Source organism: Quercus robur, chromosome 5 (genome assembly GCF_932294415.1).
Source record: "Quercus robur chromosome 5, dhQueRobu3.1, whole genome shotgun sequence".
Taxonomy (NCBI): domain Eukaryota; kingdom Viridiplantae; phylum Streptophyta; class Magnoliopsida; order Fagales; family Fagaceae; genus Quercus; species Quercus robur.
In genome coordinates this window covers 19,341,460-19,485,217 of record NC_065538.1, presented here as the reverse complement: position 1 = coordinate 19,485,217, position 143,758 = coordinate 19,341,460, and the positions used below count along the sequence as shown (strand labels likewise).

The 143,758-nt window shown below is 36.2% G+C and overlaps 10 protein-coding genes across 18 annotated transcripts; 3 read left to right on the top strand and 7 right to left on the bottom strand.

Annotated features, from left to right (window-relative positions):
- The first annotated feature begins 3,590 nt into the window (after window positions 1–3,590).
- LOC126727948 (uncharacterized) lies at window positions 3,591–5,393 on the top strand. The gene is made up of 2 exons (XM_050433843.1): window positions 3,591–4,401; window positions 4,546–5,393. Exons 1-2 carry the CDS (start codon window positions 3,591–3,593, stop codon window positions 5,391–5,393), a joined length of 1,659 nt encoding a protein of 552 aa, XP_050289800.1.
- Window positions 5,394–10,277: 4,884 nt separating this feature from the next.
- Window positions 10,278–16,323, top strand: LOC126725405 (protein MODIFIED TRANSPORT TO THE VACUOLE 1). Its single transcript, XM_050430119.1, has 5 exons — window positions 10,278–10,893; window positions 11,744–12,496; window positions 12,742–12,897; window positions 13,736–14,704; window positions 15,825–16,323. Exons 1-5 carry the CDS (start codon window positions 10,687–10,689, stop codon window positions 15,864–15,866), a joined length of 2,127 nt encoding a protein of 708 aa, XP_050286076.1. The 5' UTR covers window positions 10,278–10,686; the 3' UTR covers window positions 15,867–16,323.
- A 31,817-nt stretch (window positions 16,324–48,140) lies between these two features.
- Window positions 48,141–57,531, top strand: LOC126727947 (uncharacterized). The gene is made up of 3 exons (XM_050433842.1): window positions 48,141–48,407; window positions 55,576–55,887; window positions 57,098–57,531. Exons 1-3 carry the CDS (start codon window positions 48,141–48,143, stop codon window positions 57,344–57,346), a joined length of 828 nt encoding a protein of 275 aa, XP_050289799.1. The 3' UTR covers window positions 57,347–57,531.
- A 2,862-nt stretch (window positions 57,532–60,393) lies between these two features.
- Window positions 60,394–61,707, bottom strand: LOC126727946 (protein FAR1-RELATED SEQUENCE 5-like). Its single transcript, XM_050433841.1, has one exon. The coding sequence runs from the start codon at window positions 61,705–61,707 to the stop codon at window positions 60,394–60,396; it is 1,314 nt and encodes a 437-aa protein (XP_050289798.1).
- A 107-nt stretch (window positions 61,708–61,814) lies between these two features.
- On the bottom strand, window positions 61,815–63,915 carry LOC126727945 (uncharacterized). The gene is made up of 3 exons (XM_050433840.1): window positions 63,519–63,915; window positions 62,376–62,508; window positions 61,815–62,179 (listed from the first exon to the last, which is right to left on the bottom strand). The coding sequence occupies exons 1-3, from the start codon at window positions 63,913–63,915 to the stop codon at window positions 62,143–62,145; spliced, it is 567 nt and encodes a 188-aa protein (XP_050289797.1). The 3' UTR covers window positions 61,815–62,142.
- An 18,865-nt stretch (window positions 63,916–82,780) lies between these two features.
- On the bottom strand, window positions 82,781–83,761 carry LOC126727944 (uncharacterized). The gene has a single exon (XM_050433838.1). It carries the CDS (start codon window positions 83,759–83,761, stop codon window positions 82,781–82,783), a length of 981 nt encoding a protein of 326 aa, XP_050289795.1.
- Window positions 83,762–93,136: 9,375 nt separating this feature from the next.
- On the bottom strand, window positions 93,137–99,033 carry LOC126725403 (uncharacterized). Of its 8 annotated transcripts, none has more exons than XM_050430114.1 (12): window positions 98,872–99,033; window positions 97,745–98,119; window positions 96,907–97,065; window positions 96,441–96,771; window positions 95,794–96,071; window positions 95,497–95,720; window positions 95,335–95,391; window positions 95,080–95,251; window positions 94,587–94,697; window positions 94,323–94,493; window positions 93,493–93,552; window positions 93,137–93,417 (listed from the first exon to the last, which is right to left on the bottom strand). In XM_050430114.1, the coding sequence occupies exons 5-12, from the start codon at window positions 95,797–95,799 to the stop codon at window positions 93,298–93,300; spliced, it is 921 nt and encodes a 306-aa protein (XP_050286071.1). In that variant the 5' UTR covers window positions 95,800–96,071; window positions 96,441–96,771; window positions 96,907–97,065; window positions 97,745–98,119; window positions 98,872–99,033; the 3' UTR covers window positions 93,137–93,297. The 8 variants fall into 8 exon arrangements, 7 of the variants coding, with proteins under 7 accessions (XP_050286071.1, XP_050286072.1, XP_050286068.1 ...); XM_050430115.1 differs by having other exon boundaries at window positions 95,794–95,911; XM_050430111.1 differs by having other exon boundaries at window positions 95,794–96,771.
- Window positions 99,034–100,423: 1,390 nt separating this feature from the next.
- On the bottom strand, window positions 100,424–105,258 carry LOC126725402 (probable isoaspartyl peptidase/L-asparaginase 3). 2 transcript variants are annotated; one of them, XM_050430109.1, is made up of 7 exons: window positions 105,101–105,258; window positions 104,431–104,602; window positions 103,888–103,952; window positions 103,376–103,762; window positions 103,244–103,302; window positions 101,544–101,648; window positions 100,424–100,819 (listed from the first exon to the last, which is right to left on the bottom strand). In XM_050430109.1, the coding sequence occupies exons 1-7, from the start codon at window positions 105,155–105,157 to the stop codon at window positions 100,600–100,602; spliced, it is 1,065 nt and encodes a 354-aa protein (XP_050286066.1). In that variant the 5' UTR covers window positions 105,158–105,258; the 3' UTR covers window positions 100,424–100,599. The 2 variants fall into 2 exon arrangements, with proteins under 2 accessions (XP_050286066.1, XP_050286067.1); XM_050430110.1 differs by lacking the exon at window positions 105,101–105,258 and having other exon boundaries at window positions 103,376–103,773; window positions 104,431–104,514.
- A 2,838-nt stretch (window positions 105,259–108,096) lies between these two features.
- On the bottom strand, window positions 108,097–114,473 carry LOC126725400 (uncharacterized). Its single transcript, XM_050430108.1, has 4 exons — window positions 114,292–114,473; window positions 112,412–112,500; window positions 112,124–112,221; window positions 108,097–108,664 (listed from the first exon to the last, which is right to left on the bottom strand). Exons 1-4 carry the CDS (start codon window positions 114,299–114,301, stop codon window positions 108,559–108,561), a joined length of 303 nt encoding a protein of 100 aa, XP_050286065.1. The 5' UTR covers window positions 114,302–114,473; the 3' UTR covers window positions 108,097–108,558.
- Window positions 114,474–116,580: 2,107 nt separating this feature from the next.
- On the bottom strand, window positions 116,581–120,869 carry LOC126725399 (uncharacterized). The gene is made up of 9 exons (XM_050430107.1): window positions 120,567–120,869; window positions 119,743–119,819; window positions 118,793–119,021; window positions 118,508–118,662; window positions 118,323–118,368; window positions 118,147–118,238; window positions 117,909–118,005; window positions 117,308–117,364; window positions 116,581–117,093 (listed from the first exon to the last, which is right to left on the bottom strand). The coding sequence occupies exons 1-9, from the start codon at window positions 120,714–120,716 to the stop codon at window positions 117,025–117,027; spliced, it is 972 nt and encodes a 323-aa protein (XP_050286064.1). The 5' UTR covers window positions 120,717–120,869; the 3' UTR covers window positions 116,581–117,024.
- Between the last annotated feature and the right edge of the window lie 22,889 nt (window positions 120,870–143,758).

Genomic DNA, 143,758 nt, shown 5'->3' with positions numbered 1-143,758 from the left:
AAAATGGGTTTAGGAAAAAAATAATGATTTGTTTACATACCAGTTGAAAATTACCATACCAAACAGAATTTAGTGGAATTGATTGAAACACGTGGAATTGATCAGAATGAGCTAGAATTTAGCATTAGATGAAATAGAGGAATGATTCGTATCGGTTAACTAATTGGAATAAAAAATTTCGGGTAGAACGGAATGAAATTGATAACATTGGAAGGTATTAGATACAATTTTGATTATAATAATGCCTATAGAGTAATCATGTAAGTTGATTTGAGTCTATCTCTATCAAAAGGAAGCATTTAACTTGGAGAGAGATTAGTGAATTACTATAGTTATTAATCACCAATTTCGGCCATTTTTTTTTTTTTTTATTCATATAGGTTGTTGAAGTACAGAACGTAACTTTAGAAAATTTTGTGATTTCAGGACAAGGATGAATGCCTCATATTCAGATACTCTGTAGCAAAGGTTGAACTAGCGGATAAAGCCAAGAATGCTCTCTAGAGAGGAGGAGGCTGAACTAGCGCGCATTAACAAAAAGGTTAAGGGTGGACACCATGAAGGGTTTAAGGATGGGTTTAATGAACGGTCTGGAGAACCTCCTCCCTCTGAATGGTCAAGGCAACCGTTTGCCAAGGACGCTTCCTTCAGAGACAAATTGGTAGGTACTATTCCAGGGGCTTTCGCCAAAGCTTTCGACCTGACCGACCAAATGGATGAAAATGCTTATTCCGACGACGATGATCCTGAAACACTTGGGTCGCTCCGAAAAGGAATGGTAGCAATCAAGCTTACAAAAGAAACCAAGAACCGCATTAGGAAATCCTGGTCTAAGACCGTTATTGTGAAGCTGGTGGGTAGGACAGTCGGGTTCGGCTACATGCAAAGCAAACTTGTTCAACTCTGGAGACCGACGAGGAGAATGGATTGTGTGGACCTTACGCACGGGTTTTTCCTAGTTCGATTCTACGCCAAGGAGGATTTGGATGCAGTTTTGGAGAAAGGGCTGTGGTTTATTGGCGACTTCTTCCTTTCTTTAAGGCCATGGGAGCCTTTCTTCAAACCGTCAGCGGCAAGCGTGTCCTCCATTGCTGTTTGGGTCAGACTTCATGAGCTTCCTATTGAACTTTACGAGACCGATGCACTCAAACAAATTGGTGAGTCCTTGGGTAGAGTGTTAAGAATAGATGCCCATACTGCAATGGAAGCTCGGGGGAAATACGCGAGGTTGTGTATCCAGATTGATGTTAGCAAACCGTTGGTAGACACGATCCTTATTGGGCGTTTCAAGCAACCGGTAATGTATGAGGGCATTCACAAGCTTTGTTTTACCTGTGGAAGAGTTGGCCATATGGTGGAAACTTGCCCATACACAATCCGGTGTGGGAATGATGCGGGAATTCCGGCAGAGGACGAACGGAATGGAGTAGCTGGCAACTTACGCGACAAGCATGAGGACCAACGGCCAAATACGGAATGCAACACGACAAATGGAATGGAGGAAGTGGAACGCGAGAGTCAGTACGGCCCTTGGATGGTAGTGGCTAGGAAAAGGTACGGGAGTAAGAGTACCAGAAAAGATCCGCATGTGTCGAGCATGCCGTCCAACGGAAGAGCGGATAGGCAGAGGGAGTCACGTAAAGAAGGAGCTATTCCCAGTAGGGGGGCTGAGAAGTGGGCTGCTAAAGCTAATGGGCTTGTGGGTGCTTCTTACTCGGGCCTAAATAGAGACAATTTGGGGCTTGATAAGCCCATATCCTTGAAGTCAGGCCAAAGAAGTGTCTCCAACTCAAGCCCAGCAGCCCAGCCTATTAAGAAGTTGGCGTCTTCAGTAAAAGGGAAGAAAATCATCGCCAGAGGCACTTCCTTAAAAGCCAAACCCAGCAACGCTGTTAATCCTCTATCTGAAAGCTTCACTGCAAACATCAACTCACTCTCTTCCGATCACGTCTCGTCTACCAGCCGCGAGAAAGATGGATTCACCGAGTCTACTTTTGAGTTCACAGCTCCTCCCTTAGTCGGGAGTGAGCTTTACGGCGAACATGGCAAGGGCCTTTCTGTCGATCCAGTCAAGACAGGGACGCCTATCACACAAGGCAAAGGAGATGAGGGTGTTGCTTTTCGCTCTTGTCCCGATGTCAGTGAAGGGTCAGACCGAGATGGAGTGGGTGTTGCTGGTATGGAATTGGAGGATGAGGTTGGCACGCCTTCCCCTGTTTAATTTGTGCTATTTCTTCTGCTATTTTTCCCCTATGAATTTTTTAATTTGGAATTGTAGAGGGGCTCAAAAGCCCACTTTTCAAAATTACATTCATGAGCTTACTCAGAAACATGATCCTGCCATATTTGTTATTATGGAGACAAAATTGGGAGGCATCAGAGCAAAGGAGATTACGAAGAGGTTGCCTTTTGATGGAGCAATCCATACGGAAACTATCGGTCTTTCAGGAGGTCTATGGTTGCTGTGGAATGATGATAAAGTGGTGGTGGAGGAACTAGCTAAGACAAAACAGGAAATTCATGTCGAAGTAAAGGTGCGTGCATCCAACTTTTCTTGGATTTTCTCTGCCATTTATGCTAGCCCTAGAAATGAAGATAGATGTGTCTTATGGAATAACCTCATAAAGGTTGCTGAGCTTCACAATAAACCTTGGGTCATGGCTGGAGACTTTAATGAACCTCTGGTAGATGAAGATAAATTTGGAGGCAGGGGAGTTAGTGTTAACCGTTCCCTAGCCTTCAAAGATTGTCTTGATGGGTGTAATATGGTTGATATGGGTTTTGCTGGTCCTAGGTACACCTAGACCAATAAGAGAGATGTTAATAATCTGATTCTGGAGAGGATAGATAGATATTTTATGAATCCGGATTGGTGTGTGCTGTATCCGGATGCGAAAGTTACCCATCTCCCCCGTTGTCATTCGGATCATTGCCCTGTGCTTATGGAAGCCATCCCTAATTGTACCCAAGCTCCTAACAAACCTTTTAGATTCCAGGAATTCTGGTTGTCTGATCTGTCTTTTCCCAATATTGTTTCTAAGGCGTGGAGTAGTGATAGAAGCCTTGTGGATGCCATAGATACTTTCTCTAAAGAGGCAACTGTGTGGAACAGGTCTCACTTTGGGAATATTCATCACAGGAAAAGAAGAGTCTTGGCTAGAATTTATGGGGTTCAGAAAGCTCTATCTAATGTTCCTAGTTCCTTCCTAATCAATTTGGAGAATCAATTGCAGTTAGAGCTTGAGTCTATCCTTGACCAAGAGAGAGACCTATGGATGTTGAAATCTAGGATTAACTAGATGATTCAAGGGGACCACAACACCTCCTTCTATCATATTTCCGCTCTTGCTAGGAGGAAAAGAAACCATATAGCCTCGGTTAAGGATGAGAGAGGGCAGTGGATTACTGATGGGGGAGAAGTGAGGGAGCATTTTAGGAAGGGTTTTGTCTCCTTATATACCACTTCCTTTGTGGAGGTAGAAAGGGTTCCAAGCCACGATGTTCAATGGCAAGTGCAACTGTCTGATGAAGTTAGTTGTTCTTTAGATGTGATGGTTACCTTAGAGGAAATTAAGGAAGCTCTCTAGTCTATGAAGCCCTACAAATCTCCGGGTTCGGATGGGTTACATGCTGGTTTTTATCAGCGTTTTTGGCTCACAGTGGGGGATTCGGTGAAGAAGGAAGTTATGAGGGTTTTTCTTGATAGTAAAGTGCCGAATTATCTCAACAAAACTCTTATTGTTCTCATCCCAAAAATCCAATGGCCGGAGTCTATTGGGAACTATAGGCCTATTAGTCTTTGTAACTCTGTTTACAAGATCATTTCCAAAGCCATTGTTAATCGGCTTAGACCTCATTTGGAGAACATTGTCTCTCCCTTCCAAATAGCATTCATTCCGGGTAGGAGAGGCACGGATAATGTTATCATTGTGCAAGAATTAATCCACACCATTGGTCGTGCAAAAGGAAGGAAAGGGTACATGGCTATCAAGATTGATCTAGAGAAGGCCTATGACAGAATTGAGTGGAGTTTTATCAGGGAAATGCTTGTTAAGTTCAACTTTCCTAGCAAGCTTACAGATATTATCATGAGTTGTGTCTCTTCGGTTTCAACTTCTCTCCTCTTCAATGGGGGCTGCTTAGAATCCTTCCAGCCGTCTAGAGGCATCAGACAAGGGGACCCGTTATCGCCCTATCTATTCATTCTCTGTATGGAATATTTGGGTCATCTAATTGAAGATAAGTGTGCTGCCAAGGCTTGGATTCCAGTTAAAACTTCAAGGAGTGGGCCTTCCTTTTCGCATCTTTTCTTTGCAGATGACCTGGTTTTATTTGCCGAGGCTGATATGGAAAATTGTATTGCTATTAATGAAGCTCTTCAGGAGTTTTGTTCTAGATCAGGCTAGAAGGTTAGTGAAGCAAAATCCCGTGTTTTCTTTTCGCCTAATGTAGATCCTGATCAAAGAGACCTTCTTTCTAATATGCTTGGCTTTAACTCTACTAACAATCTTGGTAAGTATTTGGGCTTTCCGTTGAAACATGCAGGGGTTCGGAAGCATGATTTTGATTTTGTGCTAGATAGAGTAAAGAAAACGTTAGCGGGTTGGAAAGCTAATTTACTCTCCATGGCTGGCCGGTTGGTGCTTATCCAAGCTGCTTCCTCTACCATTCCAAATTATGTCATGCAACAGGCTTCGCTCCCAAATAAAATCCTCAAGGGCATTGATAGGGTCAATAGGAACTTTTTACGGGGATCCTCTGATCATGCTAGGAAAATGCATTGGGTCAATTGGGATGCTATAACTAAGCCAAAGAAGTTGGGAGGTCTGGGATTGCAATCGGCTAAAGGCAGGAATACAGCTCTCCTTGCCAAGCTTAACTGGAGATTTCACACTGAGAATGATGCTCCTTGGGTCAAGGTTCTTAAATATAAATATTGTACGAGGCAGAGAATCAACTCGAGGAATGAAGCTAATCTCCCAAGCTCCCCTACTTGGAAAGGTATGAAGATAGGTGAGGATACTTTCAAGAAAGGGTTAAAGTGGATTCCAGGGCACGAGAGCAACCTCAATTTTTGGGCTGATTGCTGGTCTAATCTTGGCTCCATTAGAGCCCTCATTCAGGGTCCCCTCCCTCTAGACTCGGCCACCCTCAAGCTTAAAGATGTGATTTCTATGGGAAGATGGGATTGGTCGAAGATCCCTTTCAACCTCCCTTTAGGGATTAGAGAGGAAATCCAAGCAACCCTGATTCCTCTTATAGCAAGGAATAATGATAAGTTGGCATGGAAATTTTCTCCAAAAGGGAGTTTTGACATGGGGAGTGCTTATCTTATTGCCTCAAATCTTATGGAAGCAGAATCTTTTGCTGGATCTTGGATTTGGAAACTCTAAACGCTGCCTAGAATTCAGATGTTCATTTGGAGATGCATGCACAATAGTATTGCAGTCAAGGAGGTTATAGCAAAAAGAGGAATCCTTATTGATACTTCCTGCCCGATGTGCCATTCTGAAGCTGAAACTTTAACTCATGCCCTCCGGGATTGTAACATGGTCAAACCGATTTGGCTTAAACTTGGAACCAGCTGTCTGTGTCCTTCTTTCTTCTCCCAAGGCATTAAAGATTGGTTGATTTCTAATTCCAGCCTCAAGTCCTCCCAGAATGCAGCTGGTCTTCCTTGGAACATTCTCTTCCCTTATGCGATATGGATGATATGGAAGCAAAGAAACAATGCTTGTTTTTTCAACAAAAGGCCCAATCTGAATATTGACAAGGTGGTAACTAAATTAGCAACTGAGTTCTTACTTTGTGGTGCGAAATCAAATCGTAACATTCATATGGTGGTTAAGCAAGTCAGATGGGAAAAACCAGATTTGGGCTAGTTTAAACTCAATACAGACGGTGCAGCAAATGGCTCGGCAGGTAATGCAGCTGGTGGTGGTTTGATAAGGGATGACCGTGGCAATTGGGTGATGGGTTTTTCTAGGAAGATTGGAAGAGCTGACAGCTTTGTGGCTGAAATTTGGGCTCTCCAGGATGGTCTCCAGCTTTGCCGTCATCTGAACATTGGTGCTGTTATGATTGAGCTTGATGCAAAGTCGCTAGTGGAAGTTCTTAATAAGTCTTCATACTGCAATACTGTGATTTCTCCCCTGCTGGATGAGTGCAAGCTCTTAATCGATCAATTCCCTCAGGTTCGTGTTGAGCATATTTTCCGGGAAGCCAACAAATGTGTAGATCGTTTAGCTAAGTTTGGTCTGGCTCAATCTTTTTTTTTTTTCTATTCTTTCTTTTCCCCCTCAAGAGCTGATCCCTCTGATTGAGACTGACTCTTTGGGTGTTTTCTATAACAGGCTTTGTCCTGGCTTTGGTTTTTCCAGTTAGTTTTAATATAAGTTCCTTTTGACCAAAAAAAAAAAAACGTAACTTTAATCTTTCAGAGACAAATTATACACTAGAATTGCAAATCATCATGCATCAATGATCTAAAATTAATACTTAAAAAATAAAAAATAATTTTTTTTTAGAATACTAAGTATTTTTAACACATACACAGAAAGAGGGGAGAAGGTTAAATGAGGTATGGAATGAACTTAACCTTTCAGCTAGATATTGTACTTTGAAGTTGCTAACTAGTAACCACCAAACGAACTTTTAGCATTTACATCTGTATTCCTTAAAAAATATCTATTTTACAACAAAAAAGCAACTTTATCTATTTTAACAATCAATTTTACAATTCATACAATATCCCAATTTTTATTTTAACATACAACTCATTAAAGTAATATAAACCACCTTATCAAATAATATAAACAACTCATTTCTCTCTCTTTTTTCCCATCTCTCTCTTCCCTCTCTTCCTCTCTCTTTTCGTCAAACCCACACAACCAACAACCACCACCAAATTCAACAATCCTACCATTGCCAGCAACCACCTATCACTAGGGTTGTCCAACTAGTTGGATGACCCAATCAAACCAACTGGACCCGCCCGACCCGAAGCCCAACCGTCGGCTCCAAATAGTTGAGTGAATCTAATACAAATATGACTACTTCAAAAACTGAAATTTTGGTTCGAGTGATGGGTTCAGATGTTTGAAACCTGTAGCAACCGACCCAACCGAAAATACTTCATAGCTCTACTTTTTTCCTTCATGTTTTAGATGGATTTGGATCTGGTGTGCTATACCCCTAAATCCCTCACAAAAAATTTCAACTTTTTTCATTATTTACCTCTTTTAACCTTTAAATTTATAAAAAATAAAAATAAAAACAAAAACTTTTTAAACCACTTTGATCCAATGACTGATATTAAAACTAACATTCCTAACTTTCAATCACAGCCATTAAAAAGAAATTGCATGGTGCAATAGCGCTGATCTCAATCCGTTTTAGATATAGTTCTACTCCATCTGCGTGCGTTGATTTGATTTCTCTTTCATATGGGCTGGGTAGGTTTCTCCTTTTCATGGAATAGGCTTTGTCATATCATACACCACAAATTAATTATAAAAAATACTAGCCTCATCACACACGCTTTGTGCGTACGATGAGACTTTTTTTGGTCTAGTGTCATAATTTTCCATTCATCTCAATTTTTAAATTATGACACAAACCAAATTTTAAATAAAAGAAACCGATGAGTCTTGATAAAGTTAAAAAAAAAAAAAAAAAAAATCATGGTCTTGAAGGAAATATATAAAGTGGATTGAGATTTTTTTTTTTTTTTTGATAAGTTTGTTTTACATACATGGATTAGTAGAACAGTGTCCTATTTTGTAGGAATTTTAAGTGGAGTTGGAGATATATTTTTATCAGATTGTCTCCAAGTTTTGTCTCGGTTAAATGTAGTGTCTAGGGGTATTTTTGAATTACATAAAAATCCAGTCTAAAGAGGAAAATCATGTTATAGATAGTATAGATTATTTGAATGAATTTCAGTAGCTATTCATGTGAGCATTAATGGCATTGTCCTACTGTGGTTTTTGGGCTCAATGCTATTTCACCATTTAACCAAAAAGAAAACAATAACATTAATGGCTCACCAATATTCCTTGTCCCAATCTTAGAATCTATCTTTAAACTTCAAACCATAGCCTTGACTCTTTCTTACTATCACCATTACTAAGGCACCAACTCGTCGCTTTGTATGTTTGTTACCATATGTTGGGTCTCTTCTCTCTCAATTATGATTTCAAACTCTCATTTCTCTCTTTATCTCCATTCCAAGCTCATAGATCTTTGGTTTTTGTTTGTTATGTTTGATTTCTCTCTCTTTCTCCATTTTTGCTTTTTCTTTCTTTGATTTCTCTCTCTTTTAGTGTTTTTCCTTTAAATCGATAACCTAACAAAGCCGACTCGCCAAATCAATGAACCGGTTTTGATTGACCATTTGGTTAACAACGAGTGAAAGATCTATTCACCTGACTTGAGCAGGTCGAGTGATAGGTTGACCCTAAACCCAATCTACCTGACTAGTGGATAGCATGCCTACCACCAAAACTCAACCCAACCAACCCAGCCATCACCACCACCATTGAAACACCACCGAACTGAAAAAAAAAAAAATAAAAAAAAAAAAAAAAAAAAAACTACTACTACTACTACTACTACTACTAACACTGAAACACCCTCGAATCAAAAAAACAAAAAAACCACCACCCAACTAAACCAAACACCACCACCACTAAAAACACCATCGAATAAAATAAAATAAAAACCACCACCAAACCACCCAATTGAACCAACCAACCACCACCACCACTGAAACTGAAAAACAAAAATCAACCACCACCACTGAAAACACCAAACCACAACCAACAACCATAACAAAAGCTCGATGTCGATATATAGCCACCTAGATTGCCACCCAAAATCGTGAGTGAGAGAGGGAAGAGAGAGTCAGAGAGTGAAAGGAAGAGAGAAGAGGGGAACCTAAGGCTCCGCTTGAGAGTTCATAAGGGAAGGGAATGGAATGGAATGATTATAAGAGGATGGAAAGGAATAGAATGTATTTAAGTAAGGGAAATAAATGGAAAAGAATGGAATGTAATAAAATTAAGTAACCTTGATTGGATGTTTTAAAATAAACGAATGAAAATGAATGGAATATAAGTAATCTTATTTGGGAACAACATGGAGGGAATGGAATGGAATTATTTTATGACAATATTACTAAACAAGGGAATGAGCTTTCCATTCCCTCCATTAAAACTCCCAAACAAGGGAAGGGAAAAATATAAAAAATTTAAGTTTACAACCTATGCAGAGTAATTTGTAAATATAAGTAGTTACTGTTCACAATTACTAAAAAATTAAGCAATGCACACTTGAACAAAGCTCAATTTGAACATATGTGTAGTAAAAAAAGCAATTTGGGGGTTTTACACCCCCAATGTGAATTATTAAATCCTTAATCTAGGGCGTATAAGTTGCGAAGAGAAAGAAAAAAAAAAACCATGTTTTAGAGAAAAAAATGGGCTTTTGTGTAAGAGAAAATAGGTGGACATAATTTTTATATCACAACTTTTGATACGACAGGCTGTAAATGACTGTGAAAAAGTGATAGGTTTATATAATAATGATAAACAAACACTCATACACAATTTGTCAAATCCCAATTGTGGTAAAAGTCATGACAAAGAATATATGACTTATTAAAAATGGTCAAAGAGAAACTATCTTTAGTTAATAAAAAACTCTATTAAAATAAACCTTATTTTTTACAGGTTGTTTTTTACTAAATTTTTTCGAAAAACAATACTTATCTCATGCCACCCGAAATAATACGAAATAAAGGAATAAAGATTCACATTTTCAGTCGTATTTTCAACGTTGCTACTAAATGCAAAAAAAAAAAAAAAAAAAAAAAAAGTTTTGTTTGGAGTAATGCTAAGAACACAACTTCTACTATAATTTTTGCCACAATTTGTTCATATAGTAAGTTGTAAATGGTAAAATAAAAATAAAGAGTCTACAATTTTATCACTCACGAGTCACACAACAAGACACTTTAATATGCCAAAAATTGGAAGTTGTGTCTAGGATGATCCCAAAAAGAAAATGATAAGTTGCCACGGAAATGAAGATAAACACTCACAATTTAATAAAAAAGAACTGTGTGTATTATGAAACAAAAAGATCAATAAATAAAAAAAAATTAAAATGGCACAACATCATCAACACGTGCTTATGGGAATTAACAAGACAAGATTGGCAAGTGGCGCACACCAACACAACGCTTGTGCCTACGTCAAACTTTCAACGTAAACCACACGGGTCGGTGAGTCACCACCCTCATTTCAATTCATTCAATTCCATTTCTCTTCCTCCCTTCCTTCTTCTTCTACTTCCATTACCCAAAACTAAAAACTCTCTCTCTCTCTCTCTCTCTATCTGTCAAAACCCCTAATCATCGAACCAAATTCCAATCCTTTTCAATCCTCCCATTCACAAAAGCAAACGGCCTCGAAAAACTGATCAAATCGTCGCGTATTGAGTTGATTAACGGCTCTGATTCGATCTAAAATCTTTGCATGTCGAGGTTCGTGGATCGGTGAAGCTTTGGATTAGGGCTGTGATTCTGAAATTTTGGGTTTTTGAATTGGATTGGATTGGATTTTGGAGCTCGGTGAAAATTTGTGAGAAAAATTAGGGTTTTTATTTTGTAAATTTTTTGGCGAAATGGATTCGAGTAGAAGAGCGGTGGAGTCGTACTGGAGGTCGAGAATGATCGACGGTGCCACGTCGGACGAGGACAAGGTGACTCCGGTGTACAAGCTCGAAGAGATCTGCGAGCTTCTCAGATCGTCGCACGTGAGTATTGTGAAGGAGGTCTCGGAGTTTATACTCAAGCGCCTCGAAAACAAGAGCCCCATTGTTAAACAAAAGGTAATAATTGTGATTATGAATTTGGGTTTTCGATTGGTGTTGTTTGGATTTGGGGATTGGGCTCGGTAGTAGATCTGGGGGGTTCTTGAAATCTTGGGGAATTTTTCTTTTTGTTTTTCTGTTTGGTTGCTGGGAAAGTGAGGGGAAATAGAGAATTAAGAATTTGGGTTTTGGGAAATAAGGTTTTAGATTTTTGTTGTTGTGTTAATGGTGAATGAAATCTTGTTAAGTTATGGCTTTGCAATTGCTTGTGGTTCGTAGGTTTCCAATTTTACTAGTGACCCTATTTTGAATAGCAGCTTTTATTTTCATAGTTTCAAATATTTAGTAAATTGCAATTAGAACCTATAAACTTTTAGGGGATACATTGTGAAGTTTAGTAGGGTTTGATAGAATAGAAAGATATATGGATTATAGATCGATGAGTCTCCGCTGTCATCAGAATTGTAATTTGTGGATCGCTGCCCCACATTGTTTGATGTGGTGTATATGGAGGGAGAGGAACAATTGGCATTTTGAGGACATGGAGAGAACTATGCATGATCTCAAATTCACTTTCCTTAAAACTTTGTTGGATTGGATGTTTAGTTTTGCATGGTCTGTCTTTATGTTCTGTTATTGATTTGATAGATTCTCACATGCTTTGCATGATTGATTGTATGGTCCCAGGTCCCCTATTGTATACTCCATGTATACTTGGGTGACTCTACTTTTGATATCAATAAGAATTGCATTATTTATATAGATAAATAGAAAGATGAGTCTGATCATAATGGTTTCGGATTTTTACTGAAAATTATGATTTTTGTAAGAGATGTGGATACCCCATTTATGCTCAAATTATGTGCAGGCTCTGAGGTTGATAAAATATGCAGTGGGAAAATCTGGTGTGGAGTTTAGGAGAGAAATGCAGAGACATTCAGCAGCTGTTCGCCCGCTATTTCACTATAAGGGACATCCGGATCCTTTGAAAGGGGATGCACTTAATAAGGCTGTGCGGGACACTGCTCATGAGACTATTGCTGCTATTTTTGCTGGGGAAAATGATAAGCCATCTCCTGCTGAAGATCTTAACAAAAGAATACAGGGGTTTGGAAATACAAACTACGAAATGCCATCAGAAGAAAGGAAATCATTTCTTAGTGAGGTAGTTGGTATTGGAAGTGCCTCTATCAAGCAGGGACTTAGTACTTTTGCACAAGGTCATCTATCAAAAAAGAATGAAAATGGAAGCTACAAGAGTCCAACAACTCTTCGGAGGTCATTGACTATTGAATCCGAGCATGGAGATAGATATGAACCTGTTGATTATCGTAATGAGAGTCAGGGTAGTTTTGGGATTTCTAAGAATGCGTCTAGTGGATCTTGGAGCCAGGATTCAAGAGTAACTAAGACCGAAATAACTAATGGGGAGTCTGGTCGAAGTTATAGAGAAAGTAAGACACGTGAAGAGAGATTGTTGGAGACCATTGTAACATCAGGTGGTGTACGTCTACAACCCACTCGAGATGCTATTCAGGTTTTCCTTGTGGAGGCTGCAAAGTTGGATGCATTGGCTTTATGTTATGCCCTTGAGTCAAAGCTTCAATCACCTCAGTGGCAGGTATGTTGATCTTCTTTGTTTATTCATGTAAGTCAAGATTTTTTAATCTACCATACAATGCCTATTCTCCTATAATATATTTCGGTTTCTTTAGATGTGACATGGTTGCTGTAGGCTATCGCTTTTTTTTATTTTTTTTATTTTTTATTTTTTTATTTATAAAAAAATAATAATAATAATTGGGATGCTTATTCTATACTAATTGACATAATATCTTATGGTTTTATGAAATCGGTGTCCTTCAGGTTCGAATGAAAGCCATCTGTGTCCTTGAGTCATTACTGAGAAAAAAGGATGATGAACATTTTTCAACTGTGGAATCTTACTTCAGTGAAAATAAAGATGTGGTGGTGAGATGTTCTGAGTCTCCTCAAGCTTCTTTGAAGGAAAAGGCCAACAAGGTAAAATTTTGTCATTTATTTATTCTTTATTAACTTTTCCTGGGCGAATGTATTTTATCTTGATGTTTTTTTGCTTAATTTGCTTGCAAGGCAATTTTTATCATATGCATTATTCTAAGTGATCCTTTCACCTGCTGTTAGTAATTGACTTTCCAAGATTTGGTGGACTAATTTCTTTGTACTGTGAAGTGTATTTTTATCTTTCCCCTTGAATTAAACCAATCAAAAATGAGGTATGATTGTTGACCATCCATGAGGACAAGTGACTCACTTCAAGGAGGCAGAAACATTTTGCTCTGTTATGAAAGGCTGCTGCTCAAGAATTATTAGATTTTTCTTGTGTGTTAAATAAAACCAGAATAAATTGATTTTCTTCTGCTGATGGTTATGAGGAGGTGCCTTTGATAAACTCAATTATGAATGCTAAATTTTGCTTCACTCTACTTGAAATTCAAATTAAAATTTGATCTGTACCGATATAATTGAGATGGCTAAATAACTATAGATGGTATCTTCCTTGTAAGAGAGCATCCCCACTTTTTATTGGTAAATAGAGTCTACTCCATTTAGGGATTGTTGACCAAATTCTCCCATCTGGAGATAAATATATGGAATGGAATGGTTCTGGCAGGATATTGCTTCATGCTTCATCTCCCTTTCATACTCACTTTTGTCCTTAAAAATTATGTCCATACATAAATAACCAAATCTCTCTTTATCTGAAGATATTTTGGTATAGAAACAGTAACTGCCAATATATAGCTTGGACTGAAACTTTCTTCTTTGATTACTTGGGAAGATCTGTAGTTGAAATAAACAATTGGCTCTTTATGGACAGGTTTTAAACCTTCTGGGTGGAGAACAGGCAGGCAGTGCAGCAATTTATACAGAAAAAACCAAGAAGGCTGATACTACTACCGTTGTTCCAATGCCTGACTTAATAGACACCGGTGATCCAGATGCTTACCAGGAAAATTTTACAAATAGTCAAAGTGATCAAAATATCACAAATCTGTCAACTCCACCTCCTTTGATTGATGATTTATTTGGAGATGGTCCAGGCACTGGTGTAAGTGCTTCTGAATCGAAAAATGATGATGACCCCTTTGCAGATGTGTCATTTCATGCTAGTGATAGCGTAGAACATGCAGATGATCTCTTTTCTGGGATGATTGTTGATGATAAACAGAGTGCTAATGAAAATCATATGGCAGAGAAGAAAAATGGACCTGAACTATTTGATATTTTTGGGTCCAATCATGAACTTCCTCAGGAGCAAGAAACTCATAAAAAAGATCTTAACGATTTGATGGATGGTTTGTCCATTAATGAAAATACCTCTAACATGAAGCAGAAAGGAACCTCTCCAGTAGGTTTTCCTCAAAGTCTGTTCTCAGATTCAAATGGTCATCCCAGCCATCAGGTACCTAATGATGCATTGAGTGGCATGTTCAATTCTCAAACGGCTATGACGAATGCAAATGTCATGTTTCCCCCTGGTGCCATGCCATACAATATATCTCCTGGCTTGATGATGAATCCTACCTTTTCTTCTCAACCTTTAAATTATGCTGCCATGGGGAGTCTCCTTGCTCAGCAGCAATTCCTTGCAACAATGTCTAACCTCCAACACCTTGGGAACATGAACACCCAAAATGCTGGTGTCAGTCATGTTGGGGGAACTAATGGAGCATATGTGCCCGCCCTTCCTGACATATTCCAATCAAACTTTCCAACTCAACAAGCTACCAGTACAATGATGAACAGTTCAAAGAAAGAGGAAACCAGAGCATTTGACTTTATCTCGGTAAGCTTAAGTTCAGATACTTGAGGTTTGACTGTTATTTTTTTTCTTCATGATATATATTTGTTATAAATTTATGGATTTATGTTCAGATTTCTTGTTCTTAAGTTGTTAACTGTAGTCTCACTTGGAGTATGGCTTTTGTTGAAAAGATCTTAAGATTTCTGAAATGGTTTTTGATGGCACTTAAACCCCCCACACCCCCCCCCCCCCTCTTTTTTTCTGGTCAATAACAAGGCCTTCCTGGGTGGATCCTATTCAACTCATTACCCATTATGATTACCATATTTCATTGTATAAATGAGCAGAATTCTCATTCATCACCAAGTTAAATAACTGAAAGTATTTAATTTAATAATTAAAAAAAAAAAAACTTACATAAAAAGAAAAATAATATTTTACAATAAGTTATTGAAAGATTGCTGGTTTATTTACATTGATGTAAGTGGTATTGTAAAGTCTTAATGATTTTTAATAAAATATTTTCAAATAAAGTAGTGGAAGTGATCTTATAAAAATTATAAAAAAAATCTAATTTAATGCTATGACATGCGGTGGAAACTCCTTTTTCATTATACATAACTAGATTGGTGAGTCATATTGAATAAGAGGGGAGAGGAGAATTTATGGTGGAACTTGTGTTGCATTTGCTGTGACAATTGGTCCTCATTGGATGTATGACATAAGATTGAATATGGCATCATCGGGGCTTTAAAGTGGGGGAGTCTCTATAAAAGATTAATTGGCCCATATAGAAAAAACTGTATTTTGTATGTTTATTCACAGAGATCATAAGTTCTTGTATTAGTGACTTGGGCTAATTGAATTACATCTTTTCATTTGTTCATTTGTGCATATATATGGATAGGTACTTTCATTGATTCTACCTATTTTATTGGAAAATGAAAATCAATTCATTATATGGGGTCTTCAATTGGCTATTCTTATCATCCCTAGTTACGTAGTAATCTCTTTAGCACATTGGATTTATGAAATACTACCAAAGGTGATATGGAGTTAAAATGAGATAATGTCTTTTGGTTCTTCCATCCTGGTGTTATCTAATGGATCATCTTTAGATTTTGCCTCCTCCATTAAGCTTTGTATTTTGTCTGTTATGTAGGACCATCTTAATGCAGCTCGTGACCCAAAGAGGGTGGTTTGAATCTTTGAGCTTATGCTTCTTCAGAGACTGCTTTAGGACTTTGATTATGGCTTTACAGCGTGTAGATTGAAGCAGGTTATACAGTTACATCAAAGAAGGCATTATTTTGCAATAATGGAACATTTGCAAATACTACTAGACATGTTTCCATGATAATTGCATTGCAAGCGAGTCGATGTGAAATCCTGGAACTAAGAAGAAAAGAGAGTGGAAATGCTTATGGGATTGTTGTATTCAACATGGAAGAATGAGAGAATGATGTGTAGTTAGTTCGATTAATTATTTGAATCTGTATTGCCAGCACTTGTTGGATGTCTTTCTCTTTTGTAATGCATATTTAGAGTGTACCCCGGCGCGTTCCATTTTTTCTCTTTTAACTTTTTTTTACCCAAGAGGACTACTTATAGTGCATGCTTTTGAACCCAGAGAGTCAATAAAACGCAGTAGATTTTTTATATTTTTTGGTATTGTATATGTGTTTATAATTATATATATGGAGAAAAATGCCCTCGGCCGTGGACAACAAAATGCAGACTGTGCTGCCCCAAACCCCTGTTATATAGCACCTTCAACCTAGCATCACAGAAACCACGACAACACCAAAATAAAATGCAAAATTACAGAAAATTCGTCACTCAAACTCATGGAACGAAAAGATAACAAGAGAGTAAATTATAAAATCGGGTTACTTATGTGAGGATCACTTTTGGTTTTCTTTGATTATCTTTCATATATTTTGAAAATTGCGCTTATTAACTTATGAAACATGTATCAAAGGATGATATAAGTTGGTTTCAGCCATTGGTTTTGTTTGGAAAACATATTTTCAGGCATTTATCTTCTTATCATCTGGATATATCTTTTAGAGTTTCTAGTGGGACAGTGGTGAAATGCACTGAAAAAAAAAATTCAAACATTGCCCACTTGAATTAGTGAATTAGGGTTTGTTTTTGTTTGACCATATTTTAGATCTCACTACCCTAGAAAGGCCAGAGCCAAATCGGTCAAAGAATTGAAAAAGAGAGTAACTCTTGGTTCTCTGATTCAACGAAGTCGTAGAAAAGTAGCTCTACTTCGAGAAAGTTCTAGCTTTTTGGGTCCATATTTTGCAATGTGGAGAAAAACCTCAAACATCATTTTCTTCAAAAATTCAAGAGGCAAAATAAGCCAAGTATTTTTTTTTTTTTTTCCATTTTTGTACCGTTTCTATGATATTTTGCTCGTCATTGGTCCAATTTTAGTTTATTAGTTGTTGATTAAAAGTTTTTTTCGTACTCTTTGCAATGACGCCAAATTTGCTTCGATCGAACGACTAGAATTTTAGTTAAAGCTAGGTCAACTGTAGGATTTAGCCTTAAATTGATCAATTTTACCATTTTTAAGTGTTCTTTACAAAAATGAATGGGTATTGACCTTGGTTGACTGTAGTTTTAATTCAAAATACATTTCCTTCATTCAATCGACACAAAATATAGTCTAGAGTTAATTTTGAGATTGGTTTTAAAAAGGTGTCTTGGTCTTTTGGGAGAATTTTGAAAATTTTAAGACGGTTAAAATGGGTGGTGACAATTACAAAGGTGAAAAAAATTGTTGAAATATACAAATATCAATAGCAAAAACAAGCTATACAAAGTTTCCAGGGGAAAAAAAATTTCAATGAAATAAATTATAAGAAACATCATAAGGCCTGTACAAAAATTCGTTGACCAACAATTGGGAAGTAACAAGTTCATACGTCTATATAGAATTTGAAAAAAAAGAATATTTCAAAAAGTCAAGTATAAAGAAGGAAAATAGAAAAAGAAAAAAAAAAAAGGCACACTGTTTAAAGTCCTGATTACCATAAGCACCTACAACCAAAAATTACTGAAACCTAAGCTAGTGGGCAGTGGCCTTGAAGCCTAAGCCAAAGAAATGTAATATCACTCAAGGTTTTCTGACCTGGACTAGACCGGATGGTCGGACCATAAAAAACGGAAATCGGATTGAAATTTGGTTTTTTAAGCATAGAAAACCGGGCATATGTGGTAATTCTGTGAACCCTTAAAACCGAGGTTGGACCGCACAAACCGGTGGCAAGAATCGTGCAGTCCAACCCCTTAGCAATTTAAAAAAAATAAAAATAAAAACAACCTAACACAATTTTATTCTATTTAATTAAACTATCCATCTCTTACAAGGAATAAAAGAAAAATTATAATTAAAATCCTTCAAAGATATTCAACTTTACTTCAAAAATTAATAAAAAATTTTAATGTTTTCATGGTTATTATTTTATTTTATAACTTTCTTATTTAATTATTAAATATATGCTTGAAAATCATTAAATTTCCCTCATATATATATATATATATATAGATATATTAGTCAATTTTGCTAGTTTTATAAATTTAATATCTATATTTAGGCTTTAATTAATTATTAAATTAATTATGACGTTATCACAGTTTGACCCCGGTTCAACTTTAGTTCGACCACAAAAACTTTAAATCTCTCACTTTTACGGTTCAATGAATGGTTCGAGTCTGAAAACGTTGATATCACTTTCTTCAAAACTGGAAAAAGAAAATGAATGCAGTGTTTGATTTGTTTGATTCTTGGTTATTCAATGCAAAGGGGTTTGCTTGTGTGTTATGGTTCTTGATTAAGTTTTAGTTTGTTCAAATTAAAGGTAAAGGTTTCTTTTGATATAGATATGTGATAGAGCAATTCTCCAATATAATGGTGATTCTCTGTTTTCCCCTTACGTTTTGGTTACTTTGAATTCACTTTTACTTTATTGAGGCACCATTTCATTACAACAAATTACTTTTATTACCATGTTTTGTAAATATCAAAAATTATTTCTGGTTTCATAAGTAATTTCTACTGATGTTTTATAATGTTAATTTCCTAAGCTTATTGTGCATAGATTTGGTTAAGGTGGTTCCTGATGAGTGAAAGTAATTTTTTGCTAATTTGGTTTTTGTATACAAAGAGGTCAGTGTCAATTTGGTTCTTCTTGTTTCTTAATTTTGCAAAACCCTTATGAGAGTGAAATAGTATGGGTTGGGTAAAAAGTACAATATTGTTGTAGTGTGAATTTGATGGCCTAATCAAAACTTGCCACCTCATTTAATAATCCAAGTAATCTCCAACTCAACTCAGAGAAAACCGCTCATAAAAAAAAAAAAAAAAAAAAAAAAAAAAAACTCAGAGAAAACCTATCGGAAGCCAAAAATCTATCCTTCTCTCCAGTCTCCAGCACCTCTCTCTATGTGTGCATGTGTAATGTCCACCTAAACATATTTACGGAGAAGAGAGAAAAGTGAGTGATATCATATAGTAAATAGTCCTAGTATAATAAGTCTAAGATTGTCATATATATTCTAGTATGGATTAGCTAGCTAGCCCAGTTAATTCACATTACAAGAATTGTACATTTACACATTGTATGTGATATGGTCCTTGGAGAATGGGTCTAAAATTTTCAATGCAGTGTCATTTAAATTTTTTATTAAAAAATTAGCTGTCATGTGTCTATAAAAAAAATGTCACCTCATTGTTTCCTTATAAACATGTTAACAAAATAACAACCAAAAAAGGAATTGAAAATTGAGAGAATTGTGTAATTGCATTAAGTGACTAGCTTATTACAATATATTTTTTTCCATAGGATTTCAATATTTATGTTCAATGGTGTTTAAAGTTGTTCTTTAATTTTTTTTTTTTTTTTTTGAGAAACTAAAAAAATATGGTACTTAAAGTAATTAAAACTTTCTCTTTCATATTATTATTATTATAATAATTTTTTTGACGTTACATCTAGTGTCAAATCCCATAAGTTATAATTTTTACAGTATATTACAGTATGTCAATTTTCTTATTGTGCAAGTTCAGTGTCAAGTTGTTTGTCCAAAAAAAAAGTTCAATGTTAAGTTGTTAATGACAGCCAAAAAAAAAAAAAAGGTTAACGTCCTATGCTCCTGTATACGTATAGAGTCTACAGTACATACTATTCAGCTCGAAAATGAAAAGTAGAAAATCCCAGACCATGAGAAAAACAAAAAACTCTCTCTTTCTTCATATCTTTCTCTATCCAAAATTCAAAAACTCTCTCACACCATTGCTCAATCTCCATGGCTACAGCTAGTAGCCACTGCGTCCCACACCTCCACTATCGACGGAGTTCCGGTACGTTCCTATCTCTCTCCTTCGGCCGCTGGAGGTGCTATCGTCGGTGCCACCACTACTGGTGGCCGCCGAGTCCTCCTCTCTTTCTCTTAATTGTCTTTTCTCTTTTATTTTTATTTTTGTTTCTCTTTTTATTTGCCTTTTAGAAGTGACTGAATCCCTTAGAGTTTTGTTTAGTGACTAGGTTTCCTTTTGAGTATAAAGCTTGATGATCTGCTTTGGGTTTGAAAATTTGGGGCTTTTGGGTATAGCCGAATGTGTTTTGATTAAGTATCTGCCTGTAGTTGTTGTGTGGTGTTGTCTTTGACATCAGTCCAAAAATTAGGTTGCTTAGTCATGAACAGGGGCGTAGCCAGGAATTTGTACATGGGAGGGCCAATTCGAAGGTTGAAATCGATGACGATGAGTATCATTACTGTATGGATAGTCTATATTTTTAGGTTGATATGAACTTTTTTTGAGATAAGCTCGTCGGATTTCATCTTGTTTGTTGATAGGAAATTCACATATTTGGGGGCTGGTAGGCAGCGGTACCAGTGCTGAAAGTGTATCAAAGAAGACAAAACAACAAAGTTCCAAAACTAAAGCTAAACCAGCTGATGAAGAAAGAAAAAATTGGTCAGAAATTTTTTTTTTTTTGGACTACGAGGATAGAGTCTGGAGTTTTGGGGGTTGGTAGGCAGCAGTACCAGTGCTGAAAGTGTATCAAAGAAGCCAAAAAAAAGAATGAGAAGTAAAAAGGGATAAGGGATTCCGTGGGTCAGGGTGGGTTTTTAAAGAGGGAGAGAAATTGTAATTTTGTTGTTATTTGGACTTAGAGAATTTAAATGAAGTGGGCCAACATCTTTTTGTTTTATTTAGAGTACCTAAAACCAGTGGCGACTTCAGGAAATTTTTTCAGGATATTCCTTACACAGTTTAATAAAAAAAGAAATTCATATATTGACACCAACAACAACAAAAAAATATGCAAATTCATATTTGAACGAAGATTTTCTAAGTTAAAGTTAATACAAATCCGCTTAGAAAATGAAGATGAATCTTTCACAAAAAATAAATCTTAGGTACAAGGTTTCTTTATCAAATATTTGTCAATAATAACTAGCAAAATAATAAACAATAAATTATAAATTCATTTGAAATATTAATAAAATTATTAATTATTTTTATTTAATTGTTTAATTATTTTTCTTTACTAACCACTAATAATCTAGCACACACCTTACTGTTTAGTTGGTTTTGCACAATGTAAAAGATACAAGTACACTGCATCATCCACCTGATTGAACCCACTGTCTAACATAGTCCATTTTTTTTTTTTTTTTTTTTATTTTTGTCTTTTAATAATGTGTTGTTCTGGGTGTTGCTTTTAAGTACAGAAATACACAATTACATATTTACATATATATATATATATATATATTTATATATATATACACTTACACAAAAAGCCTATTTAGCCAAAGGAGAACTAGAGGAAAGCCTAAGTCTAAGTCAGAGCAAAGAAAAAGAGAGATTTCAAAAGACAAAAAAATAGTCACAAGGACAAGGCAGAGCAGAGATGAGATAAAAGAAAAAGAGAGAGAGAACGCCGCTCTCAGTGAGGCTCAGAGCAGAGATGAGATAAAGAAAAAGAGACATAACTGAAATACCTTGATGTTGCCTGAGGTTCTTATCCCGATCTCGCCGTCGCGGTGTCGCCAATCTCCGATCTGGGCAAGGGAATCTCTGATCTCGCCGTCGACTGCTCTGGGTGTGGCTGTTGCAGCGTTGCTGAGTCGCTTTTGCAGAGGACCTGAGGTTTCCGTTGCCGTTGGTTGTTGTCGTTGAGCTGTTCTGGTTTTGCTTTTTTTTTTTGATAAATGGTTTTGCTTTACTTGATGAATCTGTTGCTCATGCTCTGGTTTCTTTAGGTTAGGTTGTATCTTATTTTTTATTTTATCATTATTATTAATTTTTTTTTGAGATTCCGTAGGTTTGCTACGCTTTACCTTGTTTTTTTTTTTATTGGGTTCCTAATATGTTGTTTAAGATTGGTGGGCTTGTCCCGTTACATTTTTTTTTTTTTTTTTTTTTTTTTTTAGATTTTAGTTCAAAATTTTTATTTGGGCTTTTTTTTTTTCGCTTGAAAGTAGAACAAATGAATTTTTTTTTTTCTTTCTGAGGGTGTTAAAGCTGGGGCTGGGCTGGGAGAATAGTTGATATGTGGGTAGGGGGGGCCGGCTGTCCAATGTTGGGGGTGCCCATTTATTTTTTCTTCATAGTCTAATGGAATTTTTTTTTTTTTTTTTTTTTTTGTAGGGGCTACGGCCCCCCCAAGCCACTACGTGGCTCCGCCCCTGGTCATGAACTCATGATGTATGCCAAATATCATTATGAAATTTCTCTTCTTCTTTTTTCCTAATATTTTTTAGGTATCTGTTCCTTTTCTAAATTTGGATTGACTATGAAGATGGGTATTTTGCTGGTGGATAATAAATTTTGTTTCTTGTAGTTCATTTTAAAGATATAAACTGTGGCTCAGGTAATGAGGTACAGTGTTTGTGAGCTTAGAATAATGATTCTTGTTTGTCAAATATTTCTAGTTGAACTTTAATTCTTCTGGGGCATTTCTATGTTATATAGATATGGTATTCATTTATTAACTTTAATTCTACTTGGGCATTTCTATGTCATACAAATATGGTACTAATTTAGACAATAAAGCAGTTGCAGTTGGATTTGGGCACAATTGAGCTTATGAACAAGAGTTTGTTTATGCACTTTTTTATTTTCCATTTATTGTCGAAAAAGGTTATATGGAGCAATAACTAATAACTATGTCTCTTGTTTTCTTATTAACTGGATAAAAAATTAGCCTCTGCTGCAATGAAGTTCAATGTATCTTGCCAGAAAAATGTTTTGAAGCATTCCATGAAGCATTGAAGCCATGTATCTTGCTGTCAATAGGCTAATTTTTCAGTATCAATGAAACACTGAATGTATTCTTTAGTTTTGACACTTACTAGTTTTCATGTTCATTTACAAAAACTTTTACATGGATTTAGAGTACAAACCAAGAAGAATGTAATAAAATATAGTTATTCTTTTATTGATATTGGTTTGAGAATGTAATAAAATGTAATTGATTGTGTGCCTTTTATTTCTAATTTCTTGTAATGTTGTTGGTGTTTGTTTGAGTTTCGGTGTTGAATCAGTCTGAGTTTCGGTGTTGAATTGGTGAGTTTTGGTGTTGAGTCGGTTGAGTTCGGTGTTGACTCGGTTTGAGTTTCGGTGTTGAATCGGTCTGAGTTTGGTGTTGAATCGGTCTGAATTTCGGTGTTGAATCTGTGGGTTGCTTGCCGGTTTGAGTGTGGGTTTTTTCTGGGTTTGGTGAGTGGTGGTGGGTTGGTTGGTGTGGGTTTGGTGAGTGGTGGTGGTGAGCGGTGGAGGGCTTTTTTCTGGGATTTGTTGTTTGTGGTGGATGGTGATGGTGAGTATTTTTTTCTGGTGGTGGGTAGCAGTTCCGATTTGGGTTTTGTTTTTGTTTTTTTGGGTTTGTGGGTATGGATATCTGATCGGTGGTATGGAGTTTGTGGCTGTGCGTTTGGTGGTTGATCGTGGTTAGGGTTTTTGGTTGATTTTGTGGGTTTGGTAGATGGCGGGTATCCATGGGTGCCCACCAAATGTAATCACTGTAAGTCTTTTGGTCATTTGCTAGGGTAAAGTGGTTAAATTTAGGGGATCAAAATTGTTTTAAGTTCCAAATTTGCATTCAGCGTAACTGATTTGCTTGAGATTTTGACTCCCCTCCTTGCATCTCTTTTGTTTATAATTACATTTGAGTATAGTTGTCTTCTGTTTTTTAAGCTTTTCTCCCCTATTTTCCCCAGATAAAACCTTTGGTGAAGGCAACTAAAGACATACTAATGAGCACTGACTATGACTGGCATAGAGTTTTTGGTAATTGCATTAATTTTCTGTTACTTCTTTTCATGCTTTCCAACTTAATTTGTAAAAATTTTAAAAAGATTTTGTTGTCAATGCAGCTGAACCAAAGAATAGAAATGTCATATCAAGCTGGCCACCGATGATCTTGATCACCTTGCAGAGGTGAAATTCATTTATTTAATTTTTCTTTCTATCTATCTTTCATTATGTTAGGTCATCATAAACCATCATCTTTGTACCTTTGTTGAGCTATCATACTTGTGCAAAATACTGTGACCTGAGCTAAATTTATTAATTGGGCATCTTCCAGTCGTACTTAGGTTAGCCACTAAAATTGGGCTTGTGATAATTGAAACTAAGGTAATCAGAATGCCCCTGGGCTACTGGATTGTACCTACTATATTGTCTAAAAGTTGTAAGAGAATCTTTACAATTTATTAACACCAAATGATGTTTTCCTTTGTGTAAAATAGATCCTGCATACCATTAGGTTAATTATATAAGCCTCATTCAGCTCTCTCCTAGTCAACTTCATTTCGTAAACAAATGCTTCTGCGAAGAGCTGTTTGCTGAACTAAAAGATATTGAGTATAAGGCCATCATTCTTTATATTTTTACACATACAATACCTAAGTCGTCAAATCACGTTACTTTTACAATCAGATGAGTGAGTTCTTTTCATGAGGGAACTTAGGCTCAAGTTGATTTATTGGAATCATTATGTAATAGTGTAATAATGAAATTGCATGAGGTCAAAACTGTGGCTTTGTTAATTTCTACTTGCTCTAGTCCTTACCTGGTGCAATCAACACATATTGGGTGCCTTCAAATAATTCAAGATCAGAGGGATTCTCTTTATTAAAGAGTTTTGCAAAGGTATTCCTTGTAATCTCAATACTTTAATGATTAAGATCACCTTATAAAAAGTACATTTGTACAACATCACTAATTTTAAAGCATTTGTAGATTACGGCAAACCATAAAAGTGAAAATGAAATATTTTCCTGTTTATGGAATGAAATTATATGTGTCTTCTGTGAGGAAGATCTGATAAGCACGAGGTAAGACTCAAATATTTTACTTTGTTGTCTTGACTGTTTGTCTACCTTTGCAGATTGAAGCTGCTCTGAATATTGCTACTCAATATGGATCCACTATTGCAGAAAGCTAACAAAAGGACTCTGAACTTTGGAGGCTCATATGTAGGGATGAATGTACAAGATTTGCTGTGCTTGAATTTGACAAACATGTCCTGCATGAAGGTGACAGAAAAGGAGAAAAGGTATTTACAGTGACTGGTTCCTTATCATGAAAAGCATATGTTTTTAAATTTCAAATGATCTAATTTTTTAGATTGAAAAAAATCTGATATTCTTTTATATTTTGTTACTAGTTCTTCAAGTTTTATGCTTAAGGAATCTTAGCAACTGAGAAAGTTAATCAAAATAAGTTGCTGTCATTTATTCCCACCCCAACCTTTTCCCCCTTCTTTGATGATAGGTTGTATAAATAGGAATTTAATATATGCAACAATGGTTCTTTATTTGGCACAATTAATTATCAAGTCTTTTTTGTTTTTGTTTTTCATCTTGAGGTCCTCTAGACTTTGTTTAGGTTCAATACTATGTTTTGTACTTATTATATAACAATTTCGTTTTTTGTGGTGGATTTTCCTAGCTGAGTCTTTTATTTTATTTTCTTTCTATTATTTTTTTTCTTCTTTTTATGGATAAGTGAACGACTTATTAGAAAGTTTAATAGGAAAAACAACCCAAGTACAAGGGAGAAGTACAAAAGACATGGAAAATCATTTCTTTATTGCTTGAACCATATAAATTGAATATTCATATTCCATGTAGCAACATTGTAACTTCAGCAAAAGTGTTGCTTTTCTTTAGTTTTTATGAAAAAGCATGGAATGTTCTAAAAGCTCAATAATTTTTATCCTATTTTGTATTATTGGTAGAGTTTATGTTTTCGATTGTAATGTATCAGGTTTATCAACTTTTTGATTGATGGAATTGAAAGAAATATTTCGGAAAATACATTTCTGGAAATAACACTTACTGCTCATAGACATGCCATGTCTTTGTATAATTAGGGTAGGTTCAATTGTTAGACTGAAAACACTTAATAGTATACTATTTCCTTCATAAATATGAGTAGTAAGATGTTACCAACTACTAATGAAAAATCTTGTATCATGCTCTTGTTAATAAATCTACTTTTATAGTTTGAACTATTTGGTAGATTATGTTTTCCTTGCCATGTTCAACGAAATTTCAAATGATTTTAGAACTTAATGTAATTATATCAGTTAAGATAAAAGCAAATTACTTTTTGAAGTTTTGATAGATTAGCTTCACATGTAATGAGGAGACAGTGTTGACGCAGGACAACCAAAACAAAATTGAAATAACGGAAAAATAAAAGATATGACCTAGGAGTCAACACCTAGGCCTTGCTTGGAGTCAGCACCAAGCGGGGAAACCACTAGGAGTCAACACTTAGGGTAGACCTGGAGTCAGTACCAAACCAAAGAAAGACCAAACGACCATTTTTTTTCATTCATCAAAATATCAACTATCTTCTCAAGAAGTACAATAGGTTGTTTATAAAGGATTGCTAAACCCTAGTTCTAATTGGTTAGGAAACCCTGATTGCCTTATTACAAAAATAACTTTGCTTCCTAAATTAAAATACTAATAGCCCAATAAACTACGACCTAAAACATAAAAATATAATTGACTTGCAAACATAAATAATATTAAACAATAATTTTCTTGCATCTCCCGCATCATTCTCCTCTGGTTGGAGAAAACTCAACCTCGAGTTTTAAAGCATTGAAGGATTAGGATACTAACAAATAACACTTGCTTCAAGTCTGAAATCACCTTAGGGAGCACAAGGAAAAGAAAAATATTGAATTCCACCCCATCAAACTCATTTGGAATAACAAAATCAATGTGTGGATTTAGTATAATCTCTTCTTGAACCTTATGAACCATAGGAAGCACTGTGGTTTTAAACTCTTCGACCTCACCAAGATGTAGATCTTCAAGGACCGTGGAGGGTTGATCAGAAGCACGTTCAACAACTTCAACTATCACATCATGTGCACCTAACGCCATACTCTCTTTAGGCACCATCTCTTCACCTTGCTGCTCTTCAATAGATTCATTTCCTTGCACGCATGTTAAAGCAATACTTGTCGAGGCACGTACATTTGTGTCAACATTAGGCTTTGCTTTTGCTGGAGGATTCTCCACGACCAAGATATCATCATCAATGTTGTCTTTTATTGGGGTAGCAGTAAGTTCATTGTGATCTAGTATCCTTAGTTTCCCAATTGAATCGGTTTGAGTCTTCTTTTGCTTCATTTGAGCAATCCTGTCTTGAACATTTTTCATGAGCTCTACAGATAATTCCTTTAATTCCTTGGTAGATTGTTCAAAAGTGCGTTGAGGACATGAAATGGGATGAGGTTGAGGATTCATTGTATTTGCTTCAACTTGAAAAGTACAACACTGAGATTGGGGTAGATACTTAGCTCGATAGTATGGTGACAAATACTCATCACAAAGCTTTTCTTTCATATCTTCCCACACACTAATGGCAGGTTCATAATTCATATAGCAGAAATATTCAAGCTTCTCCCAAAACCTTTGTGCTTTACCTCTTAACTTCAACTTGGCATACCTAACCTTTTTGTTATCTGCAAAATTTGCTTGCTCAAAGAATTGCTCCATCCCATTCATCCAATTGACAAAATCTCGTGGATAAGTATTACCACCATCAAAATAAGGTGCTTCAGATATTACCATAGCTCACCTTGTCAGTGGCCAACTTACTGCACTTGATAGTCACGGGCTTGGTTCCTCAATTGAGTGGGTCTAATTGGACAAAATGGATCTGTGAAAAAAAAACAACTTAAGGGCCCATACGTGCAATGGGCTGGCAGCAACAATACTTTATTTATTTAGTGAAATACAATAAAGAAATAACTACAGTTTAAAACTAAATTCTGCAAATTCCAAACATTAAAAGCACCGAAGCTGAAGAAACTAGAAGCAACGAAACTAAAAGGGAAAAGAAGCGGCGGAGCAATCATGAAGCGGCGTTCAGTCAACGGCGGAGAGGCGGTATGGGTTCATCGGCGTTCACGGTCAGCGGTGCTCGATGGTGCAGAGTAGAGCTTGCACATCAGATTGCGGTGATGGAACCGGCGAAGCATGAAGCGGCATGGTGAGAGCGGTGTTGATGGCGAGTTGGCGTAGGTGGTTCTCAGCGGCGTGAATCCAGTATTGACATTGGCGGCTTTGGTGGGCTTCTAACTCCTTTGTTTCTAGTCTGGTGGCTGGTGGTTGTTGGGTTCCGCGTTGGTGGGTGTTGATCACTAGGAGTTAGCACTTAGGGTAGATCTGGAGTCAACACCAGACCAAAAAAAGACCAAACGGTCATTTTTTTTCATTTATCAAAATATCAACTATCTCCTCAAGGAGTACAATAGGTTGCTTATAAAGCATTGCTAAACCCTAGTTCTAATTGGCTAGGAAACCCTAATTGCTTTATTACAAAAATAACCTTGCTTCCTAAATTAAAATACTAATAGCCCAATAAACTACGACCGAAAACATAAAAATACAATTGACTTGCAAACATAAATAATATTAAATAATAATTTTTCTTGCATCTCCCGCATCAAGTGTATTTTGGTACTGAAATTGACATGAGAATGAAGATGTGTATCAATTTTCTTGTCTCATGCAACAAGTTCTGCAAAGCCATATTGGATGGCAAGGAAGCGCAAAGCAAGAATAATTCTAGTAACACGTCTTACCATGTTAATGGACCTCAAATACTCTTGCTCTTCACAACACCAAATTTTCCAACTGTCAGTTGCCGAAATACCAAGCTTTATTGGGCTGTATAGCCATTTTATGCAGTCCTCCCAATCCTCCCCTATCTTGTTCCAAGAAACTCCCAAAGGATTAAAAATGAAAGGGATGTACAACCATGAAGCTACCAGGATGAAAATTGAGGATGATACAACTGTGTTGAAATCTTGAGTAGCAAGTTTAAAGTAAATCAGTATTATGATGATCTCCATCGCTTTCACATAATGACTCCTTGAATACATTCAGTAATTCTTAGCAAACCTTTCATGGCGGATTACAAAACCATGCCCTGTTGCTCAATACTTTGCCCCACCATGCAGGATTGTATGCCCAAAATAATGGGCCTTCGCCCTAAGTGAAAAAAAGGAAAAATCCATCTAATAATGCCTTTAGAAACCCACTCTCTATTCCAATCTCAATGAGATTAGGCACCAAAACTAATAACCCTACCTGTAGAAAAAATTAAGTACCTATTACATGCACTAATTATTCTCCTCCTAACTCACTTCCACTTCTAGGCTTCACTGAAAACAGTTTTGGACTTCCTCCAAATCTTCTTTTGGCTTTTATTAAGAACAAAAAAAAGGTTGCTGTACAGGTAAACATATATTACCATGATTGCCATGTGCAGAAGAAAGAAAAAATCCTTTTAGCTAAAAAGACAAAAAGTTGAGAGAAACACAAAGAAAATTAGTAAACAAAATCCTCATTGCTCATTTTTTCATATTGAACAAGCACCGGAAAGTTTTGACTAAAATTCATGAAAATGAAAACTTCAATTTAGCTTGTGTTAAGTTGGTGGCTTGCTTGTCAAAACAATTGACCTAGTCTTATCAATATCGGACTCTATTAGCCTCCTAGTTCTTTCATTATATGTTGTGCAGCCATACACCTAATACATTCCCAAGCTGACTTTTATGTCTAATATATATATAGCTTTTCTGTAAGCTATCTCAACAGACTTATTAATAATAGTTATTCAACTTTCTTTCAATTTAAACTTTTTTTGGGTAATAGGTTACCTTGGAATTGAAATAGAAACCCACTGTAGAAAAGTAGCAGGACAACATTCAAAAAAAGTTGAAAGAACCAGCTAATTTGTAGATGTCCCGACTCCCAACTAAGCATCTACTCTCCATTGCCACAAGCCACCTTTGCTTCATAGAGGCAAATTTGCTTCAGCCCAATATTGTTACCCTTAGTAACTTGGATGTACTCATGATGAGTTATGTTTCCATTTCTTAATGTTGAGTTGAAACCTGCATGTAAAAATTATGTGTCAAGTAAACTAAATTTTATGGATCCATACAACGTAGAAGTTCCATGATGATACCAGCGTAAATGTCCTCGCTTATGTCCTCTCTTAGATTGATGCCCTAGGAAGCCTTGCTTATGCCACCATTGGTAATGTGGAATATTTTGTCAAATACATTTGGATGACCATAGTGGAACCGAACCATAAAACAACCCAAAACAATTTTGAGATGTAATAAAAATATTTTATTGTATCATAGCTCTATGCCTTACAATCAGGTGCTTATGTAAGAATTGGTGTCCAAACAACAACATTGCCTAAGCAAGACATAAATAAAATAAAACAAAAAAGCAAAAGATGGAAATAAGTTATAAAATTGCTACCATACTGAAATCAAAACATCCATGTTCATACATCATGACAAACAACATTAATGATTTATAAAAATCCTTATTTTTCCGATCCAATCTAAAAGTAAAATATGCCACCAATTAATTCATTATAGTCTCTTTATCTTAACTATGAGGTCTACCAAATACTTGCCACTCATTCAAGAATATATTACATAAGGAAACACAGAAAAGAAGGAAAATAGATGAGAGAACACATACTTCAAAAGTCTTGGAAGAACTCTTTGGACAATGGAAACAAAGTTCCTATCTTGAATTGACATGAACCAAGCCAAAGAAGATATGTTGTAGTTAGGGCTATCCACGGGTTGGACTAGGTCGGTTTTGGACCCATCTCGAACCCGACTTGCTGGCATCGGGTGGAAGGCCGAGGGACCCAAAACCGACTGCCGGCATCAATCGGTTGAATTGGTTTCGGGTTCGGGTGATGCTCGGGTCGGTTCGGTCGGTGGAGAGAGTCGCCGGATCTTGCAAACGTCGCCAGAATCTTAAAAAACTTTGTCGGAATCTGCAAAAACTTTGCCAAAATTTGCAAAAACTCACTCCATTTGCACCGAAAATCACTGAAATTAGCTTGGATCTCCTCGAATCTCGCCGGATCTCACCAAATATGGTTGTTATCTTGCCGGATCTCCTCGAATCTTAGCTTGATCTTGTTGGAATTGGCCGGATTTGTATATATCATCGGTCGGGTCGGGTGGCTTGGGTTTTGGAGAAGAAAATCCGCCACTCGACCCGTTGGCGTCGGGTCTTGGACGTGAAAATCTGTCACTGTCTGACGAGAGCGTTCGGGCTGATATTGGGTGGGAATCGGGCGAGTTCTTCGGGCCGGCGAGTCTGAGTCAGGTTTGGACACCCCTAGTTGCAATGCCAATGTAACAACAATAAATTGTTATATTTAAAAGCACGTTCTAAATGTAAAATAGGTTGTAGTTCTTAATAAACAAACCTTTCAGTAAATATATGCTCCCTGACACCTAAAATTGTATGTAGACGAACTTCATGATCCTTCTTAAATTCTTCCAAAAGGTTGCGCATTTTAAGATCTTCTTCCAAATAATTGTCCAACAAGATATTGGCAAAGTAAACAAACCCAATTGGCCCAAAAGATTCAGTTGAACTGTGCCGATTCCAAATTTCTAATAGATTAGTTGGTTCATGTCAATGGCCTACAGCTTCTCCTCTGGTGTAAATTATACCATGATTTTGATTCTGAGGCTTCCATTCCCCTATCATCATTGGTCCTGGCAACTTTATGTGATATATTTCCTTTGGAGAAAAATAAAAAGGCAATTTGTATTACTAAGCAAACATGATTATTCCAAAGGTGAAATACCTGGTCAACATTGCCAATTGCCTTGACTAATATTGAATAGTAAATTTTCTTGCCATGTCTTTCCTCTCTCTCTCTAAAACTTCGTCTATGTAAGCCACACGAAGAGAGGGATTTCTGTACAAAAAGCACCAGGAATTAGATTCTTAATTGAAACAAATAAAACAAATTTTTTTTCAACTTTTCAAATGGACGACAGACTTGACCATCATATTGAGGATGTGAATTGCACGATGATCTTCAATATGCTTATTACTTCTATAATTTTGACAAGAGACCACATATATGACTAATTTGAGATCATCGTTCAAGTCACATCCTCAATATGATTGTCAAGTACGTCGTCCATTTGAAAAGTTGAAAAACAATTTGTTTTATTTGTTTCAATTAAAAATCTAATTCCTGGTGCTTTTTGTACAGAAATCCCTCTCTTTGTGGCTTACATAGACGAGGTTTTAGATGGAGAGGGAAGACATGGCAAGAAAAGTTACTATTCAGTATTGGTCAAGGCAGTTGGCAATGTTGACTAGGTATTTCAGCTTTGGAATAATCATGTTTGCTTAGTAAAACAAACTAATTGCCTTTTTATTTTTCTCTAAAGGAAATATATCGCATAAAGTTGCCAGGACCAGTAATGATAAGGGGAAGGGAAGCTTGAGAGTCAAAATCATGGTATATTTTACATCAGAGGGGAAGCTGTAGGCCATTGATGTGAATGAGGTAGTCCATTAAAAATTTGGAGTCATCATAGTTCAACTGAATCTTTTGGGCCAATTGTGATTGTTTACTTTGCCAATATCCAGTTGGACAATTATTTGGAAGAAGCTCTCAAAATGCACAACCTTTTGGAAGAATTTAAGAAGGATCATGGAGTTCGTCTACATACAATTTTAGGTGTTAGGGAACATATCTTTATTGAAAGGTTTGTTTATTAAGAACTAAAACTTGTTTCACATTTAGAATGTGCTTTTAAATATTGAATTATATCTAACAGTGGTTACATTGGCACTGCAGCATATCTTCTTTGGCTTGGTTCATGTCAGTTCAAGATAGGGACTTTGTTTCCATTGTCTAAAGAGTTCTTGCAAGACTTATGAAGTATGTGCTCTCGTATATTTTCCTTTTTTTCCGTGTTTCCTTATGTAATATATTCTTGAATGAGTAGCAAGTATTTTGGTAGACCTCATAATTAAGATAAAGAGACCATAATGAATTAATTGGTGGCATATTTTACTTCTAGATTGGATTGGAAAAATAAGGATGTTTATAAATCATTAATGTTGTTTGTCATGGTGTTTGAACATGGATGCTTTGATTTCAGTATGGTAGCAAATTTTATAACTTATTTCCATCTTTTAGTTTGCTTTTTTGTTTTATTTCATTCTTGTCATGCTTATGCAATGTTGTTTGGACACCAATTCTTACATAAGCACCTGATTGTAAGGTATAGAGTTATGATACCTAAAACAATTTTGAGACGTTTTTATTACGTCTCAAAATTGTTTTAGGGTTCAGTTCCACAATGGTCATCTAAAGCTATTTGACAGAATATTCCGCATTACCCATGGTGGCATAAGCACGGCTTCCTGGGGCATCAATCTAAGAGAGGACATAAGTGAGGACATTTATGCTGGTATCATCATGGAACTTTTACGTTGTATGGATTCATAAAATTTAGTTTACTTGACACATAATTTTTACCTGCAGGTTTCAACTCAACATTAAGAAATTGAAACATAACTCATCATGAGCACATCCAAGATGCTAAGGGTAACAATGTTGGGTTGAAGCAAATTTGCCTCTATGAAGCAAAGGTGGCTTGTGGCAATGGAGAGTAGATGCTTAGTCGGGAGTTGTGACATCTATAGACATCTATAGATTAGCCGGTTCTTTCAACTTTTTTCGAATGTTGTCCTGCTACTTTTCTACAGTGGGGTTCTATTTCAATTCCATGGTAATCTATTACCCAAAAAAGTTTAAATTGAAAGAAAGTTGAATAACTATTATTAATAAGTCTGTTGAGATAGCTTATAGAAAAGCTATATATATATATTAGACATAAAAGTCGGCTTGGGTATGTATTAGGTGTTTGGCTGCACAACATACAATGAAAGAACTAGGTGGCTAATAGAGTCCGATATTAATAAGACTAGGTCAATTGTTTTGACAAGCAAGCCATCAACTTAACACAAGCTAAATTGAAAATTTCATTTTCATGAATTTTAGTCAAAACTTTCCGGTGCTTGTTCAGTATGAAAAAATGAGCAATGAGGATTTTGTTTACTAATTTTCTTTGTGTTTCTCTTAACTTTTTGTCATTTTAGCTATAAGGATTTTTTTCTTTCTTCTGCAGATGGCAATCATGGTAATATATGTTTACCTGTACAACAACCTTTTTTGGTTCTTAATACAGACCAAAAGAAGATTTGGAGGAAGTCCAAAACTATTTTTGGTGAAGTCTAGAAGTGGAAGTGAGCTTGGAGGAGAAAATTTGGTGCATGTAATACGTACTTAATTTTTTCCACAGATAGGGTTAATTAGTTTTGGTGCCTAATGTCATTGAGATTGGAATAGAGAGTAGGTTTTTGAAGGCATTATTTGAGATAATCACCATGCAAATACAACTATTAGGTGGATTTTTCCTTTTTTCACTTAGGACGAAGGCCCATTATTTTGGGCATACAATCCTGCATGGTGGGGCAAAGTATAGAGCAACAGGGCATGGTTTTGTAATCCGCCATGGGAAAGTCCTCAGTTTTCATCCTGGTAGCTTCAAGGTTGTATATCCCTTTCATCTTTAATCCTTTTGGATTTTCTTGGAACAAGATAGTGGAGGATTGGGAGGACTAGATAAAATGGCTATACAGCCCAATAAAGCTTGGTATTTTGGCAACTGATAGTTGGAAAATTTGGTGGTATGAAGAGCAAGAGCATTTGAGGTCCATTAACATTGTGAGATGTGTTACTAGAATTATTCTTGCTTTGTGCTTTTTTGCCATCCAGTATGGCTTTGCAGAACTTGTCGCACGAGACAAGAAAATGGTGGTATGTTTAAATCAATTTTTTTTATGTCTTTAAATGTCTTATTTCCTTTCATGAAGTTTTATTTGCTCTCTGATAAAAAAAATTAGTGTGTGCAAAAAATATTCATATCTAGTTTGCTATGCTAATACTAGGTTTATGGCCTATCTTGGCTATGTGTTTGCCGCTCTTCTGATCTACACAACGGTTACCCTTCAAATTTCAAACACTTACTGAAAAATGTTTCCATCTGGTCATGAATCTTGAAATTGCGTTATTAATTAGTACCCTTTTAAACTACAAGTTCAGAGAATAGAAAGAAAACTGTACTGTGCAGATTTCGTTTTGGGGTTTAGACTATTGAATTTCTTCATTATTATGGAATTTTTATTTACTTCTTCATACTTTATTAGCCATTTTGGTATCGCATTTTAATATATTTGCGTGATTGCATGTGCCTTCATTTTGGCATTATGGGCAATTCTACAGGTATGTGAGTGAAGCTTTCATATTAACTTGATTCCTAAAAAAAATTTCAAAGAGGAGTCGTATTTGAAATTTTCAAATATGGTGCCGAAATGAAGGTACATACAGTCATGCAAATGTCCTGAATTGTGAGACCAAAATGACTAATAAAGTACGAAGAAATAAATAAAAAGGTCATAATCATGAAGAAATTCAATAGTTTGAACCCCAATACGAAATCTGTGCAATACGGTTTTCTTTCTATTCTCTGAATCTGCAGTTTAAAAGGCTACTAATTAATAACACAATTTCAAGATTCATGACCAGATAGAAAGTTAAAGTGTTTGAAATTTGAAGGCTAACCGTTGGGTAGATCAGAAGAGTGGCAAAACATAGCCAGGATAGGCCATAATCCTAGTATTAGTGTAGCAAACTTGATATGAATATTTTTTGCATACACTCGATTTTTTTTATCAGAGGGCAAATTATACTTCATAAAAGGAGCAAGACATTTAAAGGCAAAAAAGAATTGATTTAAATGTACCACCTTTTTCTTGTCTCATGTGACAAGTTTTGCAAAGCCATATTGGATGGCAAAGAAGCTCAAAGCAAGAATAATTCTAGCAACATGTCTCACAATGTTAATGGACTTCAAATGCTCTTGTTCTTCATACCACCAAATTTTCCAATTGTTAGATGCCAAAATACCAAGCTTTATTGGACTGTATAGCCATTTTATCCAATCCTCCCAATCCTCCACTATCTTCTTTCAAGAAAATCCCAAAGAATTAAAAATGAAATAGATGTACAACCATGAAGCTACCAGGATGAACATTGAGGAACATACAACTATGTTGAAATCCTGAGCAGCAAGTTTAAAGTAAATCAATATTATGAGGATATCCATCGCTTTCACATGGTGACTCCTTGAATACATTTGGTAATTTTCAGCAAACCTTTTATGGCAGATTACAAAACCATGCCTTGTTGCTCGATGTTTTTGCCCCACCATGCATGATTGTATGCCCAAAATAATGGGCCGAAGTGAAAAAAGGAAAAATCCATTTGATGGTTGTATTTGCATGGTAATTATCTCAAATAATGCCTTTAGAAACTCACTTTCTACTCCAATTTCAATGAAAGTAAGCACCAAAACTAACAACCCTATTGGTAGAAAAAATTGGGTTCCTATTACAAATTTTGCCTAAATTCTTATCCTTGATTTAACACAAAAAACTGGGCCCCACAACTTAAGTGCATTAGTAATAACTATTCATATTTAAATATTTTATTACTAGTTGACTGAATTTTCTCCTTTTTTTTTTTTTTTTTTTTTTTTTTTTTTTTTTTTTTTTTTTTTTCCTAAGACTTATTATTTTAGTGTAAACTTTTTCTGAAAATAAAAATTAAAAAATATGAATAAAGTAGTGGCAATTCATATTTTAATTTTATAACCCAAAAAAATAAAAATAAAAATAGCACCACATAAAGGATGTTAATAAAGTCAGATTACTACTGCACACCCTTGGTGCGATGGTCACTCTACAAGTATAAATATTTGTGGGATGTGGAGAGTAAGGGCCGAAGTTCAAGTTTTCAAGAGAGAGCTGATTTGGTGCTACAAATGGATTGTGAGTAAAGAGTAAGATATTTACTTTTGTAACAATATTATTTGTTGGTCTCTATAAAAGATTAATTGGCCCATATAGCTAGATAAACCTGTATATTATATATTTTTATTCACATCTGAGATCATAAGTTCTTGTATTAGTGACTAGGGCTAATTGGATTACCTCTTTTCATTTGTTCATTTGCAAATATATATCAAAGATTTGGTAAAATGAATAATTGGATTAATTAGAAAAGAGTGTACAAAAGCTTATATATAAGCTATACAGAGAAAGAAGAAAAACTAACCTATACACGTGCTGAGCAATAGCGCTTAACTAACATTTGCACGTGCCAATTACTAACAGAAAACTAAAACACCATACAAGCTACAAGTTGTTTAGACTACATTTTACTGAACTACTGTCGCTTTTCTCTATTTCAATTCTGCAGGTTCTCTTGCTTTCTTTGTCCACTTCTGTGGAGTCCAGCTGCTATTGTTTCTTCTTCGTTCTGATAATACATGACAATTACTTTCATTGATTCTACCAATTTTATTGGAAAATGAAAGCCAATTCCGTACCTGGGGTTTTGAAATGGCTATTCTTTCCTTGTATCTCTTTACTTCTTTGGTACATTGGATTTATGAATTGCTACCAAAGGCATATGGAGTTGGAATGAGATTTTAGATTGCCTCCTGTCCACACAACGACAACACTTCCTATGGAATAACCTTTTTTTCCTCGTTTAGTGTTGAAGTTTAATTCAAGGCAAACATAATAATATATACTTTTTTTTTTACTCTTTCTTTTAATATTAATATTTGTATACTTTGGTGTTGGTAAAAAAAAAAAAAAAAACCCAAAAACAAAAACGTTTTCCATTTTCTTATTTTTGTAAACATAGGCTCAAACCAGTGTTTGGTGATGTTATGCATAGATGATGGTACTTACAATGGGTCCTCCCTTATCTTTGATGATGCTTAATTAAGGGAGTCAATTTCGGTTTGGCCTAGAGAACGAAATATTTTGGTACCAATTGGTACTGATATGCCGTTTCAAAATTACTGCAATTTATATATTTCTATACATAAATATATAATTTTATTATTTATGTAAATATGAATTTATGAATTTTTATGTTTATCAACATAAAATTTAAAATTACAAGCCTACGTATTAGCTTCAGTACATTAACCAATATATTAAATTAAATAAAATGTTTTTTTAATATTTGATTTTTTGTACCAACCAAAATGCCAATATTGACCGCGGGTTGATATAGGCTGGTACGGTTGAAATAGGTCGGTACAACCTGATATTTGTTCTGGTATGTTTTGGAGGAGTATCAGTATCGGTTTAACATAATTTTGGTTTTTAATTAGAAGTTGCGATAGTACGTCTCCTATTTATAAAGATGTGTTTTCACTTTTTAGGCACCAAAAGTTGTGCAATTGATGTAGAAACAAGAGTTTAATTCTTCTTACAACTCTAGATCAGAGGGGAAGGAAATTGGATTTTCAATAAAAAAAAAAAATGATAGTATCAAATTGGGTCATGCAAGCATACAATGATTCGAAGTGCTAATCAACAATTGGGTCACTGTGTATCAATTTGATACGCTTGCATGTCTACCATAATTAAACATAACAACCAATGAGATTTTATCTTTCAAATCAAATTTAACTAATCTTTTTTATAGACCAATTAAAATTAATTTGAGATTGTTCTATGCATGCATGTCTATGGTAAAAAAATTCTTGGATTGACTAATCAAGTTTGAATATTAATGAAACAGTGATATGAACATTATTTTAAAAACTAAAAGAAACCAATTTTCTTGAAAATTTTAAAATGTAAAATTATCATTTGCCCCTTGAGCTTAATAATGCGAAAAAAAAAAATGATAAATAAAGAAAATTAAGAGGTTGCGGTGGTGAGGGCTCATTTACATCATAATCATAGTGTTAATCTTATTGATTTATATTGTACTAGTGTGTGTATTATATATTTTATGGTATAAGAATCAAATACTAAATCCACTTCCATAAAAGAAACTAAATCCACTATTTATATATCAACAATCCAGAGGTCTAGTGAATATGACCAACATGAATATTAAATTACAACTATCATTGAGGTGTTTACATGAGATAATCATCAATCATTCTCTAAAACTTCGATTAGACATGATGCCTAATCTTTATTATAACACCTTACAATTACTTTAATTGAATATCAACTCTTTTCGGAGTCTTTGATCTCTTTAGCCTTTATACAACCACTGCAAACATACCATGCAAATGATACTTCTATCAATTGAATATGATAATGCTTGGCTTCAAACTTCATTTCCACTTGTGCCAACTATGGTGAAAAAGATGCAAGAAAACAATCAAAGCACATATTTAGTAAATTGAATTATCTTGATTCCACCAAGGAACCAATTCGCATATGTTTGTTTTATCCCTTGAGATTAAGAAAAACTATACTTGCACTTCATATTATATCACGTATATTTTATTCTATACGTATTCCGTTCTTTAAAATATAGTAGCATTTGATCCATTAACGAAAAAAAATAATAATAATAAAAAAAATTAATTACATCATTAGTTTTTGCAAGCAATAGGGATAGACATGTATTCAAATTTTCCAACCTAAAACTAGAAAATAAAATGAAAAGAATTCAGGAAGAAATAGGAGCGGAAGTGTCCTTATAAAAAAAAAGGGTGCAGTGTCAGTCAGTGTGTTAGCTAGCACTATTCCTTATTGTTGGACAAGACTGCAAGAGTTCACACTGACAATTAGTACAACAACGAAGAAACTTCAAACTTCTTTCAGTACGTAAATTGCTATTCCTATTTTTTGTCTTCCTTGGGTACTACGTACGTACATTAATAAAAAGGCATGGTCAAACTGTCAAAATCTCGCAAAAAAGTTAAACAACTCATGTATGCCGTAAAAGTTGAACAACAAGGTGCCTGCGGTTTCTATTGTGATTTTGACACCCTCTACCCTTATTTTGGAGCTGCAATTTGGTCACATCGGAAGGTTTTGGGGGGGGAGGGGTGGGTGTTGTACATGATATTTGTTTTTCTCTCCTATTTTAGTGAAGTGCGTACATAATATTTATTCATGTGGTATGGAGCAAAATAAGCCCTTTTTTTTGGTAGAAAGAGGGGTTTATTTATTAGTAATAAAAGAGACAAATGGGCTTTGTCCTACATCAGAGTAACACGATATTTGTAAAAGGTGGATTTGGAGCAAATTCTAAACAGACAACTGATGGATCTATTGAAGAATGGTAAGTAATAATATGGACACAAAATGCTTGAATGGTAACCCTAGCTAGCTAGGCATTTTCATTCTTTGGTTTTCTAAGAAAAGGGTGAATAAGCCGGAACTAGATGACATTAATTAATTTGATTAATGATATGTAATTAAGCATGGTTGAAAGATGGTTGGTGGACAATTTCAATGGTTTGTATGGGATACTTAATTAATACACTATCAATTTAGGAAACTTTGGAGTTACCAGCATGTTTTGAAGTGCCATAATTAACTGGAACGGATGAACAGCAGGATATGCTTAACTCAGACTTTTACATTCCTTTAAAATATATATATATATATATATATATATTTAAACCCTTACTTTAGCTAAAACCTTTGGTTTCTCAGAATAGGACCTTTGAAAGTTCTATGGGGTCTGATAATACTCCAGCACTTTTTAGTTTTTACCAATATTTATTGGACCTCATGGGGATTCGGGACTACAATTTTCATCTGACCCAAACAAGGCTAGTGTAGGAGGGAGAGAATGGAATTTATGGAGGCATCCATGAACCAACCTTGACATTATCATAAATCATAAACGTATTGTTGTTTTTTTGTGTACTAGCTAGTAGAAAGTAGAAACATTAAATGGAAGCTAAGAAGAGTAGGAACTAAATTAGCCAAGGTTACTCTTACAATACACTTCATAAAATTTTGTTAAACAAGATAGAGTGCAATGTTCAACATAGAATGTTTATAGCCATAAAACTTTAATGCAGTGAGCTACGCGAAGCTTACTGTCAAATAAGAACTCGGAGAAGTTCCATATGTCAAAATTAAAGAGCATGTTTTTGAACGCCATAGGACGTGCTACTGAAAAAGGCAAGCAACAACATTATGGTACATCCCTCACATAAAAAGAATTTCAAAAATTTATAAATCCCTCACATAGAAGAAATTCCAAAACTAATACATCCCTCCCCTGAATTGGATCCTTATTTTCTGTGAGTGGGCAGTGAAGGGAATTAGCCAATTTAGAGAGCAGCCTCGTGCATATCTCAATCTAACAATAAAGTTTCTAGATGTCACATTTGGCATGTTCCTTCCCAATCAATGTCAAGTTTTTTAGTATTCTCTGTGTCGCTTATTAATTATTAAAAATATTGGAGGGAAGAAGTATTTTTTTTAAAATTAAGTTGGATAAAGTTTAGGCTACAAATTGTTCTCCTAAATTAGACAAATGTCCTAAATGGTTTATCTCACATATTAAATAAGTCATTTAAAAATGCTATACAATAATAATTAAGTTAGGAGGAGTGAGAAAATAGTGTATGTACTATATATAGAATTTTGCAAATTGATCTTACAATACCCAAGCTAGCTAGAGAAAATTAAAGCTCTTTTGAGCTGGTTACTTCAAAAATTAACCTATAAATTAAAGATTGCATTTCATAGTAATTACTAGATATATATGTTAAATTTATTAAAAATAAATAATGACTAGCATATATTATACTCAAAATTTATGAAATTTTGAGACCATCTAAAACTAATCAAATTATAAATTACTTGAGTGAAAGTAGCTAATATAAGTTATTTAAATACATATAAACATAGTTAATTATCAAAGAAAAAAAAAGAACATATAATATAAACGTTTGTACATAGAGGGTAGAGGTAGAATACATCCAAGAGGCACTACAAAGAAAAAATACATAATACAACAAGTATTATTGCAAAAAAGAAAAAAGAAAAAAAAGATGAAATATATATACTATTACATTTCTAGGTTGTTTTTTTTGTTGTTGTAATAGTAACTTACTTTTATTACATCAATACGAGATTATAGCAATAATGTGTTGTTGTAATAGGTAACTCTTATTTTACATTGAGATATGTTGTTGCAATAGGTAATTTTTTATTTTGCATTGAACTATATTATTGTAATAGGTTAAATCTTTATTTCACATCAAATTTTGTTGATGTAATAGAGGTGAGCAATTGAGTAGTGGGAAAATTTGAGAAATCGGCACTATTTTTTTCATTAATTTCCTCTCTTCACCCATGTCTATCCCTTTTTTTTTCCTCTCATCTCAATATTTCTCTCTCACCACACATGTCTTCCTTTTTTTTTTTTTTTTTTTTCTCATCTCAATTTTCCACTATCTCTTACCACATCTATCTTCCTATTTTTTTCTCATCTCGAAATTAACTCAAACGCACCTATCACTTTTTTTTTTTTTTTTTTCACCTTAGTTTCCCTCTTTATCTCACCCACCTCTATCTCCAATTTTTTTGCTTTTTTTTTTTTTTTTTTTTTTTTTTTTTTTTTGTCTTAGTTTCCCTTTCTCTAACCCACATTTATCTCCATGTTTTTCTCATCTCTCTCTCTCTCTCTCTCCCCCCATGCCCCCCCCCCCCCCTTTTTTTCCCTCTTTCTTAAGCGTATCTCAAAATTCAAATTTATCTACTAACTACAAAACTTATCTCTCAAATTTCCATCTCACTCTCATATCTACTAACTCTAAATTTTCTCTCTCAAATTTTAGTCTCTCTTAATTCATAGTCTCCTTGGAGAGACTCTTTCTCAGTTTAAAGACTCTCTCTAACTTTCAGGTAATTTTTTGGTTCTCCTTTAAATTTTAATTTGATCTTTCTTTGTTTAATTGTACAGTCTTCAAGTAGTATTATTTGTATGTGTTTTTTTTTTTTTTTTTTTAATCAATGATGGTGTATATTGTTGTCATTGTGTTGTGTGTATATATATATATATATATATGATGTTTTTCAACTTTATACTTATTTTCTTTTCTTTTTTTCCAAAATAGGTGGCAAGTCAATGAAATGGTCGTTAAGCATGCTTGGATAGCACCTGCGGGAAGAAACTTTTCTTTCATGTTTTATTGACTTTTGCATACTTTTTGAAACTATGTTTTTGAATGTAAATTCAATAAGTTGTGTATATATCTGTGTTTTTTGACCTATGTATTGAAATGAAGTATTTTGAATTTTTCATCTTTTATGCGTATCTTTAATTTGTATTATAGTACCTAGATATGGTTTTTGAATTGCAAAACAGGTTAATGAAAAAATTATTATTTAAAAAAATGATTTATTTATTTTTAAATTTTTTTTTAAAAATTAATTTAAAAAAACCTATTGCAACTAGATTTTTAAAGTAAATCGTTGCAATATATGAAATTTATTGCAAAGAAAATCTAGTGTTGCATAAACCTATTGCTTTTTTTAATAAAAAATAACCTATTGCAATGAGATTTTCAAAGTAAATCGTTGCAATATATGAAATTTATTGCAATGAAAATCTAGTGTTGCATAAACTTATTGCTTTTTGTTTGATAAAAAAATAACCTATTGTAACGAGATTTTCAAAGTAAATCGTTGCAATATATGAAATTTATTGCAACGAAAACCTAGTGTTGCATAAACCAATTGCCTTGGAGTTTATTACAACGGCTTGCATCAACTTTTTTATCGTTGCAATAACACCTATTACAACAACATTAGTTGTTATTGCAACAAATTTTTTCGTTATATTAAGTCTTTTTTCTTGTAGTGAGGGGTAACTATATTAAGCAAAAAATAGAATAAGAGAGACTACTACCATTAGCAAAATCGGATCCTCTAGTCCCCACCAAATCACCAGCTAAATACCGAATATGACCATTTAGTCAAACATAAGAAGACTCACAATTTAGATCCTGAAAGAGAGAAAATTGTGTCTTAATGTCTTTGATATTGTTACTATTAGAAGAAGGGGTATAAGAGTAAAATACTGTATACATACATGCATGCATTGCATGACTTTCTTCTCCCCGTCTTAAGACTTAAGCTCTGCAATTCTTCTCTTCATGACTTTGATTCCTTTTGCCAAAAATGGCAAAAGGTCTCACTCGTCACAGCTAAAGAAATCATGAGAAATATTTTTGAAATTATTTCTGTCAAGCATAATATCCCTCTCTCTCTCTTCTCTTCTCTTCCTCTCTCTGATCTCTGTTTGAATTTGCCATGGAAGTGGGTGAGTGTTCTAGTTCCAAAGAACCAGAGGCTGAGCTTGAAGAGCTTAGCGCTGCATTGGCATTAATAGTGGACACAGCTCCACCAATAGAATTCTGGCTTGAGCATGCAGTAATTAGAGATTGTTTGGACTTTCCGGGAGTCCATTTTGGGTTCCAGAAAGATAATGTGAGAAACCAGAGGAGCACGTCGTCTTCCTTCTGGCGAACTCTCACTCTCGGTTTTCAACTCCTTCCGCTTTGAACTCGACTCTGACGGTACATATAAATACTTATACTTCTACTTCAAAAGGGTTTTATTTTATTTCTTGGATAGTAAGAGTGAGATGCCTTGTTCCAAAGGGACTAGTTTAAAAACCTATACCATGAATAGTTAATGTTTAGCCTGAAAATAATACTATCATTTCTGTTATTTTTGTTTTTATAACGCTTCGTTTGTTTTGAAGTAAAATATTTTTAGGAAAATATTTTACACATTTTACTATGGTTGTTTTAATGTAAAATATGGTCAATTGTAAAATATTTTCCAGTCAAAGTGGAAAATCAGGCTAACCAATTGTAAAATATTTTACACTTAGGATCTGTTCGGATACCACTTATTTTGCTGAAATTGAAAACTTATTGCTGAAAGTACTGTAGATAAAGGTAAAAGTTAGTTGAAATAGTACAGTGGGTTCTATTGCAATGAGATTTTCAAAATAAATCATTGCAATATATGAAATTTATTGCAACGAAAATCTAGTGTTGCATAAACCTATTGCGTTTTTTAATAAAAAAAATAGCCTATTGCAATGAGATTTTCAATGTAAATCGTTGCAATGAAATCTAGTGTTGCATAAAGCTATTGTCTCGGAGTTTATTACAATGGCTTGCATCAAATTTTTTATTGTTGCAGTAACACCTATTACAATGACATTAGTTGTTATTGCAACGACTTTTTTCGTTATGTTAAGTCTTTTTTCTTGTAGTAAGAGGTAACTATATTAGGCAAAAAATAGAATAAGAGAGTGTTCGGGGCCTTTTTCAGCTACCCAACCACGTGTGGTCTGTTGGAGGGATGACCTTACTAGACCAGGGTTCTGTTTGGGGAGTTGCATTTGGAACTCAACATTGGGCCACGTCGTTCAACGGCTACCGACGTACTTTTAAGCCTACAAAACTATTAAGGCCAAAATCTAAGAATCATGATAATGATTGAATAAATATGTAATATGCGTTTGATATGATTGCTTTGATTAGTAGTTGTAATAACAGTTGAAATAAAAGTAGTATTTATTTAGAGGTAAAGTAATCATGTACTCAATGATGTAAATTTAAAGATATGGAAGTAAAGTCACTTATCTTTGTATGGTTTATAGCTCCAGTTGTGTAGTGTCAGTGAGCTGATAGGATTCTAGCAGAATGACTCCAGCAGTAAAGGGGCAATTTGCCATGATAACTTCAAAATTGAAGGGGAAAAATGGGTGCAACTGGAGGGAGAGAGAGTATGCCTAGTTGTGTATAGGGGTTGGTTAAGCTTGTCCCTCTTATCATGCACTTAAATGAGTTTTCCCCTTTGACAATGCTTTTTTAGTTGCTGTGAAGTTATGAATAGTGTTGCCTTTCGTGAGAAGGGTTTTTGTAAGATAGGTGGAGAAGAGTATTGAGATATGTTTATGGGCAGCAGAACAGTAGAATTTTAGAGAGAGAGAGAGAGAGTATGAGAGCAGAGCTTAGAAGAGTTGTGGTGTGTTATATGTAATGGTGTAGTAAGTGTGTATAAGATTGTGTAAGAGAAGTGAAGAAAGAGATGTTTGGAGATATGGGCAGCAAGATATATGTATTTTCAGAATATGGGGAGTGAGATAATGAGTATAAGAGAGTAATAGTATTGTAGTGTGTTTAGCAAAGCTGCTAGAATTTTCTGCTAGAGGATGTATGAGGGCTTTTGAAGGGCATTTATGGGTTAAAGGCTGGAGAGTTTAGTTTCTAATTTGGGAACCAAAAACCCAGGAGCTCAGTACTTCATCGAGAACTTAAGAAGATCATTAGAGGGAGAGAGAATAGATAAGTCCATGAGAAAGTTGTTCTTACCCCTTGGTGTCCCCCCTCCCCCCTCCCCCTTGAGGTGTTGATGAAGGGTTCCCTTTAGAGCTAAGTTTAAAGGGGTATTTTAGCAAAGAATCTCAGCCAAAATCTGTCTCAACTAGCAATGAATCTTTAGAATATCCATCCTAAGATTTGGCCAAAAATGGTATGTTTAGGTTTAAGGTGTTCTTGCTGTTTTGGGTAGTAGTTGTTGGGGAAAAAGAAGCAGAAAAGGAAAGTATTTTAGCAAGAAAAAGATAGTCTGAATACACTGTTGGGGTTTTGTTGGAAATGTTTCATTTTTTAGGTGTTTGTGTTTTTGGTCCAAGGTTTTATTACAACACATTTTTAGCAAGTAATAGAAGGATTGGTTGAAAGTCAATGAAGTTTTAGAGATTTAGTCAAGGCCTCATTGTGTTGTGACATAATCTTGGTGAGCAAGAAGAGTATTTAATGCTTTGCTCTGGCAACTAGCAAAGAAATATATGGTTTGATTGTGGCAGACAGTAGTTGGGTATCAGAGATATCATGAATAGTTGGAGATTAAAGATAGCCAATCAGATTAGGCCATGTGTTTGAGTTGGATTTTAGTTGAAAGTAGTAATGTAGTTTATGTAGAATAATATAATGAAGTTTCTAAATTTGTATAGCAACAGCTGGGGATTGAATGAACAATTATTTTCTCAGCATTTAGATGGTTGGAGATATTGATTATTTGTTATATGATAAATATTAGGTTTTAGGAAAAGAGCAATGGAGAATTTTATCATTTTAAGTGCTATGTGATAAGAGATGTTTACCATATCTTACCCACTACACATGGACTCGTCAGAGTGTAGGGAGTTGAAGAAGACACGCTAAGCAACATTTTTCTCTTATCAACTTTAAACCAATGGAGCTTTACTGAACATACCTCTTGACCCTCCAAACCACAACTCCCAAAGTTTCCTTAAAGTGACTTATGAACTTGGATCATAAGCCGAAGATGAGATGACGTACCTCGGGTTTTATTGTCGTTTTGTGTAAATATGGGCTCTTGTTGAAGAGGCCACTTTCCATGAATATGAGAGAAGTAATATAGGCTGTGAGTTTTGATTCATTGCTTGAGCCCGACCTATATGTTGATGTTGATGATATCATGGGTTATGATCCCAATTGATGAAAAGGAAATGTGGACCATGAATCCGCCTCTTGAAGTAAGGATCTCACGGGCCATGTGAGCCCGATCCATGTAGTTGAATGAAATATAAGCTTATTTTGGGCTTTAAATAGATTTACCCAAAAAATCTATAATATGTTGATGTGGCATGGGTTGCCAATGAAGTAGCGCCATGTGGGGCGAAAAAAGAGTCCTCAACAGAGAGACTACTACCATTAGCAAAATCAGATCCTCTAGTTCCCACCAAATCACCAGCTAAATACCGAATATGACCCTTTAGTCAAACATAAGAAGACTCACAATTTAGAGCCCGAAAGGAAGAAAATTGTGTCTTAATGTCTTTGATATTGTTACCGTTAGAAGAAGGGGCATAAAAGTAAAATATTGTATACATACATGCATGCCATGCATGACTTGTCTTCTCCCCACCTTAAGGCTTAAGCTCTACAATTCTTCTCTTCATGACTATGATTCCTTTTGCCAAAAATGGCAAAATGTCTCACTCGTCACAGCTAAAGAAATCATGAGAAATATTTTTGAAGTTATTTCACTCGAGCATAATATCCCTCTCTTTCTCTCTTTCTCTCATTTGTGTTCTCCAATCTCTCTCTCTATCTCTCTCTGATCTCTATTTGAATCTGCCATGGGAGTGGGTGAGTGTTTTGGTTCTAAAGAACCAGAGGCTGAGCTTGAAGAGCTCAGCGTCGCATTGGCGTTAATAGTGGACATAGCTCCACCAATAGAATTTTGGCTTGAGCATGCAGCAATCGGAGATTGTTTGGACTTTTTGGGAGTCCATTTTGGGTTCCAGAAAGACAATGTGAGAAACCAGAGGGAGCACGTCGTCTTCCTTCTGGTGAACTCTCACTCTTGGTTTTCAATTCCTTCCGCTTTGAACTTGACTTTGACGGTACGTATAAATACTTATACTTCTACTTCAAAAGGGTTTTATTTTATTTCTTGGATAGTAAGAGTGTGATGCCTAGGAATAGCAATGGGTCGGGTTTTTCGATACCCAAACTCGACCCATGGGTCCTCCCCTGTTACCCGAACCCGGCCCGTTTAATAAACGGGTCTTTTTTTTAGCCTCAAACCCGGCTTGTCGAGTCTTCACAGGCCCCGTCCAACCACTTCTAGGCCTAATCCATGGCCTAATCCGGCCCAATCTTATATATATATTTAAAAAAAAAAAAAAACCCAAACACAAACACAAACAGCAACACAAATCAATTTGAATCAACATTGTTATCAGTCTTGTTGAAATAAGATTCTTAGACAGAAAATAAATAATAAGGGCCCGTTTGGTTTTTTTTTTTTTTTTGCATCACTCATCACTCCTCATTCAATTTTTGTCACTCATCACTCATCACTTAAAATGCCCCAACTCTCTACACCCCACCTGTTTGGCACCATCACTTAACTTGTCATCACTCAAAATTTTCAACTGTTTGTGGGCCCCATACCTATAACTTGGTGTAGCTTTTACTTTTTTTTTTCCTTCAACCCCCAGTACCCAAACTCACCGAACCTAATGAAAAAAAAAAAAAAAATTGAACCCAGTGAAAGAAGAAGAAAAAAATAAAGATGAAGAAGACCAGACCAGACCCAGCATGAAAGGGAAAAGAAAAGAAGAAGAAGAAGAAGATCACCTAGTGTGAAAGGAAAAAGAAAAAAAAAAAAAAAAACAAGAAGAAGAAGAACCCAAACTCCCCAAACCCAGTGAACAAAAAAAAAAAAAAAAAAAACCCTTAATGAAGAAGACCAAGACCCAGCGTGAAAGGGAAAAGAAGAAGCCACCTAGTGTGAAAGGAAAAAGAAAAAAAAGAAGATGAAGAAACCAAACTCACCAAACCCATGAAGAAAAAAAAAGGGTCAAAAGTTGTGGCCAGACTCTGATCGTGGGACTCAGTATGTAGTTTTAATTATGGAAATGCCATTGAAAACATAGTTATGGAAATTGAAAATACCTAAAATGTGTTTTCAGTTTCCATAACTCATCACTCAAAAATCAGAGAATTGAGTGATGGGAACAAAAACCAAACGAACTTCTCAGCCATGGGTCCCATCATTTTTGAGTTATGGGTGATGGAAACAGAGTTATGAGTTGGAAACAGCAAATCTAAACAGCCCTTAAATAACCACAAAAAATAGAAGAAATAAAACGCCATTTATGGATCGATTTTTACATTAACACAAACAACAACTCCGATTCACATTCTTTGAAGTTATTTCAAGCGCTATAGTTAATTAAACCAACAAAAAATATACACATGCATTAAATTCTATACAGATTGAATCCTCAAACAAATTCCCAAAAAAAGAAACTACTGAGAGAGGAAATTAACCCAAAAAAAAAAAATGAACCAAAAAAAAAAAATTGAAAAACTCAGACCACTAAAGCTCCATTGACGGTGCTCCGATCTAACAACATGATCACATCTCTCTCCGATCTAACACTCCCAAGCTCCGATCTATGGATTTCGTGCTCCTTCGTGACAAACGACGACCACCACGAGATCCGTGCTCCTCCACGAGGGTGAGGGTGGGTTGGTGGGTGAATGAGAATGAGGGTGAGGATGAGATGTGAGTGAGAGTGAGAGTCAGTGAGGGGAGGATGAGAAGTGAGTGAGCGTGAGCATGAGAGTGAGAGTCTGAGTTAGTGAGGGTGAGGTTAGAGAGGCGGCTGAGTTGAGAGAGAAATGAGTTTTAGGGTTAGAGTTGTGATATATATATATATATATATAGGGTTTTTTTTTTTTGTTTTTTTTTTTTTGTAATTTTACATTTATCTAACCAGGTCGAATCGGGGTTAGGTTCAGGCTGGGTTTTTACCAAAACCCAGACTCACTTTGGGTTTTTTTTTTTTAAAACCCAAATCCAACCCTATTCTTTATCGAGTCGGGTAAAATCCGACCCATTAGGGTCAGGCTGGGCCGGGTACCCACGGGTTGGGCAGAAATTACCATCCCTAGAGATGCCTTGTTCCAAAGGGACTAGTTTAAAAACCTATACCATGAATAATTAATGTTTAGCCTGAAAATAATACTATCATTTGAAAGTTCAATTGGTGTATAAAACACTATGAACGTTTAGATCCCCAATTTACAAATTACCAATTCAAGTTTAAAGTCAAACAATTAATGTGCAGAATATGAACATAAGCATAAAACAGAATTTATAAACAATCTAAACCAAATAAAATCACATCTACAACAGAAATTAAATGGAAAAGATTAAAGGAAGGGAGATGCAAACACAAGGACAACACACGATGTGTTATCGAAGAGGAAACCGAAGCCCTCGGCGTAAAACCTCTTCGCTGCCCTCCAAGCGGTAAACAATCCACTAAAGAATGTAGTTAGGATACATGAAGAACAGAAGACCCTCCAAGCCTAATCTACTCTATGTACCTAAGCCCTCCAAGCTCCTACTCTAATGAAGTTACGTCGAACTGATTTCTTCTTTAACTTACCGGATTCCGCTATTTGACCATAGTATCAACCAATATGAAATTGGTCCATTCTTAACTGCTTCCCAAACACCAAATAGTCTTCTCACAGATATGGGTATGGTGAGAAAAGGTTTTGGTAATGTACCTCTCATGGATTTGACAATGGAGAGGAAGAGAGTAGAGGAATTTGAAGAGTCTCTATGTGAAGATTGTGAATGAATCAATCTTGTTTTTCTCTAGGATTTATCTCTCAAAATTCTCTCTGGAAGCTCTCTAAATATCGTGGGTATAAGGGTCTATATATAGTAGGGTAAGAAGGAATGCGAAAAGTCAGTTTTTCCCAAACAGGGTAGTCTGACGACTTGGCCTCGCGACTGGGCTGAGTCGCGAGTTCAAACTGCGAGCTAATGGCCTGGCCAGCTTGGGACTTTTGTCCTGTAGTACAATAGCTAGCATGACTCATCAGCTCCCCTGCATGCTTCACACGTGTGCCAACTTTGGCGGCTTGCCAATCGCGAGTCACCCGCGAGTCTCTGCATCCTTGTACAATCTTGAACATTTCTTCACACTCTCTCACTCACTACCCTTACATGATTCCCACCTAAATATAAGATTACTAATTGCTAAAATACAAGCAAATTTGATACGAAATAAAGCCAACAAGATGGTTGATAAAATTCAACCTTACATCATTTTTGTTTTTATGGGTTTGTTTGGATATTACTTATTTTGCTAAAACTGAAAACTTATTACTGAAAGTACTATAGATAAAAATAAAAGTTAGTTGAAATAGTACAGTGAGGCTTATGAATAGTACTAAAAAGTTCAGTAGGGCCCATCAATAGTAGCAAAAATAAGCTGAATGGTGAAATAATTTTAATTTTTCATTGCTTCCCAGCTCTCTAACGGCTACTAACAGCTCTAACAGAATTTTTTAAAAAGTCAGCACTGTGAACAAAACGACATCGTATATAAAAAGCTTGAGATGACTAATTGGTAGAACGGCGCCGTGTTACTAATGTGAGTTTATCACTTTTAACTGAAACGCTGCCGTATCAAGTGAATGTTTTGTTATGAAACGACGCCGTGTCCGTCAACAAATAACTATATGCCTTTGTAACCATATTTCTCATACAACCCAAAAAGTCTTACCTTCCACACTTTTTTTCCTCGTTTAGTGTTGAAGTTTAATTCGAGGCAAACATAATAATATATACTTTCCTTCTTCTTCTTCTTCTTTTCATGTTGTTTTCAGCCTTTTGGTTATTTTCATTTTGAAATTAATATTAATATTTGTATATTTTGTTGTGGTGCGGAGGAAAAAAAAAAACGCCCCCAAAAACAAAAACGTATTCCATTTTCTTATTTTTGTAAACATAGGCTCAAACAAGTGTTTGGTAATGTTATGCATAGATGCTGGTAGTTATGATGGGTCTTCACTTATCTTTGATGATGCTTGAAACAGAGAATGATGAGTATGAACTTGTGTGACCAGTGTATAGTAAGTAGTGTGTATAGAAATAATGCACAAAAAGAAAGACAAAAAAAAAATTGTGCTATGGAGGATGGGGGCTAAAAATAAAAACAATGCTCTAAAGGACTCTAGATTCAATTTAACATAATTCTAGTTTTTTGAAGTTGTGATAGTATTAGTACCTCTCCTATTTATAAAGAGGTATTTTCGCTTTTTAGACACCAAAAGTTGTGCAATTGATGTAGAAACAAGAGTTTAATTCTTCTTACAACTCTAGATCAAAGGGGAAATTGGATTTTCAATTTTGGTTTTAAAAAAAAATTGGTATACAGTGACCCAATTGATGATTAGCACTTTGAATCATTGTATGCTTGCATGTCTACCATAATTAAACAATAACAACCAATGAGATTTTATCTTTCAAATAAAATTTAATTTGTCTATTTTATAGACCAATTAAAATTAATTTGAGATTGTTCTATGCATGCATGTCTATGGTAGAAGATCATGGATAGACTAATCAAGTTTGAATATTAATGAAATAGTGTTATGAACATTATTTTAAAAATTGAAAGTAGCCAATTTTTTTGAAATTGCACGGTGACCAATTGAGACTTTGAATTTATGGCTATGACAGAATTTTAAAATGTAAAATTATGATTTGTCCCTAGAGCTTAAAAATGTGAAAAAAATGATAAATAAAGAGAAGGGCAAATTATAGTAAACCCACTTGTGGTTTGGCTCGTTTGTACTTTGCCTACTAATAGTTTAAAACTTAACACTTTGTTTACCTGTATTTAACACCATTTAGTCTTTGTTACCCACCTCAGTTAAAAATAGGGGTAAATAGGTCTTTTTGTTCCCATTTTATATCTCTATCCTCCCAAAACAAGAAAAACAAAAGAAAGAAAGGAAAACAAGATCAAAATGGGCTATTTCAAACCTAGGAATATGCATCTCTTAGAACATGGCTCAAATCATTTTTTTTTCAAACCCAAAACACAAGAACACAACATTTGTAAATATAGTTCAAAATTTTTAGTTATTCACATCCAAAACCCTTTTAAAAACTAACCCAAACCCCTTTTAAAAAATAACCCAAACCCCTTGACTCCATACTGAAAATCCCTCTCATTTTTCAAACCCAAAAAACCAGACTCAACACAAACCCCAGCCTTCTTCTCAGATTGAAGGTAGCAACGAAAAATCAAATTTTTTTGCAGCCATGGAGTTCCAACAAATGCCAAAGAGAACCATCATCATCAATGGTGGCAGTGAACAGAGCAGCAACACCCACCAACAAAAACAAAAAGAAACCCACAAACACAACAACCAACAAACAAACAAACCCTCTATACTCACTGTCTGAAATCAAAACCCACCATACCCACCTTTATCGTGAAAGCCCGCCCCCACGAAGTCCACCGACAGCCACCACAACAACTATTAGAACCTACAACCCAGCACCACCATGCCCATAATCCACAACAAAAACCGCAAGCCACAACCCACAACACCACCATAATAAGATAGTATCAAACCCACAAAAAAAAGAAAAAAAAAAAGAAAAAAGAGAGGGATACATCTTCTTGGGTTTTGGTCCTAGGTTTTCGATCTGGGTAGTTAATTGGGTTTTGCTGGGTTTTTGATTTGAGTTTTCACTGTGGTGGCTAATTGGCCTCCTCAATGCCATCATCAGAGAGAGAAGGGATGAGAGACAGAGATAGATCATCGATGAGGGTGAGACAGAGAAAGAAATTTGAGTTTGAGAGACAGAAAGGGAGATGATGGGAGTGAGACAGAGAAATGATGAACCAAATGTGTTGGCCTATCTATTTGATCTTGTTTTGACACACATCTTGTTTCTCTACCCCCTCTTTGATCTTGTTTGTTTAAGTTTTTTTTTGTTATTTCTTTTGTTTTTTGGAGGAGAGAGACATAAAATGGAAGATAATATACATTTTTACCCTTGATTTTTATAGAAGTGGGTTATGGAACCCTAACGAAGTAAAACACATGTGGACAAAGTGCAAATGGACCAAACCACAAGAGTGTTTACTATAATTTTCCCTAAAGAGAATGAAGAGGTTGTGGTGGTGAGGGCTCATTTACATCATTATTATAGTGTTAATCTTGTTGATTTATATTGTACTAGTATATATACATATTATATGATACAAGAATCAAATACTAAATCCATTTCCATAAGAAAGAAAGAAAAAAACTAAATCCACTATTTATATATCAACAATCCAAGGTCTAGTGAATAAGACCAAAGTGAATATTATATAACAATCATTGAGGTGTTTACAAGAGATAATCATCAATCATTCTCTAAAACTTCGATTAGACATGGTGCCTAATCTTTATTATAACACCATACAATTTTATTAAACAAAGTTACTTTAATTGAATATCAATTCTTCTTGGAGTCTTTGATCTCTTCAGCCGTTATACAACCACTGCAAATCATATCAAGCAAAATACATACATATATCAGAGAGAGAGAGAGAGAGAGAGAGAGAGAGAGAGAGAGAGAGAGAGAGAGAGAGAGAGAGAGAGAGAGAGAGAGAGAGAGTTTTTTTAACTTACCATACCCAAAAATGTCCTTGTTTTATTATTGGTTTTTTATTGGTGTTCGCTTTTAAAGGAGCTGGTGGAGCAGCAACAGAAGGACCAAGGTTTGCCACTATACCAACTCAAACATTTGCAATAGTAAATAATACAACATATAAAATGGAATGGTGAAATTCTATTACACACCTCCAAAATATAAATGAAAATGTGATTTTAAATCAAATTTTCAAGTTTGAAAACATTATTTCAGTTGTTTTGGGCAGTATAATGAAATAACCAAGAGGTTTGTCAATGAGTTCTGACATAATCAGATAAAGGAAAGAGTCCATCCCTTACATAAGAGAGAGAAGCATTGCTCTCATAGTATCCAATAATTTTCCGAAAAGAAAAAATATTGAATTTAAACCAAAAAAAAACATATATTAACTAAAGAGTAAACATTCGGTCCGGGCGTGGCGTAAAACCAGTGTTTTACGCCACGCCAATGAGAGCAAGCCACGTCAAAAAAAGCTCCAGACAGCCAAAAAAAAATAAAAACTCTCCCACAAAAAACCCTACACGCACGCACGCACTAAGTACATTGCTTCCTTCACAGCCTCCTTCAAGCTCAGAAAAAACCTTCTTCACGTCGAACCTCCACAACCTGCTCGCACGCTCGCACACTCATCGGTTCACAACCTCCACAGCCTCCTTCCTCTCTTCCTTCACGCCGAACCTCCACCACCGCCACACAGATCGCTGGTTCACGCCATTCCTCTGTTTCCTCTCTTCCTTCACACTGAACCTCCACCACCGCCACACAGATCGCCGGAGCAGAACGATTTCGAAGAAGAAGAGTTCGCTGGAGCTTGGAAACAAACCAGAGCCGCCGTGAGCTACGATCCAAAGGTTTGTTTTTCATGATTTTCCCTTTTCCTCAATTTGGATTTCGAATTGGGTGTTCGGATTTTTTGTTTGCTTCATCGGAAAGTTTCAAATTTTGAGCATTTCCTTTTTGATGAGAACGGAGGGTGAGTGTTTGTTTGTTCTAATGAAAGATGCTGTGTTGGGTTTTGATATGATCTGGGGTTTGTTTGGTTTTTGAATTAGGGATGTTTGATTGATTTGATTAAGTTAGATGGACTGTTAGATAAATTGGAATATAAATCATGTCAAATATTTATGAATTTATATTCTATCTTCTAGGAGTCGTTACTGGGTTATATTGGTTTTCCCTTTAAGACTAACAGAGGCCATACAAGAGAAATAATGTTACATACACGATTTTTTTTTTCTTACCATATATTTAAAAAAAAATTTAAACTGGTTTACTCACAGTAAATCATTGCAATTATCAACAAATGGTAAAATATTATAAAAAAATTATGTATGCAGTCAGTATTTTCACAAGTGGGTTTTTGTTGGGTTGCTACAGCTGTATTGTTCTTATAAGATTGATATTGTGCTTTTTCTGATTTCTTTTGTTGTGGTTTGAACTGGGTAAATTTTGGTTTTTGAAGTTTATGTTGGGTTGCTGGAGTATTTTTTTGTATGTATATGCATGTGTGTATGTGGGGTTGCTGGAGCTTTTGTATTTGTTTGCTGGAGATTAAGGGCACTTATTAGTCATTGGTATCCACAACAAAATTTTATTTAGTGTTTGTTCATCTATGCTTGATGCTACTTGGGAAGTCTTGCTAGCTTGCTATTTTGGAAGCAAACAAATTAGCTTTGTCTTCTATAGATGAACTTTGCAGCAGGTGAGGCTTAAAATGTGTTTCCACCAATTAGAAAACCAGAAATGGAGCCCAAACTCATTTTAGTTTGTCTTTGTAGTTAAAATTGTTGTGAGGTGAAGATGGTACAGTTTTGAAATTTCTTCTGCAAAAGATGTAAGTAGATGGTTTTGAAACAATATGATCTTGGTCTATCATCATAAACACACACATTTCGTTTCATGGGGATTTATCCCTTCTTGCACCGTAAGTAGGTGTAGGGAATGTGGCAAACTTCAATCTAACAAACTACCTACTTTCTTTGACAGCTCTTTGTTTGATTCCTTGATTTGAGTTATTGAGATGCTTCTTGTTGCTAATGGTGTTCAATGTTGTACACTAAGGTTGCAGAATGTCAAAGGCAAATATTAGAAGCAGGAGAAATGGTTGAAGAAGCGAAGCGCTCACTAGGGATAAATGTGGATGGAATTGAAGATGGAGATGCTTTTTTGGAGAAAGAAAACGAAGAAATTGACAGAAGTGGACCACCTTTGGAACTAAATACTGGAAGCTTCTTATCACATGCTTTTGATGGAGCCGTAAATGTGTCTGAGAATCTTTTCCTTTTTGTTTTTGCTTCTGTTGGTCTATAGTATTGTTTTAAGATGAAGCTACTTAGTCCTTTTCCTATCAAAAAATCAATTTCAAGGTTATGTCCATATGTGCTAGATACCATATTTTGAAGATGGTTATACAATTGCTATATCAAACTTAAAAGCTATAATATGTAATATATGCAAAATTCGTGTCTTATAAAAAGTGGCACCCATTTAGAATTCGTTGTAGTTGTGCTTTTGATTGTTGATGAGTTCTGTTTTCTCCAATTCAACCAAATATCTTACAAGTTGGATCCTAAGTGATACAATGATCTATAAAGATGCATCAGGGAAAGGACTGAACAGTGAGTGACTTCAACCAACTCTCACTACCATCTACAGTGAATAGCAAATTGAGATGAATTCCATAAGCCAATGGCATACATAGGTTACTTGAAATGAAGCAAATAGCATGTCCTGGATTGATGTTGCCCAAATTCTAGCAATATATTAAAGTTAAAAAAATAAAAAAAAAATGCACCTATTGCCTTTAAAATTGGTCAAACTCCTTCAGCAAAAATGAAAAAAAAAAAAAAAAAAAACCTCCATGCTTGCACAGGTTTTTTTTTTTTTTTTGGCGGTTTTTTTATTTATTTATTTTTTTAATTTTGAAGTTTTCTGCACATATGCTTGCACAGGTTTTTATTTTTTTGGCGGTTTTTTTATATATTTATTTATTTTTTAATTTTGAAGTTTTCTGCAAAAATGAAACTTGAGAATATATTCATTTGAAATAAAATCTATCACAATTTTTTTTTTTTTTTTATAAAAGAGAGTGGAATTGAGAATACATTCACCTAAAATAAAATCTGTCACAATTTTTTCTATAAAAGTTCCAAATCACCTAAAATAAAACCTATCACAATTTTTTCTATAATATACCTGTCACAACTTTTTCTATAAGTTTCTCAAAAAAAAAAAAAAAAAAAAAAAAACTTTTTCTATAAGAGTTTATAATTGAGAATACATTCAGTTGAAATAAAACTTGTCATAATTTTTTCTATAACAGTTCACCTGAAATAAAACCTGTCACAATTTTTTCTATAATATACCTGTCACAACTTTTTCTATAATTTTCTAAAAAAAAAAAAAAAAAAAAAAACTTTTTCTATAAGAGTTTATAATTGAGAATACATTCAGCTGAAATAAAACCTGTCACAATTTTTTCTATAACAGTTCACCTGAAATAAAACCTATCACAACTTTTTCTATAAGTTTCTAAAAAAAAAAAAAAAAAACTTTTTCTATAAGAGTTTATAATTGAGAATACATTCAGCTGAAATAAAACCTGTTACAATTTTTTTTATAATAGTTCACCTGAAATAAAACCTGTCACAATTCTTTCGGGAAATTTATAATTGAGAACACATTCATTTAGAATAAAATCTGTCATAGTTCAATATACAAAAAAAGATGACCCTACGTTGGAAATACAAAAAAAGAAGATGGTTCTATGTCTATCCACCACAATTTACACATTATATAACCAAAAAATATTTGCTCCCCAATCCATTCTCTTGGACACAAAACTTGTTTGTACATCAACTTTCTTGGAATTTTTGTAATGGATCCTACATAAAAGAATATACAACAAAATACAAAAAATAAAATTAGAATGAACAAAGTTAAAAAAAATCAATATATTCTAATCAAACGCTAAGTGATCATACCGTAAATGATGACTGGCTATGATATATATGCATAGTAGATGATGATGTAGAAGGATATGTCACACTTGGCAAAGAGTCCTACAAATGATTAACAAATAAAAAAATGAATAAATAACAAAAACATCTATTACAAAATAATTTATACTAAGTAAAAAAATCAAATACATCATATACCTGTACAAAACTTGTAGAGCACAATGTATTTGCTATGACTAATGGGTTTAACCTTGCCATTGAAGACTCCTAATTTAAAAAAATAAAGGTTTATTTTTGAAAATATTAGCAAATGTATGTATTATCTTGAAATTGAATATATTGTAATTAAATAACCTCAGTTTGACTTTGTTGTTGATGCACTGACTCCCAATGTGGTGTCAAGCTTGTATTTGCAACATCCCTACAAGAAGTAATTTTATAAACCAAAAATTTTAATACTAAGTTAATACTACAACTCAACAAAGTCATGTAATTACCTGGAATGTTTATGTGTTGGACAATTGGTTCTCACATGGCCCGTTTCTTTGCAAATGCCACATTTTCTCTTCTTCGTCAATTGTTTTTCTTTTGGATGCTTTTGTCTCAAAGCTTTAGGCCGTCCCTTTGATGGAACATGTGGAGGGTCTCACAAAGTAATTGGAAGATTTGATAATACTTGATTGTTTAATGTAGTATTATCAGGACTTTCTAAATCATCAACTTCATGAACATCTTGCATGGCTAGAAGCTCCTCATGAACTTTTCGTAAAGTTTGTTCAAGATGCTTGTATTGCTACTCTGATTGTGACCCTACCTCTGCAACTTCCAAAAATTGAAGCATCAAACTATTTCTCATCATGCTAGAAGAAACTTGAGGCTCCACCTGTATTACATCACTAGATATGTCATGTACAATGTGCTTCTTGGCATTAATTGTCCATTTTTGTAAAATATAATGTGATGGAAGAAAGTCCACAAGAGATTTCTTCACAAAAACAGCTAAGATATGCCTACAAATAATACCAACAAACTCAAACAAATGGCATGTACAAATAGCTTTTGTCTCAACAATATCAAGAGACACTTCATAAAATGGACTTTCTCTCCCATGAGCTACCACCTTGTATATCTTCTTCACTCATTCTTCATGATATTTGGATGCCTTGTATTTTTTACTACAAAATAACTCTTCTTGAAATTTCATAAACATCTTTCTTGTATAAACTTTTGCTGCCTTTGCTTCCAGCTTATAACATGTTTTCAAAAGTGGCACTGAATTTTTTGTCTTTACATCTTGTTCTTTCTCTTTAAGATAACGTGCATTCAAAGCTAGCTGATATTGATATACAAAATCACTTATCGTTGTGCTCGAACGAACATAATCTTTAAAAAATTTATTCATGCTTTCACTCCTTTGAGTTGTAGACATCCTGGCACAAAATGAGCTTCGTAAGTAGCTGGAACCCATCTTTCACGCCGCATATAAAGATTTCCCAACCAATCATTATCCCCCAATTCATATTTCTCCATAATTTTACTCCATTCTAACTCAAACTCTTCAATAGTGATTGTATTATGGATGCAATGATAAAATTCTTCTTGAAAATGTGGATATTTATTATATACATGGGACAACTGTTCTGGAACTTTCTGTAAAAGATGCCACATACACAATCTATGAGTTGCATTTGGCAATACATCTGCAATTGCCTTAGCCATAGCCTTGTCATCGTCTGTTATAATTGTAGAAGGAGGATTTCCAGGCATTGCATTAAGCCAAGTCTTCAACAACCATGTATAAGATTCTGCTGTTTCATTGACAAGCAAAGCACATCCAAACATCACAGATTGATGATGGTGGTTAACGCCTGTGAAAGGAACAAAAGGCATCTTATAACGATTTGTTTGGTATGTAGCGTCAAAGGTAACAACATCTCCAAAATATTGGTATGCCATTCTTGACCTAGCATCTGCCCAAAAGCAATTACCCATGCACCCATATTCATCAACTTCAATTGCATAAACAAAACCTGGATTTTTACATTGATTCTCAATAAAATGTTTGTACATTCCCTGAGCATCTCCATCTTGAAGCAACTTTCTTCTTTTTCTACCCAAATAATTTTGAATATCAACTGGAATACATCCAACATTATAATCACCACCAGATTCTTTACTTAACACAGACATTATCTTGCTTGGGGCTATACCCGACTCATTGAGTGAATCTATAAGATTCTTTTGGGCACTTGTTATCACTCTATGCCCACGAAGCAAACTTGTACTCTTAGGGGTAAGAAGCTCATGATTATGACCCTCCACAAACTTACATACAATCCATGTATCATCAACTTTCTTTAAACCTATCATTGCATTGCATCCCACTCTTGTTTCTGCACGCTCTGGACCTATTCTTTCCTTGTCTTCATTACATTGACGACGAAATCCTTCTTTCGAACAAACATATTCAATTCCAATCCTTATTTTATCTTTATTTTTTTGAGTATGATTTACCCGTATACTAAAACCCTTTCGCCTTGCATATGCATTATAATATGCACGAGCAACCTCTAAGTTTTCAAATACCATATTAAGATATGGTTCTGAATGCCTATTGCATGCAAGATGTTGATTTGAATCATCCAATGACAAGTCTACGTTATTTTGATCCTCGTTTATTTCTAACTCATCATGTACTAAGTCATCCGCCATATCACAAAGTGAGATTGTTTTGGGTTCTTTGTTGTTCGCACTCATATTTTCAATTCAAGTAATTTTATATTTCAATATGACCTATAAAAAACAAAAGAGAAGAAAAATTCATAAGCAACAATTAAGAATAAATTTAAAATTTGTGCTATTACAATACTAAACTTGCCCAATTTGGCAAACTTGTGCTATTACAATACAAGTACATTGGTACATTGGTACATATAGTACCACTCAATAAACTTTATTACATAAAAAAGCTCCAAGCACATCCTTATTTGCACTTTGATACATATAGAGAGCAAATTGACATTACAAGTAGGAGAAAATTGACATTACAAGTAGGAGTAAATTATATTTGAAACTAAAAATATTTTAATAACTATCAAATAAATGACACCAGCTGTGTCCCAAAGGCTAAAGTTGACAGTGGAGAATTCAATAACCACAGTAAGTAAACTTGTCGGAAAGGCACCTAGTAAGAAGCAAAATTTTTCTATGTAACAGTAAGCCCCTTTATTTTAGAAAGTAACTTTACCCTTACAATATCAGAAAATATTAGGAATTTGAGATAACTATTAGTCTATTATAAACTAAAAGAGACCAAACCAATTGCAACACAGAGACCCAATAAGCACTCAAATGCAATGATATTTATGGTGCAAGCATACCTCATAGAAGCACCAACAATCATAGGCAAAGCACACAACTGAAAAGCTCTACGTCGACCAACCCCATCAGCAATGCAACCACTGAGTAGTGCTCTAACAAGGGCACCACCTAGACATGTACTCACAACCAGACCTTCATTAAAATAAATGACAACCTTTTAGGTATCAACTCTCCTAGGTATCAAATCAACTATTACATTTCATTTTTATCAATAGAAAACAATGCTCTGTATCTGCAGAACATTTTTTTTAGTGGACAGTCTGAAATTTCACTACATTAACAGGCTATGAATTTTGGTGCCAGCATTCATATAAAAGTTCCCATTAATAAAACACTATAATTTCCATTCATTGGTAAGTGAAGAAAAGATAGAGAGAGCATGCCTTGACCATGACAGATACAAAAGCTCCAGCAACCCAACATACACATATCAATATTGCACCAAGTAAAACCCACATACACAAGCTCCAGCAACCCCACATACACACATGCATATACATACAAAAAAATACTCCAGCAACCCAACATAAACTTCAAAAACCAAAATTTACCCAGTTCAAACCACAACAAAAGAAATCAGAAAAAGCACAATATCAATCTTATAAGCACAATACAGCTGTAGCAACCCAACAAAAACCCACTTGTGAAAATACTGACTGCATACATAATTTTTTTATAATATTTTACCATTTGTTGAAAATTGCAATGATTTACTGTGAGTAAACCAGTTTAAATTTTTTTAAAAATATATGGTAAGAAAAAAAAATCGTGTATGTAACATTATTTCTCTTGTATGGCCTCTGTTAGTCTTAAAGGGAAAACCAATATAACCCAGTAACGACTCCTAGAAGATAGAATATAAATTCATAAATATTTGACATGATTTATATTCCAATTTATCTAACAGTCCATCTAACTTAATCAAATCAATCAAACATCCCTAATTCAAAAACCAAACAAACCCCAGATCATATCAAAACCCAACACAGCATCTTTCATTAGAACAAACAAACACTCACCCTCCGTTCTCATCAAAAAGGAAATGCTCAAAATTTGAAACTTTCCGATGAAGCAAACAAAAAATCCGAACACCCAATTCGAAATTCCAAATTGGGGAAAAGGGAAAATCATGAAAAACAAACCTTTGGATCGTAGCTCACGGCGGCTTTGGTTTGTTTCCAAGCTCCGGCGAACTCTTCTTCTTCGAAATCGTTCTGCTCCGGCGATCTGTGTGGCGGTGGTGGAGGTTCGGCGTGAAGGAAGAGAGGAAACAGAGGAATGGCGTGAACCGGCGATCTGTGTGGCGGTGGTGGAGGTTCGGCATGAAGGAAGAGAGGAAGGAGGTTGTGGAGGTTGTGAACCGGCGAGTGTGCGAGCAGGTTGTGGAGGTTCGGCGTGAAGGAGGTTTTTTCTGAGCTTGAAGGAGGCTGTGAAGGAAGCAATGTTACTTAGTGCGTGCGTGCGTGAAGGGTTTTTTGTGGGAGAGTTTTTATTTTTTTTTGGCTGTCTAGAGCTTTTTTTGTCGTGGCTTGCTCTCATTGGCGTGGCGTAAAACACTGGTTTTACGCCACGCCCGGACCGAATGTTTACTCTTAACTAAAATAATATAACAGAATGTTTAGACTTAAAAAATGTAAACAAAGAAAAAAGTTAAATAAACTGTTAATGTTCTGGAAGCTGAATTTCATTATTTTGGGAACTCATGTTCAATTGAGAAAGACAAAAAGAGGGGCAAGCAGGGAAGAAGGTTAGGGTTATTAGTTATAAGGTAAATATGTTGGGAACGTGGCCTAGTTTTGGCTTTACCTTAGGCACTCGGTTTTATAGCTCCATTTCAGATCATGTATCTGTTAACTTTTCAAAGCAATAATATATACTTTAATTTTCGATATATTGCTAAGATCCTCCAGTATCAAAATCAATTAAGTGACTTGCATGTGACAATTAATAATAAATCATGTCCGATTTACTGATGCAAATATGAAATATTGCATATTATAATAATTTTTGAAAATTTTAAATATGATATAATATGGATATGTATGTATTAATTAATTAATTATTAAATATATTTTTATATATTATTAAGCATTCTTTTAATATTTTATTGAGCATATATCAATATAATTAAGAGTATTAATAGATAATAAAAATAATTTAATGGCCACTTAAATGATGTTCAGAATACAAACCAAAAACTAAACAATAAATAAAAGAGAACTAGGTTAGTATTCAACATTAAACCAATATATATTAAAAAAAAATCAACACAATAAATAAAAAATAAAAATCCTCAAAGTGTTTGGGTTATCTCTCAGACTCTCACTGTCAAGGCCGTATTAAAATCCTCAAGTGTTTGAGTTACGATTGTATCAGGGCCGTATTAAAAGTGTATCTCGAATGTTTATCAGCACCTTCTTCTTCTTTTTTTTTTTTTTCTTTTTTTTTTTTTTTTTTTTTAATATTTAAAAAGAGTGGGAGACATGCAAATAAATTCCAAAGGTGTTGGGAATGAATACTTGTCAAACATGGGTATTTGACTAGGTTAGACAATCCGGCTTACGCTTTTTGGGTTAAGTGCATTTTTATATGTTGTAGTAAGTAGTAAATAGTAACTATTCAATGAGTCTCCCTAATGTGTTATCTTTCCCAGCAAGTAATTGTTGGGTATATACGTATGAATGAAATCCTACATTAAATAATGATGAAAAAAATGAATAATTAATATAACATAGTTGAGTTCATACCTATTGGGTTTTAGCCTTTTGGAATAAGGGTGTTTCTATATGTTATAGTAACTACTCAAGAAGTCCTCCCAAAATGTTATCTCTCTAACAAGTAGTATCAAAGCTCATGATGGCGTGTGTAGGGGTGTCAATTTGGGTTAGCATGTCGAGTTCGTGTCGTGTCGAGATAGGGGTATTTGACTAAATGGCTCAACCCTAACCCGATCCATTTAATAATCGTGTTATGATCCTTCAACCCTAATTCGACCTGTTAATAAGGCGGGTTGACCTGACCCAACCCATTTGACACTCTTAATAAACGAGTTGTGTTGGGTTGACACGAATGTAACACAACCCATTTCAACCTGCATAATATTAAATATAATATCCATCTAGAAATAATTTTTTTACATCCCAAAGCAGTGCATACACTTCAAGTCTTCAACTCACATTCAAAAATGTAACATTCATCTAGAAATAAGTTCTTTACACTCCAAAAGAAGTGCATATACTTCAACCTAAATTCAAAATAGCATAGTTTAACAAAAGGGTCATGCTAACGAGTGCCCTTAGGGCATTGGTTAAGAATCCAGTTAAAGAAAGTTTTTATGGGAAAAGAAAAAAGAAAAAAAAAAGAAATTAATGTTTTGACAACTTTTTACATTTCCCATAAAAGTGATGTCAAACTTTCCTAAAATGGATTCTTAACCAATACCCTAAGGGCACTCGTTAGCATTTCCCTAACAAAAATAAAATAACATAGTTCAACAAAAATATAATATCCTTGGAACTCACCAAATGCTAAATATCAATATTGAAAGAATTGGAGCAAACAGTAGACTAAAGTTTGAGAATTGGGCATGAGACTATAAGATAGTAGAGTGAGTATTACGGCTGAAAAAAAAAAAAGAAGATATTTATAAGATGGTTTAGAGATTTAGGGTTTGAAGGGCTTAGAGATCCAGGATTTGTAAAATTTCAATTTCCAATTATATCCCTTGTAAGTTTTTGTAATTACTCACTTTTCTTTTTAAATTTAAAATATATATTGGATATAAAAGGTATTTGACAAATCTAAAATAAAATGAATATTTATTTGTTATACGAGTTAAACGGATTGTGTTAAGTGAGTCATTTCAAGTTGACACAAATAAATTGAAGTATCAAATGTGTCAATTGCGGGTTGACTCGTCTATGACACATTTCTTATCATGTTGCTTTCAGGTCGACCCGTTTATGACCTGAACCCATTAAGACCCAACCCTAACCCGCAAAAACTCATGTCGGGTTTGTGTCGTGTTCGAGGGTTGGGTCGAACATTGACACCCCTAGGTGTGTGGCAAAAATGGCAATGTTAAGGTTATAGAGGTCCCTCTCACAGTTGGAGCAACGACGAGGTGTCTATACTTGGAGCCTTTTCGCAGATGAATCAGGGACAAGTCTCTTTCTTAATTGGAGCAAGAAATATATTGCATCAGGCAAGTCCATAAGGTAAGAGGTAAGAGTGAGTGAGTAGGACTTGTTTATGCCCTACATGGAGAGCTCTTGAAGCCCACAAGACAGGTACAGACTCAAATGTGAATGTGAGATTGTTGGGTATTCAGGTGTGAGTGAAGTTTTACATTAGATATAATGAAAAGAGTAAGTGGTTAATATAATATAGTTGAGTTCATACCCATTGAACTTATGTCTTTTGGGTTAAGAATGTCTATATATATTATATTAACTACTCAAAGTGGCTCCCCAAGATTTTATTTCCTCAACATCATTAAGGAAAATGTTCAATTTGCCATCATGTGTCTAGAGACCAAAAACAAAAAAAACCAAAAAAAAAAAAAAAAAAATCACTAGTGTTGATGTAGTAGGTTGTTATCAGTAAGTAAAGTAGTAATAATGTAAATGTTAATACTTGGCCCAAATGAGAACCAATACTTGTCAACTTAATTATTATGAAAAATATTTTGAAAATTGTTGTCTATCGCATTACTCATTGGTTATTTAGTTATGCACATATATTTTTGTGTTTTCGTACGGATGCTAGAATATAACAAAGTATATAATATAGCCTTAAGCAAGGTCGGCCCTACTACTAGGCCAATTAGATAGTCGTTTAAAGCCCCTAAGTGAAATAAGGCCCCCAAATTTTAACCAATGAGGATGTTTTTATAACTATAAGAGTATTAATTCAACCTAAAATATTCGCCAATCAATAAAAAAAAAAAAAATAGTAATGCTAGGGATACAACAAAATATCACAATAATTCTAAATTAACATGACAACTCACACATGAGCCCACCACAATCTCTAATTATTATTATTATTTTTTTCCTATACTAATTTAGGAATGTTGTGAAAAAAAAATTAGCAAAGTGTAGGTAGATCACTATCCACTAATTTCTTTGTGTTTGTTTAAATAGAATTTTATCTTTGTAGATTTACAACTAGTATGTGTGTGTGTAGACACACACACTAATTGTAAACAAAAAAACAAAAAAAAAAAAATTGTAAAAAATTAATTGAGCCCGAAAAAGGTTCTTTAGATAATTTCTTACTAGAACACAATATGATTAAAAAAATTAGTTGAAAATCTAACAAACGTAAAAGAAAACTTTCAAAAACAGTTATAAAAAAATTTAAATAAACAACTCACAAATGAACAAGAAATTCATTTAAAAAAAGTTAAAGAAATGCATCTAATTAAACAAATTAGAAGAATATATTCTAAGTTATTTTAAATTTTATTGTGTAGATTAAGGATGTTCCATCACAGTTTGCTTCTGTTTTTTTAGATTGATTTAGCCGGACTACCTTAATAATAGTGCAACGAGTTTTTCCTCAAAAAAGAAAAGAAACAAGAAAAATATATTTTTAAAAAATTATTTAATTAAATTTAAATGTATATAAAAGGTCCAAATTTAAATGTCATATTAATATCCAAAATTCCTTGGGCCGGATAGCCTTAAGTTTTTACAAAATCCAAAAAATGTTTTCAATTTTGATTGGTAAAGGTTTCTCAAAAAAAAAAAAAAAAAAAAAAAAATTGATTGGAAAGTCTCCTAAGGAGACGCTGACATGGCAGGGAGCAAGCAAGTCCTTCTACAGCGACTCGGCGAGAATCCAAGTTTCGAATTTCCTACATATAATTAGAGATCGGAGAGTTGGAGGATGGTGAGAAAGATGGTTTTTAATTAAATTAAAATTTAAAATTAAGGCCACATGGCAACCAACATGGCATCTTAGGTGGCATTATTATGTCTATTTTAATATTAACGTTAGCCATGACAATTTTCTTTTCACCACTTAACAATGAGGACTATTTTATCACCACACATTTTTGGTGCGATAATCAATCCATAAGTATAAGTGCTTGTGAGGTGTGGGGAATAAGGGCCGGGGTTCAAGTCTCTAGGAGGAAGTTTCACACACATATACACTTAGATTAGGCTAAAGTAGAATTTTTATATTGAAAAAAAAAAAAAGGACTATTTTGACATATAAAGTGAAAAATGTAATGGGCTAAAATGGTAATTAAACCTATACTATTCTTTATTCCACGTTAGTTGACCTATTACCTCTATATTATCAAACCTTAAAGCGGTTTCAATGAACATTCTATCGCCCAAAAAATTTTAGGAATTTAAAAGCAAATTCATTATTTATTTAAAGTATTTTATAATTATTTACGATAATATTTTGTTTGAATGAAACTTGGTAGTGTTTCCATAACCAAAGTCAGGAACTTAGGATATATATAAAATAGGATGTCAGTTATATTAGTGGGTATTCTTAAAATCAACTTACACAATTAGTGGGTATTGTATAAAATTTTTTCAAAGGTTTTAGCAAATAAACTCAAAAAAATCCTATAAAATATTATTACTGAAAATCAGAGTGCTTTTACAAAGAGTTGTCTTATTTCAGAAAATATTTTGGTGGCTTTTGAGTCCTTACATAGCATGCAGAGGCATACTGGAAAGGATGATTATATGACCATAAAATTGGATATGAGCAAAGCTTATTACAGAGTGGAATGGGTGTATTTGGAAGCAGTGATGAGGAAAAAGGGGTTTGATGAAAAATGGATTCGACTGATGATGACCTGCATTACTACTGTTTCCTATTCCATCTTGATTAATAGGGAACCAAAAGGCTTGATCACCCCAACCCGGGGTATCAGACAGGGGGACCCATTATCTCCTTTTCTGTTCTTACTGTGTAATGAAGGCTTGAATGGTCTAATTGTCCAAGCAGCCATCCGTGGAGATATTAAGGGCTTTGCTTTATGTAGAAGTGGACTTAGACTAACACATCTTCTTTTTGCAGATGATAGTCTACTTTTTTGCAGAGCCACAAATTAGGAATGAAGTAATATTTTGGAAATTTTGGAGGTGTATGGGAGTTGTTCTGGCTAGCAAATAAACAGAAATAAAACCACCATCTTTTTCAGTAAGCTTACTTCAGAAGAAAAAGGGAGCATGTCAAACAAGTTTTGGGGGTTCCGGAGGTTAAACATTATAAGAAGTATCTTGGGTTACCATCCTTTGTAGGGAGGAGGAAAAAAGCCAGCTTTGAATTCATTAAAGAAAATGTTTGGAAGAAGTTGCAAGGGTGGGAGGAAAAATTATTATCTTAGGCTGGGAGAGAGATTCTGATCAAAGCAGTTGTACAAGCTATTCCCACCTATACTATGAGTTGCTTCAAGCTACCCATAGGGCTATGTACTGAATTGGAGAGCTTTATTCAGAAATTTTGGTGGGGACAACGAGGAGATCGGCGAAAAATTCATTTGGTCAAATGGGAGACACTTGTGCAATCCAAGTTTGATGGTGGTATGGGCTTTAAAGATTTGGCTCTCTTCAATGACGCCTTGCTAGCCAAACAAGCTTGGCATCTCCTACACAATAAAGACTCTCTTTTCCACAAAGTCTTTAAAAGTAAATTTTTCCCAGATTGTTCTTTCATGGAGGCCCTAGAGTGTGCTAGTGGTTCATATGCTTGGAGTAGTTTACTTAAGGGAAGGGAGGTGTTGTGGAGAGAGGCATGCTGGAGAGTGAGAATCTATTAAGATATGGGATTACCCATGGCTGCCAAGTTTAGGGCATCCTAGGGTCTTATCTCCACTCATTGATGGCCTACATGAAGCTATAGTAAACTACCTCATCAACCCAATAAATGGAAGCTGGGACAAGGATGTTGTGGCTGGTTTATTTGCTCCTTTGGAAGCTGACCTCATACTGAAAATCCCACTTAGCCCCACCAATGTTGAAGACAAACTCATATGGCCCCATGTTCCTAACAGAGTGTATACGGTAAAGTCGGGTTATAGGTTCCTTGTTCAAGAAAAAGTTGGTCCACGGCATTCTCATCAGGTTCAAGCTGATTCTCCAAACATTTGGTGTCGAATATGGGGGCTCTCGGTGCCGAATAAAGTAAAAAATTTCCTATGGAGGGTGTGTAAGGAAGCTTTACTAGTGAAGACCAATCTGATGCGCAGGAAAGTCTTGGCTAAAGATATTTACTGCCACTGTAATTTGAGAGCAGAGGACGGATTCCATGCGCTGTGGGACTGTGCTGCACTTTCAGCCATTTGGGAAGCTGACACGTTACGGCTCCTTTGCAGGTCAAAAAAATTCTCAAACTTCTATGAGCTGGCATGTTTCGTGTTGGAGAATGGTAGAAACCCAGAGCTTTTGCAGCTTTGGCATGGACGATTTGGTCTCGGTGCAACTAGCTTAGAACAAGCAACAAATCGTATCCACTCACACAAGTCACACCGGCGGCCAAACAGATGCTCCAAGACTTCAAGTAGGTACAACCAACTGTTTCTATCCTTCTACCATGGCCTCAAAGGCAACCGGTTCAGTGGGAGCCTCCTCCTTCACCACACCTTAAGATCAATTTTGATGGAGCGGTATTTAAGGACAAGGGAGAAGCTGGAATGGGAGCGGTTGAACGTGACTCTCAAGGGAAGGTAATCGCCTCCTTAGTAGAAAAAATTCAGCTCCCATCCTCATCTGATGAAGTGGAAGCACTAGCAATAGTCCGAGCCATCACACTAGCAATGGACCTTAACCTACCTTCTTTTATTGTCGAGGGAGATTCAGAGGTGGTCATCTCAGCCTTAAGAAAGGAGGAGTCCTTTTCTTCTTTTGGCATTTAATTTCCTCTATTAAGCACTATTTACATTCATGCAATTGTATTTCATTTTCTCACACCCGCAGATCGGGTAACTCAGTAGCTCATTCTTTAGCAAAACTTGCGAGACGTATTGATGAGTTCTCTGTGTGGATGGAGGATGTTCCACCACAAGTAAGTAATGTACTTTTAGCTGATTTTTGCTGATTTCAGTAATGTAATTCAGATGCAGGTTTCTCAAAAAAAAAAACTTACATATGATTTTTAATTAATTCATGTATCAAACGGGCATACTATTTGTAATAATAGATAAAGATAAATTTGGATGATTTGTTGACTTCTTAAATATTGCCATCTAAATTTTTAAAAATTCACATTATTTAAAATCATCAGTTTAATTTATAATTTATATTTGATTTTTAGAGTTATAAATAAAATGTTTTCTCTCTAAACTGTGCTTTCTACAAAACAAAAAAGGGCTTATCAAAACATACCGTACTCACCAAAATATTGTTTTTTATTGCTCTATCTCTTTGTTCCATTACTTTCATTAGATCCCATGTTTAGGAATCTGTTTTGATACTGTTTAATACTGAAAATTGAAAACTAAAAATACTGTAACAAAATAATTTTTAAATGTGTGAATAGTACCGTGAGACTCAGTTTTAAAGTTTTTTTTGCTAAATAAAGTACTTGCGGGTTCCATGAATAGTGCATGGGACCCACTGAAAATGCAAAAACTCATCTGAAAATTCAATTTTAGCTCTACAGGTTTGTAATTGTTTCTCTCTCTCTGAACATAATGTCTATATGTTTTTTTGTTTTGTTTTGTTTTTTTTTTTTTTTGCTATATGTTTTCTAAAAGCAATGATTTTTCTAAACTTTTGGTCCGCTAGCTTGTCGATTTGAAAATTTTCAAAGGCAAAATAAAAGATTATATGTGTTTGGATATTGGCAATAAGACTGCCAGGATTATAAATTTGAAACAAGAATGTTTTTACTGACACGCTTTTAAGTTTATTTTTGTTTTTGGTGTGTCTACCGTAATACCGTTACACTCTTTTAATGTGGCATCAATTTCATATAAATTAAGGTTATTTTATATATACACCACTATAAGTTTTTTTAAAAATTTTCTCTTCTCTATTGTGAGTTAAAAATATTTTGTATTCTAAAATAAAAAATTCATCTAAATTAATCCAATCAAATCCTTAATGGAAAAAGAAACATTCAGTTATATCTTCCTCATATTTTCCTACTCCAATTGGAAGTAGCAAATACTTGAATTTTTGGCTGGATATCCAAATTTCCAATTTTGATGACTAGATTAGTAAAATGAACAAAGTATCTCTCCAAACTTCTTATATATCTCTATGTTAAGTGTGAATTTTAAAAATTTAGCCGTTAAATTGCATATACTTATTACATTCTTCATACTTGGAGAGAAACCTTATAAACTTCTTATATATCTTTATATTAAGGGTGAATTTTGAAAATCTAACCGTTGGATTACATGTTCTTAATACATCTTTCATGCTTGCAAAATTTCAAGAAGATCAAAGATTAATTGCTATGTCATCAAACAAATGTTAAAATTTCAAGTTTTTGTAAACTAAAATTGTGTATAAAAAATAAGTTAATTGATCAAATAGTAAATAACATCGGATTTGAACAAAATTTGATACTTTTGTTAAGAATATAAGAAGCATGAAATTCAATGATTAGATTTTCAATATTCACACTCAAAAAAGAAATATATGAAAAGTTTGAAGAGTTTCTCCCCAAACTAGTTTAGAGAGAAACTTAATTCAAAGTAATGGGTAGTTTATGTTTCAAAAACTTCAATATGTTATATGTTTAAAGCGGTTCAAGAAATATGTCATTCTTAAAATTTTAAAAGCTACTTTGTCTTCATAAGTAACAAGATAATTCTGTAATTTTTAACATCTTTTTACTAATGTTGCTATTTGATTCTCTTTAATAAAAGGCAATATATAGAACAAATATAAATTGATACATTGGATCAAAATAGAGGTTCTAAGATACATACAGCACTTGTTAAATCAAAGTTGCGCAGGAAAAAAAATTCCATGCTTCTAGAGAGCACAATTACAACAGATTACTCACTGCCACTTATACAAATTAGTCCCTTTCATATAAGGAGAGTTGACGTAACAACTACAACCAAATTTATTTTTTCCAAATCAAAATATGAATCAACATCAATTAATTACTATTTTCCAATATTGGAGCCAATTAAAAGAAACAACAAAGCCCAAAAGCAAAACAAGGAGCACTTGTTGAAGTTCAATTTGATGCAGTTGCAATTAACCTTAAGATTTTTAATTTTATTTATTTTTTAATTCAATAGTTACAACAAATGAGAGGGGATTTGGATGTCATGAATACACCATGAAGTTTCAAATAGTTGAGCTGCAAGGCTCTTGACTTGAGATGAGTATTCATTTTTTTTATTTTTTTTGGAAGCAAATAGTCTTATCATTGGATATTTAAATGCAAGTTCACTTTATTTTGCATTGAAAGGAGTTCAATTCCTTAAAAGAAATGGATTTATTTTCATGGAACTCGATGATATAATTTTTTTTTTTTTTTTAATTTTCAAGTTGAACAAGATAGGGGTATAATTACTAATTTAATGATATCTAATCTGTAGGGACTGGGTTTGAGTACTTCTTCTATTAGATGAGTGGACTCAGGCCTAACTAGCTCAATACAATAAATTTATAGATAATGGGTTTAAGAACTAGGCCTTAGTGAGGGTTACAACGACTAGACATGGTTACGAGTGAGTTGAATAACAAGGACGTGGACTAAAGTATGAAATTCTTTCCTCAGGCATTTCTTCTGAGGAACTTGTTGTTCTTATTATTTCTTCGGTGCTTGGTTACAAAGGTTTCCAAGATTATACAAATTGCTACCGTATTCTCTCATCCTCATTTCCTATCCCCCTTTATTGGAGGATTTCTCACATTATATACCCCCTTCCGGTTGATCTTGGCCCTCCATCTGTTGATCATGCAGGTCACTACTCGAGTGCTTGTCCCATTAGCCACCTTCCCAAACCTTCTGTGAGTTGCAGCAACCAAGACCGCACTGTTCAGGGATCATTTTCTCATTAATGCAGCCAGAATGTTAGTTGTGAGCATTTAATACGGAGGTGACAGTTTCTCCTTGAATTGCTTCTACACCATGCTCTCATGGCTGTCCTACGGTACTTGTCCTTTTTCTTGGGGTGCTCTGGGAGGCTGCCTTCGATGGCGTGCCGTTCTTCCCTTCTAGGATCTAGGTTGGTCGAGAACAGGATTGTCCTCGGCGATGTTTCTAGGCCATTTGGGCTTTCTTCGTTCATCCTCGGGCATTTCTTCCTTCTCGGTGTGGGCCTCGGGCTTAGTATAAAATGGGCCGGGGTTGTCAAATTCTTTGACCCCACAATAGCCCCTCAAAATCCTGCTGTCCGGCTCCTCGGACGGAGAGGAGGATTTTGGTGTCCTCGGGCCTTTATCATGGCTTGTCAAGTCTTGTCCTCCATCAGTGCCAGAGCCTTTTCACTTGTTTAAGGCACATTCCTGGCGCTTCGGTATACAGAACGCGTCCTCATTAAATTCTGGCGGCTTTGTGCTCCCCACGTTCAACGGTGTGATGGTAATCTAACGGTAGGGATTTCTTTAACTTTATGGGTGGGAAAACTCGCACAGTTATTTTTAATTGGAGGTATAAATACCCATTTGAACTGATTTGCCTCTTTACTTTTACACTCAAGAGTTCTTGCGCACATATCCTGAATTCGGTCAAATCTCCAACCAAACTCACGTCTCTTTTCAGCATAAAAAGCCTGTCCGAGGAGCTTTTCCTCATTTCTATAAGTTTTCTTCTTCCTCTAACTCACGTTTTCTCTCTTCTAAGTTTCTTTTCCTCTTATTCCTCTCTTTCTTTCGTCCTTTCCTGAGTCTTTTAGCCGTTTTTAGAGATGGGTAAGTTAAAAAAGTTGGTTGAGTCCGAAGAGGTAATGGAAAAATTCGTCACCGATTATAGGATACCTCGTAATGTAGGTTTGAGATACTGTGAAGAAGGGGAATGGCATTTTAGGAGGCAAGAGGGTGAAGTAGTGATTCCCATAATCGCCTTCATAGAAGGTGGTATGAGAATCCCTATGGGGCCGGTGATAAGGGACTACCTTAGGCATTTCTGATTAGCTCCCACCCAGTGTACCGCCAACATGTTTAGGATCCTGGGTTGTGTGGACACCTTAAATGAGAAAATGGGGTTGAGGTTAACCCATCACAATGTAAACTGGTGCTACAACCTCCAACACCTAAAGGGTAAATCCTATTATATGAAGACGAGGGACAATAAGGTTCGGCTTATTCAGTGCCTCCCTGAGACCAGCAAGGGATTAAATAAGGACTTTCTCATTGTGTCTGGGGAGTGGCACGATGGCCTTCATTGTCCAACAGAGGAGGGGGAACCAGGTGGGGTATTCAGAGTAGGAGAGGGTTAATCTTTTGTGCTATCATAGTTTGCATTGTTTGGTTGCTAATATGAATATGCTTTCTTTTTGCAGATCCATACGCCTTTGAATGACACTTTCACCTGATCAACCGGGAAGATTTGGAAACCATCCTTAAGGCCGAGGTCTTTGTAAACAAAGCTGACAACCAAGTCAGAGCCCCTCACAAGATCCTCAGGTACGATCTCATCCAGAAATCAATCTTGGCTCCGAAGTACGTGATCAGAGCTAGAGATCCTTGGCTTCACAGAATCACCGTAGTAGAACACGGGTTCTTGCTTCCCGAAGGATCTCCTGTCCCAGAAGGCGTTCCATTGGCAGGCTCTTCTTCATCCCACCAAGCTGCAGAGGCCGAGGGAGGAAGAGTAGCAAACGAAGAAGAGGTTGCTGATTTGGGTCCGCCTGAGAACGAATTTGGTGTATTCGGCCAAGTTAATCTATCCGAGGATCCCTCTGGTGACTTAGGTGACCCCAGTTTGACTAAAGCGGATCTCCTATCAGTAGGGACTTCTTCTTAGGCTGAAATGGGTTTTAAGAGGAAACCTCCAACCAACTTGCTCGACCTAATTGAAGGCCAGCCGGGGAAGGACGCGCTGGGGAAGCCACAATCCAGGCTTCCTCCTCCTTTACCCAAGTTTCAGCCCGCTCATACCAGGTCATCTTCCACCCAATCACAGCCATCATCTCCTCGGTCCAAACTTCCTCCTCCTCCTCAGTTAACTTTGCCTCCTCGGCCTGAGCCCATCGATCCAAAAAGGAAGAGGGCTTCCAAAGGCAAAGAGCCCATGGATGGGGGGAGGTCTCATGAGCTTCAAAACAATTAAAAACCGGGCACAAGGGCCAAGAAAAAGAAGTCGCCACCCAGTCCGAGCCCCAGGCCTGGCTTCCTGCCCCAATGCTCCACAAGGAGCCTTTGATGGACAACGCCTCCCTCACGGACTTCCGAGGGGGAGAAGGCACCTATGTGGCCGATGCGTTGGAGAGATCCCTGCTACTTCCGGCCGATATGGCCGAGCTGGGGAATTTGAGGAGGCAGGAAGTCTTTCTTAGCATCAAGAGGTATTTGGGTATGGTAAGGCTTCTAACACTTGTGACTCTATTGATTTTTGTTCCTTGGTTTCCAACTTACCGTGTGCTTGTGTCAATTGGCAGGCTGTCCAGGCCATTTATAGATTAGAAGAGGCAGCTAACGAATAGAGTAGGGTCTTGGAGCTCGAGTGTGACAAGCGCTTGGATGCTATGTGGACCCTTAAAAACTCCGAGGCCGATCTCTTGAAAGCAAGGGAGGAGATGAAGGAGATGACAAGGGCCATAGATAGCGCTAAATCAAGCCTAGCTAGTGCTCAAAAACAGGCCTAAAGCCAGATGAGGCGCCTACTCGAGGCTAAGGATCAGCTGAAGATTGCCAAGGACCAAATCACTGATCTAAAGAAGAAGCTGCTTGAGGCAGAGGGGGCCAAGAACATTGCGGAGTGGGCCAGGGATGAAGTCTTTAGGGCTAAGGCAGAGGCGGAGTTTGCCAGGACGGAGGCCGAGAGCTCCAAGGAGAAAGCCGAGGAGGAGGCTTATGACTTAGGAGTGACTGAGACCCAGGCCATTCTCAAGGCTCAAGTACCTGGGGTATGCAGGCTCTATTGTTCCTGGGTTTGGAATGAAGCCCTTAAACAAGCTGGGGTTGAGGCTTCATCCGATCTGTGGAAGGTGGAGAATGTATACTACCTTTCTGCCATCCAAGAAACTGCCCCTGCTAGCTCCGAGGCTGAGGTTGCTCCTGAGGAGGCTGAGACTGCTCCGCCTAAAGCTGCTCTGGCCATAACCGCTCCTGCCGAGCCAGCCAAGGAGAGTGAGCTTTTTGGGGCGATCGAAACAAATGAAGGCTCGAACCCTAAAGCGCCCCAGAAGACTGCAGAGTCTACAGCTGATGCTCAAGCCTCTCATGCCGAGGAGTTAGCTCTCTCAGTTCAGCCCTTTCAGATTGTTCCCCCAAATGAGGGCTCCAAGGATTCTGAGGTCGGTCCTACTCAGCTCTCCAAGGATGGAATCAGGATAAAACTGAAGAAATAGGCCATCTTGGGTAGGTGTTTTTTTTTTTTTTTTTTTTTTTTTTTTTTTTTTTTTTTTTTTTTTTTAACATTGGAATCAGACCTTTAAATTAAATGTATGAAATTCCTTCTTTTACATTATGTGTTTATTGTTATTATTATTGTTATTATTAGTGTGAATCTCGTGTCTCATGAGTTGGTTATGCTAATGGGTAAAAAAGGTTATGTACATACCATATTTGAAATTAGACCTTTAAATTCTAACTCACCGGCATTAAGGGGACACTTAGTTTGCGTTTGCTCACATTTTTAGGGGGCAGGGGCCGAGTATATGATCCAAGGTACCGAGTGTATACTTAGGCTATATTCGCAACTTGCATGAATGCTTGATCTTGCTAATTTCTTCAAAGGTGGTGGTCCGAGGATCCGCCCAACATTTGGATTCTAGCTGCCAACTAAGCTCTTGTTGGAAGTAGTTAGTTTTCCCGTAGGTTTGAGTTCGAGGACCATGTAAGACCTTGGTTTTGTCTAGTACTTAGATTTTTCTGGAAGTAACTAGTTTCTCCATAGGTTTAAATCCAAGGGCCATGCAAGACCTTAGTTCTATCTAGTACTTAGATTTTTCTAGAAGTAACTAGTTTCCCCATAGGTTTGAGTCCGAGGACCATGCAAGACCTTGGTTCTGTCTAGTACTTAAATTTTTCTGGAAGTAACTAGTTTCTCCATAGGTTTTAGTCCGAGAACCATGCAAGACCTTGGTTCTGTCTAGTACTTAGATTTTCTTGAAGTAACTAGTTTCCCCATATGTTTAAGTCCGAGGACCATGCAAGACCTTGGTTCTGTCTAGTACTTAGATGGTTGCCAAAATACAAGACATATAATCACAATAGACTTAAAATTTGAACTAGAGAAATGCTTTTGTTAATAATAATACATTCTCTGATTATTTACATTCCATGGAAGAGGTACAGCTTTTTCATCTAAGTCTTCTCAGTAGTATGCACTTATTCCTGCTACTAAAGTAATTCGGTATGGTCCTTCCCAATTGGGTCCCAACTTTCCCCAAGATGGGTTTTTGGCAACACCCACAACTTTCCTCAACACTAGGTCCCCTGGTATTAGTGGTCTCAGCTTCACATTGGCATCATATCCCTGCTTAAGCTTCTAGTGATAATAGGCCGACTGGATCACTGCCTTTTCTCTTCGTTCATTGATCAGATCTAGGCTCTTCCCTAGTAGTTCATCATTACTGCTTGGAGTGAAAGAGCTTGTCTTTAGCGTTGGGAAGTTTTCCTCTAGAGGGATAACAGCCTCAGCCCCATAGGTCATGGCAAAAGGTGTCTCCCTTGTTGATCGTCGTGGTGTAGTCTGGTAAGTCCATAAGACGTGTGGCAGCTCTTCTACCCATCTTCCCTTGGCGTCATCCAGTCTCTTCTTAAGCCCATTGATTATGACCTTGTTGACAGCCTCGGCCTGTCCATTTCCACGAGGATAAGCTAGAGTTGAGTACCTGTTTGTGATCCCCAATTCGCAGCAGTATCTTCTGAAGGCTTTGTTGTCAAATTGGAGTTCATTATCTGAAATGAGGGTACGAGGGACCTCGAATCGTGTAATAATGTTTCTCTAGATGAATTTCTTAGCATCCACATCTTTGATGTTGGCCAATGGCTCAACTTCGACCCATTTGGTGAAGTAATTTGTGTCGACCAACAGATATCTTTTATTTCCTACTGCCTTGGGAAAATGGCCTACAATATCCAGGCCCCACTGGGCGAATGGCCATGGACTGGACAAAGGGTTGAGGACCCCTCCTGGTTGATGAATATTTGGGGCAAAACTTTGGCACTAGTCACATTTCTTAACATATTCTAAGGCTTCCTTTTGCATCCCCGGCCACCAATATCCCTGGGTAATGGCTTGGTGCTACAAAGATCTTCCTCCTGTGTGACTCTCACAGATCCCTTCATGCAGCTCTTCAAGCAGTAATTTTCATACTTCAGGGTGAATACACAGTAAATATGGCCCAGAATAGGAGCGCTTATACAATTTGTGGTCTTCGGACAACCAAAACCAAGAAGCGTTTCTTCGTATTTTTTCAGCCTCTGACTTCTTCTCGGGCAGGATATCATCTTTGAGGAACCTTACTATAGGGTCCATCTAGCTAGGACCCACTCTAACCTCATGGATATGGACCATGCCTTTTGCAACCTCATTTGCTCTATATAGATGCTCGACAAGAATAATTTGAGGCAGGCCCCCTACTGAGGAGGTAGTAAGCGTGGCTAATGAATTTGCATGAGTGTTTCCACTTCTGGAGATGTGTGACAGGCTGAAAAGATCGAAGTCTGACTGCAAGTGTTTGACCTGGCTTAAGTACTCTTGCATCCTCGCATCTTTGGCTTCCAACTCTCCCTTTACCTGACCCATTACTAATCTCTAGTTCGAGAACATCTCTATTGCTTTTCCTCCCATTTTTTGCACCATGGCCATTCCTTGTAACAAGGCCTCATATTCGGCTTCATTATTCGTGGCCGAGAACCCAAGTCTCAGGGATTTCTCTATGATAGTCTTCTCAAGAGATACTAGGACTAGCCCCACTCCGGACCCTCTTTGATTTGCTGCGCCATCAACGTCCACCTTCCAACATGGGGGTCCTGGCGTAGAGATTACTCAAACCGATTTTCCATCCATGTTGCGCTTCTCTGCTACTATTTCTACTGGTGGTTCAGCAAATTCGACCACCAAGTCAGCTAGGACCTGGCCCTTTATGGAGGTCCGAGGCATGTACCTGATGTTAAAAGCTCCCAGAATTGTGCTCCATATGACAATCCTTCCAGTGTAATCAGCGGTCCGAAGTACAGACTTCAAGGGTAGTTGGGTTAGAATAACCATTGTGTGGGCTTGGAAATAATGGGAAAGTTTTCGTGTAGCATGGACCACAGCCAGTATGGCTTTCTCCAAGGGTAAGTATCTGACCTCAGTTTCATGCAACGACTTGCTCACGTAATATACTGGCTTTTGAAGGCCATTGTCATCCCGTATTAGCACCAAACTCATAGCATGAGGGGCCACAACAATATATACGTATACGACTTCATCGGCCTCAAGACTGGACATGATAGGTGGCCGGGATAGGTATTCCTTGAGTTGTTGGAAGGCCACAATGCAGTCCTCGGGCCACTCAAATCCTTTCCACTTGTTGATCAAGAGACAGAACAGTCTGCATTTATCCACCGACCTGGAAATGAATCGATTTAGGGCTGCGATCATTTCGGTAAGCTTTTGGACCTCCTTGGCATTTTACGATGGTCTTAAATCATTAATAGTCTTGATCTGGTCAGGGTTAACTTCAATTCCCCTATGAGTAACCATGTAGCTTAAAAACTTGCCTGATCCCACGCTGAATGAGCATTTGGAAGCATTTAGGCACAGCTTGTGCTTCCTTAAGACATCAAAGGTGCTGCCGAGGTCTCCTAAATGCTTGGACACCACTTTACTCTTCACCACCATATCATCAACATAGATTTCAATGCTCTTGCCCAACTGCGGCTTGAACATTCTTGTCATCATCCTTTGATAAGTGGACCCTGCGTTCTTCAGACCAAACGGCATTACCTTATAGTGGTAGTTCCTAGTAGGTGTCACGAAGGCTGTCTTCTCCTGATCTTCTAGGGCCAGTGGTATTTGATGACATCCTTGAAAGGCATTTAAGAAGCTCATCCGAGGATGGCCTGTTGTTGCATCCACCAACTGGTCTATCCGAGGCATGGGGAACGGGTCTTTTGGGCATGCTTTATTTAGGTCCGTGTAGTCTACACAAACCCGCCATTTTCCACTTTTCTTCTTGACCACCATTGTGTTGGCTAACCATTTGGGGTAAAAAACCTCTTTGATAGCCCCTATACGCTTAAGCTTCACCACTTCGTCCCTAATCACATCGGCGTGCTCTGTTCATGGGCGACGGGGTGACTGTTTCTTGGGAGTGACAGATGAAGGCTGGATCAATCCTGGGAGCATCGCAGGTATCCCATGCAAATATGTCAATATTTCTTTTGAGAAACTCGATCAACTCCTTCTCCTGAAGAGGCAGCTGAGCCCCTACCCGAAAGAACTTCTCCGGGTCACCGGTAATGACCACCTCTTCTAGATCTTCGCATTTCACCTCCTTGGCAGCTATATCAGGAGGCGACACCGAGGCTCTTGATTGCTATAAATTCTTTTCAACAAAGGCCGAGGACTCCGCATCGAGTCGATGTGAGATGGTGGCCACCACACACTACCTTACCATGGATTGGCAACCACGGATTTTGAAAACCTAGTCTCCTTATGGGAATTTCACCTTCTGATGCAATGAGGAGGCAACAACCCCTAAGGTATGGAGCCAGGGCCTACCGATGATGGCTGTATAGGGAGAGTAGGTGTCCACCACAATAAAGTTCACCTCCACTATCTCTGGGTCGGTCTAGATGGGTAGCCTAATCATGCCCTTTGGAATGACAAGCTTTTTGTCGAAGCTCATCAAAGGAGAGTTATAGGGCATCAAATCTTCTTGTTTTAACCTCAGCCCCTTGTAAAGGTTGGGGTACATAACCTCGGCCCCACTGCCACCATCCACTATCACTCTTTTCACGTCGTAGTTATCTATTCTGAGAGTGATCAACAGCGCATTGTCATAGGGCTGGGTGGTTTCGATCTTGTCTTTTTTTGAAAAACTCAAGATTGGGTGAAAATTCATTCTGTCCCTCTTCGGCTCTGGTCGGGACTCCTCGACAGGCCGCTGAGCCACAGATAACACTCGTGAAGGGCGCGTGCCTGTTCTTCTTGGCGCGGCCAAGATTACATTGATCATCCCTACGGGTGGCCTTAGGGCAGTATCTCTCTTGGGTTCCTGATGGGTCTGGCCTTGGTGACCCCTAGGATGATGCAGAAGGTGCTTCAGCTTTCCTTCTCGGACTAGCTGGTCCAGATAGTTCTAGAGGTTCCTGCAGTTCTCCGTGGTATGTCCGTGGTCCTTGTGGTATTGGCAATAAAAGTTCTGATTGCGCCTCGTGGACTCTCCCTCCATCTTATTCGACCACTTAAAGTATGGCTCGTTCTTGATTTTCTCCAACACCCGATGTACTGGTTCTCGGAATACAGTATTGACAGTCTGTACGTTGGTTACTCTGGATTGCCCTACGAAATCTCTCCTTTGGCGGTTGCTGTTATATCGGTCTGACTTGAAATCCCTCCTCTCCTGAGGGATAACCTTCTCTTTTCCCTTACCTTGCAGTTGGTATTCCTCTACTCGTTTATACATATCGATCCGATCCATCAGTTGGGGCACACTGGTGGCAAGCTTGCCAGTTAGAGACTTCCTCAAGCCGTGCTCGGCTGGAAGACTATTTTTGAAGGTACTGATGATGACATCGTCAAAATTATTGTCCATTTCATTATACATCTCCCAATATCTGTCCGAGTAGGCCTTTAGAGTTTCTCCATCATGCATGGATAACGACAATAAAGCACTGAAGGGCCGAGGAGCTATGCTGTTTGTAACGAAACGGGAGCCAAAAGCTTGGGTTAGCTGCCTATACGAATCTATGGAATTTGTCTTTAAGCCGTTAAACCACCTCATTGTCACTAGTCCTAAGCTAGATGGGAAAACCTTGCACATCAATGCCACGTTTTTAGAATGAACAGCCATCTTTTGGTTAAACTGGCTCACATGCTCCATGGGGTCTATTTTGCCGTTATAAATGGTGAAGGTTGGCTGCTGGAATCGTCGAGAAAGTGTAGCCCCTTCTATGTGGCGTGTGAAAGGTGATTTGGAGAGTTGATCTAGTGCCCTGCTCATGGCATCGTTTCCCAAGCCCCTAGGAGATGGGCTTTTACATTTACGCCTCCGGTAGTGCTTTTCTTCATGAGAAAAGGTCTCGCAGGGGGTGAGTTCTCGATCTTCGCCTATAGTCATCATCGCTTTCATCATCGGAGGGCATGTCAGGGCTAGAATGAGATCGCCTTCGTTGTTCTTGACGTAGCTTTCTCTTCAAATCGTCTATCTTTCGCTGCATGGCCTGCTTATCATTCTGTCTCTGGGATACGTGACTCCTAACTTCTTCTAGTTGCATGGCCCGATTGTTACTTTATCTCTGAAGCACGTGACTGCCCACACGAGAATGGCTTCTGCTGGTTTGAGTGGTGTGCACACTTCCTTCTCGAAACCTTCCATTCTCTTCATTTCGATCACGCTCAGGGTTGGGAAAGTTACCCTGTTGTTGGGATCTAGCCGATTCAGGCTGATGGGAGCCTGCTTGATGAGGGCCTGATCCTACCATGCTTAATTGTTGCCCTTACCAACGCACAAGTTCTTCCTACAGACGGCGCCAATTGTAGGGACTGAGTTTAATCACTTCTTCTATTAGATGAGTGGATTTAGGCTCAACTTTCCCAATACAATAAATTTATAGATAATGGGATTAAGAATTAGGCCTTAGTGAGGGTTACAAGGATGTGGACTAAAATATGATATTCTGTCCTCGGACATTTCTTCCGAGGAACTTGTTGTTCTTATTATTTCTTTGGTGCTTGGTTACAAAGGTTTCCAAGATTATGCAAATTGCTATCGTATTCTCTCATCCTCATTTCCTATCCCCCCTTACTGGAGGATTTCTTACATTATATACCCCCTTCCGGTTGATCTTGGCCCTCCATCTGTTGATCATGCAGGTCACTACTCGAGTAATTGTCCCATCAGCCACCTTCCCAAACCTTTTGTGAGTTGCAGCAACCAAGACCGCACTGTTCTTCCCAAACCTGCTTGATGAAGGCCTGATCGTACCATGCTTGATTGTTGCCCTTACCAACGCATAAGTTCTTCCCACAGACGGCGCCAATTGTATGGACTGGGTTTGAACACTTCTTCTATTAGATGAGTGGACTCAGGCCCAACTACCTCAATATAATAAATTTATAGAGAATGGGTTTAAGAACTAGGCCTTAGTGAAGGTTACAACGACTAGACATGGTTACGAGTGGGTTGAATAACAAGGACGTGGACTAAAGTATGAAATTCTGTCCTCAGGCATTTCTTCCGAGGAACTTGTTGTTCTTATTATTTCTTCGGTGCTTGGTTACAAAGGTTTCCAAGATTATGCAAATTGTTACCGTATTCTCTCATCCTCATTTCCTATCCCCCTTTACTGGAAGATTTCTCACATTATATACCCCCTTCCAGTTGATCTTGGCCCTCCATTTGTTGATCATGCAGTTCACTACTCGAGTGCTTGTCCCATCAGCCACCTTTCCAAACCTTCTGTGAGTTGCAGCAACCAAGACCGCACTGTTCAGGAGTCATTTCCTCATTAATGCGGCCAGAACGTTAGTTGTGGGCATTTAATGAGGAGGTGACAATTTCTCCTTGAATTGCTCCTACACCATGCTTCCATGGCTGTCCTACGGTACTTGTCCTTTTTCTTGGGGCGCTCTGGGAGGCTGCCTTCGATGGCGTGCCGTTCTTCCCTTCTAAGATCTGGGTTGTTCGAGAACATGATTGTCCTCGGTGATGTTTCTAGGCCATTTGGGCTTTCCTCGTTCGTCCTCGGGCATTTCTTCCTCCTCGACGTGGGCTTTGGGCTTAGGGCTTAGTATAAAGTGAGCCGGGGTTGTCAAATTCTTTGACCTCACATAATCATTTCCTTTTTTTCCACTTTATATTTTTTTTTAAATTTTTTTCTACATAGTTTTCCTTACAGACAAACCTTTTTTTTTTTTTTTTGGCATAAGGACAAATTTTTAATGTTCTTCTAGCAACAATATTTCAATTCATTCTTCTTTTTCTTAACATTAAGATGCATGAACTAGGTGTGCCTTAGAAATCAAAATAAGTCAGATAAAACTCATTGCTCTAGATAATCTCTCTCTCTCTCTCTCTCTCTCTCTCTCTCTCTCTCTCTCTCTCTCTCTCTCTCTCTCTCTCTCTCTCTCTCTCTCTCTCTCATATTTCAAACTATATATTATTTCAACCAGTGATATTCTTATTTGTATACCCAATTAAAAAATTTATGGATCCTTCTATGACAGTGCTTTGTTAGAAGATTTTGTGTTACTACAAGTTTGAACAAAATTAAAAAAATATTTGTGTAATACTGATTTGATTGGATTTTTTATTTTCTTCTTTTAGATGAGTAATTAGTGTCTTAACGTGAAGCATGTAGATAGATTTAGATTATACGCAAACAACTAAAGAAAGCATTTGAAAATTTTTTATATAGTTAATAATTCAACAATGCATATTTATCTATTTTTGCCATGTGATCAACAAATTATTAGTAAACTTAGTTTTATACATCAAGCAAGTTGACAATACACATATTTGTTTATTAACAAATAATTAGTTAATTTAGTTTCATACATCAAGAAGGTTAACAATACACATGTTTGCTCATTAACGCTATCAAGGAAGTTGCATATTTCCCCTTTTTTTTGGCAAGTTTCATGATGCCCTCAAGTTTTAGAGCAACTAGTTGATTAAGTTTGACGTTGAGTTGAATGTCAAAACTCAAAATATTTATCTTCCAGAACAAATTGGATCAACTGCAGTAGAGTACAATAATGACATCAAACACATGGACACCATCATTTTTAATGAAGTTGTTCATGCTGTGACTAAAAATCAGTACCAAGAAAAACTCTAGTTAATATTCATCAGAGATAGGATTGGATAAATTTTATGGAACTATAGTTCAGAGTTGGTTTTATTATGCTGTGTAGGAGGTTGATTTTGAGTACTGACACATCTCTTAAAACTCAAATTTACAGTGAACTATCTAATATGGATTGCATTTTTCTAGGTTGGCGAACAAAATTTTTCAACACTCCTTTTGTTTGTTATTAGTTTCCTCCAATATCTCTAATTTTCAATGTAAAAAAATTGTAATCTTTAATTTTTTCTATTTTATACACAAATTAAATAGAAAAATAATAAAAGTGATGTATTGATTTGATCATACTCTATGCATTTACATATTTAAATATTGCATGATATAGTGTAGATAGGCACACTTGATGCCTATTCAAAAATGCAAATATCCTTATTATCAGTTTCATTTTTATTTTATGTTTTTGTTGTTTCCTCCATAGATGGTGAGTCTTATTGTGAAAGCTCATTATTGGCAACTTTGTTTTGATATGCAATTTCTAACAAAGTTGGAAGAGAATTTTTCATAGCATCAAGATTATAAAATAGGGGTAATTTTTTTTTTTTTTTTTTTGGTCCCCCTAAATGAAATTCTTAATAAATTAGACTCCCCTGTTAGATAAACAAAAACTTCATTAGGCTCTAAATACAGAATCTAAATCGTCTGTCCCACTTTTCCTGCTCTACTATATACTCCACAAATAAAAACATGTCATGTGTTCATCTATTTTATTAAATGCTAAATTTATGTCTTCTATTATTTCAACTTCTTAAAATAAATAAATAAATAACCCATCATATTTAGGTAATTGAAATAATAGAAGATATAAATTTAGTATTTAATAAAATAGATGAACATGTAACATGTTTTTATTTATAGAGTATATAGTGGAGCAGGAATAATGAGACAGAAAATTTGAACTCCTAAATACGTGATCCTCTAAGTAAATTCACCACCTACGTTTGGAATCAAAAACTCCTGTACCACTCTATAAGCCACAAATCAAAATCTGTCATGTGTTTATTAATTCTTAAATTTAAGTTTTTGACTTTTTGTTTCACTTTCTAAAAATAAAATAATTAATAAAAAAAAAAAAAAAAAAAAAAAAACTTCCTCCGCCGTCACTAACTAGAGACCACCACCCCAATCTCACAGGCACTGTGGAATGTCCATGAAAAAGGCCGAATGGGTCCATTCAACAAATTAAAAAATGACTTTCATTCAAACTTCCAACCAACAAAACCTCAATTCCACAGACAGTATTGAATCATAAAGTGGGATCGATCGGTAGCAAATTTGGATCAGTCTTGGCTTTGGGGTCTCTGGGGGTAATGGTGTTTGTTGTTTTTCTCAAAAGTTTAGGGAAAGGGATAGAGGAAGATGGGTTTTGCTTTGTTGAATTTAAAGATGTTTAACGTGTTTTCCTATACAATCAAAGGCTAAATTTATTGCAAAATTGGAAACCCAAAACCAAAAGTACATAATCCTATAAAATAAGATTCTCTCTAGAAACTGAAGTGAAGACGAGTGTGGGGGTGTCGAGGAGGCTGGCCTGGTGGAGCTCGTGCTGGCTGCTGTCCATCTCGATGATGAGGGTTACGATGAGGATGGGGAAGATGGCGCTAGACTCTAGAGAAACGTCTGGATTGGTGGCAGTGCTTGTGAGGTTGGAGGTTAGTGGTGGTTGTCCTAGCGGGGATGAGAAGGTTTTTATTTTTTAATCTTTTATTTTAGAAAAGTGAACCAAAAACCTTTTTTCTTTTTTTTTTTTCTTTTTTTTGAGAGGAGTGAAACAAAAAACTTAAAGAAGGAATGTCAAACTATAGTTAAGAAAAAAAGAAAAGAATAAAATTTAAAGTTTTGAGATCAAGAAATACCCATTGCCATATTGATAGGTTAGATGTCCCTTTCATCATATATCCACGCGAGCAATTTCACTAGCAAAACTATTTGATTGGAACATTTGTTTTAATAATATACCATACAAGTCATTTTTTTAGTTTTTATGTTACCACGTAAGAAAAAACTGAAAGAAAATTTAATTCTTTGGTGGATAGGTAATATATTCCACTTCTTCTTCTTGTCTAAATTTTGCATACATGCTAAAATACAACAATTTTCTTTGAGATTGAAATGACACTTCTCCTATAAATAGTACTTGTCCCTTAAGATGGTTATATTTGTGAACATGTCTAACTTTTTTAAGAATAAATTTCATTTAAAAAATATATATTTCTACCCAAAGCATGAATAAAATAAAACTTATTCTATTATCTTTTCAAGAATACTCTTTATGGCAAACATAAGGATATTGCAACTTAACTAATAAAACGTGTGGAATAAAATTATTAGTTGAGAGTGTAGGATAATATATACTTGGCACTTAATTTTAAAAATTTATCAATCGACATGTTAGTTTACGTACTTGGCATTTACACATTGACAAGGCATATTTGGTGCAAAATACTATTTTTTTTCTTTTGAGTTTTATATATATATATATATATATAAAAGTTAAGTAGTTTCTCAAAAAAATTATTAAATTTTAAATGCTAAGACATGAAATTATTTCTATTTTGATACAAAAAATAAAAATTAATTATTTTTAAACTTTTATTTAGGTGGAAGGTTGAATGAATCAATTCATTAAAATTTTTGCTTAGGTGGATGGTTAAATGAATACTTATGCCCCTTTGAAAGAAAAGTGAGAAATTAACTTGCCAATTACCAATGGATATGCCTGGTGTTTCTCAGCTTGTATCTTCCCATGCATTATTCTAGATCATGTTCTTGCAGAAGGATGCATAGTAGACATTGCCAATATTTTATATTCATAATAGCTCTGTCTATTCATTATTGGACTAGATCCACTCCATGCCTCTTATCGACCAAGTATAGTTGACTGCCTTTTTTTGCATTAGGAGCCAAAGGCTAAACCCTTAATGCACTTCATGCCAAGATAGCTAGTATCCTAGGACTGTTTAAAGGAGACATTGTTTTCAATGTTTAAGATCTGGTTTAAAACTCTAATGCCTCATTATCAACTTCCCTAAACATGTTCACCTAAATCCGTAAGTTTAGCCCACCACTTTTAGTTTTTGATTTGTTTTATACACTGGATTTCTCAATATCTCAATAGAGGAAACGAGTAATTACAAGATACTAATTCAATTGAATAAAATAAATTAAATCCAATTAACCACATAATATGGTTATTATTACTATTACTTATAACCATATTGATACTGTTGAGGGCCATTTGTGAGAAAGAAAGCCCAATAACAAGGGCAACAAAGAATTGACAAAGTAGACAGCAAAACCATTAGACCCAAGCGGCAAGAATAATGGATCACAGGCCCAGAAAATAAACAAATGGGTCTTGAAGAGGCAAGTGGGTTCAAAGAAGCGCGAAAAGAAAGAAATAGCATCCCATGGGCAGTGTATGAAGTAGAAAAGCGAGAAAGGGCCGTCGCAGGCCCAAGGTTGTGCAAACTAAGAAAGTAAGGGGTTTATGTCAGGCCCATAAACCCCAAGGATGAGAATAAGGTTATTGGATCAGGGAAACCCAATGAAGTTAGTAAAAAGCTCATGGGAGTATGGAATTAGCAAATGGACCGAGGAAGCCCAAAGAAAGCAAACGGGCCAAGGATGCCCAAAGGAAAGTCCAAAGGGACATAGGAGCCTATAAGTAAAAGCAAAACAGTGGCCATGCCAAGCCACTGAGAGAAGGAATAAACGGCTGGCCCAAAAGAGGCCCAGCATGATTAAATTATTACAGTAGGAATAACAGTACGACATTGCAAGAAATAAAGGAAACCAAGGAATGGACCAAAGAAATGTAAGGCCCATCATCAGACAGAGCCCGGCTCTTGAATAGAGCGAGAAAACAAAGAACAGCCCACATAAGAGGTCAAAAAACATGGACGACGAGCCTCCAGACCACGATAGACGAATGGGCAGCAAGCAAGTTTTGGTCATATATGGAATGAAGGCATGCGCAAGGCCCAGACACCACCAGCCTGTACCCAACCAATACAGAGCATGGTGAGGTCGGGGGGTCAGAGGATCAGAGGGCATGGTTTGGTGGTGGGGAGAGGGGAAAAATCTATTTTTATGGTTCCGGCTCAGGCTCTTTCGGGGAGGTGTCCTGCTGGGATGACTTACTACCCAAAAGAGGCAAGCTGAGTTGGAACCATTAGGTGCATGCCATTAGGGATAAAGAGAGAGAAATAACCCAAACCGTGGTAGGAAAGGGTGCCGCGGCAAACTAGCAAACAAAATATTCTTCCTTGTCTGGCAATGGGAGGGCGACACACAGACGGCACAGTGATGGTTGGCCGGTACACCTAGACCAGACAAAGGGAATTAAGGGTTAAAACAGTAAAATCGGGTCACGACAGGCACTATAAAAGGAGGGTCTTGCCGTGAACAGAAAACAACATGAACGAAACTTAGAGAAGGAAATAGAAAAGGAAAACATAGTGAGAAGAAAGAAAGAAATAGTGAGAGTTAGAAAGGTGGGCATGCACCGGTAGATCAATTCCTTCTCTTCCTCATGAAATCCGGCCCTCTGTAAGAAAAAATTCAAAAACACCTATGCAAAAAACCACTCAAGGCCGTTTCTCTCAGGGCTGTTAACCTCTACGGCAGGACTCTTTCTTGAGAGATTGACGGCTTTGAGGAGGGACGTTCTCCCCTTTGTGGTTATGCTCCCGCAGATTGAATTTTCGGTCAATTTCCACTAGTATTCTGATAGACCCATGATTATAAGCATTCGGTGTTCTTTGTTATTCTTCCTTTATCTTCCATAAAAAAGAAAACAAATAGTATTGTTATTATAATTGATATTAAGGGCTATTTGGTCAGTTCCCCATTTAAGTGGCTAGATATTTTCTATATATTCTATTATTATTATGTCTGCCTGCCACAATTTGTCTGAAACAGTTTCGCCTGTCGTGAACACGTTCCTGACAGACTTGACCTAGTTTGCACACAAGCCGGACCTTAAGTTGAAGCTGGACTGGTCCCGACTTTCTTATCCAGAAAACTTGGGCTTAGTGTAGTAGGAGGCAGCCTAATACCACTAGCACAGCCCACCCACTTACAGATACTAATTGTGAAACTTTGTATTAAACTATAGCAAGTAAATTTCTACTTCTCTACCAAATCATTAATTATAACAAACATATTAATCTTAATTAATTAAAACTAGAAAGTAAAACATTAAACTAATAGTTGATCATATTAAAAAAAATGAGTACTACTACCTCATATATTATAAATATTCGTTTTGAATCTTTTTTTGAGAAACAAACACACACACAAGGGAGAGGGAATATTAGTTTTGAATCTTGTTTCTTCTTTAGCGGAGTACTTCATCATTTATACTTTTAACAAAATTTTGGCAATTTCTGAACAGCCCTCAACTTTTTATGAAACTTCAATGTGAACAATCTTCTTTTTATTAACAAGTGGGACAATTTTAAAACAATAAATAAAGACACATTTTTTTTTTTTCACAATTATTAATGTGAGTTATTGCAGTTGGTACATGATAAAAATGATGTCAATTTTAGGGCCATTCGAAAGTGATGCTCCCTGCATCTGTATCCATTTTCAGTTGAAGTAAATTTGCCCATATTATACGATGACTAGGTTTGATCTTACGCACGTTCTCAACTAAACCCGTCAGTTTATGCTCTCTCTCCAACAACTATTAACTTATAGGCCATGAAATGAATCCTTAGATATATCAAAGATACACTTACCATGCCATTCAACAAGCTCTTCAGTAGCTCCCTTCATTTGGATTCTGTATATATCTTGGGGCTAATCTCATTTCATGGTCTTGCAAGAAACAACCCTTTGTAGCCACGTCAAGTAAACGCCGAAATTCATGCACTTGCATGTACAAATATGTATTCCTCTACACTGTATGAACTTCACATCCCACCATCTTTACCTTGTCACCGGTTTTTCAGGTTCAAACAAAACATGTTGAAGTTTATTACCACTTCATTCGTGAGCTTCTCAACTCTGAAGTACAGTTTGCACAAATAACCAAAATGCTGATATCTTTACAATAGGATTGGCTAGTTCTCGGTTTCACTATCTCTTTGACACAAACTGATGATGCAGACTCACCTCAACAGTTTTCCAGGGGATGTTAGATGACAAATCAAGGCTCAGTTCAGCTCTATTCAAATTCTTATTCTCCTCATTGACTTCCTTAATTCCAGCCATTCATAGCTGTAACTTTTATAGGAGTCTATTTTCTTATAGTGGATTAGATGTGATCCTAAAACCAGTAATTAAAATACACATATATGGTTATTATAAAAGAGAAGGAAGGTAATGCATGATGCTTTGGGTGCAATGAGATGCTATAGAGGGTAGCTGGGAACTTGCCCAAAGAATGAATGCTAAGAGAGGAAGAAAGATAAAATCTATACAGTTACTATTACAATGGTTAATGTCACTGTTTTAGTTGATTGTCAAATTCTCAGGAAAAGCTTTGAACCAAGTAACATTGACATCATTATAGAGGTGCCAGTGAAAATATATAACCTCAGGTGGTTTCTGATTTGGAACCTGAATCTTTTGCATCCCCAAATTCGCATTTGCACCCAACCATAAATCAATAGAGAATGTGTTTGTCAAACTACTTCGGTTCTTTGATAAGTAAATAGTTTGTCTCCTATACATTGTCTCAACGTATGTATGTATGCATCCATCAATGTACTGATTGTGCAACAAGGTTAATATAAGGAGCTGTAAAGTAACATTTAGACAACAAGATCCCATGAAATAATTAGTACGGTATTCTAGAGGATGGATCTTCAAGGTTGCTCCATGACTGAACTTCCATCTTCTTAGTTCTTTTTAGTTGTTTCACAACATCCAATCGCTCAGAAGAATATGGAGAAGGAATCTGGATGCAGTACATGAAAGCATGATTAACAGGAAGTACTTGAATAGATTATAAACTCAATGGGAAGGCAATTACCAAGATTGGTATGTACTTTTTGATTGCTGCTAGAATGGCTGCGTGACCTATAGCAGATACCTGCTCGTAGAAGGGAGAGCAAATTTGTCAACTTCGTTATGAATCTGTTAGAGTTTCTTACAAAAACTCTGCTTTTGTTTAACCCTATTAATAGGTCACCTTGACACCCAAGTGCATATTATACATGAGAGAAAAAAAGAGTTAGCTTCAATAAAGAACTATAAATGATTGAAAAAATAAATAAAAAACAAAAAAACAAAACAAAACAAATTGTATCACGATGAACAAGTTAATAAACCTAATTATGTTTCAATTATTGAACTTTTTATTCATCTTACTGTCTCTGGTTAGAGACTTACAGCTGTTCCTCATTGTGAACAAGGGGCACTTTCATCATTTATAAGTGCTACATTAAAAGAATAAACTAATTTAATAAACCTTCATCTGGATAGACAATGATTTCGCTCTTGGTACAATAAGGAATACTGTAATTGGTCTTGATGCATTTAACTGGATAAAAGCTAAACAATGGGAAACAAGAAAATTTGGCATGTAAAGATGGATGAAAGTATGTCATCATTAAATCAGGTTCTTTGAAAAAGTTTCCTACTCTTGTGACTTTGGTGAAGCTTGTTTAAACTTTGTAATTGTTAGTCTGAGTTCACAAACTATTACGTCAGAATAAAGTTGCTATATTTATTGGTTGGTCCAATTTCAGAATGCTAAACTCATTAAAGGTCATACTCATACACAAGAAGGTATGTTCTTGAGTCAGTGATAAAAAATAAATAAATAACTATTGAAAGAAAAGTGATCCAATAAGTGCTTACAGGAAGTAGCATTATAATTGTTACTGGAATAAGTAAAGAAATGTCATTTAAAGTTCTTCTTAACTTCTTTCTTTCCCTCTCTGCGACCTGGTAAGCACGCAATTGATTTACGAGTAGCTCTGCAGCAACCCTGATGTCTGTGAAAAGCAATTGTGTACCCATCCAGATATCCTTTAAAACAAATTAATTTCCAATACTAGGCTATTAGCATCTAAAGTTTAAAATAAATCTGTCCATTTACAAGAAGGGAAGTATCACCCATACAGAGCTTGCAGATGCCAACTTGATACTGTATTTCCTAATTAAACTCTCATGATGAGGAATTGACTTAGCAGCAAAGGCTCCCTCCACATACCCAGCTGATATGGTATCCAGCTATTACAGGAAAATAATTGCAATTGTTACAACAAGAAACACATACATGCATTTGCATACACTTTTTTTTTTCTTTTTTTGTGCATGTGTGTGTGTGTGTTGTTGGGGGGGGTGGGGGGGGGGGGGGGTGTGGTAGGAGATGAAGCAGTCTGCTAATTATTCATGCAAATAAAAGTAGTAGAGTTATTACATTTAGATCAATGCTATGAGTTAATTACCAATTCTTTTCCCTTTATCATCATGAAGATGTTAACAACAGTTGTTATCATTTGACACCAAAACCCTTTCTGGTTTAGATCAATATGGAGAGTCTTTTGTCCATTTTTCTACATCCATCATCATGAGAGTATTACATATAGATGTTATCATATGATAGCCATACTTTTTTCAGTTTAGATCCATGTTGAGTGTCATTCGCTGTGCATCCCTGTGCCCTTAAGTCATTTGGATTTCGTTGTGCTCCCAAGACTACAAATGACTTAATTGTTCCCCTAGATCGTAAAAATGAAGTGGCATCAGAGGAACCTGTTTCTGAAAACTTTAAGGGTTCACTGCTAGGGAAAATCAACATGAGAACTATTATTTCGTTCCTCTCTAAAGTAGTGCCATCAATAGCAGACAATGCTAAACAACATACCATGGCTTATCATAAGCTGCCCGGTAGTCTTCCAAACAGACAGTTAACAGGCTCTGACTGAAAAGTTGACAACAAGATACCTTAAGAGCCTAAACCACTCGAGTAGATTAAGAAATTCTAACAAATAAGGCTCTGAATAAAAGATCAGATGATGTAGGCTACCTCCGCAGCAAGAATTCTAGCAAATTTGTGTCTAGTGGCAGTAGAGTAGAACGGCTGAAGTGAGCAAACCCAGAGAAAACATCATAGCATACAGTAAAAACTGTAGTTAAAATTATCTCTTTCTCTGCTTGGATGGGATACTGTCTGGATCTTCTTCGCTCTTGATTGCATATGTAAGAAAATGCAGCGTAAAAATCAAACAATCCAATTTCATCAATTACTACCTGTAAAGATAAGTTTTATGCATTAGGATGATTCATATTTTGCATCTTCAATAAAAGAAGAAGAAACACTGACCTCCATGAAGATTTGATACACTGATATGGAAGGAAGCTCTGGGTAAATGAAAAGGCTACCACATTCCAAGTAGCTGCAGGAAAAGTATTGGACCTCCTAAAGTATCCCTATTTAAGGCCTGAAATGTTGAGAATGTAACCAAAATGTGAACTAATCTACCTAAGGAAGTCTTTAACATGTTCATCCAGATCCTTTATGCCCATTGTTGACAAGAACAATCTAGTACTCTTTCCAAGATATGCAAAAATTCCTAAAGTAGTGAAACTATCTGCTTGAACCTGTCAAATTTTGCAACAGAGATAAACTATTTAATCCTAAAGGTACAGTTGCTAAGCCAGAAAGAAATTCTTTTTATTTTTTTGATAAGCAATAAAACCAGAAAGAAAGTATAAGCTTATCAAAGCTCTGACCAAATCAACCATCAAGCAAGGTCCTTGAATTTTTGGAACTTGACAAAGAATTCTTTTTGGTGTATTATATAAAAAATGTATATTTTTCAGTTATATAAACAAAGTTTCCTTCGGGAAATTAGGAATTGGAATGATAGGAGTATTTTTGCTTATGTCTAGAGTCACGTGAAATGATGTGTAATTCCTTAAGACTGTCATTTCTATAGAAAAGATAAGGAAATTATTTCATGAATGGACCTTGTAGCAGATTTGCCTGCCTGAAAACAAATTTTCTTTCTGGAATGCTACTGAAATTTTTTTCTGAGCCAACCCAATCCAAAATCCTAGCTCTTCGCTTCTCTTGCTGGGGAAAACCTTTGTACCAAAATGGGTCAGCAGGTCCATTTCAAATCCTGCTTCAGTGGCTAACTGATGTAATTTGTCCACTGGCACAAGACTGTGTGAAAGATCCATGAGCTCTACTAGCGCATCCTCAATCGACAATGTAAAGGGACAGCAAGTGCGCCTATAACACAATTTTCCTACTGCAGTACAGCAGCTTAGAACCACAATGATCCCTGCAACACCACTGAATATTTTTGTGCTCAGGCTAGATTTGTAAATGAAGAAGAATAAATGGATAGGTAAATATGTAATTGACAAGCATAGATGATTATCAAGAGGTGAAACATTATGCTAAAAGAAGAGGATTCTATGAGCAAACCTTCCTTCATATTCCATAGACCAGTTCTTTAACAAAGGAAGAAAAAATCCTGCTATATGCGGAAGCTCAACCTCTTTAAACCATTCTACCAATCCTGTGTGCCTTGTGTTCAGTTCACTTTCAATATACACCCCAAACAATTTTACCTTGGGGGACAAGCTGACCAAATGAAGGAACAAAAAGTAAGACCTAGGAAACACTTATGTCATAAATATACATCTGTTAAAAAGAACAGAGAAAGAAACCCAAGACAAGAGACTGAAAATTTAGCATGTTTATTGAAGTTTAAACCCAAGATATTGAGTACAGTTACTATGCAAGTGACTCTAATACTTGAGATCTTAAATCATTTGATAATTGATTAGTAAATTCTATTTTCATAAGTGAAAGTACTATAGCTACCACAGTTGAAGAGTTATTTATATCATCAAGTCTCTAGCAAAAGACATTGTATACTTAAATCTCTCTAACTGGAGAAGGACCATTGTGACGTTCTTGAGAAAGCAAGGATCTCCACTTCAATCACCATTTTCATCAAAACATAAACTACAACCTGTGCAGCTATGCCAGTTAATAATTCTGGTTCCAGTTTTAAATAAATCTTTTAACTTAACAGTAATGTTTCACTTACAATGACCAAGAATTCTCAATGATTGTTACTCAAGGCACAGGACAACAACCAAATGCAAAAAACACACAAATATTCACTCCTTTATCAAAGTAAATATATACCAAACTTATATAACTAACAATATAAGTATGATATTGGGAGATGAATCTAACATAATAACTTTGGGACCGTTTCAAAATGTGTATTTCATAGTACTTCTGTATATACCTGATAAGCAAGACGTTTATGCCAGTCATGGACATCCTTCCCAATCCAGGCCATTGCTAGTGCCGGACCCATTCCTGACAACTGAAGTGATTCAACTGCACAGGAAAAACTCCTAGCAGATTCATGCAATACACAAGACCATTCACCCGATTAAATCCCAACTCAGGACTTCGATGGTTAGCCACAGGAACACCATTCTCACTATTGGTTTGATTAGAATGAGAAGAAGCCGTTGACAATAACATCCACGAAGAAAACCATCGTGAGTAGTTTTTCTTTGAAAGGTCACATGTTCCTTGCTCCTTGGGTTTGAAATTCAACGAGTGAGGTGCATTTGCCATGGCCTTTCCTCTATTGTCAAGTCCAACCGATTTTCTGAAACGCAAAGAGAAGGACATTATTTACTTATAATATCATAGGTGGAGTTAAGGAGAAATTGTTTGCAACATTTTCATTATTAAGTTAATGGGGCTTATTTATCTCTAGTCGAAAATCTGGATACTTAGAAAATGGAGGAAAATGATTGACAAACCAGAGGTCTTATAATTTTGCTTTCAAAAACTTTAAAAGCTAACTCATGTTAAACAATTGCATTTAGTAAACTTTTTAGTTTCTCATTCAGTTCCGATTCTCTTTCCTTTCAATAACTTCCCCCTACATAATACAACATTAGTAATTAAATTTACAATTGCTTCAGGGCCTAAAATCTCCATAGAAATATATGCCAAGAGCTTTATGGCTCAGTGGTATTGGCCAATTCTCTGAGAGGAAAATATGGGTTCAAATCCCCTCCCACTTGTTGAAAAAAAAAAACTCAAAGATAATACCAACCAGCAGAGTTAACATCTTAAGCACTAAACTCTTCTGTAAACATTTTTAGAAAAAAAATAAAGGTAACAACAACAAAAATTTGACGCAAAAAGGTTAGATATTAAAAAAAAATTAATCTTAAAAATTTACATTTTCCACAAACAAAAGCTCAAATCACATACGGCTCATTAAAATTTTTAGCTATAAAAACATAACCCAGATATGAAAATAGTTAATGAATGCAAAGATATTGTTTTGATAAAGTAAAAAGTACAGAGAGAGAGAGAGAGAGAGAGAGAGAGAGAGAGAGAGCTTACGAGTAGTAAAAGAATTGTGGAAGTTGCAAAGACAACTGGGAAGCCATGGAAAAAGAAGAAAGAGGAAAGAGAAGGAAATGTGAGCTTAGCAAGTGAACGTTCAATGGAGAGGTTTGGAGTGTAGCCATCGAGGTAGTTAAAGAAATAAACTTTCTTTAGTGTATGTATCTTTTGTCATTGGATTTATCTCCCGCCAGCCGTTTTATTTTCGAAGCTTTTGGACTGGTGCAAACTATGGGTTGTAACGTATATACTCTATAAAACAATTGAAGAAATAAATATTGTTGTCTTAACTTTAAATGCAGGTTGGGACTGCACAATTTTCTATTATTCATCATCATGCATGCATTTGGTTTCTGATATCAACAGGACTTTGATAATTCTTTGTTCTTAAAATAACATTCAATTCATTCATTTTAAAATAAATAGATATAATCTTAAAAATTTTACAATGAAGTCACCTAAAAACTTTAAAAGATTTTGATTCCCATTCTAAATATTTTTAATCCATCATTCTTAATTTCAAATAGTGACGACTATTTTTATTTAAAAAAAAAAACAATTATAAAAGGGTCTTAGCCTCGATAAGGTACCATAAATTAATGATAGAGAATCTTTTTTTTTTTTTTTTTTTTGAGAATACTATGGGGGTAAGAACTGCAATTCAACAACAAAGATAGTAAAATGCAATTCTTTTAACTGTTGTGTTTTAGATTTCTTAATCAAATCCAATCATATGGTTTTGGAAGCTGTAACTAACTAAACTATACACAAGTGCAATGTCCATTGGGCCAATAAGACACATGGCGATGATAAGCTTTGTGACACCATAACTTTTACCTAGCAAAGCTACTTTTCTTGCCAGTGTTTGTCGTTTTCTTTTAAACTTTAGTTTGTTTGGAGAACGAGTCACTTCTGCTCTGTGAGCTCATCAGTGTGCATGCCGGAGACGAGAGAACACACATATCCACGCTTACACCTTAGACGTCGTATCCAGTCAAGGCCTCTTTCTGTTTTATGAACTTTAATCAATTTCCCATATGGAGACAGCCGGCAGGTGTATCTGATGAGTCATCATTGGGAAGGTTTGGAGAACAAGTTGCATTTTATCCTATCAAAAAAAAAAAAAAAAAAAAAAAGTTGCATTTTATGTTGTTTTAAGCTTAAGTCTAGTGCTTTGGACCCAACATGATACGGATGCGGATGCGGACACAGCGTTCAAATTTGGTCACGTGTCTACATTGTGTATTGTCCATTGCACTGGATGGAAGATTTGCCCTTAAAACAAACCCTTATGTCTATATCCATTGTTGACATGTCTATTAACTGCCAAGATCAAAACAACATAGTTCTAACACAAAAGGGGGGAAAATATTCTCTTTTTTCTTTTTTCTATTTTCTTTTGTTTTTTCATATTTTCCTCTCTCCCCCCATTGCTGAATCACCTCTGACATTGCCATCTGCCACCATCTTCGCCCCCCATCCTCTCTTTAGCAGTATATAGGTATCCCTTTCAAGCTAACACATTCTTATTATAAAAGGTACAACACTCTAATTCAAAGATATGTGTGAAAACATCATATAAATTTTCTACGGTAAGTCTAGCCGTATTAATATCATTCAAGTACAATAATTCCATATCACTTTTAGCAATAATTAGAAAAACCAAGCACATTAATACTACACATGAAGTATCAAGCTAACAGTCAATATAAGAGAGTTCCCAATTTAGGGTAGCACAGTGAAAACCTCCACATCATTCATTTCTGGACTTCTCACTGAGTATTGAAACGTCCATCCATGGCAAGCACCAGCATGCACCCCATTCTTATTAATGGCAAAAACAGCTCCCACAAAATCAGGAAATTTTCTCGCTATTCGTGATATTGCATCCTTAGCAGCAAGCTTAGGTTCCATTCCTAATCTCATACTCTCCACAACCTGATAACTGAAATCATATGGGAGAATTCAAAACACAGACCAGAAAATAAGATTTTTTTTATTATAGGCATATCACTGTAGCTAAAACATGGATTGTTTCAAGCATGAGAACACAATATAATTGGATATACTAGATACACAAGGTAAGAGTGCGGGCAACCAAACTTGCCTTACAAAGCCAGAAACATATTCATAAATTGTGTGCATAAAGTTTCCAAAGGATCAGCTATTTGGAGCTGCAATCAAGCTCAAAGGCAAGCATGATTGGGTTGGTGTGTTTGGAGGGTTTATAGTTTACCCCATCCAAAAAGGTTACTATGCTTAGTGAAATAAATTAAGCCAATCCAATTTTGTTCTGATTTCCTACTCTGTAAAGAAAAGCCTAGTAAAGCTTAAGTCACTTGATTTATTTAGCATCATACATAAATCTTGATTACTTTTTGTAAGTATACATAAGTGTTGATTATGATGAAGATTATAGACATATCTTGAAGCAAACCCACTAAGAAATAAGAGTAACTCAAATTCTTAATTAACATTAACTTTGTCAGGTAAAAAAGAAAAAGAAAAATAAAAAGAAACTGATATTGATGTTGATGTTGATGTTTTTCAGTATTTATTCCAGTGCTTCCCAGATATTCAAAGAACTTGTGTGATTTTGCTTATGAATGATAAAAAACAACCAGTAACACAAACAATCCCAAAACTGGAAGTTAAAAACTTTACATTACCATGGAAGGAAACGCATCATAATGTCACCATCCCCAGTTGCACCACATGCACCAATTTCATCATCAGCATATGCTGAAGATCCTGTGATGGGCCCATCACCTACCCTGCAGTCAAGGAAAAACTTCCATTCAGTGATTTCTTAAAAAGACTTATATAGCACATCCTCACTAATTGGCATAGACCTGCTCTACTTTCATGATATGAAACATCTGTTTTATTGAAATTTATAAGCTCAAATTACCATTGAATTAAAAAGTTATAGAAGAAAAAGAGACCAGAAAAAAAAAATACTCCATTTTCTGTTCTGATACATGTACTGCACAAAATGCCAAACAAAAAAAATAGTAACAACAATGGTACTTTCTAGTGGAGCTTGAATCTCACGTCCTCATCATTTCCGTGATGCACGTTATTCGTTTGCAGGATAGAAAAATTTCTGACAATGGTTACACTACAGTTCATCATGCAATATGGACAGACATAAGATTTCACTCATCAAAGAACAACAATGTGATATAATCAACTAAAAAGTCCACAAGCTTTAGCCTTCAAGATCTCATATCCTCTAACTAGTTGTTGATCAGAATATGATCTTTAGAAGATGGAGTTTTATCTTATATTTTAATTATACTCCCTCATTAGTCCTCTCAGAGAAGACCAAAGTTAACAATGTAGAGATATAGATGAATTTCGCCATACTCTAAGCCTTAGAACTATCAGCTATCCTTTACATTTTCTGGTAGTTTGACAGTAAAATGTTCATTATTCATGACTTGTTCCCTTCTTTTCTGTTAATTTATTCATCAAAAGACCCAGCTGAAAGGACAGTGAGGATAGAGTCTCTAACCTGGGAAATTTTTTATAATCTGTCTTTTTTGGATGGAAAGGGTGAGTAGAAAAGGTGCGAAAACTAAACCTTCCAAATAAATTGTCAAACTAAAACAGATCATCAACCATTGCAATTCCACATTGCATTCAGAATATACTGTGTTGTCAGTGTTGTGATTATTCTTTCAATCATCCCAATGTGACTTACTATATGTCAGCAAGCTACCAAAATACTTAACCATATAGTTATTAATATCAAAATCATTTTATATTCATTTACCTTTTCATTGTAGAAAACAGCAGTTCCTACTATGGATAAGTCTATGATTCTACCATTAGGTCCTTTCCTGTCACTATGTTAACAGCTCCCTTTCATTTTTTTCTCACATTCAGGGTTTCTAAAGGAAATGATGACAGGTGAATTGTTGCAATCACACTGGTATGTAAATTACGCATGCTGCAATCATACTGGCACACAGGATTTTGCAATGCCAGACCTAGTACTCAAGAAAATTTGTCCCACTACAGAAGCTTATCTAACATATACTATTGATCTTTACATCATTTCTGAACCAAACTAATTTCTAATAAACTGATTTTCATTAGTCATATTGTCAAATTTTTTGGTTACCACCAATAAACATATGGTCAAGAAAGCATATTCAGTATAGAAAGAACCATTTGGCTTTGCCCCCATGCCAAATGTTTGAGATTAAAAACATGATCCATAAGTGTAAACAGTGACTTGTAATAGGAAAAATTACCAAACAACGACCAAAAAAAAAAAAAAAGTATCAACAAAATTACTGACTCAATTTTTTTCAATTTTATAATCACCGCTGATGGTTGGGAGGCCTCATATTAACCGTACCTGCCAGGGATCTTAAATGTTGCTCCATTAGTTGATGTACCAACAGCAATGTGCCCCATCTATGCAAGAAAAATAATTTCAGTTGAATGCAATGAAAATAATGAGAGGAACTCTGATGGTACACCAACTTACTTTATCAATAGCAGCCATTGCTATAGTGTCGTGGCTGTGAAGACCAACAAGAGAAGATCTTGGTTCAACAGTTTCCATGTCTTTGGAACATGTCCCTTCAATAAGGTCAAGAGAATCCCTTGGATGATATGGGCCACAACCATTGGCAGGTACAACATTTTTCCAAAAATTCGGTTGGCAGCTATTTTCCTTCCATTTACTCCACTTTGCGATTGACTCGGATGAACTAAGGTTTGTGGGTCCTGGAAGACCCATTGAAATGGCAAATGCCGAGGCCTGCTCTCCAACAAGCAAAGTGTGTTTTGTATGCTCCATTACTAATCTTGCAGCTCTGATGCCATCCTTCACATACCTCATAGCAGCGACAGCTCCAACCTCCATTGTCACCTATGCATGTCCTTAGCAAGCACATAATAGATAGTCATTTTCAATGTGCACAGAGAAACAAGCCACAATAAAGAGAAAAGCAATGGATGGTAAAAAAGAAAATGAAATATGTGAGTGGTGGTTACCCCATCCATGACCAAAGCATCAATAGTAGTTTCCCCATTTTCATCTGGACTTCCACCAGGCCCAACTGTTTCAGAGAAAAAACATAAACGTATAATGGATGGTTAAATAAATTCATCCATTGTGTGCTCAATAGTGACAACTGAAAAAAAAAAAAAAAAAACCCAGATACAGTTAGTACTCTATTGTCCACCAGTAGTCATTGTTTTTAACTATAATGGCTCCAAGCATGCAGCATACTCTAAATCTAACAACTAGTGTGTTGATAAACCATAAACTCAGAAACATGAAATGAACTATTAAATTGGTTTGACATGTTTTTCCTCTGTAGCATGAAAACTAAGACCTAAACAAACTGATCTCACACTTGGAATACCCATAAACCAACACCATCAAATCAAGCACAATCACAAATAAACCACAATCAACATTTTAAAACATGATAAAGAATCATATGCTGGAAAAAGCAAACTAGATCATCAGGGCATGTAAATTTATAACAATACTGCCTTTCCCTTAATTTAACATAATCATTAAGATCCAACCTGTTCCATCACACCTAAGTTCCTCGCAGGCCGAACAACCCTCCACGACAGCATCCACGGCTGAAAGGCCACTATCAACAGCCCTCCAACCAGCTCTGACAGCATCTAAGAAGGGCCATGTGCTCACAACCAAAGGGTACTGGCCTGAATTCACAGCTTCATGTCCTAGTACCTGATCAAACAATGAACAAATACCAATTAGTTTGAGTAACTTGAATTAAAAAAATAAAATATGGGTCTCATACTCTTACTACCAAATTTCGAATAAGAATTGTTTGGTTGCTGAGAAAATGTAGGAGAACAAAAGGAATTACACAATTTCAAATACCCATTTAGAAGAATTCTAAACCCAACTAGCTGGATTTGTTTGATTATTCATTTTATACACAACATAAGATCAAAATACTATCTTTTCTTTCTTTCCCCTATCCCATTTTCCTTCAAATTCTCAGCAACCAAACAGCGTGAAGGGGAAAAGATACTGGGAAAGCGGGAACAACCCAAAAACATAACAACGACATAGGTTTTTTGTTGACAGATTCAGGGATGAATTGGGTGTTGAAACATTCCAATTTCTGTTTTATTTTTACACATATTCTCAGAAACCAAACAGAGAGCAAATGCAAAAGGCAGTGAAACTGAAAAGACTATGTTTTTACTGTGTAATTACCAGGTGGAGCAATGTGAGGAACATGACATAAGGCAAGAGCAGATTTTTGGTAGCCATGGAATGGAGACAGAGAGCGTCGAAGGATGAGGATTGAGTACTGAGTTGAGGTCAGGGAACTCTTTCTGATTCTGAGTTAATAAATATTTTGACTTTTTGGCTTAATAGTTAATAATACGTTTTTTTTTTCTTCCAAATATATACTTCTTGTGAATTTTATTACTTAAAAGGAAAGTTATTTAACTAAATAGCATTTTTTTTTAAACTCAAATTTTCCAAAATCAATTTTCAAGCCTGTGTAATTTTGGTTTTTTTTTTTTTTTTTTAAAAAAAAACCCTTGATTTTAACTTGATTTTGAATCTCGTAGTATTCACATAAAACTAGAGTTTGGGTAAAAAAAAAACGTTTCACTTGAAACTCAATTTTTGTAAAATCGAGTTCTATATAACTAATAATTTACTATATAGGCATTTCAAAAAAAAAAAAAAAAAAAATTTACTATATAGGCTTTTCAATAATATAATTTACAAAAATTGAATATTTGCCTTCGATACCAAAAAAAAAAAAAAGAAGCATTTTTTGTGTTATTCAATTGTTATTATTATTATTTTAATTCAATAATACAATGGGAGATTAGGAATTTAATAGAAAGTTTAACTACATAACAAATTTGACCATAAATTTCAATCATGTTAAACTTGATATGGCAATTTGTAAATGAGATAATTATTGATCTTTGATTATTTTGAAATTTACAAGTATTGATGGTATAAGAAAAAAATTGAATCCAATTGTGGACTTATAATGATTTGCATTTAATATAAAAATATTAAATATTTACTTATTTAAAGTTACAAAAATGGCATTAAATGACATCCTTTCCATATGCGTGACTCCCTTAGGTCCCGTTTGGTAAACTTGTTAAACAACACATTTTCAATTTTTAAACAATATTATATGTATTTCCACATACTTTTTCACTAACGTATATTTCAAAAAAAATACAAACAACATTATTCAAATTTTTCTACCAAACAGGTCCTTAGCCTCTCTTCTTGATTGTGTCACCACTTGCACCACCAATTTCATTGTTGTTTCTTCCCCTCATGTTACTCAACGTATCTCTCTCCCTCTCCTTCACGGTGGAACTACATTCATAATCATAGGTGGGGGCCACGGCGTCTACAAATTTTTTTAATACTCTTCTATATTACATAAAATTGAGAACCCCTATCCAATTTTGAAAGGACTGGCCCCTCCGAGAATAAATTTTGGCACCTCCACCTGCCCTTGTTAGTTTCAAGCTTGCCTTGTTAACTTGAAGTTACACCATTTAGTCATTACAATTTATTGACTTGCATTTACACTTGCTTTTTTCCACTACAAATTTATCTTCATTGAGAAAAAAAAAAAAAAAAAGAAGAAGAAAAGAAATTGCTAAAATTTTCACCATGAGGAATTGTATTATATAAAAGACCATCATTAAGCATAACTTTCAAAGAAGATATTAAACCATTGTTTAGATATTTGATATATCATGCCTATGCAAAATTACAGAATTTTCGTATAAACAGTAATATATATACACCTCTTTTTTTGAATTGCGAATTAATATGATGACTTAGTCTCGGCCCCCCCCCCCCCCCCCCTCCCAAAAAAAAAAAAAAAAACCCTAGTTATACCCCTGAGATCCCATAAATTTGTAATATGATGGAAGAAATTTGGGTTCTTTGAGTTTAGGGCACATTTTTCAAATCCGTTAATCACCATCCAGATATCCCTAAAGGGAGGGCTCATTTGGTAGTAGAACTTAAAGATATTTTTTGTGTAATTTAAACGCTTAATTGCGAGCCCCACTTTTAAGTTTTGTGTTTGGTAAGGAAACTCTTGTTAGGAATTTTTTTTTTTTTTTTTTTTTTTTTTTGGTTCGAATATTTAGATAACACTCCTTACTTTAAGTGATTTCAAGAATGTATTTAAGGAACTCTTCAAAGCAGTTTTTAGAACTCAAGTAGCATTATTCAGTGACATTGTGGTAAATATTATGATAAACATGGGTCCCACCAAAACTAACTTGACATGACAAGTTGATGGCTCTCTCTCATCGACAATGCTCTATCACTCCCTCTTTATGCTCTCTTCAATGAAATAAATTATTTTACATCACATGACACGTTGACAAGTTTTTTTTTCTCTTTAATAAAATAAATTATTTTACAGTATTCAAGTGAGAGAAATACCACCGCACACCCTTGGTGCGATGGTCACTCCACAAGTATAAGTGCTTGTGGAGTGTGGGGGGCAAGAGCCGGGATTCAAGTCTCCAGGAGGGAACTTCACATATATATACACTTAGATTAGGTTAGAGTACAATTCTATCTTGTATAAAAAAAAAAAAGTGAGAGTAATACACAATTTTTTCTAAAATTAAATAAATACCCATACCAAACACCTAATTTTGTGTTTTGTGTTTTCAGTTTTAAAAGAATGTTACAAAAATATGCTACAAACACTTTTTTTTAGTATTATGAGTACTAAAAAAATGTATTTTAGTACACTTTTTAAATTACAATTTTCATATTGTTTTGAAAACCAGAACTACAAAACTCTTACCAAACAGGATTTGTATCCAACTTTAAATGAAAAAGTTTCATTCATTCGCCTACAAGCAAACTAATAAAAGTAAATTACATTTTAAGAAAATAAAACATTCAAATCAAGCGGAGAATTTACTTGACAAGAAGATATGCACGTCTCTCTTTCGTGCTCAACGAAAGCTTCTTTGTCCCATGGTTCCCCTTCTAAACACTGTAATATTTGGGTTATGGATCTAAATTTTTAAATAGACAATCAAAACAAAATGACCCCAAATTTTATTGGTGCAATTTGCAATTCAATTATAACAGATGTTAAAAATTAGCTAAATTATTTTTAGATGTTTCCTTGACTAAATTCAATCACATGATTTTTTTGACTAATGAGCAAAAACAATGTTACATTCTTCCAAAGATAATAAATTCAATATGTAATTCGTTGGTCAATGCAACCACATCGTTAAATTTAATTAGAAAACTTAAGATACAACACCTAAAGAACATTATTTAAATTTTGCCCAAAAAAAAAAAGTTTGGAGGAATGTAAATTCTTTTCTTCTTTTTGTTTTTGTTTTTCCTCCTGTGAAAGTCATCTTAGAGTACCAAATCTAACTCTTGCTTCCACCTCTTTCATGTCCAATTACCTATTTAACATCTTTACTCAACCTTCACTGACTTCAATAACAGAAGCAAAATTCCCTCCCCACCCATCCTCCCTCTCAATTTTGATTGTTTTACATGTATTTCCAATTTTCCCTGCAATAGTATATACCATTCATATGGAAAAGGCATTCACAGAGAATCTTATCTGAAGAGAAAAAAGCTCTTCCAACTTCGCATAACACAGTCTTACTCTCAATTTATTTTCAGCTTTGGTTATCAATTCTCTCATTAACTTTCTGTCCAGAAGCTTCCATGTTGCTTTCCTTCCCAAATCCTAGTTCTGACATGTCTTGCTTTGCCATCAAGTTCCTGCGATATGCCAATGAAAGAGCATGTAACAACCCGTACATAGAAAGAGATCTGACAAAGTCCATACTCAACATCCATGATGGCATGACATGAGTGGAAAAAAATAGATATATAATACTTACCTAATTTCCACTACGGCGCTATCCATCAGATTCTTTATAACTTTTTCTTCATCATTTACCTTTTTTGGTTGGTAAGTTACACATACAACCAATGGGTCTTGAACCCATGATCTCATCCCCCACTTGCTTATAAGGGGAGGAGTCATTTTTTTTTAAAACCTGAAACCTTTTACCATGTACTCAGGAATCACCAAATAGGGGCCCCATTGATTAGACACAATTTTGGAGAGGTCAGTTTTCTGGTTTTTCAACTAAAACCGATTTATTTGGTCAAGTCAACTTGTAGGTTTCATGTGAGACTCTACTACATCATGCATGGGTGTAACTATTGAACTTATGTGCCATGTAGATAATAACCTCAAGCAAAAAACATAATCCCAACAGTTTAATTCTATTGAAGCTCAGTGGAAGTGGAACAACTTGAATGACTATTTGAGGAAGAAGAGACATAACAAGCTTTGCATGGTATGAAAGGTGATAAAGCTCTAGGGCCCAATGAATTCTTGATAGCTTTATTCCAATGATGCTGGAGTGTGCTGAAAGAAGACACCACAAAGTTCTTTCCTTTGAGAGATTCTTAAATGCTACTTCTATTGCACTCATCCTGAAGAAACTAGGGGCTGTAAATGCTAAGAATTTTAATCCTATTAGCCTTGTAGGAAGTGTCCATAGAACCCTAGCCAAGGATCTCTCAAACATATTGAAGCATGTGATGGGAAAATTACTATATAATACTCAGAATGCCTTCATTCACGGGAGACAAATATTAGTCTGTTCTAATTGCAAATGGGTGTTATGACAGTAGGTTGAGGGAAGGGAGCCAGGAGTGGTAAACTAGACTTGGAAAAAAAACCTATGACAACTTGAATTGGAAATTTCTTCTGTACATGCTGCAAAGATGCGGTTTTGGTGAGAAATAGAGGAAGTGCATTATTTTCTGCATATCCATGATTTGTTATTCAGTAATGGAAAAATGGTACTGCTAGTGGCTTTTTTGAGAGTAACAGGGGTTTGTGTCAAGGAGTCCGTTTATCTCCATTCCTGTTCGTTTTGTCATGGAGGCCTTAGCAAGTTATCTTACTTATAAAAAGAAAAACAAGGCAGTAGAAGGAGGAATCTTTCTGGTTTTTTTTTTTTTTTTTTTTTTTTTTTTTTGTTGAGAATATTGTGTGTACTGATACACTGAAGATCTCTCACTATTTGCACATGGTACACTATTTGTGAAGCAGACCCTACTCAGCTCCATCTCTTGAGATGTATTCTTCTATGCTTTGAAGCAGTATTAAGATTGAAAATCAATTTGAGCAAGTCAGAGATAGTTCCTGGAGGAGGTGTTCTAAATTTGGAGTTGTCTGGTATTCTTGGTTGCAACATAGCTCACCTTCCCTTGAAATGCTTGGGGTTATTTCTAGGTGCTCAGTTTAAGTCCAAAATTATCTGGGATGGCATTTTAGAGAGAATGAAGCAAAGGCTGGTGAGTTGGAATAAAATTAATTTATCGAAGGGAGGACAGCTCACACTAATATAGAGTAAGCTTTCTAGTCTTCCCACTTACTTTATGTCTTTGTTCCCATTACCGATTGGAGTGGCAAATAGAATGGAGAAAATGCAAAGATAATTTCTATAGGAAGGTTTGGTAGAGGAATGTAAATTCCATTTACTTAATGGGAATACTCTTTGCACTCCTGTTTAACTTGGAGGTTTGTGGGTTAGGAATTAACGGTTTTTAATAAAAACACTTCTTAATCAAGCCCTTGTAGTCAAATGGTTATGGTGCTATGTGGAGGACACACATTCTTTATGAAGGAAGTAATAGAAAAAAAAGTAGGAGTTTGTATGGTGTGAGCCTTTGGAAGTACACCCGAAATGGGTGGAATAACTGATTTGTTCGTTACGAGGTAGGGAATGGTAAAAGAATTTGGTTTTGGCATGGTCTTTGGTGTGGTAATAATACTTTCAGGCTGGTTTGGTATTTCTCCAAGAGTCATAGTTTTTGCGTCAATAATTATTACAACGCTTTGAGGAAAGGAGGTGACACAAGAGTCATGGTTTTTGTGTTAATGATTATAACAAGGCTTTTGGGGAAAAGGGGTGACAGCAGATTCCCATGGAGATATAATTGGTGTGACAGAGCTCCACCATGTAGCCTTCTTTTCTTTGACAGCTGTGAATGGATGAATTCTCACTTTCTCAGTACAAACGAACTGAGGAAATGGGTCATTATTATTTCTGATTGGTGAATCTAATGGGGCATCAAATTACCATTTTTTCTTCATTGTGACATGACCCCAAAATTTGCGACTAAGGCTTTGTTGATGTTGTTTTAAGCCTGCTAGAGACTTATGGTTGTTCAGTGTAAGTTGGTCAGCCAAAGTATGTGATGGAATTTTTAACTTGTTGGAAATAACATTAAATCTGGAATATGGTTTTTGAGCTCTTGGTAGTACGTTTGAAGTACTTGCTTTTACAGACTCTATGCACGTGGGACCAGGCTGCCAGTCCTCTTATTCCAACTGAATTATTTTTTTTTTCTGGGTTTGCCTTTGTATACTTCCCGTGTATTAGGTTGTGATGCTTTTTGTGCTTTTCTAATATATTTCATTCAGTTATAAAAAGAATCCCTAACAGACGCTGGAACTATAATTGGCTACTGGAAGCTGAAGTATGTAAAATCACTAGTCCACTCAGGAGTCAGAACTACTTTCTAGAAAATAATCACAAACACAGACACAGCAACATATTAACAATAACAATACTGCAGCACACAATTTTCATTATTCTTTTCAAAATAAGAATTAATTTTTAACTTTTACACATTGCCAATGAGAAGCTCCTTAAAGGCAGTATCTAAGTGAGTAGTCTGTTAGTCTGTTAACAGCTTTGATAATCCTTACAAAGATGCCAAATGAATTGTAAGCAATTGGTAAGAAGGTAATAGAGTGTTTTTGATTGATTGAACCAAGACATGCAATTCACAATATTACCCTAATGCAGCTAATGCTAGGCTAAGTAGCAACAGCTGAGGCTTGGGAGGGGAAATCTTTGCCTTCAATAACCTATGAACCATAAACCATTTATGCTCTATATACATTAAGAAATCTTGAACCACATTTCATTTCTGTATTAACCTTATAAAGAAAAATTAAAGCGAGAGTGTATATTCTAATACAGCACTATATGATCTTTCATTAAATTGTATTAAAAATTTGGAACCTCCATATTTCTACCTCTGGAAGAAATGTACTGATTTTCAGAAGGCATGCAAACTATAATAAAACTGGACTGCCATTTGGACAAAAACAAGTATGATCTATAATAAAGAAAATTAAAAACTCACTTTTCCATACGACATTGCAGATACTTCTTTGACAAGTGCCTACATTTTTCAGAAGTATGGCCAGAAGATTTTAGACAGCTAAGGTATTCTTTCTTTTCCTGAAATAAAAGCCCATCTATAAAATAAGAAAATTATTCAAATTAAAATTAAAATCAAGAGAGAGAAGCTCAGAATTATGAAGCTCAGAATTATCACATGGACATTCTCCAACATGCAAAACTTATAAGAGCTTAATTCTTCAACACAAAAACAGATCAAGAGTCAGTTTGGTAATGGAAACTACCCTACCAGGTCACATAAATGCATGTGGTCCAGAGGGAAGATTCCTTTTTCTGGAGGTACTGGTCTCAGTCCCCTATTGCCGCCAAATGCTCCACCTGCAAAAAAATCTCAAACTTTAAAAAAAAAATTAAAAGAACACACATCCTACAGCAGTTATTGGGAGGCTTTTCACAGGTTAGGCCTCACCTAGAGTTGATAATTGCTAGAAATAAAAATCCTTTGTACTTCAATCCAGAATGTAATAGTATATTACATTGAAATCAATTATAATCTTCTAATTTTAACCAAACTATCTATCAGATTCAAAAGGAAGAAGTTGAGTAATGCATAATGAAAATAAATGTACTTCAGTAGACACACAGTATCTACTTTATCAGTTATCAGTTAGGATGGAAGAAGTTTAACTGCTTTAATAATAGTTATTATAAGTTTGGAAATCCCCATCAGATCAAACTTGTCATCAATAGAGCATTCTCACTGCCATGATAACCATGCCGGTAAGAAGTCAAGTTTGATATTAACCATATCCCAGCTACAAATAATCACTGACGAAAGATGCAGCAAGGCTACAATCACAATGATACTCAATGTGTTTATGACTGTTTAGAATTATTTATCTGCTTTTTTATTTTCACACACACACACACACACACACACACACACATATGTATAATGTGATTTATTTTCATATTTTGGCAAACTGATGTAACCAACACAGCATTACGTGTTTTTTGAACACATAAACAAAATTGTTTTGCATAACAGCTAATCAGTAATTGTTTTTATAAAGAGTCAAGAGATGTGCAAGAAGTACTACAAATTGGATAAATTCAAAACCTTCTCTAGGAACTCAATCAAGAATGAATAACAAACAAGGAAAAAATGGATTCTCATAGCATTCATCTCAAGGACTTCAAATGCTCCCATAAGTTAACATTCAAAGAAATTGAAACTTCTTTTGTCCAGATTGGTAACAAAGGTGCATGTTTTCTAACACTATGAAACTTTATTCTCTGAAACACAAAAAGAATTAGAGACAAATATGAAGATAAGAAAGAGTAATTTTCCATTCCGATAAATTAATGGTTAGAGCACCTTTCCAGGTCCACTAATTACTAGAACAAACCTACCATAATGAAACCAAAAAGCTCATATAAGTAGGAAATGCAATGGCCAAAACCTCCTGCAACCATCCAACCATGAAGAGTAGCAGAACCACCCACAATAATCATAGCAAAAACCTCGATCTTATCCTCCATCACATTATTATTATTAATTTGATAAGTAATGAGTTTCTATTAAAAATCAAATATACATCGTCTTCACGATGGTGAAAACAAAATGTCAAAAATAAAGTACAAAATCTCAAAAGGAAAACCCAAGAGAAACTTGAAATTCTAAAATAGAAGAACAATGAATGAAACCCAAAAATACTCTTTTCCAGCCATGAAAGCCAAAAAAAAAAAAAAATGTCCAATCCAAATGAGGATCAACACCACAAACTCTAGGCAAACACTGGCTCACAAAGGCACATAATAAATCTTAATATATCCAAAAGTTTTATTCTTTTTCCCATCAAAATCCCACAATATCAGCCAATATAAGCAATATCTCAGAGAACCCATTTTTCCTTTCACCTTCAAATCCCATTAGAAACGCACAAATCATTGAAATTTTGAAATTTTTTTTTTTTCCCACTCTACTGAACTTATTACGAGTGTTTAGAATATATAACAATGAGCTCTTAAATTTCCTTTTTCTTTAATCTGAGAATTAAGAAACAAAGGTGTAGACTGTAGAGTTGAATATTTCATGTTCTTTTCTTTTTCCTTAACCTTCATTCTGCTAAGCAACCAAAGTGCAATACAGAGAGAGAGAGAGATTACCTGCACTCATTTGTAAAAGCTTTTTTGCTTTTACAATTATAATTGTTGCTGGGTCGGGTCGCGGGTTTTTTGGGTTGCTGGCCTGAATACGTGATGGCGACAGTGGCTCTGCGGGGGAGGACCTGGGGTGCTCTCTCTCTCTCTCTCTCTCTCTCTCAAATCTCTTTCCTTTTGTTTTGTTTTTTGTTTTTTTGTTAAATTACACCATTACATAAACTTCCAATTTCAAACGAGAACATTTCAAAATTAATTAATTTGGCCCTTAAAAACAACTTAGTTTATAAATACTATTAGGCCAGTTAGTCATTCTCTTCTTTATCTTAGGGGCTAAAGTAGCTTTAAGAATTAAATTTGTCAATTTTGAAATGTTTTGGATTTAGTATGCGTTTAAATATTATTTATTTTGTTGAAAACTGAAAATTAAAAATTAAAAATAAAAAAAAAAATTACTATTTATGCTTGAAAGTACTGTTCATATGCGTGATTGGATTGTTCATGGGACATGAACAATGCAATAGGTGTTGGTTAAAAAAAAAAAAAGTTGAAAACGCCATATGCGTAAAATGTGAATGCAGATGCATAAGGCAAACGTACCCTTAGTTGACATTAGTCGAACCTCAAGATAAATTAAAAGAATTTACCCTTGCTTTTTTTTTTTTGGGCACATTATATTGTTATACTTATTTCAAAGTTAGATGTAGGGTTTTTTCTTCTGAAAAAAAAAATATACATATATATATGGTGGGTTTTTATTTTATTTTATTTGTTGACATTGTTGTTCAATTCACACGTTTTGGTATTTTCGAGTTTGATGTTTATTATTCAAATCCTCCTCCCTAACTATTAAATTATTTTTTCAAAAAAAAAAAAAATCAGCTATAAAAATCATTGAAGAATTTACTTAAATACTATTTTCAATAAATTAACAATTTTCTATTCACAATTACCAATAATTAAAGTGAGACAGTATAAGTAAGGAACAAAAAGAAAATAGTGATTTATGAATTAATTAGAAAATATTATAAGTGAACGTATGATAGCACAATGGTAATGGGATTATTTGTTGTGCTTGCATTGCGCAATGTATTTTGAAATATTATGAAAAAATTATATCGTGATCCATGTTTAATACATAGTATAACACATTGCTTAAGTGAATTTACAAATATTTAATAATTTTCACTAACTTAAGTACACTTAAAAAAAATTCTTCATTGCATATTATAAAATTTTTCTTTGTTGAATGATATATTCCAAAATAAATTGTTTATTGTAAAAAATTAGTACGCCATCTATAAATAATTAATACTTGAAAATACTGTATTTAGTTATTTACCTTGTTAATATTTTTTTTTAATTGAATAACATAAGTCTAAGTTACCACAACGTTGGCTTCAAATTTAGGCTACCACAATTTTAGTTTCATTAAAAGGAATTAAGAAATGTAATTTATTAGGATTAAATAATTAAAAATATGTTTCTCAAAAAAAAAAATGAATATATTATCTTAGTAAATATATATATTTTTTTTGATAGAAAGACTAAAGCTTTATTTATGAAGATAAAGAAACAAATACATCACGGACAAGAGTTTATTCTAAGAAACAATGACATTTTCCAATTCAAGCAGAGAAATCAGCCAAGCCAAGAACTTGTTTTGCCAATAAATGAGTAGGCATATTGTCTTCCCATTTGACATGAGAGAAATACACTTTTCTAAACTCATTATATTCAACATCATCCCATATATCAGACTAGAAACAGTTGATGGAGCATTTGAAACTTGCTTTAGAGCTTGTACAATAATCAATGAGTCCCCTTCTAAAACCAAGTCTCTAATTCCCACCTCCTTAGCAAAGATAATCCCAACTTCAAATGCCTTCACTTTAGCTTCAATAATTCCCTTCATGGTATCAAATAATAACACCTGCACCTACAGCCTTTTGAGCCGTAAATCTTGCAACATCAACATTAACTTTATAAGAAGGATAATTAGGTGGAGACCAAGTTACTTCCAGACGAGTTGATGGATTTGATAAAGTTCTATTTGCAGACCAATATTCATCTAAGTAGTTCTTACACCAATCAACCAACCTCAGACCTGCCTTTCTCGGTTTCCCATGAATGACATTACTTCTTTCTATAACAAGGGAGTGTTTGGTATTGTTGTTTAAATAATAGTTTTCAATGTTCAAACAACATTACACGTATTTTCATACATTTTTTCATTCACACGTATTTCCACAAAACAACAACAACATTATTAGAAATTTCTTACCAAACGGGTCCTAAGTATTTCAAACAATTGTATCATTCAAATACCTAGTTTGTACAATTGCTCAAAATTACATCTCAAAGAGAGCTGCCAACAAATGATAAAGTAGCCAACAACACCATGGACGAAGAATATACAATTAAGATTGATGGACAATATTTAGATACATATGTAACAATTGGATCTAACCTAGTGAATGAACTAAAACTTCGCCAACTATTGCCCTTGTTTTTGGATTTTGGTAAAAAGGAAAAGTGTGTAAAGCTTGAAAAAAGAATCTGCCACTGGACATGTCACAACTTCAACTTCAACAAACAGCCATTGGCTGGTATGCTGCTATGATCTATGCTATAAATCATTCTGTTCATCATATCTTGCATGGAATTGAATCTGAATCTGTTGGAAAAGTTGCAACTCCAGCTGAGTTTGGGGAAGAAATGCCAGGCATTCTTGGCCTATTATGCATGGGGGTGTTGAATTATCACTAGAACCGCGTCTTGAGAGCTATCGTGAGAACGAGGAGTTGGCTATGTGAGCACAAGAAAGGTTTTCAGTACACATGCCAGAGTTTTTAAATGCTTAATATACATATATGCCAGCCAAAAATGAAACTTTTAAAATGGAAGTATAGATATGAAAATTTAAACCATTTATGCAAGAAGTTAGCATTTGAAAAGAATAAGATTCCTCTGTTGGAAATAAGGTTCTAGAATGACATATGTCTGAATATACAACACTTACCACACCAATGTGCCACGGATGACTCCTAAAATCTCTGAATGTTGCTGCATCCATTTCCTGCAGAACATGACTCAGCATTCGTAGAAAATATAAAGCTATTTCTAAAAGGAACATAGTTGCTCCATTTATTGGTGGGCCCTGATTTATTGACTCTACCCTCTCTAAGTGCGTAGTGGGTATGGTATTTGGAGAATTGGGACATGGTCCTAGCATCTAAAAGCATAAAAATAAGCTATTTTTTTTCTCCATAGCTTTGAAGCCACAAATTTAAACTCTTGAATGAAGAGCTTAAATGAAAAAAGGGTGGTATTCTTATTACTTTTGTTATCTTCAAATGAGAGTACCAAATAGCGAGAATTCAGCAGAGTCTTTTATATTTTATTTTATTTTGGGGTGGATTATGACCAATGTTAATACTTGAAATCCTAATATTTGTTTTACACAGAATGAAGTGACATGCATCAATTGGCTTCAAAGATTGTATTAACTGATTTATGGTGTGTGATTGCTACAAAATGATCTTAATGGGGAAACCACTTGCCTCCAACACTATGAAGGGAACCTAAGCTTCTTACAGTATTTAAATCCGAAATTGACTTACAATACTATAGATGGGAGGCACCACAGTGTCCCCTTTAGACTTCAAATTTGGCATAACAGAGAATCCTGGTGTCAAGTCCTGTGATCTGAAAGTCCACCTGTAAGAAATAAGTAACAGTTACAACATTGACATGGCTGGAGGACAAACAATGTGGTAGGATCTCTGACTTCAGAAATCACCAAGAATTGGCATGTTTCTAGAGAGGCCATATTTGCAGAATCAAGCAATTCATACATACCCAATATACAGAAAGATGCAGAATTGTGCCCATTCACGAACTAGCAAGCGAAGCCAGTAAGTTTCTGATGAGTTATCCATGTTAATGTATATCTGAAGAATAAAATGCTTCTCAAGGAATGTTCCCAAATATTCATAATGGTATATAAATTGGAAAGAAAATCAATATATTCATACCACAGTTTCTGCCAAAGCTACTATCTGCATTGTAGCCTGAAATTTCCTGTATAACACAAAAGAAAATAGCACACAAAGTTCAAAATATTATTCTCATTGAAGCTGGCAATTTACAACCTTGGAACATAAAACAGTTACAAACTTTCTTTCTTTCTTTATTCTTTAATTTCTTATTCAATACTTACTTGAACATCATGTACTTTGTATACACCGCATCATGCATTGTATGAACATCCTCATCCTCTATGAAGCTCAACTGCTCCCGTAATACCGACAGATTTTGAGATATATGGTGGAAAATCACATAGAATGATATAAAATAATTGAGCAGCAGAAGCACCTGAGCCACAGTGAGTTACAACAGAATTAGTATCTTGGCCAGAAAAATTATATACTGGCTTAAAATTTGCATTAGTTAGAAGATTATGACAATTTAAGAACACAATGGATTAAGCAGCTAAGAAACTCACAGAAAAGTAAGGTACAGAAGCTCTGTAACCAACAAGAGTCAAGTAAAAGACACACCCAAGTCCAGCTGTAGTGCGACGCTCAGTTACAGAAAGGCGCTCACACATGATGCAGTAACCATGAGAAATGAGCAAAAAGGACACGAAACAAGCTGTCTGAAAGAGCACTCCAGTTACGTAGACCCCAAATGACATCCACAGTGAACATACCTGAAGATTGAAGCACGAATACCTGCAAGAACGGTGCTTGAAATGTTAGGATAATTTGAAGTGATTAAACCATACAAACATCAAATACACATTACCTTGCCCCAGATGCTAATAAAAGTTCGTGTTATCATTTTGCAGACTAAAATGAGCTATAGAGGCTACCTAAACTATGTGCCTCATAAGTTACAACATAAGTTACATAACCACCTTAAGAAATTGTCACATCATCTTCCACATAGCAGCCACAGACAACAATTTCATTTATTTTATCAATGATTTGATTTTACAACACCTCCCTCTCCTTTTGCATGTATTGTGAAAAGAACTGAATGCACAGTCATGCAAAACTAGTTAGAATAGGCTTTAGAGAAGGTTTTGCTCTCACGAATTAGGTCCTGAAAGTTTAGGTTCTTTATACCCCCCCTCCCCTTTATCATGCTAAAAAAGAACAAACAAAATCATAAAAATTATGAAAGGTAGTTCAATCACATATTTTCTCATGTATGTGATGCTACATAAGCTCCATTTCAGATATCTTAGAAGCTACCTCCTAATTATTGAAATATCTTCTTTGACATAATGTAGCTTCTAGTAGCCATCTAGCACATTAATGAGGTGGAAATTAATGATACACAGATGCAATAAACTGGAAGGCCAAAAATTAAACGTATCTTTATTTTTATTTTTTATTCTCTCAATAAATTTAAGCTAAAATTCACAATTTGACAGCAACAAGAACTTACCAAAAGAGGAAAGATAAGGCAAGTTGTAATGCTTTAATCAATGGAACAGACGCCAGTGTCCACTGCAAATTATTCGTCTGCTCTAGTATAACAATATAAAAAATAAAAAAAATAAAAAATTACATAAAAAATCCAATAAAAGCATAAATTTCCTAGAGATTAAAAGTAAAATGAGACAAACGAGAAATCATGAACTTTACTAATTTGTTGCTCAATTTGGTTGAAAAGGTATAAAGTAAATTTCTTTGAAACTTAGAATTCATTGACTGGCGCCAAGGAAAACAGAATTCCACACTGAACATAGCATGACTTAGTTATTTAGCATCATTAGGGAGAACTTTTCATTAATAGAAACAAAAGATAAAAGAGGCATGAAAGTAGAGGATAAAATGTAATTTTTATTCATAGCACATAGTTTTCCCAAAAGGCAAACAGAGAACAATATTGTGGTGTTATCTCCCCAACAAATATATAGATAAAAAAGACTCCTAAAAACAAGGGGAAAAAAAAAAAAATCAAGCTAAGGAGTATTGTATTCAAGCTTGCACAGGCCCCAAATCCTGCAAAAAGAAAATAGTAATTCTCTACGTCTTCCTATCATTTCTCTCAGCATCCAAACAGAGCATAAAGGCAATAGAAACCAATAGAAAATGAAAAAAAAGAAAAAAAAAAAAAAAACCCATGAACCGAAAAGCTTAAAAACCAAAACTTGTAACGAAATGAAACATACCCATCAAACTAAAACGCTCAAATTCCATATACAATCATACTATTTGAACAAAACTAGGAAAATTTTTTCAAAAAAAATGAAGAAGAAAAAGGACCTGAAAGTGGCGGTTTTTGTAGGTATTGATGGTCCAAGAACAAGCGGAGAAGACCCAGATGGAGAAGAAGGCAAGGTACACAGAAGGCAGTGGCCGATACGAATCGTTGAGTCCGATACGATACGACACGGTACTTGCTGGTACTTCCATTTTGAACGAAACAGAGCAAGCAAGAAAAGCCTTTTTTAAGGTACTTTAAAAGTTTCAAAACAGAGTTTTTTTTGGAAAGATAAGCAGCTTTTTAATTCTGCTTTTCAGTTTCAAGTTATGTTTCTTTCTCGTTTCATGTATGGCTTTGTGCTTGTGCTTCTGTTTTGGGTTTTATTCCGTGTGCTTAATTTATATACAAAGGATTTACACGTGTTCCTTTGTCATGTACTTTTGGTTTATTTTTTTTTTCATTGAATTAATTAAGATGTAGGGTATTTTTTTTTATAATTAATTAAGAAGTGACATATACTAAATACCACTACATAGGATTAAATTATGATTAAAAGTTCGTTCGTCAAAAAAATTATGATTAAATTCATGAATTCTTTAAAATCTGAGTTCTGTTGTTCATGTTGTGTTACAAATGTGCCCTGTAAGAGTTACTTTATTTTAGTTTTTACTTTATTTTGGGAATACATTATTGCATAAGGTACATTTAGTGAACTTGTGATCTTCTCAATTCTGATAGAGTCATCCCTTTAGAAGACATTAATTTAATTTGTGAAAGTTTACCATTTTTTTCTTCTTATGTTTGTGTGCCTTTGAAATGTAATAGAGCTGCTCCAGCTTTTGTTAGTATTGCCAAAGAAAAAGGAGAAATCTATTCTTAGTTTGAAAAATGCCCATATTTTCTCTTCCCAATTGTACACTGCAATATTAAACTAATAACATTTATTTTCGATTCCCTAAAAGAAAAGTTAAAATGTCTTAGTATTTCAAATTTTTTTTAAGTGTGGAATAAGGGACTCATGAATAAATCTTATCTACATGAGAGAGTTTAATTTTATAATAAAAACATTACCAACATATTTATATAGTTAAAATAACAAAGGATGACTTGGTAATACTCATATGTTTCATCTGTTTGTTTTTTTTTTTTTTTTGAGAATCCCATCTGTTTGTTAAGAGCCCTGAAACTCAGTGATATGGTCTATTCTTAGAACCAAACTTTAAATTCCCCTATTCTTGTATTTCTTAAGTTTTTCCTTTACCTAAAAAGAAAAACATATGGAATGATGAATGACAATGATCTGTGTAGTTTAATGGACAATGGATCGTGTTTGCATTGACGATATTTAGGATTTAAAAAAAAATTCTAGTATAGTGAGAAGTTTTAGAACCATTTTATGTTCAGAGAGAAAAAGTAATCAATAATCATCATTAGAAAGAGCTTTTTTTTTTTTTAATCTGTACCAGGAAAGCAAAGAGGGTTATGGCAGTAAATTAAATCATATTTCTCCAAGTCAATTTAGTTTTTTATTTGATCAAAATGAGGTTAGTGGTTATCAAAAAAATAAACAAAAACAATGTTAGTGGTGCAAGTGCATGAACAAAACCACACCCTCATGCACTCCTTTTTTCCAGGCCAAATTTTGGAGGATCTACTCAACCATCAAAAGATTATTTTCATAAAAATTATCATTTATTTTTTTCCTTGGACAGTTAGACCTGTTCTAATATGCATACGTTTTAAATAAATAAATAAAAATCCAAAGGTAGCATTCTTTGCATGGGCTTGCGAATTATTTATTTTTTAATACGAATGTAATTATTCTTTTCAACAAGGACGTGAAGAGCACTTCAACTCTGCCAATAATTAGGTGTACAGAATAGTAGAGCATGATATAAACAATTATGATTATTTTTTCCCCTTTTCAACAACAAGTGGAGGGAGAACGAATTCTAATCCAATTTCTCCTCCATATATAAGAGAATTGATTGGATAATAATGCTGTTAAGTCATAAGTCTCTTTTTGATGATGTTCATGTATCATGCTATTAAAACCACAAACTTTGCATAAAAAATATAAATAATCACAAACTTTCATGAAAGGATTGTTTCTAACTTTCTTTTTCATTTATATTGGCCAATCATTATTTGGTAACATAATTGTGACAGTTAATGAAATGCAAGCCAATATTTAAATTTCTAAATTGATATATTTGCATTTTTGGAGGGATTTTTTTTGAAAGTAGATAGTGAGAGAGGGAAGATAGGATTTGAACCACAGACATGAGGCTCCAGAAAGAACACTATTACCATTGAGTTATCACAAACATAGGCAATTATGTTGTTAGTAAGGCTCTATATTTGTCAATGTTGAAATATATTCTTAAAATAAATAATGTAAAATTAAATTATATTACTCTAGAGTTCCTAAAGTAATTTCGTCTTGAGTTCTTAAAATCTTATCCATTTATTTTGAAATGATTGGACTGAATTTTGCTATATAATAAATAATTTACATAAATACCAAAATAATGTTAGTCAACATTTTAAAAAAAAAATGTTGATGATGTGGTAAAATATAATCTATTCATTCAAAATTAATAGGTAAAATTTTAAGAATTTTATGGTGTAATTATGACCTTAATCCAAAAAAATATTGTCATTAGGGAAACATTTTATTGCAATTATTGTAACATTGTGGCAATGTGATGAAAACAAGAGTAATGTTATAGATAACAATTTTAACTACAATTTTCATAATAGCTAAGTTGATAGGTTTTTATTACTTTTCACCTGAGCCATCCACCAACATCACTTTATTATTTATCATTAACAAATAATCACTTCAACAATTGTGAAATTATTGTGAGAAAGAGAATTATTTTTAAAACAAACAACTGCATTGAATAAAGCACTATGAAAGGTGTTAATTTTATGAAAAATAGATGAGAGAAGCAATAAACAAATGTTTCCAATAGTTAATAATTAAATGTCATAATATAAGTGGCATTACTGGGTAATAAGCTTCATTTTCATTTCTTATTGCCTTTTGAGTGATTTGCAGGGCACAAAAGGTTCAACCCTATTATATTAAATGACATTAAAAAAAATTAAAAAAAAAAAAAAAAAAACCCTTTGTTTGGAATGTACTAGTCACCAAATCAACCTAGGGAAGCAGGTTCCTTACACGGGTGCAGGACCAGACCAACCACTGTACAAAGTATTAGGCAACTGCCATTGACCTTTCTTGAAGGCAAAGAGCTCAATAAAATCAGGCAGCTGGGTTTTAGATATAATAGTTGTAGCTAGTCATCCATAGAAATGTAACATTAGGTGAACAAACTCACTACCATAACTAGTTTCATTCAATCCTACTCCATTCAGGGAACAAATTTTCTCACTTTTATTAATTACAATGGAGTCATCATTCAAAAGCTTTTAAAACAAAACGTCATCAATCAGAGTCATGTGAAAGCAATTACCAATTTTAAGAAACTTATTTGGGCCAAAATTTGGCTGAAAAAATAGCATGCTTAGTTTGTTTCTTTCCTCCAAGTTTGGCACTATAAAAGTATAAGTTCTTCTTCAAAGTTTGCTGATGGGAAGGACTTTACAAAACAAATCTAACCCCTCAATGATAATGATATATTTGTAGCTTTTGACATAATTTTCTTTTTTGTTTTCTTGGTCAATATACTGCACTTAAAAGAAGTAATAAATGGACAAATTAGAAAGACAAAATAACATTATTGCATTAGGGCCCATTTTTTCCTTCCAGAATTGCGTAATTTTTGGTTGAATGGTGTAGCCTTGTAGAAAAAACAAGGTCCCAAATTTAAGTTGAATGGTAAACGATATTGATTAAAGTCCTTACAAGTGGAACTATAGGATTCGTGGACCAAATCTAGACCTAAAAGACTTGCATTAATATGCATGAATAATTCTCTTTTATTTCTCTGCTAATGATTCAACTTCCCATTGAATAAATTCCAGAAATCTGAGAATCAAAATTGTTGTTACTTCAAAGCAAATATCAATGGCAAGCACCCAGAGTGCTTGAGAAAATAACTTTATTACTTATGCATCTATTTATAACAATTTCACTTTTTTTTTGGTTAACATAGTCCTTTCAATTTTATTTATAATGAAGATAATCCATTTTTTAGATATGAATATTTTAAATAGAGAGGTTCTTTTATACAGAATATTATAGAAATTTTGATCTTTCAACTTGGGCTCTTTTTCATATAGGTCCAATTTAATTTGATTTCTGCTTTTCTCATTTGGGCATGGATTGAAGAATATGGGGAAAAACAAAAGGACTCGTGTCCATTTGTATGGGCAAATGGGCATGATTTTCGACAGAAAATTTTTCTGGGTCCATTGAACCCTTGCGGCCCAATTAGTTATCTTGTTGGATCATATAGATGATGGGCTACAATAATTTTTAGTAATTTCCTAACGAGTAGAGAATCAAATGTGGGCTAAAATCACTGTTGATCTCAAATATGGGAGTGGGTTCAGCTGATTTTTGCCTGCCCCAGCCCAAGCTCAATAATGCCTTTTACTCCGTTTCTTAAGTTGTACTAAGATCCGAATTCGGCCCAACATCTCATGTACCAAACTACGAATGTCTTCACTATTTCCATTTAAAACAACTTTTACAATAAAATTGCAAAAGGGAAAAGAACAATTACATCAGAAAATTTATGGGAAAATATAAAACCAGTTGATTTTTTTTTTTTTAAATTTTTTACAGCCTTTTATATTTCCTATAAAAGTGCTATTAAAACTTTTTAAAAATCATTTATTAAAAAATGCCTTGAGAGTACTTGTTAACCAAACCCTATATATATAGGACAAAATTTGTGTACAGTATCTTAGGTGTTGTTTCTTAAGTTCTTCTCTTAAGATTCAGTTATGTGGCTACTTAATTAAAAAATACACTTTCATCTCATGAAAATAAATCCATGTGACAGAATCTTAAAAAGGGAACCTAAGAAACAACACCTAAGTACTGTATCTAAGTCTTGCCCATATATATATATATATATATTAGGAGTAGTTCTAGTACAAAAAAAATGCCTTGAGAGTTTATAAACTATACTCTATGTACTTGTTAACCAAACTCTATAGTCTATAGTCTATACTTACACTTCCCTTATTAAAAAATGTTTTGAGAGTACCTGTTAACCAAACCCTATACATATTTTAGGATTAGTTTTAGGACCACAAATTGTGCCACAATTTTTTTGCCACAACTCTAACGTAGTAGACTGTGAGTAGTTAACCATCACTTACACATAGACCCACCATTTTTTTCACCAATCACATTTTGCTACGTCACAGTTGTGACAAGAAGTTGTGAAAAAATTTGTGATCCTAGACTTTTCCATATTTTAGAAGAATAGTAGTACTAGACACTCTATAGTCTATAGTCTATACCTACCCTTCTCTTATTTAAAAATGCCATGAGAATATGTTAACTAAATCCTATATATATATATATTTTGGGAGTAGTTTTAGGAGCATAATTTATTTCAGAACTTTTTTACCACAATTTTGATATGATTGATTATGAGTGGTTAAACCCACTATTTTTTCTTCATCAATCACGTTCTGCAGCGTCATAATTGTAATACGAAGTTGTGAAAAAATTTGTAATATTAAATTTTGCCATATTTTAAAAGAATACTATGCACTATATAGTCTATATGCAGTCTATAGTCTCTACCAACACTCATCATATTTTAAAAGAGTACTATGCACTCTATTGTCTATATATAGCCTATAGTCTCTACCTACACTTCTCTTATTTTGGACGAAGAGACCTACGCCTTTGAAAAAAACGACAAATATTGGGCTATTCTCAAGAAAGTTACTTTTGGCCCTAAAAGTTATCATTATCCAAAAAACAATTTTGAATGTAAAACGTCATTATCTATGATGACTAATAAAGTTAAGAAGAATTTTGGAGAAGATTAAGAAGTTAATATGGTAAGTGGTCACTGGGACCCTAACTTTGTAATCGTTAAAGCTTACCTTAAGTAGTGCTCAATCATTCTTACAATTTTTATTTCTGCAATGACAATGAGAATATATATGATTATGAGCACATTCAGACGCCGGTATTAGGTGATGGACTATTGTTTTTTTTTTTTTTTTTTTTAATAATGTAATGCGTTTGGATTTTTTTGGTCTAGTACTAGATTAGTAGATTGTAGATAGAAAAAATTCAATCAGACCCACAATTGGATTTTTAATGTAATGTGTTTGGACTTTTTTTAATGAAAGATTAAGATATCCTTTTGTTTTTTTGTTTTTTCTGATTTAGATTATGTTTAGTTTAAGGGAAGAGGGTGGAAACTAGAAAGGAAAGAAGACAAGGGAAAAGAAAACAATTTCTTTATTTTGTTGATGGGAATTTGAGATGGGAGAAAGCCAAGAAGGAAGGAAAAAGAAAGTTTTGAAGTGGTGGTACTCATAGTCATAACGAGTATATTTATTTTCTTTTATAGTTCCTCTTTAGTTTTACAAACCAGGAAGTAAAATTTCTTTCCTTTCTTCTCCTATCTTTTCTTTCCTTCTTTGTGCCCAACATAACAGCTCCACCTAACTAGTTAAACCCAGATCTATATCACTCCAAACATGATGAAAAGTGAAAACCAAAGAGAAAAACCTATTTGTTGCGTTTGGTATGGCTATATTGTTGCCATCATTTCAATGCACGAAACTTGATTGAGCACACAATTACGCAACTCAAACGGTCAAACCCAATATCCTAGTCTATTTTACACAAGTAAATTGTAGGGACTTTCTCTATAAAACGTTATATTTTATGATTATATATGTATATATATATATATGAAATTCCATTCATACAAAACCCTCTTATCTCATGGGCACGTGTATATGGGCATTGGAATTGGTCTTTGGCATTAATGAGGCTATACCATAAGTTTGTTGTCAAAGGCTTCATGGGTTAGTGATTCCCTCAATGAAAATAATTATTTTATTATGCACTTGTAGCATATATATAACTAATGCACAAGATATCTTCTCTCAAAGGAATAAGCTTGACTTTCCATAAGAAAATACAACAAGATAGCTAGGTTGGGTCAAAAACTCTGGCTGCCTATTATTTGGTGAACCTAACCTCTATTACCATTGCACAATGTAGGGCCTAAGTGTATGAGTTAGAAGCCTCTAGTGTGGTCAAAGAAGCATAAGCATCCAAGTCAGGGTCATTCTTTAAGTAGTTAACATAAGAAGCATCCAAATTCTAGGCCATTATGAATGAATTAACGTAAGAAGCATGTGGGTGATTTTAAATTGGTAATTAAAAGAAAAACACCAAAGTTCAATGTAATGACGGCGAAGTTGGTTGCAGGGTAAGTAGCTGGCATATTTGAAGAAGTCCAAATTAATAGTCTTCATAAAAAAAATATGTATTCCATTCACAATGCAGGGCCAGAGTGTATGAGTTAGCTCTAGTGTGGTCACAGAGCATAAGAATCCAAATTCAGAGTCATTCTTAATTAAGTAATTAGCATAAGATGCATCCAAATTCTAAGTTATTGTAAAGTAATTAACATAAGAAGCATGTTGACGATTTTGAATTGGTAATTAAGAGAAAAGCACCAAAGTTCCATGGACTGATTGGGAAGTTGGTCATTGGTGCATGATAAGTAGCTGGCGTATTTTGAAGAAGCCAAGATTGTTGGAATTATACTTAAAAAGTAATAATTCAAGAGAAACAAATATAATACATGTATCAATTAACAATTATATCATGTGCATATGTAATAAAATCAACAATAAGATGTGAGAAATTTACATACTAGATTATGTTATTCAAGGACCTCACAAGCAATCAGGATGCTCTCCCCAACTGGTCAGGATTAATAAGAGCTTTATTTTCTCTTTCACACCCCCTTGCAAGTGTGGCCTTGACAATATTTATAATATTCAGAAAGGACATGACCAGCCATAAAATCCTTCCTATCGTAATAACACTTCATGTAACAGAAATGTTACATTTGTTAATAAACAACTTTATTAATTAGATTCATTAATGAAGAAGTTTATTAATGTGTTATTACTTTTGTAACTCCATGCTAATACATGGATTCATCTATCGTTCATATCCAGAACTACTATAATAACAACATCTTTAATAGGAGTTCAAGTTACTGGTATTGACACGATAGATTTATTAAAGCCAACACTCAACGTGCATGAATCTCATTATGGAAGGACTTCCGAGATTATTATGCACTAACCATCGAAAGACTAGCCCTTATTGTCTTCCATAGTCTGAGCAATTTTAACTTGCACCTCCCTTCCATCATGGTCCAACAATGTACCTATCAGAATAGGCTACATCATGATGGATATGGTCAAGTCAAGGACTACAATGAATGCATTCATAATCTTAGTCTACTAAATCAAGTAGACCTATTTCAATATATCAATATCTTACATCATAAAAATATTGCATAATTTCACAAGAGACTGAATATTTATTTGTTAATAATAGAGGCATCATACATATTATGTTGGGCCACATTATTCTAACAGTCTCCCACTTGGCCTAACATAACCCCATTTCCAATACATGTGTTTCAAATAGCCCAGAGGACAAGCCTTTGGTAAAAGGATCAGCCAAATTTTGCTTTGATGAAACTCTCTGAACAACCACTTTCTTCTTCTTAATCATATCTCGAATGTAATGGTAACGACCCTCTATATGTTTTGCGCGAGAGTGACATTTCGGATCTTTGGTGATAGCAATGGCAGAATTGTTATCACACAAAATGGGAATGGGTCTTTGAACACATTCTACAATTAGCAACTCTGTTAAGAATTGTTTTAAATATACAGCTTCTTTTGCCGCAGCATTCAAAGCTATATATTCAGCTTCCATCGTAGATTGAGCAACACATTCTTGTTTCTTACTTTTCCATGCAATAGCTCCACCACATAACATAAATACAAAACCAGAGGTAGACTTTCGACTATCTAGACACCCTTGATAATCAGAATCTGAAAATCCAGATAATTTTAAATCATCAGAGCCATGATATGTCAATTTCCTACCTTTAGTCCGCTTCAAATATCTGAAAATCCATTGAATAGCCATCCAATGAAGTTTTCCTGGATTACTTTGAAAACGACTAACCATACTGACTGCAAAAGCAATATCTGGTCGAGTACAAATCATGAGATACATAAGACTTCCTACAGCAGATGCATATGGGTGTAACTTTGGGTCTAGTTTGTCTTGCTCATTTTTAGGACAATCTTTCTGAGAAAGTGGCCTAAGAAAATTATAGGGAATCCTCCCACTCAAACAGTCAACCATATGAAACTTTTCTAGTAAAGTCTCGATATATTTTTCCTGGGAGAGACTCAATTTGTTATTCACCCGGTCTCGTTCAATTTTAATCCCCAAAATGTATGACGCTTCACCTAGGTCCTTCATTTCAAAAGTTTTGAATAGCCACTGCTTGATTTCAGAAAGCATCTCGATATCATTTCCTGCCAGAAGAATATCATCCACATATAATGTAAGAATGGCAACCTTATTCGAATTTTTCTTCACATATACACAAGGTTCAGAAGAATTTTGCATAAACCCCAAAACTGTTACTGATTCATGAAACTTCAAATTCCACTGTCTTGATGCTTGCTTTAATCCATAGATAGATTTTTCTAACTTGCATACCTTGTTCTCATCTCCTTTTGAAATAAAACCCTCAGGTTGCTCCATGTAAACATCTTCTTCAAGATCACCATTTAAAAACGCAGTCTTTACATCCATTTGATAAAGTTCAAAATCAAAGAATGCAACTAGAGAAAGTATAGCACGAATAGATTGGACTCTTACAACTGGAGAAAAGGTTTCTTCAAAATCAACTCCATATTCTTGAGTATAGCCCTTTGCCACCAATCTAGCTTTGAACTTTTCCACTTTTCCTGAGACATCTCTCTTTCTTTTAAAAATCCATTTGCATCCAACTATTTTCATTCCCTGTTGCCTTTCCACTAGCCTCCAAACACCATTCTTTTGCATAGAATCAAGCTCCTCATTCATAGCACTAATCCAATTATTTGAATCAGTATCTTCTAATGCTTGAGAGTATGTTGCTGGGTCTCTCAAATCTTGACTAACTTTCACCTTCTTATAGTTTTCACTATTATAAAGGTAATAGTCAGACATATCATGCCCCTTAGAAATTCGAGTGCTTCTTCTCAAAGGTGTTGGATCTATAGCTTTCACTATTATTGACTCTGTATCTCTTTGTTCTTCCAAGACTTCCTTTTGAAAATCATCATTACCCTTAATTTCAAAAAGATCCTCCAAAAATTTTACATTTCTACTCTCCAAAATTACTTGACTTTCTGGATCAAACAATCTATATCCTCTAGACCGTTGTGGGTAGCCCACCATGACACACCTTTTTGTTTTAGACAACAATTTATCCCTACTAGGATCAGGAATTAAAACATGAGCAATACATCCCCATATCCTAATATGAGACAAACTAGCTATCTTACCAACAAACAACTCATGAGGTGTTTTCTCTAAGGCTTTAGTAGGAATTCTATTTAAGATATGCATAGCTGCTAGAATAGCTTCACCCCAAAATGAAGTTGGCAAATTTGCTCTTGCCATCATAGATCTAACCATGTCTAGGAGTGTTCTATTGCGTCTCTCAGCAATCCCATTAGCCTCAGGGGTATATGGAGGAGTGCGAAAATGAACAATTCCATTCTCAGCACAATATCTCTCAAAATCATTTGATACATACTCTCCACCTCTATCTGAATTGACAGATTTTATTACATTGTTTGTCCATTTTTCAACCTCAAGTCTATAAGTGATAAACTTTTCTAAAGCCTCCGATTTATGTTTCATCAAATAGACATACCCATATCTAGAAAAGTCATCAGTAAAGGTGATAAAATAACGATATCCTCCTCTAGCATTTATATTCATAGGTCCACAAATATCAGTGTGAACTCTCTCCAAAACCTGAGAAGTATGACCTCCTATAGAGTAAGACTTTTTCGTCATTTTCCCTTCAATGCAACTTTCACATGTTGGATAATCTTCTAATATGACATCACTTAACAGACCCATTTTGATCATTCTTCCAATTTTTTGTTTACTAACATGTCCCAATCTTAAGTGCCATAAATAAGTTGCATTATCTTTCACAGAAACATTAACATCACACACAATACTCCCACACAAATGCACTTGATACATATTATTATTTCGAAAACCATATAGCACTACAACATTATTTTTCTTCATCAAGAACCGTCCATTTCCAAAATAAAAATCATAACCAAGTTTTTCTAGCATAGAAACAGATAACAAATTTCTCCTAAGACTCGGAGCATACAAACAATCAACTAAATCAAAAGTTGACCCATTATTTAGTTTTAACTCAAAAACTCCTATGCCTTCAATCTTGGCTTTTGCATCATTTCCCATATAAATGTAACTTGCTCCATCATTTATTTTCTGTAGCCCTTTGAACCCCTGCATAGTATTAGAAATATGAGCAGTAGCTCCTGAATCAGCCCACCAAGATCCAAACTTAATAATAGTGGTATTAATTTCATTGAGAATAAGATTGCCAAAAATACCTTGAGGTTGTTTCTCACGTGACCTCAAAAGAGAATGACATTCAGATTTTTTATGGCCTGGTTTGTTGCAATGATAGCAAATAATCTGTTTTGTTTTGACCTCAACATCTTGCTTAACTAAAGCCTTCTTGTTACTTCTCCAATCATTTTTACCACTTTTGAATTTTCTTTTCTTCTCAAACCTTTTGCTTCCTTTAGGAACAGACTCCTTTTGTTCAGCAATGTTAATTGAAAAATTATTAGCTCTCACCTTTGCATCCTCTTTAGCTGTGACCTTAGATAAGAGATCATCTAATGTCCAATCCAAACTTGAAACAAAATAAATTTGTCTTAAGGTATCATAAGAATTGGGCAAGGATGACAAGATAGTTGAAATTTTTGTTTTATCATCTATTGGTCTTCCTTGAAGGGCTAATTCATCAGTTAAGGCAATCATATTAATCACATGTTGACGAGCATCTTCTCCTTTTGATAATTTAGTCCTAATAAATTTTTCCCATAAGCCTTCCACATGCGCACTAGACTTTTTTCCAAACTTCACTTCTAGGCTATCAATTATGGATTTAGCACTAGGGGAATTCATATAGCTAACCATCAATGAATCAATCATATATCCCAACATAAAAAATTTCATTTTGTTATCTGCCTCAATCCATTTATTATAGGAGATTTTATCAGACTCAACAGACTCCTCATTGGGCTTAGGTGGACATTCAGATTTAATACAATGACTATAATCATAAAACCCCATGTACAAATCTACTCTACGTTTCCACTCTGCATAATTGGGTCTAGAAAGTGTACAATTTTTCATGATATCAGCCATGTTCAGAGAACCAGAGGAGTTTGCCATCTCTCTGTAAAACGCAACACATATAATTTGTGTATTAAAATCCAATTCTTTTGGCTATCAATTTCTTTTGATAACATACAAGAATTTATATTTAATGACAAATATTTCAACCAATTAAATTCATCCCGTATCCGTAGGGGCGTAAGGAAGAATTTAATCAATTAGTATTTATCTCTTAAATATTTATTTATTTATATTAAATTAGAGCCTATGTCTATCCGTAGAGGCGTTGACACACACACACACACACATATATATATATATACATTGTGTCTATCCGTAAGGGCGTTGACACATTTATATATATAATCTTTCAAAATCCAATCTCATCCATGTGATTAACCGAAGGGGTGTCATCATGTTTGAGTTTAGAATAATGAAAGAATTATAGATGTATTAACTTTGAAGAAAACTAACTCCCACTACAAACTTAAAATTAACTAAATGGCGTTATGCTGTATTTGTTACAACCATTTATTAATAAAAATTTATTGTATACCTAACATATAACAATATCACATGTATAGGGGAAAAAAAAATTAACCATAAAGACAAGTTATCATAAATATTAGCAGAGCCTACATGCTTGTGACTGTTGGAATTATACTTAAAAAGTAATAATTCAAGAGAAACAAATATAATACATGTATCAATTAACAATTATATCATGTGCATATGTAATAAAATCAACAATAAGATGTGAGAAATTTACATACTAAATTATGTTATTCAAGGACCTCACAAGCAATCAGGATGCTCTCCCCAGCTGGTCAGGATTAATAAGAGCTTTATTTTCTCTTTCACACCCCCTTGCAAGTGTGGCCTTGACAATATTTATAATATTCAGAAAGGACATGACCAGCCATAAAATCCTTCCTATCGTAATAACACTTCATGTAACAGAAATGTTACATTTGTTAATAAACAACTTTATTAATTAGATTCATTAATGAAGAAGTTTATTAATGTGTTATTACTTTTGTAACTCCATGCTAATACATGGATTCATCTATCGTTCATATCCAGAACTACTATAATAACAACATTTTTAATAGGAGTTCAAGTTACTGGTATTAACACGATAGATTTATTAAAGCCAACACTCAACGTGCATGAATCTCATTATGGAAGGACTTCCGAGATTATTATGCACTAACCATCGAAAGACTAGCCCTTATTGTCTTCCATAGTCTGAGCAATTTTAACTTGCACCTCCCTTCCATCATGGTCCAACAATGTACCTATCAGAATAGGCTACATCATGATGGATATGGTCAAGTCAAGGACTACAATGAATGCATTCATAATCTTAGTCTACTAAATCAAGTAGACCTATTTCAATATATCAATATCTTACATCATAAAAATATTGCATAATTTCACAAGAGACTGAATATTTATTTGTTAATAATAGAGGCATCATACATATTATGTTGGGCCACATTATTCTAACAAAGATTAATAATTATAATAAAAATATATATTACTGTAAGAACCAAGTACAAGAACTCTGGGCCTTAGATCCCTTGGGCTCACAATTTATTTGTAGTGGGTTTAAGGATTTCCTACAATGGGTCGTTCTCGGCAGAGAGACTCAAAGCAACACTCAACTGAAAAGCTCTCTCTTTGACTTCTTTCTCTCAATTTTTCTGAACCCCTTCTTCTCCCATCTTTCCTCTATTTATAGCCAAGGTTAGTGGGGAGACCATGATTATATTCATCGTTAGTGCTATTGAAGGTCCAGTATTATCTGGTTAAAGTGGTTGTTTTAGGTGAAAGGGCGGTGCAGCATTTATGATCTTGGAACTTGGCTCCATTTTCACCGCTTGTGTTCGGCAACTCACATTCCCGTGCAAACCATGACCTTCCCGGGTATTGACTCATGCGCTCTACCGGGAAATATTAACCGGTCAACCCCGGGAGCTTAATAACCAAAACTTGTTTTTGGCCCTAAGGCAGTTTTAAGAAGGGCATAAGGTAACTGGAACTTTCTGCTGGGCCTGCGCCCAAAGCTGGTATGGGCTTGGGCCCAGGGCCCAGATGGGTCTGGGCCCGAGGCCTGTATGGGCCTTGGGAGCTCGGTGCCGTACAATAGCCCCCCCTTGATTCATACTCGGTCGCCGAGGAGAATCAAGGAGCTGCCTGGGCCTCTTGACCTCGGGAATCTTTTAGTCTGGGACTTCTGGTTGTCACTTCTCATTAATAGCCATCTCAAAAGACGCGCCGTTTCGCGGCGCCAGGCGCAGTCGTCATTATTGCCTGACGGTTCGTGAACCGAAGCGGCGCGCAAAACGGTTACGCTTGGCATTTGTTGGGTCGCTCGTTCGCTGTGCCCATTTATTGTTTGATCAAGCGTTTCTTCTTTCCCCATTTCTTCTGGCTCTATAAATAGTTCTTCCCCCAGCGTCACTCCATTTTTCCTTCGCCTATGATCTTTAGTGCCTACTCTCTGCCGACCACATTTCTGTGTGCTTGCTTGCTCAGCGTTCTTTCCCTCCTTAGAACCCAACGTAAGTCTCTCTTTCCCCTCCTGTTCCTTCAGCTTTGTTTCTTTGATTTTATTCTTGTAGTTTTAGGCTTTATAGATGGGCTATTCTTACCTTCTAGATACCCCGGCTGCTTTGGCCAACTTTAGAAGTAAATTTAGTATCCCCAGTGACGTGGACGTGGCTTACTGCCATGAGAGTGATATGGAACTCCACCGAGGGCAGGGTACAGCCTTCTTTCCTTTGATGTCCATCTTAGAAGGTGGGGTTAGGTTCCCGGTAGATCCCCTCCTGATAAGCACACTCACCTACTATGGGCTGTGCCCCGACCAGCTTCCCCCCAATTTTTACCTGGTAGTTAGTTGTGTCGGCCAGTTGAACCATACCTTTAACTTACAACTAGACCACCATGATATTAACCAAATGTACAGCCTCTGTGGGAGCAAATCCACAAATTACTACTTAAAGACAAGGGATGCTCGGGTACGGCTGATATCGTGCCTACTCGATTCGAATAGGAACTCCGCCGGGGAGTTTGTCAGGGTGCGCGGCAATTGGTTTGCCGGGGAGATCTCTTGCCCCCTCACACGGCGTGAAGTGGGTTCGTACCTTCCCCTTCTTATAGTTGTTTGAGTAAAAGAAAATCTTTTATTGTTTAAAAGCTAACGCGTTATCTGTTCTTTTGCAGACGGCAAAGTGTTTGCTCAGGACCTCAGAGCCGTCCACGTCAGGGACCTAAACTTCATCCTTCGTTCCGAGATCTACGTGCACTGGGACGGGCAACTCCGGGCCTCTCACCTGATCCTCGGCGTGGAACCGGTTTACTCCACTTGGCAACCTTTCAAGCAGGCGTTGATAGTTGACAGCCCCCTGCTCTCGTATATAGACGTCCGGTACGTGAACTTCTTGCCGCCGAAGCTTACAACCGGGGAAGCGAGGGAATTTGGTAGGCGGTTCACTACCGCGGACGAACTAGTTCCCCTTCGAGACGATTCCGCAGAGCAGGTATCCCGGCGCCTTAGAGAGAGAGCTCACGAAGCTATACAACAAGGGGACCAAGCCCAAGAGCAGCCCCATCCCGAGGATCCACCCGCCGAGCATCAACAGCAAGTGGCAAACGCGGCTAACCTGCTAGCTGAAGCGATCCAGCCCGGTGCAAGAATGGTGGCAAGGCGAGTAATGACTCTAGACAGGTTCGTGCCTGGTGCCCGGCCGACCAACCAGCCCCCGCCTACCCAAGGTCGGGGTTCAGTTTCTCAACCTCCTCCCCCCTCGCAGTCCGGACGTGCCCGGAAAAAACAGAAAGTAACCGAGCAACATTCCACGGCCCCGGGGGACGCCGCTGTCCGGACTCCTCCCCGACCAACAGGGGGGATTGTCATCCGCGAGCCGCAAACCGAAGCCGGCACGGGGGGCGCTTCCTCCTCCCAAGTGGCTCCAACGTGGGAGCCAAAGTTCCTTCTGGACGGCAAACCATTGCCATCAACGGCCTCTGTTCGGATATGGGATAAGGGCGAGGGCGGCCGTATTGCCCAAACCTTGGCCGGAGCTCTCCAACTTCCCGAGGACGTGCACGCCTTTGAGGATGGGTCCGAGGAGTCCGTTGGGCGCCGGTTAGAGTGGCACGCCATTGCGGTAATTCTTTTGTCTATTTGCTCCACGTAGATTTCCTTTTGTCACTTTGCTAACCTTCGTGCTTGCTAGGCCGCTCAACTGGCTCACATCGTGGCTGCCCGGGCACGGGAGCTTGATGAGGAGAATGAGCGCGAGAAAGGGGTGCGGGAGGCAGCAGTAAAAACGGCTAAGGAAAAGGCCAAGATTGCTGAGTCTGCCGAGAAGAAGGCTGCTGCCGTGGAGAAGCTCCCAGCATCGGCCGAACAGAGGTGTGCTGACCTCCTGGCCAGGCAAAATGAGACGGAACTTAAACTGGCCGAAGCCCTCAGCCTCAACACTTCTCATACCGAGGAGATAGCTGATCTCAGGGCGGGCTTGGCGGCTGCGGAGCAGAAGTGGTACGACGTAGGCTTTGCCGACGCCGAGAACTCCGCAGAGCCGGTTGTGGCTCGGGCTCGGCATATGGGTTTCGAGGCCGGGTGGTTTGCTGCTCTTCAAGCAATGGGAGTTCCTGAAGACTCGCCGCTGAGAGACCCCGGCCAGATTCCATTTCCGAGTCCTGTACCTGCCGTCCAAAACTCCCCGGCTGCTCTAGACGAGGAGGAGACGGCCAGTATGAGGGAGTTGGTTGAGCAAATCGACTCTCATGCCGAGCCCGAGGAACTGGAGGCTACGAGCATACCTACCGTGCAGGAACTTCTTGACGAGGCCCAGCCTTTCTCCCTGATCGTCCAACAGGAAGTGCAACCACCGACTCAACCCCCTAGTTGATTTTATTCTAGCCTTCTTTTATTTCGTTTTTATTTGCCTATGTCACCGGGATGTGGTGATTGAACCGTTGTTTTTATTTTATTGGTTTTATTTGCCCATGTCACCGGGATGTGGTGTTTGAACAATCGCTTTTACTCTTTTAATTGGAAGTCCGTTTTCTTTTCCTGTTTCAATTTTGTTGAATGAAATTATATCCGTTTGTGCTTTGCTCGAATTATACTAGTGCTATGGCCGCTTAATAGAATGCACCCCCGAGAACCTGTTGTGCGGAGCCGTGAGTAGTTTTGAGAGCGCTATTTGGACTTAGTTTTTGTAAAAAGGGTTAGGTTTTTATTTTGGTTTCAACCGAGAATTGAGTTTTTGCCCTCATAGATTTAATTGCAGGGTTCACATAGGCTCGGTGATTTTGACCGAGCCGAGGGTCGGGTTCCTACCCTTAAGATTGATTCATCAGGTTTTCACCTGCTCGGCGATATTGATCGAGCCGAGAGTCGGGTTTCTGCCCTTAGGGTTTTGTTTGTAAGGTTTTCACATGCTCGGCGATATTGATCGAGCCGAGAGCCAGGTTTCCGCCCTTAGGATTTTGTTTGTAAGGTTTTCACCTGCTCAGCGATATTGATCGAGCCGAGAGCCAGGTTTCTGTCCTTAGGATTTTGTTTGTAAGGTTTTCACCTGCTCGGCGATATTGATCGAGTCGAGAGCCAGGTTTCTGTCCTTAGGGTTTTGTTTGTAAGGTTTTCACCTGCTCGGCGATATTGATCGAGCCGAGAGCCAGGTTTCTGTCCTTAGGGTTTTGTTTGTAAGGTTTTCACCTGCTCGGCGATGTTGATCGAGCCGAGAGCCAGGTTTCTGTCCTTAGGATTTTGTTTGTAAGGTTTTCACCTGCTCGGCGATGTTGATCGAGCCGAGAGCCAGGTTTCTGTCCTTAGGATTTTGTTTGTAAGGTTTTCACCTGCTCGGCGATATTGATCGAGCCGAGAGCCAGGTTTCTGTCCTTAGGTTCCGCTGGCAATTCTCTTGGTATGCGGCTACAAGGTCAAAAATAGCAAAGACAAAAAAGTTCATCATACTCTTAATCTTCCTAAAATACAAATTTCGGCTTACATAGATGGTTACGCGTAGAATTTCTTCAGGTTGTTGGCGTTCCATGGTCGGGGGAGCGGCCTCTCGTCCAGGTCCTCCAAGTAGTAAGCCCCTGCCCCTGCGACGGCTGTGACTCTGTATGGTCCCTCCCAACTCTGAGCAAGCTTCCCTGCAGCCACGTCCTGCATGTTCCCTACTACCCTTCTTAACACCAATTCCCCGGCACTGAATTCCCTGGTCTTTACATTTCGGTTGTACCTTTGCGCTAGCTTCTGCTGATACTCGGCAAGACGTACGGTCACAGCCTCCCTGCATTCTTCTAGCCAATCCAACTGCTCCATCATAAGGTCGGCGTTTTGTACAGGGTCAAACCCGACGACCCGCGCACTGCATAAGCTCACCTCGGTCGGTATCACTGCTTCTGCTCCGTATGCCAGAGAAAATGGGGTTTCCCCCGTGGATCTCCTGGGGGTCGTGCGGTAGGCCCACAAGACACTGGGTAGTTCTTCTGCCCACCTTCCTTTCGCTCCATCCAACCTTCTCTTGAGCCCGTTCAAAATAGTCTTGTTTACTGCTTCAGCTTGGCCGTTGCTCTGGGGGTATGCCGGGGTTGAATACTTGTTCTTGATGCCGAGCTCGCTGCAAAAGGTCCGAAAAGCGTTGCTGTCGAACTGTAGCCCGTTGTCTGTCACTAGTGAATTCGGCACCTCAAACCTTGTAACTATGTTTTTCCACACAAACTTTTTCACGTCGGTATCCCGGATATTGGCCAAGGCTTCAGCTTCAGCCCACTTTGTGAAGTAATCCACGGCCACAAGTACAAAACGGCGGTTCCCCGTTGCCCGGGGAAATGGCCCGAGGATGTCAAGCCCCCATTGTGCAAATGGCCACGGGCTGCTGACAGGATTAAGATGTCCGGCAGGCTGATGGATCATTGGGGCGTGTCTTTGACATTGTTCGCAACTCCGAACGTATTCGGCGGCGTCCTTCTGCATCTGTGGCCACCAAAACCCCTGCGTCATTGCTCTGTGTGCTAAAGATCGTCCCCCGATATGCCCGCCGCATACTCCTTCATGCAGCTCGGTTAGAAGCTCCTTAACTTTTTCAGGATGCAGGCACAAGAGGTAAGGGCCCGCGAAGGACCTTCTGTACAACTTTCGGTCCGAAGACAACCAGTACCTGGGAGCCATTCGTCGAATCTTATTGGCCTCGGCCTCATCCTCTGGAACTTTATCTTCGGAAAGAAAGTCTATGATCGGGTTCATCCAGCATGGTCCGGCCACCGCCACCTGCGCAACCTCTACTCCGGCCCGGTCGAGGGCAGTCTCCACACAGATGCTTGGTTCCCTTACAAGTTCAATCGTGATAAGCCTCGGGGTGTCCTCGGTAGCCGATGAGGCTAACGTGGCAAGAGAGTCAGCATGCTTGTTCTGCGACCGGGCCACTTGGGATATCTTTACCGTTCCAAACTGACCGATAATCTGCTTTGCCGTACTCAAATAAGCTTTCATTCGAGGATCCCGAGCCTCGAAGTCCCCGGTAATCTGATAAACAACCAGCCGAGAGTCTGAGTAGATTTCTACGTCCCTGGCGCCCAGATGCAATACTGCCCTTAGTCCGGCCAACAGGGCCTCATATTCGGCTTCGTTGTTCGAGGCTTTGAACCCCAATCTGAAGGAATGTTCCAGTCGCATACCCTCAGGGGTGATTATGACAATACCAGCCCCGGCCCCCATAGCGTTTGATGCGCCGTCCACAAATAATCTCCACGGGCGAGTCTTCGCACTACAGATTACCTGGCCTTCATTCTTAGGTGTAAATTCCGCGATGAAATCAGCGAGAATCTGCCCTTTCACCGAGCTTCTAGGTCGGTATCTTATGTCAAACGATCCCAATCGAGTCCCCCATTTAGCGATCCGCCCTGTGAAATCGGATCTCTTCAACAGTGATTGTAATGGATACTCGGTGAGGACGTACACTGTGTGTGCCTGGAAGTAGTGTGGTAACTTCCTCGTGGCGTGTACCAAGGCCAGAACCAACTTTTCAAGAGGCAGGTACCTTGTCTCGGCATCGACCAAGGTCTTGCTTACGTAATACACCGGTATTTGCACTCCCCGGTCCCTTAGTAATACAGCACTTACGGCATGATTGGTGACTGCGAGGTACATAAACAGATCCTCACCGGGCTCCGGGGCCGTCAACCTCGGCGCCTTTGCCAAATACTCCTTTAGTTCTCGAAAAGCTTCATCGCAGCTCTCGTCCCACTGAAACCCCTTCCACTTTTTCAGAAGTTGATAGAATGGCCGGCAGCGATCGGCAAACTTGGAGATAAACCGGTTCAGGGCGGCCAACATCCCGGTGAGCACCTGCACCTCCTTAGGGTTGCCCGGTGGTTCTAGGCGATTGATTGCCTCTATTTGGTCAGGGTTAGCCTCTATTCCTCGAGTGGAGATCAGATAACCCAGGAACTTGCCAGCCCCCACTCCGAAAGTGCACTTTTCGGCATTGAGGCGCAGCCTGTGTCGCCGTAGTATCTCGAATACTCCCCGAAGGTCTTCAGTATGCAGCGACTCTTTTCTGCTCTTTACCACCATGTCGTCGATATAAACTTCAACCGTGCAACCAATTTTCTCCCGGAACATCCTTGTCATCATACGCTGGTAGGTAGCTCCGGCATTCTTCAATCCAAACGGCATGACCTCGTAGTGGTAGTTTGCGTTCGGGGATATGAATGCTGTCTTCTCTCGGTCCTCGGGTGCTAAGGCAATCTGGTGGTAGCCTTGGAAGGCGTCCAGGAAACTCATTCTCGGGTGCCCATACGTGGCATCCACCAACTGATCAATCTTGGGCATCGGGAACGGATCCTTGGGACACGCTCTGTTTAAATCGGTGAAGTCCACGCAAACTCTCCATTTACCGCTCTTCTTCTTTACTACGACAGTGTTTGCTAGCCATCTCGGGAAGAATATTTCTTTTATGGCCCCGGCCTCCTTCAGCCGCTGGACCTCCAGGTTTACTGCATCGACGTGCTCCTTTGACGCTCTTCTCGGCTTCTGCTTTTTCGGAGGAAATGATGGGTCCACATTGAGTTTGTGAACAATGAACTCGGGGTCTACGCCGGGCACTTCATACGGGTTCCACGCGAAGACATCTATGTTCTGCAACAGGAACAACAACATCTCTACCCTTTCCCGGTCATTCATGCTTGTACCTATCTGGAAGTATTTGTCACTATCTGGGAGAATTCTTACCTTCAGTACCTCCTCGGCAACGTCTGCCCCCTTTTCCTGGGGTATCTGTAATTGCTATGCAGTCTCTTTCTCGGCGTGCTCAGCTTGGCCGAGCTGTTCCTTTTCCCACTGGACCGCGGCTATGAGGCATTGCTTCGCCACCTGCTGATTCCCCCTTACCTCTACAACTCCGTACTCAGTAGGAAACTTTACTTTCACGTGAAGGGTGGACGGAACAGCCCCCATGGCGTGAATCCATGGCCTCCCCAGGATTGCGGTGTAAGGTGCGAACGATCGGACTACTATGAACGTAACTACAACTTCCTTGCCCTCCATGTCCACTGGGAGTGAGATTTGCCCCTCGGGAATCACAATTCTCCCGTCAAACGAGACCAATGGCGTGTTATACTTCGCCAAATCCTGGGTTCTTAACCCGAGCCCTTCGAAGAGGTCCGGGTACATGACGTCAGCCCCACTACCCTGATCAATCATCACCCTCTTCACCAGGAATCCGCCTATCCGGGCTGTCACCACCAAAGCGTCGTCGTGGGGTTGGATGGTTCCTTCGAAATCATCTTCTCCGAACGAGATGTCTAGCTGTCCAGCCCTTTTTTGCTTCTTGGAGGATTCTCCCTCCGCGCAAGCCACTGTCATCACCATCCTAGCCGCCGCTGCCCCTCTCGGTGCGGCATGAATGACGTTGATTACTCCCCGGGGTGGTGGAAGGGGATTCCTTCTCTGTGGTGCGCCCTGCTCGGTCTCCCGGTCAGTGGAATCTGCTACAAACTCTTTCAGGTGCCCTGCCTTCACTAACTGCCCGAGATGATCTTTCAATACCCTACACTGCTCGGTGGTGTGCCCCTTGTCTCTGTGATAAGTGCAGTATAGGCTTTGGTTCCTCCGAGATGGGTCGCCCCCCATTTTGTTCGGCCATCTGAAGAATGGCTCGTTCCTTATTCGTTCCAGTATCTTGTGCACGGGCTCTTTAAACAACACATTAACCCCTTCGATCTGCACCTCCGGTTCCTGCATTCTGAAGTCCCTTTTCGGCTTTGGCGGCAAGAAGCTTTGCCGAACTCTCCCTGTAAAAGGGGCTTTCCCCCTGCTTTGCAGCCGGTCATCCTCCAGGCGTTTGTACTCCTCTATGCGTCTCATCAGTTGCCTCATGTCCTCCGGGGGTCTTCTTGTCAGCGACTCCCGTAGTTCAGAATCCTCGGGGAGCCCCATCCTGAAGGTGCTAGCCGCAATTTTCTCGTTTCCCCCACCAATCTCATTGTAGAGTTCCTAGTATCGGCTGGCATAACTCCGAAGGGTTTCCCCGACCCTCATTTTCATGGAAAGCAACGCGTCGACCGGTTGTTGCACTCGGCTGCATGTTACGAACCTGCTGCCGAACTCCTGGATCAGCTCGGCGAAGCTGTGTATAGAACCTTTCCGCAACCCATTGAACCATCTCAGTGCGGTAGAGCCGAGACTAGAGGGGAATACTTTACACATCAATGCATCGTTGTGCGCATGCAACGACATCATGTGGATGTAATGACTGACATGCT

What these genes read in the sequence shown, in the direction of transcription:
- LOC126727948 (XM_050433843.1), top strand. Translation starts at nt 3,591, where the DNA reads ATGAAGCCCTACAAATCTCCGGGTTCGGATGGGTTACATGCTGGTTTT. An exon ending in GGAGTTTTGTTCTAGATCAG is followed by an intron (nt 4,402 to 4,545) that starts GCTAGAAGGTTA and finishes TGAAACATGCAG; the next exon opens with GGGTTCGGAAGCATGATTTT.
- LOC126725405 (XM_050430119.1), top strand. Translation starts at nt 10,687, where the DNA reads ATGGATTCGAGTAGAAGAGCGGTGGAGTCGTACTGGAGGTCGAGAATG. An exon ending in GCCCCATTGTTAAACAAAAG is followed by an intron (nt 10,894 to 11,743) that starts GTAATAATTGTG and finishes AATTATGTGCAG; the next exon opens with GCTCTGAGGTTGATAAAATA. An exon ending in GAGCATTTGACTTTATCTCG is followed by an intron (nt 14,705 to 15,824) that starts GTAAGCTTAAGT and finishes TCTGTTATGTAG; the next exon opens with GACCATCTTAATGCAGCTCG.
- LOC126727947 (XM_050433842.1), top strand. Translation starts at nt 48,141, where the DNA reads ATGGGAGTGGGTGAGTGTTTTGGTTCTAAAGAACCAGAGGCTGAGCTT. An exon ending in CTTTGAACTTGACTTTGACG is followed by an intron (nt 48,408 to 55,575) that starts GTACGTATAAAT and finishes GCACGCACTAAG; the next exon opens with TACATTGCTTCCTTCACAGC. An exon ending in CCGTGAGCTACGATCCAAAG is followed by an intron (nt 55,888 to 57,097) that starts GTTTGTTTTTCA and finishes TTGTACACTAAG; the next exon opens with GTTGCAGAATGTCAAAGGCA.
- LOC126727946 (XM_050433841.1), bottom strand. Translation starts at nt 61,707, where the DNA reads ATGGCGGATGACTTAGTACATGATGAGTTAGAAATAAACGAGGATCAA.
- LOC126727945 (XM_050433840.1), bottom strand. Translation starts at nt 63,915, where the DNA reads ATGAGAGCAAGCCACGACAAAAAAAGCTCTAGACAGCCAAAAAAAAAT. An exon ending in CCGTGAGCTACGATCCAAAG is followed by an intron (nt 62,509 to 63,518) that starts GTTTGTTTTTCA and finishes ATTTTAATGAAG; the next exon opens with GTCTGGTTGTGAGTACATGT. An exon ending in ATTGTTGGTGCTTCTATGAG is followed by an intron (nt 62,180 to 62,375) that starts GTATGCTTGCAC and finishes GCTTCTTACTAG; the next exon opens with GTGCCTTTCCGACAAGTTTA.
- LOC126727944 (XM_050433838.1), bottom strand. Translation starts at nt 83,761, where the DNA reads ATGACTATAGGCGAAGATCGAGAACTCACCCCCTGCGAGACCTTTTCT.
- LOC126725403 (XM_050430111.1), bottom strand. An exon ending in ATGGATCTAAACTGAAAAAA is followed by an intron (nt 94,698 to 95,079) that starts GTATGGCTATCA and finishes TTCCTGTAATAG; the next exon opens with CTGGATACCATATCAGCTGG. An exon ending in AAAAGTACATACCAATCTTG is followed by an intron (nt 93,418 to 93,492) that starts GTAATTGCCTTC and finishes TACTGCATCCAG; the next exon opens with ATTCCTTCTCCATATTCTTC.
- LOC126725402 (XM_050430109.1), bottom strand. Translation starts at nt 105,157, where the DNA reads ATGGCTACCAAAAATCTGCTCTTGCCTTATGTCATGTTCCTCACATTG. An exon ending in ACATTTAAGATCCCTGGCAG is followed by an intron (nt 101,649 to 103,243) that starts GTACGGTTAATA and finishes CCTTGACTGCAG; the next exon opens with GGTAGGTGATGGGCCCATCA. An exon ending in ATGATGCGTTTCCTTCCATG is followed by an intron (nt 100,820 to 101,543) that starts GTAATGTAAAGT and finishes ATATGATTTCAG; the next exon opens with TTATCAGGTTGTGGAGAGTA.
- LOC126725400 (XM_050430108.1), bottom strand. An exon ending in ACATGCATTTATGTGACCTG is followed by an intron (nt 112,222 to 112,411) that starts GTAGGGTAGTTT and finishes CTTTTATTTCAG; the next exon opens with GAAAAGAAAGAATACCTTAG. An exon ending in CTGCAATGTCGTATGGAAAA is followed by an intron (nt 108,665 to 112,123) that starts GTGAGTTTTTAA and finishes GGCATATCGCAG; the next exon opens with GAACTTGATGGCAAAGCAAG.
- LOC126725399 (XM_050430107.1), bottom strand. Translation starts at nt 120,716, where the DNA reads ATGGAAGTACCAGCAAGTACCGTGTCGTATCGTATCGGACTCAACGAT. An exon ending in ACAAAAACCGCCACTTTCAG is followed by an intron (nt 119,820 to 120,566) that starts GTCCTTTTTCTT and finishes ATACTAGAGCAG; the next exon opens with ACGAATAATTTGCAGTGGAC. An exon ending in TAGCTTTGGCAGAAACTGTG is followed by an intron (nt 118,239 to 118,322) that starts GTATGAATATAT and finishes TTTATTCTTCAG; the next exon opens with ATATACATTAACATGGATAA.